At 40.0% G+C, this 122128-nt stretch overlaps 2 protein-coding genes across 9 annotated transcripts in view; one reads left to right on the plus strand and one right to left on the minus strand.

Annotated features, from left to right (window-relative positions):
* Window positions 1–7458, minus strand: part of fanca (FA complementation group A) — a 98688-nt gene extending 91230 nt beyond the window's left edge. For 3 of the 6 annotated variants that reach the window (XM_087995814.1, XM_087995813.1, XM_043706790.2), the window contains exons 1-4: window positions 7026–7458; window positions 4368–4477; window positions 4167–4260; window positions 462–604 (exon numbers count right to left, since the gene is read on the minus strand). In XM_087995814.1, the coding sequence (XP_087851940.1) occupies window positions 462–604; window positions 4167–4260; window positions 4368–4477; window positions 7026–7122 (444 nt within the window). In that variant the 5' untranslated portion in view covers window positions 7123–7458. Of the gene's footprint in view, window positions 1–457; window positions 605–4166; window positions 4261–4367; window positions 4478–6246; window positions 6351–7025 lie in introns of those variants that run through there. The other 3 variants (XM_087995815.1, XM_087995817.1, XM_043706795.2) reach the window with 3 other exon arrangements.
* A 14531-nt stretch (window positions 7459–21989) lies between these two features.
* On the plus strand, window positions 21990–103735 carry spire2 (spire-type actin nucleation factor 2). Of its 3 annotated transcripts, none has more exons than XM_043706801.2 (15): window positions 21990–22333; window positions 35146–35189; window positions 55277–55630; window positions 65361–65444; window positions 66738–66902; window positions 70621–70707; window positions 73629–73755; window positions 74722–74897; window positions 77208–77400; window positions 81401–81471; window positions 86683–86820; window positions 92348–92415; window positions 93151–93178; window positions 97328–97428; window positions 100687–103735. In XM_043706801.2, the coding sequence occupies exons 1-15, from the start codon at window positions 22048–22050 to the stop codon at window positions 100889–100891; spliced, it is 2127 nt and encodes a 708-aa protein (XP_043562736.1). In that variant the 5' UTR covers window positions 21990–22047; the 3' UTR covers window positions 100892–103735. The 3 variants fall into 3 exon arrangements, with proteins under 3 accessions (XP_043562736.1, XP_087851944.1, XP_043562735.1); XM_043706800.2 differs by having other exon boundaries at window positions 21991–22333; window positions 81332–81471; XM_087995818.1 differs by lacking the exon at window positions 92348–92415 and having other exon boundaries at window positions 81332–81471; window positions 100687–100824.
* The last annotated feature ends 18393 nt before the right edge of the window (window positions 103736–122128 follow it).

Genomic DNA, 122128 nt, shown 5'->3' on the forward strand with positions numbered 1-122128 from the left:
TATGAGAAGCCTGGATAGGGTGGAGCGTCAGAGTCCTTTTCCCAGGATGGAAACGTGGCATAGGTTTAAGGTGGGTGGGATGGGGTGGGGGTGGGGACTTAAAGGAGATGTGAATTTTTTTGTTTTTTTTGACAGAGAGAGTTGTAGGTGCCTGGAACATGTAGCCAATGGAGGTGGTAGAAGCATTAACATTTAAGAGGCATTTGGATAGGCACATGAACTTGCAGACAACAGAGGGATATGGACCACGTACAGGCAGATGGGATTAGTTTAGAATGGCAACACAGTCAGCACAGACGTGGTGGGCCATTCCCATGCTGTAATGTTTTATGTAATGGCAAATACTTCCCACCACTCAGCAATTACCAATAAAAAGTTCAGAATATTTTTCCACTTCTGCTATAAATGCCCTCCCACAATTTGCATACTTCTGTAGATCTGATCAAAAGAAATTCACCTACACGTTGACCAGAATCCAATATAACAGCACGTTTAGGAATAGTCCCCTGTTGCATAATCTGTTGAATTTTCTCCATGGATGCCCTGGCAGCCAAAAATCCAACAGGCAGATCCATCTGCAAAGCTTGCTCTTGTAGAACAGAGGCTGACAAAGACACGCTCTGGTTAGCTAATTGCATTGGAAAAATTACTGCAAAATTAAAAAATAATTAATAAAAGAACTGTCTATCACTGGTAACACAGCACTTGTTGTCCATCCCAAATTATTGTTGTGGTTCTGTTCGCCGAGCTGGAAGTTTTTGTTGCAACGTTTTGTCCCCTGGCTAGGCGACATCATCAGTGCTTGGGAGCCTCCTGCGAAGTGCAACAAAAACTTCCAGCTCGGCGAACAGAACCACAACAACGAGCACCCGAGCTACAAATCTTCGCACAAACTTTGAATCCCAAATTATCTTTGAAATGGTGATGATGAGCCACCCTCTTGATGACAATGGAGTGACCTGCTTGGCCACAAATTAAGACTCGCATTTAAACTGGACCAAAGATGTTATCAATGGGAACTAACAACAAATGCTCAGTGACAAGGTGCACCAATGAATATATTTAATTCCTATTTTATTCAGTATCTGACATTAATTACAACTAGCTGACTGAAATCAAGTCACCCCTTTTCACTGAAATGTCATTTGTATCAAATAACACTAACACATTAAGCAGAATCCATTATTTTGACACTAGAATATAAACAGGCTAAAGTTTTAATTATAATTTTCCCAATTTTACTTTGGCAACTTATTTATCCTCACAACAGTGTTGTTTTCTAACTGTGACTATTTTTTGTATTAGATACACACTACATTTGAAGTATGGCTAAATTAACATGTTCTGCAAACAAATGGAACAACTCATTAATTCACAAGATGCTGGACTGGGAGGCCTTCTTTTAAATTCTAGCTGTAGATGATATTTTCAGTTAGATTAACAATAAACTAGGGAGAAACCTAAGATGGGCTATCAATACAGTATTATACAGTGACAGCTCAGCACTCCCTGCTGCAGGACTCACAGTTTAATTGTAATGGGAGGCATCTGAGTAAGACCATAAGATATAGGAGCGGAAGTAAGGCCATTCGGCCCATCGAGTCCACTCCGCCATTCATTCATGGCTGATGGGCATTTCAACTCCACTTACCCGCGTTCTCCCCGTAGCCCTTAATTCCTTGTGACATCAAGAATTTATCAATTTCTGCTTTGAAGACATTTAGTGTCCCAGCCTCCACTGCACTCTATGGCAATGAATTCCACAGGCCCACCACTCTCTGGCTGAAGAAATGTCTCCGTATTTCTGTTCTGAATTTACCCCCTCTAATTCGAAGGCGGTGTCCAAGGGTCCTAGTCTCCTCGCCTAACGGAAACAATTTCCTAGCATCCACCATCTCCAAGCCATGTATTATCTTGTAAATTTCTATTAGATCTCCCCTTAATCTTCTAAACTCCAATGAATACAACCCCAGGATCCTCAGCCGTTCCTCATATGTTTGACCTACCATTCCAGGGATCATCCTTGTGAATCTCCGCTGGACACGCTCCAGTGCCAGTATGTCCTTCCTGAGGTGTGGGGACCAAAACTGGACATAGTACTCCAAATGGGGCCTAACCAGAGCTTTATAAAGTCTCAGTAGCACAACAGTGCTTTTACATTCCAAACCTCTTGAGATAATTGACAACATTGCATTCGCTTTCTTAATCACGGACTCAACCTGCATGTTTACCTTTAGAGAATCCTCAACTAGCACTCCCAGATCCCTTTGTACTTTGGCTTTATGAATTTTCTCAGAGTTTAGAAAGTAGTCCATGCTTGTATTCTTTTTTCCAAAGTGCAAGACCTCGCATTTGCTCACATTGAATTCCATCAGCCATTTCCTGGACCACTCTTCCAAACTGTCTAGATCCTTCTGCAGCCTCCCCACTTCCTCAGTACTACCTACCTGTCCACCTAACTTTGTATTATTGGCAAACTTCGCTAGAATGCCCCCAGTCCCTTCATCCAGATCATTAATATATAATGTGAACAGCTGCGGCCCCAACACTGAACCCTGCGGGACACCGCTTGTCACCGGCTGCCATTCCGAAAAAGAACCTTTTATCCCAACTCTCTGCCTTCTGTCAGACAGCCAATCCTCAATCCATACCAGTAGCTCACCTCGAACACCATGGGCCCTCACCTTGCTCAGCAGCCTCCCGTGTGGCACCTTATCAAAGGCCTTTTGGAAGTCTAGGTAGACCACATCCACTGGGTTTCCCCGGTCTAACCTACTTGTCACCTCTTCAAAGAATTCCAACAGGTTTGTCAGGCACGACCTCCCCTTACTAAATCCATGTTGACTTGTTCTAATCCGACCCTGCTCTTCCAAGAATTTAGAAACCTCATCCTTAATGATGGATTCTAGAATTTTACCAACAACCGAGGTTAGGCTAATTGGCCTATAATTTTCCATCTTTTGCCTTGATCCTTTCTTGAACAAGGGGGTTACAACAGCGGTCTTCCAATCATCCGGGACTTTCCCTGACTCCAGTGACTTTTGAAAGATCTCAACCAACGCCTCCGCTATTTCCTCAGCCACCTCCCTCAGAACTCTAGGATGTAACCCATCAGGGCCAGGAGATTTATCAATTTTAAGACCTTTTAGCTTTTATAGCACTTTCTCTTTTGTAATGGCAACCATACTCAACTCAGCCCCCTGACTCCCTTTAATTGTTGGGATATTACTCATGTCTTCCACTGTGAAGACTGATGCAAAGTATTTATTAAGTTCTCCTGCTATTTCCTTATCTCCCATCACTAGGCTTCCAGCATCAGTTTGAAGTGGCCCAATGTCTACTCTTGCCTGTCGTTTGTTTCTTATGTATTGAAAGAAACTTTTACTATCATTTCTAATATTACTGGCTAGCCTACCTTCATATTTGATCCTCTCCTTCCTTATTTCTTTCTTTGTTATCCTCTGTTTGTTTTTGTAGCCTTCCCAATCTTCTGATTTTCCAATGCTCTTGGCCACTTTATAGGATCTCTCTTTTTCTTTGATAGATTTCCTGACTTCCTTTGTCAGCCATGGCTGTCTAATCCCTCCCCGGATAATCTTTCTCTTCTTGGGGATGAACCTCTGTACAATGTCCTCAATTTTACCCACAAACTCCAGCCATTTTTGCTCTACTGTCTTCCCTGCTAGGCTCTGCTTCCAGTCTATTTTCGTCAGTTCCTCTCTCATGCCCTCATAGTTACCTTTATTTAACTGTAACACCATTACATCCGATTTTGCCTTCTCTCTTTCAAACTGCAACAGTCACATTAGGGTTTAGAATTTTTATGATATGATTTAGTGTTCTGAAATTCCTAGTAACTGCTTCTTCCTTGTGTATTAATTTGCAAAGTGAATTCTGACAATCTGAGCAGTATTTTTCTGTACTGCATGGATTTATAATTCAGTAAACTGCATGAAAAACTTCAAAACAGCATAACTCGAATGGACATCAGGCAGTACTTTCAGTAAAACGTTTTGAGCATTTGGTCAGTATTTGCCAACCAACTGCTGGCTGTACAACCGATTGACTTGTTTCATGAAACCACTCAATGGAAAACAGTTGACTGAACTTACAAATACAGACTTAAAATGGCAAACATTCCAGATGCAACTGCGTAATAAACGTACCTATAAAAGTGCCTTTACCAGGAGAATCGGCAATTTGATGCTCAGGGTTAACTTTACCACAATGAGATAAACGTTTGCTCATTGATCCATTTACCTAGGAGAAAAAAAAATTGTTATTTGTAACTGAAATTTCTGTTCTTGTGGCAGAACTAGCTCTGCTCACATTTCTGCGGTTACGACCCGATTTGCCAAATCTATTACCTCCAGGAGTAGGTCACCAAGGTTCTGATGGTGCCTCATGAACTGAACCACGGTCTCTTTCAGTTGAGGTTCTGAAGGACATCTCTGTCTCTGCCTTTGGAGTCTTGTACCTGAAGAAATTAAAGATATTGTGAATTTGCTTAATTCATCAACAAATGAAAAGAACGAAAAAAAAGAGCAAAAGAAAATTTACCATAATTAATTTTCCCCTGTTCTCTTCATTCTCCAACAATCCAAGGGTAATGGCCATATTTGGGTCCATCCCTTCATTATTCAGATAACTATTCCACAAATCAATCCAATTCAGATACTTCTAACAACTATATATAATCATGAAAAAAGCTTGTCGACATTTTGTTAACGTTAGAAAATAATCACATGCAGCTATCAATTTCTGATTGGAAGTTCAGTACTGATTATATAAACAAACTTAATGCAATTTATTTGAACAATTGTCTCAGGTAAAATTGTTTGTCACTCCTGATGAAGGGCCTTTGCCCAAAACATCGATTTTCCTGCTCCTCGGATGCTGCCTGACCTGCTGTGCTTTTCCAGCACCATACTCTCGACTCTGATCTCCAGCATCTGCAGTACCCACTTGCGCCTAAAATTATTTGTACATTGGTGTGGCAGTTCAGGTTGTGGTTTTAAGGAGTGTGATTTATATTTCACTTAGATTGAGATCAAATTGTCATTTAAAAGAATTTTGACTCATCATATTTCACCATTATAAAATGAAGAATTTTTATTAAGTTGTGTATATTTCTGCAGCAAAAATATTTTGCATCACCCAGCATGTAATTTCAGGGCAGGCATTTCCAGGTTCTGAATTCGCCTAAGTAACAGCACCACTTTAAATTTAGCTATGAATTAAATTTCAACAGTATAAATTTCACAAGTGTGAAAGTTTGGTTAGGAATGACCTATGTCCATTAACAGAGTAGTCGCTATCAAATATAGATTTAAAACCAGTGACAGAAGAATTACAGCAGAGTGTAACAGTTTATTTTTCAGTCAGAATTAGTGGAGGCCTGGAACTCTATGTTTGGAAGGGGTGTTGAAAACAGAAATCCTCATCACATATAAAAAATACTTGGATGTGAATACAAAGCACTACAGACTAGTGGGGTTAGGCCAGATAAATTCTCTTTGGTGGGAATAACAATAACAGGCAAAATAGATACTTCTCTGCTTTAATTTTTATGATTTGCTAAGCTTGATTCTGCTTCTGACCAATTGAACAATGAATGACAAATCATAAGGCAAACAGAAATTAAGGGTTCCTAACCAACTTGGCTCATCCAACCTTGAAGAAGTAAAAGAGTCTGCAGTTCCTGCCACTACTATTCCATCAGGAAAACCATTCCAAGTGTTACTCTTCATTCTGTTAAACCGTTGTTCCAGATATCTGTCTAAAATTTCCTTTCACATCTGCATTATAGCATATCTTGAACAAATGTTTTAGATTTAGCTCGTTTGTACCTTCCAATATCTACTGTACGGGGCGGGGGCTCCAATCTATGAGGTCTAACTTATGAATGCCATCCCACACAGGGGTGTAATTTTAAAGACCCAACATACAAACATTTCCTATATTTACAAATAGCTCCTTTATATTGTCCTGTGTCATGCTGCGATTTGCAAACCTGTTCAACTAAGGGACAGTCTGTCCAATCTAATTACAGATGGACTATAATACTATTAAAAAGTATAGGAGCAAAAGTAGGCCATTTGGCCCATTGAGCCTGTTCTGCCGTTGAATTAGGTCATGGCTGATCTGATAATCCTTAACTCCACTTTCCTGTATTTCCTCAAAAAACACATGATCCCTTTAGTGATTAAAAAATTTTCTCAGCCTTGATTAAATTAATGAACTAACCTCTCTAGCACTCTGCTGAAGAGATATCCATAATTTCATTCCTTTCCAAGAGAAAAAAAATCCTCTTCATCTCAGTCTTAAACAGGCAACTCCTTAAATTGTTTCTTTTTGATGTAGGAGTCCCAGTTTATCCACTTTGCACAGAGATCTTTCTCTATATTGTTTATTTAGTTTAAAAGTTTCTATTTCTTTTTAGTAGCCAAAACTAAACACTGGCTTAAAGTACATTCCAACCAAAGTACTGTACAGCTTTCACAAGAAATCTTCAGACTTGAAGATGGCAGATCCAAAAATGTAATTAGGCTGTTTGCTTAGTTTATCACTATGTCGAAGACATTTTAAACCATCAAATCCCACGGCTCACCCATATCCCTCTCTGCTTAATTTTACTAATTCCAAAAGCATCTGGTTTTCTCCTCCTTGTTTTGTGATGCCTTACACTTAAACTATAAGACATACAATCAGTAATTTACTCAATTGCAGACATTTTCCTTTTCTCGTAGATTCTTAGCTTATTTTGTATATTCACAAACACAATGTTGTACTGATTATCAGCTGATCAGTACATCAGATCCTAAACTGATTTTAACTAAAAGCTAGTGTGCTTCCAATTAAACCTGTTGGACTATAACCTGTTGTTGTGTGATTTTTAACTTTGATTTTAACTAAGATTACGTAATCCACAAATAGGCATCACCTGACAATGTTTAATAAGAATAATGTCGATTTCATCCCCGAGAATTTAAATAAAAGAACCATATAAATCAATGTAAACTCACCCAACAATTGTGGGAGCGTCTTCTTCTGAGTGACATCGGTGGAACAGGATCGATACCCGGAGGCAACACTGGACATTCTGTACGTTGTCACATTCATGGGACAGCAAATAAGCAAACCCCAATCAGACACCCACCTTCTAATTGTATCACATCTGCATTAAATCATACGAACACTGACACAGGTACAACAACGAGAATAATGAGAATCATTTCACTCTACTGACTTACTGCTGTAGTTTGAATTACTAATCCCAATAATTTCCTACAATTCTAATAATCGCATCCTTTGGCAACTATATAACTCATTACTGTAACTGTACGAATATATAATCCATTAATGAGCTTACATTTATATTTTGCAATAATGCTTTTACGAAAATATGCCTATTACTGTAATACATTAACAATTAACAGCCCCGCTACACCAACTTGCTTCCCATCTCCTGCTGTGCATCTTTCTTTTTCTGATCACTTCCGTCCTCCAGCCATCCCGCGCTGCAACGCCATTGGTGGATTGTTTCCCGGAAATTGCTATCTGTTGGTGGGCGAGCGTTGATTGACAGTTTTCCCAGGCCACGCTCACGTCCTCAACCTAAACGCTAGACAGTACTGCAGGTGTTCAGCTGGTTACCAATCCTGTAATTCTTTTGGCAAGGTGACATGAACTATAAATTTCTGCCAAATCATAGGCTTTAGAAAACAACTTAGAATGAACAGAAAACATAGAGCAAGTGAGTTGAATTTTAGTTTATTTAAATATTATTGTAACCTCAGTGGTTCTTTACTCTAATTTTATCCAAAAACAGAGAATACTCTTACATAAGAGTATTAATCATGGAAAATATGTTCATAAGTACTTAACGCACATTTTAGAGGGTGAGAAAGTGCTAAATAGCCATCCAGTAACAAAGTGTAGAACTCATAATTCATGTCTTGAATCAAGAGGAACACTTAAAAAAAAACTTGCTGTATCTTTTCCTGCTATCATTGCTTAAATATTGACAGACCCAGAAATACTCTAACACGTCTCTAATGAAACAAATCATCTCTTAACAAGATTATTAAAACCAGTGAATAAGTAAGGGATAGATCTGTAAAGTAGAAGAGTCATGTTAATCTGGCAAAGTACAGAGCCTTGGTCACTTCACACTGGGAGTGCTGTTGCAAAGCTGAAATCTCAAAATTACAAAAACAAGGTGGAGATATTGAAGAGAGTGTGAAAACTGATTTACAAGAATAAGAGTGGAATAGAGCTTAACTATCCAAAATGATTGAACAGGGTCAAACTCTGCTATAGGAAATATACAAGAAAGTCATTTCTTTGAACACAACTTCAAAGATCTTGATCAGATAGAAACAAAACTGATGTTTCTGTTTGTGGTGGACAAACTACATGTAAAATGGTCAATAAGAAATTGAGGAGAATCATCCTTTCCTAGAAAGTAATAAGTGGTCCAAAGAGATTTAAAATGTAGGAATAGGTTCGGCATTGGAGTCATCAAACTAGCAATAGCATTTAGAAGTTCAGCACCGACCATAACTATACTAACTCTACATTCTTGCCCTATCCCTAAATCCTTAATGCCATAACAATCTATCTACCTTAGTTTTAATATACATATTTACTGAACATCACCTTCTGGTGTAGAGAATTCCAATAGTTCATGAGCTATTGACAGACAATTTCTCCTCATCTAATTTCTAAATGGCTCTCCATCCAAAGGAAATCTTCCAAACATCCTTTCACCATATATGCTGTCATGATTTAAGAATTGTCGACCTTCTGATGAGATTATCTCCAATTCTTCTAAACCCTAGAGAATTTACACTCATTCTGCTCAATGTTCTCTCATATGTTAGCTTTTGCATCTTAAGAATCAATCTAGTGAAAGTTTGTTAGACCAACTCCAACGCAAAGATATCTTTCCCACAGTTAAAAGACCCAAACTTTACACAGTACTCTAGATCTATTTTCAGCAAAAGTCTATAATAATTGCAGCAATTCTTCCTTTTTCTTGTTGTCCAACACCCTTTAATAATTGGTTCCTAATTGCTTGTTATAACAGCATATTAATTTTGTAATTTAAGAAGAAGGACACCTAAATCCCTCTGATCACCAACATGTAGTAATCTTTCGACAAGTACCCTGCCTTCCCATTCTTCTCTGCAAAGTGAATAATTCCACACTTCTGCCATGTTCTTGCCCAATCATTTAACAAAGCTTTATTACCTTGCAACTTGTTTGTTTTGTCCAAATGTTTACTTTCACACATAGCTTTACATCAACAGTAAACATGGATATGTTACCCTCATTCCTGATGAAGGGCTTATGCCTGGAACGTCGATTCTCCTGCTCCTTGGATGCTGCCTGACCTGCTGTGCTTTTCTAACACCACACTCTCGATTATATTACACTCAGCTCCTTCTCTAAGCTATCTGTGAATAGCTGAGGCCCAACTACTGACTCTTGTAGTACTAATTACCTCCTCTATTAACAATGATCATTTATTCCTATTCACTCTGTCTTCTCTCTGTTAATCAATTCTCAATCCATGCTAATATATTACTTCTAATCTCATGGCCCCTACCTGGAGGAATAGTTGAGGCAAATACCAATAATGCCTTTAAAAGTGATCTTCATATGTAAATAAGAAGTGAAAATATAAATGGATGTTCAGATTAGATTACTTACAGTGTGGAAACAGGCCATTTGGCCCATCAAGTCCACACTGACCCTCCGAAGAGCAACCAACCCAGACCCATTCCCCTACATTTACCCCTTTACCTAACACTATGGGCAATTTAGTATGGCCAATTCATTAAACCTGCACATTTTTGGACTGTGGGAGGAAACCGCAGCAAACCCACACAGACATGTGGAGAATATGCAAACTCCACACAGACAGTTGCCTGAGGCGGGAATTGAATCCAGGTCTCTGGTGCTGTGAGGCAATAGTGCTAACCACTGTGCCACCGTGCCGCCCACCAAGTAGGATTAGTTGGTGAAGAATAAATGGAAGTATGTTTAGAGCATAAATGGTGACATATTTCAGTTGAGCTGATTGTTTCCATGCTGCATGGTTAATGTGAAGTTCAGAATGGAACAAGGTAACATGCCTCTCTTATATGGATAGGTACCACCTCAATTATTGTTCTTTGTGAAATATTTACAATGGAAGATTCAGCAGAGTTCAAATTCAGTTTTGGTTAAAGGAAGTGATGCTAATTCTTTGAATAAAAATGCAAAAACAAAGAAAGTGTTGGAACCAAATCAGTTTGGGAGGGAACCTGGAAACTAATTTGTGAGTGCCATCTTCTTGGATGATTGTGCACTTTGTCTTCCTCAGTCATATCTCAGTCATCTATTCCCTCTCCACCTGCAGCTTACATAGTAACAGAGTCACCATATCCTGCAGCAAACATGTGAGACGATTCTCAACTCTCCAGTAAGTCCAGCTATTTCCCAAATTCTGAAGTTGGAAATTGAGCAAATTATGGGATTTCCCATATCAATGATTATTCAGGATACATGAAATATTGTGGAATTCCAATGTAGAATGCGATGTACGTTTAACAGGACCCAGTTGTTTCGTTATGACCACACATATAGACCTCAGAATCACTGATACCCTGACCACTTGGTAAGTGCAACACTTGGTACTGAATTCTCAAAATCTAAGAAACAATGTTACAATTATTCTATAAGCAAAGTTACACAGCAATTGCTATTTTACATGCATGATAACTGTAAAGTTAGAGGAACTTTCCCTCCAAAATGTCCATCTCAATTTGCACGAGGTCATGATGATGTTTAAGCTGAATGATGGAGTATTTTAAAGTTGAAGTACTGGGAGACTGGAAGCTGGTGTAAACAATGAAGTCAGAGGTTATGGGTGACTGGGATCTAGTGTGGTAGAGGATACAGGTGGCAGAGGTTTGGATAAATTGAACTTTATGGAAAGTTGGCCTGGGGAGGATTCAGGAGTTGAATCTGGAGGTGCCAACGGCCTGGCTCAGGGATTAAGAGATCAAGAGACAAAGGTGAATTTTTTTTGGTGGAGTGGGTACAAAAACGGCGGCACGGTAGTTCAGTGGTTAGCACTGCTGCCTCATAGCACCAGGGTCACAGGTTTGATTCCAGCCTCAGGTGACTGTTGGAGAGGAGTTTGCACATTCTCCCCGTGTCTGCATGGGTTTCCTCTGGGTGCTCCGGTTTCTTCCCACAATCCAAAGATGTGCAGGTCAGGTGAATTGGCCATGCTAAATTGCCCGTAGTGTTAGATTAGATTACTTACAGTGTGGAAACAGGCTCTTCGGCCCAACAAGTCCACATCGATCCGCCGAAGCACAACCCACCCAGACCCATTCCCCTACATTTACCCCTTTACCTAACACTACAGGCAATTTAGCATGGCCAATTCACCTAACCTGCACATTTTTGGACTGTGGGAGGAAACCGGAGCACCCAAAGGAAACCCACGCAAGACACGGGGAGAATGTGCAAACTCCACACAGTCAGTTGCCTGAGGTGGGAATTGAACCAGGGTCTCTGATGCTGTGAGGCAGCAGTGCTAACTGCTGTGCCACCGTGCCGCACGTAACATTAGTCGGAGGGGAAATGTGTCTGGGTGGGTTACTCTTCGGAGAGTCGGTGTGGACTGGTTGGGCTGAAGGGCCTGTTTCCACACTGTAGGGAATCTAATCTAAAAATTCAGAAACTTAGCTTGTGGTTTTCTGTGGAGCTCATGTTGCAATCTTTGACCTTGTGCAGGTTTTATGGTTACAGGAATTATAGATCTGGTTTTCTGTTGAGCAATAACAGGATTACCTTGGAGCATCCTGCTTAGTACTATTAAATGAATCACTAATGCATTAATTTCCTGATCTGAGCCATGTTACAAGGAGGAATTAATTGCAGCTTGATTTCACTCTTGGCGCTGGGGATAGGGTGGAACATGTCTGAGGACATCAAGCTGGTGTCTGACTCCAAGCTTTACAAAAAAAATTGAGAAAGATCTGGCTTTTGGCTGCCAATGGCTTTCAGCAAGCATTGTTCTTTCAAGGAAATGAAGTCTGAACACCAATTTGAAAGCCTTTTCTTCACTTACATTGTAAATTTTAAATTTGTTTTTCCATTAATTAGTATTATTAAAGTAAATCGTGATTATTATAGATGATTGGATGACATTGAAACTCTCACCTCTCTGCAGCCATTTGCTCCAGCTCATGTGCAGTGATTTTTATTACAGCATTGACTCCATTTGTAAACCGTTTCTGAAGTGCTCCAATTAGCAGTTCATTTTGTAACTCTCATTAGCTTACAATTCTCTTATAAGCATAATTTCAACCAATTTGACTGCAGTGTGTAAAATATCTGTTACATCTGATTGTCTGTTGAATCTAATTTGTTAGTGAATGAATTAAGATAAATGTTTTGCAAAAAATAACTGAAATGTATTTTACAGGAAATAGCAACTCAAATCCTAATTTGTACTTAATCAGGCTCATGCTTGTCATGTGTTCAAGTAGGATGTAGTTATGTATATTAAAATTGTGTACATCAGTTGTTACTCAAATGACTTTACATACCAGTTATGACAAATATTTCTTCAAAATTAATTGAGACATGAGGAAGCTGTCAGTTTAAAACTAATCTGACTCATATCTTTAGCTCACTAAGCTTCCATTTTGGCATTCAATACATTTTGGACATCTTTATTGTGTATAAAGATTCCCATATACTTCAATTTTTTGACTTTCTGGACAAATTAGCATAAATTACTATTATTTATAGGGTTACGTATCACAAGACAGATTCCCAATAAAGATGGCTTGAATCGGAGACTGAGAGTGGAAAGGTAAGAGATTAAACTGTTTTGCGACCAGAGTAATAAAAATTTCAAAGAGTTTATATTTCACCCTTATTTGGACTGAGGGTCAGTTTAATTCCGTGTCTTGTGATTTTACCTATTGGACGTACCATTTTCCACGAGGCCTCTCTGTTCATAGCTCATGTACACATACTACTGTCATGATTACAGGAGGATCTCAAACCTAAGATGTCCAATGGAATTTTAAACATAATCTGTTTTTGTTTGATGACCAAAACATCTATTTTAATGTTAGCTGATGGGTGGTTAGATGCATCCAGCTAAAAAATGTTCGTAAGTATTCCGTTGCGTTGACCAATGAAATTTCTTTTAACAGAACCATGACAATTCTGTCTTATTAAAACACCATCTTTAACCCAAGTACCATAGAGGCAGCCTATAAGATTTTCTCCTACCAGAATTAGATTTATTTTGACATTAAAAACTTGAAATGAATGAGAACTTTAAGATAAAATAAGTTCTTATGTTTTTATTAGTGTTTGAGTAATTTATGCACACAAATGATTTAAGCAACTTTGACTTTGTGATAGCATGGACTTGATGTGACATTATACGAATGGTTTTATTTAGTTTTTCTCTTTTCACTTTTACTACATGAGTAGTTGCTTTGGCAGGTTAGATGGAGACAAAGTAATCAGTCCTTTACTCTGATGAATCAACGCTTACCTATCCTTGCCCTATTCTTGTCTGGGAATCAGCACGATTTTTCGGTAAACTAAAACATTGCACTTCCATAAATGAAACTCACTAAAAATGAAATAGCAATTTAAAACCGATGAAGCTCATCAACTATGTAACGTGTCGGCCAATAACCAGCCAACATAATGAAGTGTGCACTTTAACATGTGTTATTTGTTCAGAGTTTTCAATGCGCAGGTAGTCCAAGTGACAGGATGGGATGTGTGGTGGGGTACAGCTGTTCACCATTTATTAATGGCTTGTATACGATAGACCTTGGGGCTTTTCTGTGGTTCAGTGGTAGTGTCCCTACCCTTGGACCAAGAAACTCAGGTTCAATTCTCACCTGAATGGTGGTTGCTAGTTTAAAAACGTGTGATAGGATAGAGGGGCTGCATGTAAGGGATAGTCAACATGGCTTTGTGTGTGGGAAATTATGTCTCACAAACTTGATTGAGTTTTTTGAAGAAGTAACAAAGAAGATTGATGAGGGCAGAGCAGTAGATGTGATCTATATGGACTTCAGTAAGGCGTTCGACAAGGTTCCCCATGGGAGACTGATTAGCAAGGTTAGATCTCATGGAATACAGGGAGAACTAGCCATTTGGATACAGAACTGGTTCAAATGTAGAAGACAGAGGGTGGCGGTGGAGGATTGTTTTACAGACTGGAGGCCTGTGACCAGTGGAGTGCCACAAGGATCGGTGCTGAGTCCTCTACTTTTTGTCATTTACATAAATGATTTGGATGCGAGCATAAGAGGTACAGTTAGTAAGTTTAGATTAGATTACTTACAGTGTGGAAACAGGCCCTTCGGCCCAACAAGTCCACACCGACCCGCCGAAGCGCAACCCACCCAGACCCATTCCCCTACATTTACCCCTTCACCTAACACTACGGGCAATTTAACTTGGCCAATTCACCTAACCTGCACATTTTTGGACTGTGGGAGGAAACCGGAGCACCTGGAGGAAACCCACGCAGACACAGGGAGAACGTGCAAACTCCACACAGAGAGTCGCCTGAGGCAGGAATTGAACCCGGGTCTCTGGCACTGTGAGGCAGCAGTGCTAACCACTGTGCCACCGTGCCGCCCAAGTTTGCAGATGACACCAAAATTGGAGGTGTAGTGGACAGCGAAAAGGGTTACCTCAGGTTACAACAGGATCTGGACCAGATGGGTCAATGGACTGAGAAGTGGCAGATGGAGTTTAATTCAGATAAATGCGAGATGCTGCATTTTGGGAAAGCAAATCTTAGCAGGACTTATACCCTTAATGGTAAGATCCTAGGGAGTGTTGTTGAACAAAGAGACCTCGGAGTGTAGGTTCATAGCTCCTTGAAAGTGGAGTCGCAGGTAGATAGGATAGTGAAGAAGGCGTTTGGTATGCTTTCCTTTATTGGTCAGAGTATTGAGTACAGGAGTTGGGAGGTCATGTTGCAGCTGTACAGGACATTGGTTAGGCCATTGTTGGAATATTGCATGCAATTCTGGTCTTCTTCCTATCTGAAAGATGTTGTGAAACTTGAAAGGGTTCAGAAAGGATTTACAAGGATGTTGCCAGGGTTGGAGGGTTTGAGCTACAGGGAGAGGCTGAACAGGCTGGGGCTGTTTTCCCTTGAGCGTCAGACGCTGAGGAGTGACCTTATAGAGGTTTACAAAATTATGAGGGGCATGGATAGGATAAATAGACAAAGTCTTTTCCCTGGAGTCAGGGAGTGCAGAACTAGAGGGCATAGGTTTAGGGTGAGAGGGGAAAGATACAAAAGAGACCTAAGGGGCAACGTTTTCATGCAGAGGGTGGCATGTGTATGGAATGAGCTGCCAGAGGATGTGGTGGAGGCTGGTACAATTGCAACATTTACGATGCATTTGGACGCGTATATGAATAGGAAGGGTTTGGAGGGATGTGGGCCGGGTGCTGGCAGGTGGGACTAGATTGGGTTGGGATATCTGGTCGGCATGGATGGGTTGGACTGAAGGGACTGTTTCCATCCTGTACATCTCTATGACTCTATGTAGTGCAGTGGGAGTGTCCCTACCTCTGAACCAGGAGTTCCGGGTTCAAGTTTCACCTATTCCAGAGATGTGTCATGACATTTCAGAAGAGACTGATTCAAATAAAATTGATAGGATAGAAGGGCCTCTTGTGGTACAATAGTAGTATACCTACCACTGAGCCACGGGCCCAGTTTCAAGTCCCACCTGCTCCGGGAGTATGTAGTGACACCTCTGAACAGGTTTAAGAAAATATCTATGAGAGGTTAAGAAGCCATATAAAGGCAATGTTGTAAGCAGTATAAATGGAAACTTAGTTACATTGACATGAACTGGGGAAAAATTGTCTTAATGGATTTCAATGTCAGCAAGTGTAAGGTAATCCATTTTGTGTTTGTTAATGTTACAACTACTGAGGGTGCACTTTAACTGTGCATTTGCAATACCTGTGATATTAGCCTGAAACTTCGAAATTATGTTCAAAGAAAAGTATAAGATTATTCACAAGACTGGTCATTACTGAAAGTGATGTAACTTCTATATCAGCATCTCACAATCATAATTGAACAAAACGAACATAACATTGTAACAGAAGCATAAAAATGGAAATTTGAATGAGCTTTATTTTGCTGAAAATATTTTTATTCATTCCTGATTGTTTTTGTACCGTCTTTTAAAGATGAATGAATGGTTTGCAATTTTGCAGAGCCTCCAGACAGCCAGCCTCACTGAAGCAGGTGTGGAAACACGATTTAAAACAAAATCTGAGACTTTGCATTGCAACAATTCAGCCGTGTTCAAAGCCCTTTAATGTATTTCATATTCAGCATGGTACACTGGTGCTGTTGGGTGAAGTTTACTACCGTAAGGTGTAAATAATCCATTTCAATGGGATATCTGAAAGTACAAACTATGGTATAGAGAAATGTTGGTGGAGCTGGTCAGTGAGTACCCAGAGAAGTGCTAGCAGGGTCTGGTTGAGGGAGCAGATCAGCACCAAGAAGACCTGCATGGAAACAAAGTCCTGGCATGCACTTGAGCAAGGATGGTGGAAGAATCTGCACATGTGCGAGCAGACACAGCACAAACCGAATGTGCATACCCAACTCTTCCTGGCAGAGGCTGCTTGGCATCAAGAGGTAGCAGTAGAGTTTTGAGAAGATTTGTAGCTCAGGTTGAGGTTCTGGATGTAGGTTTGCTCACTGAGGCGGAAGGTTCATTTCCAGACGTTTCGTCATGCTACTAGGTAACATTTTCAGTGGGCTTCTGGGCGAAGCACTGCTGATAATTCGTGCTTTCTATTTATGTTTGGGTTTCTTTGGGTTGGTGATGTCATTTCCTGCGGTGACATCATTTTCTGTGGTGATGTCATTTCCTGTTCTTTTTCTCAGGGTGTGGTAGATGGGATCTAAGTCAATGAGTTTGTTGATTGAGTTCCGGTTGGAATGCCATGCTTCTAGGAATTCTCGTGCGTGTCTCTGTTTAGCTTGTCCTAGAATGGATGTGTTGTCCCAGACAAACACTACATTGGACAATCAGGCAGAAAACTAGCCACAGGATACATGAACATCAACGAGCCATAAAAAGACATGATCCACTCTCACTAGTACCTTACATACAGATTATGAAGAACACCACTGACTGGGACAACACATCCACCCGAGGAGAAGCCAAACAGAGACATGCACAAGAATTCCTAGAAGCATGGCATTTCAACTGGAACTCGATCAACAAACACATTGACTTAGAACCCATTTACCACCCCTGAAAAAAAACAGGAAATGATATCACCCAAGGAAACCTAAACACATAAATAGAAAGTGGGTCACTAACATCAGTGATGTTACCTAGTATGGTGGTGAAACGTCTGAAAACAAACCTTCCAGCTCAGCGAGCAGATTTGCATCCAAAGGTGCTATATAAATGCAAGTCAAGTCCAGCAGAGATTCACTGCATTTCCTCTAACTGATTTACTGCATCTGTTGCTCCTGATGTGGTCTCCTCTATATCGGAGAGATCAAATGCAAACTCGGGGACCAGTTCAAAGAACATCTATGGTCCTCATGGTCCAATCAAACCCACCTCGGGTTATCAGTCATTTCAACTCCCCCTCCCACTCTCTGGATGAGATGTTCATCCTGGGCTTCCTCCACCATCAAAATAAGGCCACACACAAACTGTAGGAAAAACACCTCATCTTCTGCCTCCGGAGCTTACAAGCATTTGACATTAACACAGAATTCAAATTGCTTCCAAATCTTCCCCCCCCCTGCCAATTCCAGGTCTAGCCCTCCCTCCCTGCCTTACTTCCATGACCTGACCCTACCTGTCCATCTTCCTTCCCACCTATTCACTCCACCCTTCCACTAACCAATCAAAATCACTTCCTACCTGCATCCACCTACCTTCCCCCAGCCCCACCCCCTCATTTATTTCTCAGCACTCCCCTTCTCCTGCCCCAGTCCTGATGAAACTTCCCAACCTGAAATGTTGACTGTCCTGCTCGACCTGCTGTGTTTTTTTCCAGCTCCACACTTTCATGACTCTGACTTTCCAGCATCTGTGGTCCTCACTCCCTCCAAGTCTTTTTAAATGAAAAGCTAATTCCAAAGAGATTTGTGGATCATGAATGTGGATCATTAAAAAGACATAGATAAGTAAAATGAAATATGAAAGGCCAGTTGAATGATGGACTTGATATCAAGAGAACTGGAATACAAAAGGATAGCAGCCATCTTAAAACTTCGTAAAGCCCTGTTCCATCTCAACATTCCAGGCACCACTCCTTAGGAAGGATCTATTGAGGGGTTATTTTGTAGATTTGCCATAATATTATATAGATTCCAAAGATTAAATTACACAAACTAAATTGGATACCCTAGAATTAGTAAATTATGGTTGATTTGATTGCAACTCTCAAGATATTAAAGGAAATGGATAAGGGAGGTAGATACTACTTGCACTATTTATGGAATCTAAGACTATAAGACTTAATCTAAAAACAAAAGCTACGTACCTCAGGAGTGAAGTTGGAGAACAATTAGACATGTCTGGAATGGTGAAAGGTTGGAACTCCTGAAAGTGAGGTTGATGCTGTGTCAACTGATAATTTCTGTTAAATCCGAGGCTGATAGATTTATTTTCATCTAATGTATTCAGTGTTATGGGACAAAGGGCTGTATATGGAGCTAGATAACAAATCAGCAAAGGTCTCCTTGAATGGCAGAACAGGCTTGAGGGACTAATTAATCTTTCTCCTGAATCTAAAACAAGCTTCTCAATTTGGACCATACAATCTGACAAGTCTGTCATGATCTTCACAATCTCAAATCTAAGATCAAGGAGGGATTATATTGAATGTTTTATAACTATGCTGTGAATTGTTACCAACACAATTATCAGGGAGAAACATTACTTTTGAAACCTCAAAAATATTATTTCTGCAGAATTGTACTTTGCCATTTCATTAGGTAGTATTAACCAGCAATGTTTAAAAAAAATGCATCAGCCAATGTTGCTGTTATAATTATTGTAATTCCTCACTCTCCAGTCTGGAGACTCACATTCTTCATCCATCCACAGAAACTTTAGTTACCTGGAATTAATTTTTTTCAATTAATTTGTGAGGCTTGAGATAAGAAATCTACAGAAAATCCAATCATCATAAAATGTTACAAAATAGAAACAGGCCTTTCACTCCTTCAAGTTTAAAAATTCCACTTCTGTAATATGCAAGTGGGTTTAGTAATTTCCAGTGCACTCCTGGATTTGACCAGAAGACCTGCTGACACTCCATTGTCAAGTTATGCAAATAATGCTCTCATTCTATTTTCCTAACTTTGGAATGTTGATAGTGTAATTTGGATTTTTTGGGTAATGACACTTTCATGAATTCCAGTCTTCCGATTATTCATATATATATTTACTGTTCCAATTCCAAGTTAAACCATCTTTATTCAGGTTTTTCGCTTAGTTCTTGATCAGATTCTATCTATTACATTTCCAGGATGATGACACGGAGCTCGGGAACAATCTGGTGATGTAAATAAGATTAAAAGTCTGGACAAAACCCAACAATTGTACAGTGTATTAATCCTCTGACAAATGTTCTATACAGCATCTTGAACTGTTGATTTTCATCTTTAAACATGAAAGAATATAAAGTTCCACGGTCATTAAACTTGAAACGTTAACTCTGTTTTTCTCTCCACAGACCTGCTGAGTTTCTTCAGAATGTCAGCTAATTTAGTCGGTAGCCCATCACCTCCATGTCAGTAATTTCCAGTGCACTCCAGGATTTGATCAGAAGACCGAGGCTGACATTCCATTGTCAAACTGAGGGCCTATCAAAACACAATTGTACTGTTCAAAGAACAGAAGCGAAATGTTGGTGTTCTGCAAAGAAGGTGCCATACAAATGCAAACATTTGTAAAATATTGCAGGCAATAGCAGAAGCGAACCCACTAAAAGGTCTTTTAATTGCAAAATATTTTGACAGAGCAGATACTCCCTGCTGGCAGAATACTCAGCTGAATCTATTGCGTTTGAATCTTAATTAAGAGTCATTAGCGCTTGTCATGTTGGCAATGATCTAATACTGTAGTTTGGTTGCATTTGATTACGAACAATGAATTGTAACTGTGCTATGACGAATATCTGGATGTTATGATTTAAAGAAATATAGCATTATAATGCTTAGGCAGATAACACACGGTTCATTAGGAAATTTTTGAAGTGGGGAGAAGAGATCTAAGTTATTGGAATATGAAGCACATATGGGTGCATTTATATAATCCCGGCATTAGTATCACAGCCAGATGCGTTCTACCGCATTGTGAATTTATTCTGCAGATTCCCAACCAAGCAGGGATTCCAAAACGCAGGATAAACCCGCCTTCTGGAGGTCAGGTGAAATGATGGAACCTGGACGCGACTGGAGGTCAGCGAGGCAGGTAAAATTGGACATTTTGTTAAAAAAATTAAACAATTCGTGACTCTTCCAAGCATTAAGATGTGAAATTTCATATGTAACTGCAGGCAACATCCAAAAACCCTCGAGTGCTTGTTCTGTGAACATTGTGATATCTCGCACACATACAACTGTAATCACGTCTGAACCCCAAAAAGCCACTTACAAATCTGTGTGCACTCTAATTTCCATTGCTAAAGAACAGAATGCACCTTATTATCTTCAAGTTGTATCGTTAGTTGTATAACACGTGTTTGAGTCAACTGTGATTATGTCGGATTTGGAATTTGGACAGGACTCATAAAAGCAGCCAGGCAGCTGTAGTAAATGTGGGTTAAACTCTGAATTTGTCAGGATATGGAAAGGTTTAAATTCCGACCTATTGATGTCATAGCGTGGATACTTTGTCCTCTTCGCTCAGTGGCAGTCATAGGAAATCCAGCTGTTGGGGATTTGAATCTTTATAACATTGAACTTGTTAATGTGTGTGGGGATGAATAGACCACTCGGTACAAATGTTTGTTTCAAAAGGGAAACAAATGGCTGATATAATTAACTGAGAATGATCCGCTCAGGTAAAGTGCCTTAAGGCATTGGGACGCGAAAAATATAAGACCAGAGAATTGTAATTGACAGAACCTTCAAACAAATGGCCAACTGGATAGGAGCATCAGCTTTTCACCACTGAGCATGGCATTGTACATTGTTACCAGAAATCTTCAAGCACATGCCCATTGAAGCTCAAATGTAATCCCTCAAGTTTTAAAGCAAAAGGCAATCATTTAAAAAAAATGTTACGCCTTGAAATATAATGTGCCCGAGACCCCAAGTCTGGAACTATAGCGTAGAAATTACGTAAATAACCCCTTTCCTTTTTCAGGACTCAATACAAAAATAATATGAAGTGAGTAAAAGCGAACTATCAATGGGTTCGGTTGTATTGTCTGCTGCACTGTATTAATTATCCTTGTTTGGGAACCCAACATCCTGTGGATATATTTGGAGTAAATGAATAAAAGGCTGTGGAGAAAGCAATGTTCAGGCTTGAGGGCAATCTTGCAAAGGAAAGACACACTTTGTATTTTCACCGCTGGGATATGGCTGTATACTCTATTGTGCATTAGAAAGGGTGCAGCAGCTTATGTGTACAGTATTGGACACCAAGCTGTAACCCACACGTAAAACCCCTGGGCGAAACAAAGGAAAATCGGTCCCCAGTGAAGATGCCAGGGTAGCGGGTAATATCCGAAAGCTGCACTTGATTCAACCCAGAGATTTACTGTCCTGTTTCTGCTGGTTTTATCCTCTGCACTCCTCTGATTTGGGTTGTGTGTGTTTAGGAGGCTGGGCTGGGCTGGCCCACAGCAGGGCGATCACATGGTACCGGCTGATTGACACCGGAGCTGCAGGCTTTGGGGCTGGGACTCGCTGTTATGGGAACCTGGAGAAACGTTGGCCAGCAGCAATGAGCAAGCGAAGGGGAAATGGCCAGGTCGGGCAGTGATGGAGAACCGCAACAGCACGTCGCCGGCCACGATGCGCCGGAGCCACAGGTTTTATCCCTGGACGAGGTGCTGAGGGCGTACGAGCAGCCCATCAATGAGGAGCAAGCCTGGGCTGTGTGTTACCAATGCTGCCGCTCTCTGCACCGAGACTGGCCCCAGGAGCAGGTGCGCATTGGCCGCGTCCGGGAGCTGGCAGCCATCCTGCTGCATCGGGATGGCACCGTCTCCCTGTGCGGGGAGGACCACAACAGGCCGCCGTTTCCAGGTACACTCCGCTCACTCTCACACACTGACTGACTGACTGCAGCAGCTAAACCCATAGCACCGACTCACAACTTTCTCCTCTAGCCACTTCACTGCTAGCCCTACCGCACAATGAGAGAACCTAGCCATGATCGCCTGCCAGAAAAAAACCCACGCGTTTTGTTAGCCAAAAGGCTGGCCATTTCACACGAGCTTGTGTTTTTGTCATTGGCCTGAACTGTACTGGTACTGCAGGGCGAGAGGAAATGTATCCACTGTTCCAAATTCTTCAGTCTTAATATATACTGGAAGGTCAAACTCAACCATTGTTCTAAATGCTATCCTTACCACTGCAAGTAAATATGATCAACATACCTATTGTAAATTTCTAGCACTTTCATAAAAATTAGTGTAAGGTTTGAGTGATTGTAATATGGAAGATTTCAGGACTAGACCTCTAGTGTATACATTCCATAACTATTGGACATTGAGGCTTTATTTAAAACTCTTAAGCTTTTTTAAAAAAAAAACATCTCTTTAAATTCCAGGTAGGGTATTGATAATTTTTTTAAAGAAAAGTGAAATTTAAGCATTTGAACTCAAAATTGTTTAAATCTCAATGTGACTATTGGTTTAATGTTTTAAGAGATAATCTGTGCTCAAGTAAGTTTTTTTTTATTCTGGTTTAATCCAGACTATAACTTACTATAAAAGGCGTCTTGAATGGAATTGTGAAGCAATTGTCCAGGCATTGTTTTGTAATATTTTTGAAAGCCACCTTCTTGAATGGGTTGCAATTCTGTTCTGTTTAGTGTCAGTACTACTAAAGTATTATTTTAGACTTCAGAGTGTGAAAGTAAACTACAGTTAGGGATAGTCAGCATGATTTTGTGTGAGGAAAATCATGTCTCAAACTTTGTGTTTTTTTGAGGTAACCAAAAACATTAAGGGCAGGGTGGTAGATGTTGTTTACTTGGACTTTGCCATGGTTTCAAATGGTAGACTTAGTAAGGTTAGATCACATGGGATTCAGGGTGAGTTTGCCAATTGGATACAAAATTGGCTTATGGGAGGAGACTGAGGGTGGTTTTTCACATTTGGGAGGCCTGTGACCAGCAGTGTTCCACAGTGATTGGTACTGGTCCACTTTTGCTTGTCATTCATATAAATGATTTGGGTGGGAATAGAGGAGGCATTGTTAGTAAGTTTGCAAATGGCACCAAAGTTGGGTGGCATAATGGACACATGACTAAGGTTATCTAATGTTAGAGATCTTGGTCATCTGGGTCAAGGGGCTGAGGAGTGGCAGATGGAGTTTAATTTGGATAAATGCGAGGTTTTGTATTTGGTAATACAAACAAGGAAAGTACTTGTACAATTAATGGTAAGGCTGTGGGTAGTGTGATGGAACAGGGAGACCTAGGGGGTTCAAGTATATAATTTTAATTTGGCATCACAGGTAGACAGGGTGGTTAAGAAGGTGTTTGGTACGCTTGCCTTCATTGCTCACTCCTTTTGAGTACAGGAGTTGGAATGTCATGTTGAGAGTGCAAGGATTCCAATGAGGCCTCTTCTGCAATAATGTGCAGTTCTGGTTGTCCTGTTATAAGAAGGATATTATTAAACTGGAGAAGGTTCATAAAATATTTATCAGGATGTTGCTGGAAATGGAGTGTTTGAGATATAAAAATAGGCGGGGACTTTTTTTCAATGGAGCTTAGGACGTTGGGGGATGACTTTTATTGAGGTTTAGAAAATTTGAGGGGCAGAGATGAGGTGAATGACCAGGGTGTTACCCCTAGGGATGGGGGAGTTCAAACGTAGGGAGCATATTTTTAAGGAGAAGAGGACCGGATGACCAGCCTTTTTACAGTGGTTTGTGTGTGAAACGAATTGCTAGAGAAAGTGGTGGATGCAGGTACAGCTACAATGTTTAAAAGACATTTGGAAAAGTTAATGGGAAAGATTTTGAAGGGATATGGGCCAAATTTAGTTTGGGAACATGGATGTCTTGGACTGTTTGGACTGAAGGATCTTTTTCCATGTTGTATGACTCTATAATTAGGCCATATTACTTAAATAGCTTTAGGCACATTCAGTATTGCAATAAAATAATTCTGTGACAGCAGATGCAACCTGCATTGTTCTTTGTTAATGAAGTGTGTGAACAATGATGCAAAATCAAAACAATGCAGATACTGGAAATCTGAAATGTGAAAGACCTACTAGGGTCAGGTGGCATTTGATGAAGAATCATTGACCTGAAGTGTTAACTATGTTTCTCTCCATCAATATTTTCTGGTCTGTTGAGTATTTCAGGCATTTTCTGTTTTTATTTCCTGAAATTTTTATTTTGAGGCCTTTGATTCAGGAAAACAATGATTGAGAAGGAATGACAGTTATTTTAGCCTGTAAATTCTGTCCCATGTTTGTTCACATAGCCTGGCCTCTCAGCCAAAATGCATTTGCTCATTTTGGGAGAATTTACAGTCTCCACTGTGCTGCTAGCCATATAGATTAGATTAGATTACATTACAGTGTGGAAACAGGCCCTTCGGCCCAACAAGTGCACACCAACCCGCCAAAGCGCAACCCACCCATTCCCCTACATTTACCCCTTTACCTAACACTACGAGCAATTTAGCATGGCCAATTCACCTAACCTGCACATCTTTGGACTGTGGGAGGAAACCGGAGCACCCGGAGGAAACCTACGCAGACAGGGCAGAATGTGCAAACTCCACACAGTCAGTCGCCTGAGGCGGGAATTGAACCCGGGTCTCCAGCACTGTGAGGCAGCAGTGCTAACCACCGTGCTGCCCATAGATGCAGCAACTCATGAGTGTGATGTAAATACCTGGCACTTGACCACATCCATCTCACAAATAAATGCCAAAGACCTATAACAATTGGGTTGTATGCATCTTTTTTGCTGTGATTTGTGCATTACCTTGAAGTTGTGGGAGGAAAATTTTTAGTAAAGTTATATCCTTGTAAAATGTTCAGACCAACACTAATTACATTGATTACAACTTTAAATCTAAGTTATTTTGATATCAAAAAGCACTTATCCATACCCTGCCATCTGCTACATGGGATTGCACTGTTACGAGTGGATTGTGTTCCAACCTGTCCCTGATAATTATTTCAAAGTAAAACAAAGTTGTATTGCTGAATGTGTGGTGATGCAAGATCCATAACCCATTTATGTTGAGTATTAGTTGGGATTAAGTTAACCACAGTGTATTTGAGTTGATGTCCTAGATTTTCCACTTTCAGCTCAATCATCTAAATGGGGAACAAGTGTAAGTTCACATACATTGGAAGAATATTTGGGTTTCCTCTTGTGCATAGATAATTTATTATTATATTAACTTTGTATATCTTGCATAAACAAGATATACATAAAAATGATGTGAAATTATCAATATTGTGTTATGAAGGTTTTTTAATAACACCCACGTGACAAGACCAATTCATCCTGAAAACAGCAAATGCTGGAGATCACAATCGGTCAGTCAGCATTCCTAGAGACCGAGCAAGGTAATGTTTTGAGTCTAAATGACCCTTCATCAGAGTTGACACTTCAACTCTGATAAAGAGTCATTCAGACTTGAAACATTAGCTAGTTTTCTCTCCATTGCTGCTGTCCAACCTGCTGTGATCCCCAGCATTTGTGTTTTCAGTACAGATGCCAGCATCTGCAGTAATTTGCTCGTACATTTTGTTAAATTTATCCAGTTCTTTAATCTACATCCTTTTTGTAAATGGATACTGCAAGTATTCAGCTTCTTGCTTCTCTTATTTAAGTCAGAGATATCTAAATCACCGTCCACAATTTTTCAAGATCATTTGGGGGTGTTGAAAATCACAAAATATTTTGTATACTAACTGTTGCTGGTTGTTCGTAGCTTTTGTGGGATGGTTGAATAGTAAATCCTGTGGCAATGTCAAATTATATTGGTGGGCACCCAATCCACTTTATATTGGATGTAGAATTTGTTATATTTTATATTTCACTAAAGTAAGATTTTAAATGCATGTTCAGAGCTTGTACATTAAAGTATTTGTAATCAAAGAAGTAATTGTAAACCTAAATTAGCAGAAACTGTGAAGACTGTTCATCAGACTTAAAGCTGTTTTGTCAACTTAAATGGAGTTTTTGTCAGGAACAGAAAACATGTCACAATAAGCTAAAACGTGATAATAGCAACAGTCCTGTTAAACAATCAGTCAAAGGTTTATATTTGCCAATCCAACTCATTGTAATGAGATTCACATTTTGGTGGCTACTTTAATGAATAATTCACAAATACAAACAATTATGAAATATTTATAATTTAACTAGTTTGTACTGATTTTTGAAAAATGAACTTGTTTTGTGTAAGGTTTGATTATGTTGTTTGTAAACTAAACATTTAAGCTTTGACATCAGATTAATTGCTGAGATGACATTTCAAGCAAGGACAGCATGTAGTGCCCACCTGTTTGACATGGGAAAGTAATAGTCAGCCGCCTCAAACCTCTGGTGGCAACACAATGTTACAACACTGGGTAAAACCCCCCGCTAATTTAAACCTGACTCCCAAAAGATTCACCCCGTGCTATATTCTGTGAAAATTTGAGAGGCACAGAACTATCTTAAAAGACAGTATTTAAAATAAAAATTAACAACTTTAATATTTTTAAAGTCAAAGAGAGAATAATTAACAACTATTTACAACTCCATTTTATTCATATTCATAGAATCCCTACAGTGTGGAAACAGGCCATTTGGCCCAACAAGTCCACACTGACCCTCCGAAGCATTACCCACCCATTCAACCTCTTACTAATGCACCTAACCTACACATCCCTGAACACTATGGGCAATTTAGCATGGCCAATCCATCTAAACCTATCTTTTATCTTCCCACCTATAATACTGCTACGATTAAAACCCCCAATTTAAGATTTCCAGAAAAATTCAAATTTCAAAACCAGTCAGTTGTTCTCTTGGTATCTTCCTCTGTAGATTTGCTCTCCAGGTCGGTGTCTATCTTTTCTTTCATTTTCCTTTTCCTTTTTTTTGTTCCCTTTCCTTCCTTTGCAAACTCCTTCTTCTCCAGACAGGTGCCTCTGAGTTCTGAACTAGCAGCCTACATCTGTTGGTCTTTTGGCAGTTCTCCTCCAACTGTTCAATTTTTTTTTCTGCTTTATACCCAAAGTATCGGATCATTTTAATTGGTGTTAATAGCATCAAAGTACTAAATTCAAATTTGATTAGAGTTTGGTATTTTGGGGCATAATTTAAACTGGCCAAATTTGAATTTTTTTTTGTCTCTAGGCAACTCAGATAATCTAACTGTTTGACCAAATGTTGTGTTGTTATCTTGTTCAGAATACTTGGCGCTGTGTCAGGTAGTTCTGCTGGCTTTTAACTCTATTTAAAGGTACAGTATCCCTTACACCTTCGTAATAACAATATGAATAAATATCTTCTGAGATATCTTCAGAGGGAATTTAAGGGTCAACTACATCTCTGAGAATGGAATCCAATACAGCTACTGACTTCCCTAAAGTATATTGGTAAACCAGTTGGATTTCATAATTTAAAAATCATGGTCATGTCTTCTAATAATATAATTGTAAAAGAAAAAAATTGAAGTTTATCTGAGTCTTCCCTTCTATCCCTAGCATCCAAAAGGAATATCCTTTGTAAATCAGGTGCCGTGCAACAGTTATTCCAAGCGTCAGACCTCCGTATCGATATCACAAGACTGCTAGATCTTTCTGCACACCAGCTATCAAATGATTCAGGAGAAGTTCTATAATTCATCATTTGAACCCAAGAAAATTTAAACTTTAGATAACAGCAACTTATGTGAGACGCTGAATTGCATTGTACTTGTAATCAGAACTAAAATGATAAAACAAACTTTTATTTTAGAAGAATACAGCGCAGTACAGGCCCTTTGGCCCCCGATGTTGCGCCGATCCAAGCCCACCTAACCTATACTAACCCACTATCCTCCAAATACCTATCCAATGCCCGCTTAAATGCCCATAAAGAGGGAGAGTCCACCACTGCTACTGGCAGGGCATTCCATGAACTTACGACTCGCTGAGTGAAGAACCTAACCCTAACATCTGTCCTATACCTACCCCCCCTTAATTTAAAGCTATGCCCCCTTGTAATACCCGACTCCATACGCGGGAAAAGGTTCACACTGTCAACCCTATCTAACCCCCTAATCATCTTGTACACCTCAATCAAGTCACCCCTAAACCTTCTTTTCTCTAATGAAAACAGCCCCAAGTGTCTCAGTCTTTCCTCATACGATCTTCCTTCCATACCAGGCAACATCCTGGTAAACCTCCTCTGCACCCGTTCCAGTGCCTCCACATCCTTCCTATAGTATGGCGACCAAAACTGCACACAATATTCCAGATGCGGCCGCACCAGAGTCTTATACAACTGCATCATGACCTCAGGACTCCGGAACTCAATTCCTCTACCAATAAAAGCCAGTACGCCATATGCCTTCCTCACCGCACTATTTACCTGGGTGGCAACTTTCAGAGATCTGTGTACATGGACACCAAGATCCCTCTGCTCATCCACACTACCAAGTATCCGACCATTAGCCCAGTACCCCATCTTTTTGTTATTCTTCCCAAAGTGAATCACCTCACACTTAGCTACATTGAATTCCATTTGCCACCTTTCTGCCCAGCTCTGCAGCTTCTCTATATCCTGCTGTAACCTGCCACATCCTTCCTCACTGTCAACAACTCCTCCGACTTTCGTATCATCCGCAAACTTGCTCACCCAACCTTCTAACCCCTCTTCCAGGTCATTTATAAAAATGACAAACAGCAATGGTCCCAAAACAGATCCTTGCGGAACACCGCTAGTGACGGCACTCCATGAAGAAACTTTGCCATCAACTACTACCCTCTGTCTTCTTCCATCCAGCCAATTCCTAATCCAAATCTCCAACTCACCCTCAATGCCATATCTCCGTATTTTCTGCAGTAGCCTACCATGGGGAACCTTATCAAACGCCTTACTAAAATCCATATATACCACATCTACCGCTTTCCCCTCATCAACCTCCTTCGTCACCTTTTCAAAGAATTCAATAAGGTTTGTGAGGCACGACCTGCCCTTCACAAAACCATGCTGACTATCCTTGATCACATTATTCCTATCCAGATGTGCATAAATCCTATCCCTTACAATTCTCTCTAAGACTTTGCCCACAACAGAAGTGAGACTCACCGGCCTATAGTTACTAGGGTTATCCCTACTCCCCTTTTTGAACAAGGGAACCACATTTGCTATCCTCCAGTCTTCTGGCACTACTCCTGTAGACAAAGAGGACATAAAAATCAAGGCCAATGGCTCTGCAATCTCCTCCCTTGCTTCCCAGAGAATCCTAGGATAAATAAGTTTTGAACAAACTTATTATGGTAATCATGAAATAAAATGGAGGAAAGAGAAAACTAGTTAATTTTGCTTGTAAAGAAGACCGCATTATTGTCACCCCTCAGCAAAGATAGCTTTTTATGAAGAACTATATAAAACCACTTTACTGTATTAGTTGCTCTCTACTCTCATATTGTGAAAACACATTTTACAGGAGATCCTTCCTTCGACAAGATAGCATGCTTGGATTGACAAGCAGTTTGAACAGTCATTGTAATGTGAGCCTGCAACTTGATTTTATTTCCAGAAAAACCTGCTTATTAAAATGCATTCTTACAAACAATGGATATAGAAAGAAAAATAGTGCAATGTTGAATAGTCATAAATATTGGTCCTGAACCATGAGAATCTTTTCACAAACTCTTGAGGTATAGAGCATTTAAAATGTGTATTTAGTCAATGTGGCCGGATGATGCAGTTTCAAGAATGCAATTATTCAATCTTTGTCTCAAATCTTTCATGTGATTGGCGTAAATGCTGGCTAGTATTTATCATTGATCAACACTAGGTTAATAGGATTAATAGATTATTCTGGAATAAACCCTTTTTAATCTTCCTTATCTTCAGCTATTGCTGTATTTTTTTAAAAATGGAATTGTGGAATATAATTTGTATTCTGCAATCAGAACGACTAGATAATAAGAAGCCTAGTGAGAAGAAGTTAAGTAAATCATATGCCATGGTCCTTCAATTATTGTGTTCATATTACAAAATGCTAAAACTTCAATATTAATTCTAATTTGTCATATTAGAGTCAGTCTTCAACTTTGTGTTTATCAATTTTCATTCTGGAATGAGTATGTGGAGGTAGGAGAAATTCTAGGTCTGCTAAACCAGCTCTTAAAAATGGCCACCTGCACTTCCCATTTTTCAGTTTCGATAGTGTGGGCAACATTTGAAAGTCAAGTTGGAATTAATAGGATACTTTAGAATAAACCTTTGCATCTTTAACCCGGGAAGAACAGAATAGGCTTCTGGGAATTCCAGCGATGTCTTAGGATTTTAAGAGCCAGAAGTTTAAAATTAAAGATGAAGACATCAGACACTTCTCCTGCTCTCATATCCTTCACCAGCAATGCATCATCCAAGCAATTAATATCCCTACACTACCTTCTTCTTGCCCCCTTTTAATCACTGTGTGATCTATGCCCATCGAACCATCCTACGTTTCATCTCATACCCCCATGCCACCTTAAATCTAACTACTGATCCTGTAGCCACTCCATCCTTGAGCCACTCTACCCATCCTCCCATCCCCTTGACTCCCTACTTTATCAATGCCCTCATAATCAGGTGGTGGTTTTTGACCAATGTGATGGACAAAAGAGCTGTTTCCTGTATAATGGATCTCTGAGACTGTGTGGCTCTAATCCACGGGACTGTGTTGAGCCCCGTTCAAAATGTGCTACATTCTCTTTCTTCCCCCCCCCCCCCCCCCCCCCCCCCGGCAACAAACCCCAACATTTTGCATTCACTCTCCATCCCAATTCCCCTAGTATGCACCACAGACATACCTCAGTGGGATAATTCATGTTTATTGATGATGTCACTATTGAGGTGGGGGGGGGGGGGGAAAAGCACACTCATTGATCCAAATAGCAGGCAACATGTTGAACTTCCTTCAACTAATCTCTTGCGTAAACATATATTTCAGTTAGGTGCTCAACTCCTTGGTTAAACACATATTTCACCTATGTGCTTAATTTCTATTTGCAAACAAATATGTTTATGCTATAAAGCAGTTGCATTTGCTTGTCGAAACACCCATTTTATTGGCACCCCATAGTGAAAATGAAAGTTTGGAAAGTAGCCATGCAGCATAATCCTAGAATGGCTTATGTTAACAGGATACCTGAAATCCTAAAACTGTTTGCTTTTGATTCCACACTTTTTTTGTTTGACCAGTACCTTGACAGCCTTGGAAGTTCCTTTAACATTTGGCCATTTCGATCATTGACAAGTGTTGGAAGAAGTCATTGAGAGTGCAATAAAGCACCACTTTCTCAGCAATAACTTGCTCACTGCTGAGTATTCACTAGGACCATTCCATTCCTGAGATCATCACAGCCTTGTCCAAACATGCACAGAAGATCTAGGTTGGCATGGTGACTCGGTGGTTAGCACTGCTGCCTCACAGTGCCAGGGATCTGGGTTCGATTCCAACCTCCGGCGACTGTCTGTGTGGAGTGTGCACATTCTCCCCATGTCTGCGTGGGTTTCCTCCCACAATCCAAAGATGTACAAGTTAGGTGAATTGGCTCTGCTAAATTGGCCATAGTGTTCAGGGATGATTAGATTAAATTAGATTCCCTACACTGTGCAAAACAGGCCCTTCGGCCCAACCAGTCCACACCGACCTCTGAAGAGTAAACCACCCAGACCCATTTCCCTCTGACTAATGCACCTAATACTGTGTAGGTTAGATACGATAAGCCAATATAGGGTAGGGGAATGGGTCTGGATGGGTTACTCTTCTGAGGGTTGGTGTGGACATATAGAGCCAAAGGGCCTGTTTCCACACTGTCGGGATTCTAAAAATCTGAACTCTAGCTGTGAGGTGACAGTGACTACCTCTGACATCAAGGCAGCATTTGACTGAGTTTGGTTTTGAGAAGCCCCAGCAAAATTAGGTTCATATTCTCCAGTAGTTGGAATCTTTTCTTGCACATTGAAAGATGGTCGTGATTGTTGGAGGTCAGTCATTTTAACAGCACGTCATCTTAGCATATGTTCTTCAAGCTGTTCCTCCACCTTCAGCGGCTTTATCAATGACCTTTCCTCCATCAAAAGGTCATTGCTTGGCACTGTGTTTGATGAGTGGTAACACTCACCCAAGAGTGGGGATGTTTGAGAATGATTGCATAAAGTTTAGCACATTTCAAGAAACCTCAGATACTGAAACAGTCCAGGCTCAAATGCAGCAAGACTTGGTCAATGTCCAAATTTGGGCTGATGGGTGATGAGTAATTCAGCCTACACCAGAGCCAAACAATGACCATCTTCAAAAAGAGAGAATCTAGATTTGATTCCTTGACATTCAGTGGCATTATTATCACTTAATCACACACAATCAACATACTGGGGAGCACCATTGACCAATGACCCAAACTGGACTCACCATAAATACTATGGTTACAAAAGCAGGTCAGAGGCTAAGAATCCTGCAGCAAGTAACTCACCTCTTGACATGCCAAAGTCTGTCCACCACTCCTTGCCAACAACACTTAAGATGCTTGACACCATCGAGGTCAAAACATCCCACTATATTTGTACCACATTCCAAACATTTACACCCTCCAGCACTGATTCTCAATAGCAGCAGTGTGTGCTATCTCCAAAATGAACAGCATTTCCTAAACCCAAATCACTATCATCTATAAGATTGAGGAGAGCAGATATATGCGAATGCCACCTGCAAGCTAGACGCTATCCTCATGGAAGTATATCACTATTCCTTCAGTCAAATTCCTGGAACTCCCTTCCTAACATCAATTTTGAGTCCATCTAGACCCTAAAGACTGCAGTAGTTCAGGAAGACAGTTTACCATGATCTTTTCAAAGGCAACTTGGGGTGGGAAATTATTGCTGACCTAGCAGTGATGCCTACATCTCATTAATGAAATTTAAAAAAAATCAAAACTATGGTTCTAAGACCAGCTCAGTAGTTGCCAAATAATGTTGAGTAACATGCCTGTCCCCTCCGTGTCTGTTCACCATCCACAGGGCACATCAGGAATGGGATAGAATACAATCCACTTGCTTGGATCTTGGCTGCAACTTCAACTACATTGACACCTACCAGGCCAAAACAGCCCATGTTATTTCATAACCCCTCTACTACTGATACAGTGGTAGCAGTATGTACCATTTCCACAATGTACTGCAGTTATTCACCAAAACTGTTCTGAAAATGACTTTCAAATCCATGACCTCTACCACCTTAAAGGACAAGGGTATCCTGCTTCAAAACAGCTCCACCTGCAAGTTCTGCTCTAAACCACACCATCATGAATCGGTCTATATCATTATTGATTGACTGACTGACTATTGTGTCAAAATCTTGGAACTTCTGCCCTATCTTACAACCAGGAACTCCAGCCATTCAAAAACACAGCTCGCCACCGCATTTAGGGATGGACCGTAATACTGGCCCAGCCATTGATGCCCAAAAAGTGATGAAACAGATACAAATGGGGAAAATACAATGAGGGGGTGATGACCGCCAAGCAAAGAACGCGGTTAACAATGTCTACAGCAAAAGATATCCGAATATTGAGAGAGAATTGCAATGGCAAATGAGAGTTCAGGAAATGGAATGTGACAAGTTACTGCAAGTAACCTGGAGAACAGAAAAATGCTGGGTTTGAGGATGTCACCTGGGATCATGTGTGATTTCTGACATTTTCGGCGAGATGTTCCTTGTCATGGCAAAAATCTGGACTGATATCTGTTCATTTTAATTGACTTTTATTTACATTCCACCTAGAGAACAGTGAAACATTCCACTTGGATTATGCCTTTGAAGCAGCAATTCATTTTGGGAATGTACCAAGTGTAATCTTGTGAGCGCAAGTAAAAGGAAAGCAAATATATTTCAGTATTGAAGCCCTGGCTGAATCAGTCATTCACTCCTAATCATTGTCAGTGAGCACTTAGATTAGATTAGATTACTTACAGTGTGGAAACAGGCCCTTCGGCCCAACAAGTCCACACCGACCCGCCGAAGCGTAACCCACCCAGATCCATTCCCCTACATTTACCCCTTCACCTAACACTACGGGCAATTTAGCATGGTCAATTCACCTAACCTGCACATTTTTGGATTGTGGGAGGAAACCGGAGCACCCGGAGGAAACCCACGTAGACACAGGGAGAATGTGCAAACTCCACACAGAGAGTCGCCTGAGGCTATTGTATATCTTGTGCTTCTAATGCTAATTTTCAACAGACTTGTAGCCATATACTTGTTACGTTCTGTATTTAACAATGATCCTAAATTAACAGTTGGCATATTTTGGATCTTCAACTTATTTTGGATGATTATTGACTAAAACACACCTCAGATGTTCCTGCTTGACCAGACAAATATTTTCGGCAGGGAATTCTTATAGCCATTAAGATATTTCAGGAGCGGGAAAGCAATGGGCTAGGGAGAATATGATTATCAATCTTTTGAAAATATTATGTATCTCTTAAATGAATCACTTGTCTGCTTAACCAAAGTTTTAGATCTTGCAAAGGTAGTACTATAATTGAAAAAAGATTAATAAAATCATGAAAGTATCAATTCATTTGACTTGTCATGGTTCAATTTATCCCCAAGAATTGTCACTCTTGATAAACTATTTATTTTCTAATTTTAGGTTCAAAGGCAAACATCTCCCCTCGACTATGCACAGAAGGAGAGGTATGTATCTTTAAAATACTCCAAATGATTCATATTGTGCTTTGTTCATTTCATTAATTTTCAGTTTAATAGATCAATTACTTAGAACAGTGGTTTTCAAAATCTGATCCAGTCTGTGAGTGTCCTCCAGATGATTCACAAGCTGGTCTAAAATACAATTTATTGAAGCTGATAATCAATTAGGAGGAAAGTTTTGACACATGTATACAAGTAGTTCTGGGATAATGGGCGTTTTGGCTATAGCATCGCTGAAGAATTAGGGAACGATATTTTGGAGAATGTTTACCTCCATTTGTGATAGCGCAATTCCAGCAGGGATTGGTTTGCGTGCTTTGATCGGTGCATACACCAATGTATGTGCTGAAATCTCCATGTCATTCTGTGCATACACTGGTGGTTTTGCTGTTCTACGCATGTGCCAGTGTCCGCGCACGTGCAATATCGGTGTCTGGCTTCATGCCATTCTGCACTGCTGACAGAGTAGCTTTCTTTGAGAGTTGCTGTACAGAGAGCAGCTTTCTTGCGTTTTTTTAAATGTACTGTGTTAAATTTACTTTTATTAATACATATGATTTCAATCTTCTTTCAGGCTGTGCTATCCTTTGCGTTAGACTTTTTTGGGTGATTTTTGAGCGATCATGAGTGATATTTTTTGCTGATCTGCCACTAAGCCCATAGGCCACAGTATTTTGATTAAGCGAGGTTTCGCTGGAATGCAACTACAGTATTATAGGAGAACTACGTGTACTGTCTGTGTATGCAGTTCAACTATTCTGGACACAGCTTTGAAGCAACTGCTGCCATTTCCAACAACATGCAACTGTGCATTTCAATTTTCAGTAATGAAAACAAAGACAACCTGCTGAACATGAATTCTAGCATGAGAATGATACTCTCCAGCTTGGAATCAAACTTGTCTCATCAAAAGAAACACACTTGTTTTCTTTAATATTGATGAATTTTGTAATGGCAAGTGATAGCATATAGGGGAAAACCAGTAAGTGATGCACAGGTATTTTCCCATACACAAATAGTTCAAAAGACTAAAGTTTGAGAAATATTAATTCAGAATAGATTGCAATTGAAATCGAACAATATAGTTTGATTGCTGCATGACTGATGAGGAAATTTAAGACATATTTATTAGATAAATGTCTTTAAGGTCATTAGGACCTTCAGGGAAATCTCACTTGAGTTTTTTTTTGTTTTTGCTGTTTGCTTTACCACTTTTACTCACCCAAACTCAGTGACTTCATGAACTTAGTTCCAAGGGATACTAAGCAGCTTCTCATGCAAAGGGCAAATGTTCACGTCTGAGCCTGAAAAGTAAATTTTGATATGGTCATTTATTCATGGTGATGAAGATGTCCTGATATCCGGGAAAAGGGACTGAAGAATTAATTGTGACATCTCCGTTATCCAATTTGGCTGAGGTCACCATATCAAAACCTGACACCTACATGTCTATGTGGATCAGATCAGCATGAATTTCTGTCTATTGATATGTCAGTTCACTTGCTGTAAGCCTCATTTCAATGGTAATGCTTTTGCTTCTGAGTCAGGAAGAAATGTATTTAAGGCAGAATTTTTCACTCGCCATCTTGAGAGGGAACCCTCCACTGTCAGAGATACTAAACAGAAAATTCACTTGACATTTTGAGTACAAGATCCTATTCAAGGAAAAACAGAGTTCTGCTCTCCTGGGGCAATGTTCACTCTCAATCAAACTGATCAAGGACAAATCCCCTGGTCATTTATCCTGTTGCTGTTTGTGTCACTTGGCAGTGTAAATATTGACTGCATGTTTACCAACATTCCAAAGAAGTATTTCATTGGCTGTGAAGTGTTTAGCAATGTCTGATAAATCAGCGTATAAATCATACACAGTTTAAATGGTTAAGAACCGAAATAATCTTGCCAGACTGGTATTGCATTACAAGCTCTCAGTTTCCGTGGTTCAGATCATTTGCATAAATTTTCACCATTCCAGGGAAACTGAAAGGGAACTGTGGGATAAGGAAATAATTCTGAACAGTCTCTGGAAAGATCTCAGAGATCACTTGCAAATTCTGCAAGCCTGAAAGGCCATAGGCTCAGAAGTGAAAAACAAACATGAAACATGCAAAATCTGAAAGTGTAGCTGTGAATCTGCAAATAATTGCAGCCCAAAATATTCCCTCTCCTGTTTGGCTGTTGAAGAGGGGGTTTGATACTGCTTGAGTTGGTTGAGAAGATAATGGTTCTGTTTTCTTCTTTATAACTCCATTGACTTCTTTGCCTAAGTATGAAACTCATTGATCTTCGTAACAATGTGGCATTAAAATTCTTCAAGAGTATATAAAATTGATAAACAAATGAGTGAAACAGCAGGTTAACAATTAATAATAGCTAAAACTCAGGACTATTATTGAGTTTTGTAGAGAATAAAAAAAAAGGTGGAAAGGCAGGTTGTGAGAGGGATACAAACAGTTTAGAGAGATTAAAGTGGGCAAAAAGTTGACAAATGGAGTTTGATGTGGGAAATTGCAAAGTTCATACTGGAAGGGAGAACAAAAAACAATATTATTTAACTGGAGAAAAGGCAGAAAACTGCAACACAAAGGAACTGGGGGGGGGTACTTATTTGCAAAACACAGAAAGCTAGCACATAGGTGGAGCAGGTAATCAGGAAGGCTAGTGGAATATTGGCCCTTATTTCAGGAGAGCTGGTGTGTAAGAGTAGGGAAGTCTTACTGCTACTGTATAATCTGCTGTTGAGACTACATCTGGAGTACTGTAAACAGTTTTGATCCCTTTATTTAAGGAAAGATATCATTTCAATGGAGGCAGTTCAAAGACGATTTCCAAGGGTGAACATTGGAATGGAGGAATTGTCTTATGAGCAAAGGCTAAACTGTTTGGAACTCTGCTCCAGTGGAGTTTAGAAGAATGAGACGTGATCTCATTGAAACAAACAGGATTCTTCAGGGGCTTTACAGGGTAAATGCTGAGAGGATGTTTCTCCTCATGGTGGGGTGGATGTGTGTCTTTGGGACTCCTTTTCCACAGAGGGTTGGGGGGGTAGTCCTTCTACGTATTCAAGGCTGAGATAAATAACTTCTTAATCAGTAGGGGTATCAAGGGCTACAGGTAAAGTAGACGTGAGGAGTGTCAGATCGTACATAGTGTTATTGAATGGCAGGTTCAAGGGACATTCACCTGTTCCTATTTCTTATGGTCATGATGGTTACTAATTAGTACAGAGGCTTAAAAAGAGATCAGTTATGGATAGTCAGCAGACAGCTTAAGAAAATTTGTTGGCAAAGTTCCTGTTTTGCTTTCTAATTTAACGTTAAAATTAATGCTATGAATTGTGCCAAACTGTTGGGTTCAGAGTGTTGGACAGGCCAAAGGTTTAATGTTGCATTACCCTGAAAAATATAATTCTGGGATTTAATGCTACACAATCCCATTTTTGCATTGACCAGAGCAAATAAAGTTCCCATTCAGATAATAATTTGGAGATGCCGGTGTTGGACTGGGGTGTACAAAGGTTATAGTCCAACAGGTTTAATTGAAAGCACATGAGCTTTCGGAGCGCCGTTCCTTCACCAGGTGATAGCGGAGGACACAATTGTAAGGCACAGAATTTATAGCAAAAATTTTCAGTGTGCTGTAACTGAAATTATACATTGAAAAATACCTTGATTGTTGAGACTTTCATCTGTTCGAATACCATGATAGTTTCACTTCTTTCATGTGTAAATCACAAAACGTTTTATTTTAAAATGTTGCATTGTCAGGTTAACTGTAACAATTGGTGTTGGCAAGACAATATGCTAGATAACTCTGTTATCTCACTTTTTTTGATTCGAATCAATCTAAACATCATGGCATAGACCATTTGGATAAGGTATTCTAGTCATGTCTGAAATAAACTCAGTGTGTCATTTCAATTCCCACCACTTATTTCAATGTTGTAAATACTCTGCGTGTAATCTTTCGGTAAGATGCCAAGTTAACTGTCAGTTTATTGTGTGCTAAAAGCATTTACATGGGGTGAAATATAATTCAAGGTTATTCTGAAGTAACAATTTGTCTCCACGTAGTCATTGGATTACATTTCAGTAATATAGGAATGCCTGCAATCCAAGCAGTTATCCAATCATGATTGCAAGGTAATGGTTGAGTGTTTTTTTTCATGATAATTGACTAAGTGCTCTTGTACTGTAACTTGCTATTATGAACTGGGAATGACATTGCAGCAGAAAGGAATGCTGCGACCTTTGCCCATTGGCACATTGATTTGATTTTTTATTGTTTGCTGAAGCATTTGCTGTTTCAAAACATTCCATCTCGTTCTACAGTACAGAGTTATTAGGTAAAGTGTCAGAACTTAAGATGCAGTTTTTCATGGCAAAACACTCTTTGAACTTGCACAACAGCATTTATTAAATTGAACGCGTTATTTTTCTGGATAGAAAACAGTTTTTGCTTTGATTGTGCAGATAGTGCCAACACTATTCATTGCCACATCCACAGTACCACACACAGGCAGTGTAATAAATTATAAAGTTTCCCTCCCTTCAGTCAACATCCTGTGTGTGAATGCATAATGTGGATTAGATTGTTTGCCCCTGATATATTAAGCTGCTCAGCTGACTGGGATTTTTTTTCCCCTCAGAAGGTTATTCACAAAATTTATAGAAGAGCCTTGCATGACCAAAACATTTTTGATTTTACACTCAGTGCAAAACAACTCAATTTTTTTTCTTAACATAGTTTGTTACTGAGTGTGTTTTACATTTAATATCTACATTAATTATTTCATGTCAATTCCTCCCCTCTGTGTACTATGGTTTAAGGACTTTTCCCTACTGCACCTTTGTGACAGCTGCCCAGGTTTTAGTGCAACCCTCAACATGTGGCCTGGCCTATAGGATGTGCCAGTCTGCAATACACTACACTGTCGTGCATGGCTGTATTCACTGGAAGATGAATGGGTTTCATGCAGACTGCAGCATATTTTTCACTGAGTTGATGATCCTCCAAACCATAGTGATGTTTATCCTGCTGTACATCCCTGGAAACAGCCTATAGAGACAGATTCTTGAGCCACAGAGATGCTTGGGATGAACTTTGACAAAAAAACACTACATCTGTTTTCAGATGTGCTTTGCAAAGGCACATTCCTAAAGGACTTGAACAATGAAGTGAGTTAAAAATCACACAATACCAGGTTATAGTGCAACAGGTTCATTTGGTAGCACTAGCTTTTTGAGCACTGCTCCTTCATCAGGTGGTGTGGAGAATAAGATTGTAAGACACAGAATTTACAGCAAAAGTTTACAGTGTGATGTAGCTGAAATTATATATTGAAAAATACCTAGATTTGTTTGTTTGTTTGTTTGTTAGTTAAGTCTCTTATCTTTTAGAATGACTATGTTGGTTTCAGTTCTTTCATAAGTAAATTGCAAAACATTTTTAAAAATTACATTCTCAATTGAACTTTAACAATTGGTGTCATCTCGGCACAGATAATGTATTGAAGGTGTGAGCTTCCCTGTGTGAGGCTGCCTGTGCCACAATGGTCAGACTGATTGTCTAGGTGTGTGTGTGGGAGTGTTTGTGTGGGTGTGTCCGTCTGTGTATAGTACAATGAGGTCACCTGTAGTGTGGCATGAATCCAGGGTCCCGGTTGAGGCCATCCCCATGGTTACCAAACTTGGCTATCAGCCTCTGCTCAGCCACTTTTCATTGTTGCCTGTCCTGAAGTCCGGGACATTCGACCTCGGACCTGCTGAAGTGTTCTCCGACTGGGAGGGAAAACTCCTGTCTGTTTGTTGTCCACTGTCAGTTCATCCATTGCCTTAGCCTCTGCTTGGTCTCACCAATGTCCCATGCCTCAGGGCATCCTTGCCTGCAGTGTATGAGATAGACAATGTTGGCTGAGTCGCATGAGTACCTGCCACATACACGGTTGGAGGTGTCCTCCTGTGTAATGATGGTATTTTTGTCAACATTCTGACACGACTTTCAGCGTCTAGTGGACAAGGTTGTATAGTATTGTCCTGAAAGCCAGGCAGTTTGCTACGAACTGTAGTCTGTTTGAGGTTGGTGGTTGTTTAAACTGAGTGACTTTGGAGCACAGATCTATTACTCCCTGTGGTGGCAGAAAGATAGCTAAGGTGGTACAGAAGGCATGTGGGAGCTTCCTTCATTCAAAGATGTAATGACTTTAAAAAAATGTAAGCCACAGCTGGATTCTTGTGTATAGTTCTTGTCATTATATTATAGCAAAGACAGAGTACAGTGGAGATTTACATGAATATTCCTAGGCCTTAAAAATTGCAGCTATGAGGAAAGATTGAAAAGGCTATGATTGTTTTACTTAGAACAAAGGAGACTGAAAGGTGACCTCACTGAAATGTCCCAAGTAATGAGGGGCTTGGATGTAGTGGATGGGGAAGACCTGTTTTATGTAATGGAGAGTCATAGAGCCATAGAGATGTACAGCATGGAAACAGACCCTTCGGTCCAACCTGTCCACGCAGACCAGATATCCCAACTCAATCTAGTCCCACCTGCCAGCACCCGGCCCATATCCCTCCAAACCCTTCCTATTTATATACCCATCCAAATGCCTCTTAAATGTTGCAATTGTACCAGCCTCCACCACTTCCTCTGGCAGCTCATTCCATATACGTACCACTCTCTGCGTGAAAACGTTGCCCCTTAGGTCTCTTTTATATCTTTCCCCTCTCACCCTACACCCTCTAGTTCTGGACTCCCCCACTCCAGGGAAAAGACTTTGCCTATTTATCCTATCCATGCCCCTCATAATTTTGTAAACCTCTATAAGGTCACCCCTCAGCCTTTGACACTCTAGGGAAACAGCCCCAGCCTGTTCAGCCTCTCTCTATAGCTCAAATCCTCCAACCCTGGCAACATCCTTGTAAATCTTTTCTGAACCCTTTCAAGTTTCACAACATCTTTCCAATAGGAAGGAGACCAGAATTGCACGCAATATTCCAACAGTGGCCTAACCAATGTCCTGTACAGCCGCAACATGACCTCCCAACTCCTGTACTCAATACTCTGACCAATAAATGGGGCCAATTACCAGGGGTGCAATAATTGGTAAAAAGATTAGAAGAGACCTTTTTTTTCACCCGGAAGTTGGGGGACTGTCTGTAATCTGCTGCCATGTTTGGTGGCTGGGGCAGAATCTCTGACCTATTTTTAAAAGGAAGCTGGATCTGCACCTGAAGTGCAGTTAGCTGCAAGGCCATTGACCAGGTGTGAGAAAAGGGGATTCCTGTGGGTGGCTGCTTTGTTCGTTGACACAGACACAATGGGCTGACACAGACACAATGGGCTGCTTGACTGCCTCCTTCTCAGATTTCAATCTGCTGAATAATTTTGATTTGATTTATTTTGCTAGTTTGCTCAGTGAACCATCCAATACTATCCCCCCCTCCCCCCAAAAACAACCACCACCAAACCATCATCTCCTTTTCTTCCCAGGGTCTCAGGGGCAGATCGTTGTCTGATGAACTTGTAGTTTCTATATTCTCCAAGAGGGATCAGTGGTATGACATGGTCAAACTGAGTGGAGCTTTCCATGGCAACTTAGTCATCCACATCCCTCGCAATACCAGCTAACAGATGTTTGTAACAAGTATAGGCTGTCATGTGAGTTCTATGGAAATGATCAGAGGTTTGGATCAGTAAAATATGTTCTGGAGATCCAAACTGTTGAATGAGTTACATTAGATTAATTTCATTACAGTTCAGGTAGAATTGTGCTTAAATGCTATGCCCAACTCTGGATTAATTATGTTTCTAGAATCCTTGGACCATCACATTTAGCTTTTGTTCTTTTCTCAGGGTATTTGTTGACTGGCTGTTACTGTGTTTGTCATACAAGACCTCTGGCCTTTTTAAAAAGCAGAGTTTTCTGTCTTCTTAGTGAGCTTTCAGTTTTGATTTTTAAACCTAAGCACTACGACAAATTGTCAACAAATTCCTTCTTTCATTTTAAAAATAAAAGTTACTTTTTGACCTTCATTATTTAGATTTGCTTATCTCCCATATACGAACGTCAGACTGACAACCTCCTGCATGACGCTTTATAAGTAGTTTGTACTCGAAATGATAAATATTTCTTTCACTTGATGTTTTACAAATTTGTACTCTCCTTACTGATCAATGTGAGATTACATCCAAGTGCAAGCCCTGAAGCAATGCTTTGGTGCTATGTGCCTCAATCATGGCATGAATTGTATTGTCATTAGATCATTGGTTCTTTGGCCCAAATGAAATGCTCAATTGCCTCCTTTTTGCAGAGGGTGACTGCAGTTTGGCTATTTCTGCTTTTGTTTTGTGATCATTTGCGCTGCACAAAGTTGCACACCAGCTATCACAATGAATAGGTACCAATCTGAGCTTAAATCTGCCATCTGCAATAAAAAGTCAAGAGCCTATAGCTACACTGCAAAGTGATCATTGTTAAGGTGCAGTGACAGCTTCCCTCCACTTACGTGTGTCTCATGCAGAGTTCGCTGTTCAGTGGCAGTCAGTTTTAAATAATGTTTCTTTCCAAGACTCTTAGCATCTTCCAAATTCTCAACCACTACTACCTGGAAGGGCAAGGGCAGCAGTTATATAGGAATATCGCCATTTGCAAGCTCCCCTCCAAGCCACTCACCATCCTGACTTGGAAATGTACTGCTTGTTCCTTCCCTGTTGCTGACTCCAATTCTGGAACACTCTTGCATAATTGGTGTCCCTACAGCAAATCGACTGCAACAGTTCAAGAAGGAAGTTCACTACCACCCCAAGTTAGGGATGGGCAATAAGTACTGGGGCCCATGTACTTGTGCTCTGATTGAATGAATTACAAAAAGGAAGTCAGGGAAGATCTATTTTTTTTTCTAATATTAACAACAATACAATATGCTTGAAGCTCAAAAGAGTGGGTGCATGGGTTGCTGACTTGTCTTTAAAATGTGGTTTTAAAGAGATTGAAGTTGTACTTCAGGAGTGAAGACCTACAGTGCTGAGATACCATCTTGGTGATGGGGTGGGGAGAGAGGAGATTCAATAACACTTAAAAATCAGAGTCTACTCTATCATTTTTTTTGTCTGTGAATTAGAGTTCAGAATTATCCATTTCATTGAATCAGATGATCAAGAGTGTGAAACCCGCCCAATGCAACACTCCTGACGAGGTTTTGTACAAAAAGAACAACAAATTTTGTATTTGTAAGCCTTCAGAAAAAAAGTCTGTCCTTTTTCTGTGTCATTCTGTTTTTGCTGAGCATTTCAGCAATTGAAGTTCTTTTAAAAAAGACCATTCAGCAAGAACTGGAGATTTCAACATCCTTGCTATTGAGCTGTACAGTTTTCTGAAGGAACTGACACTGTGCACTATTGATAAATAGAAAGCATATCAAATATCACTCCCATCAGCACTTCCACTGAAGATTTCCTTTCAGTAAGTGGCAACCAACCCATCCTCCTTTATTGCTGCTCTAACTAATGGTGCCTTTAGATATAGATAGCACTTTACAACTTGTAAAGGAGCCAGAAAGGCGAATCGATGACTTGGGCCCTACTAAAAGCTACAGAATGTTATTCCATTGTTGTCAATACAGAATTGCTACAGTCTCACAGAATTCAAAACAAGGCACATAGAATCCAAAAATTCCTCTTGATATCAATTAAATTTTACAGCACTTCAGTATTTTCCAGCTAGAAATGTTAAAATGTGAATGAAATAAATAAAATGTAAGGTTGAAAATAACATAAACACGTCAAATTTTAAAGCTTGAATCTCTACTGACTTGCATTGGTTTGTTCAAGTGGTGTATAAAAGACAGTGATCAATGGCTTTAAGTACTGTGAGGAGGGATGTATTATTTATTACAGACATTTATTATTTGTTTTGGAGAACATTGAAGGACAAATCCCAAAATGGTGTGGTAAGACTGGGAAGAACAGGAAGAAGTAAAACTGAGTGAGGTGAAAAGTCCAACCTTGCTGTGTCACAATTCTTCTATGGTGGGGAACAGAGGAAGAAATGAACAATAAGCTAATTCCATTTTCATAAACAGTGTAGTACAACTCCTGTAAATTTTGAAGGAAAATCTAGAACACAAAATCTACACCAAGACGAAATGCTGGCATTTGTGGAATATTCTTTGAAATTACATGTTCCCTTCCTTTGTACTTACTTCATTGGCTGGGTCCTGTTATCATTTGGACGTATAGTTTTCAACATTAAATGAATTCAGTGAAGCAGTAGAAATTTTAAATAAAGGGGAAAGAAATCTAAGGAAAAGGGAGTCCTATCCAATATGCACTATTGATCTGGTCTCGGTAGACTTTCCTGGACAAATGTGGATTGAAATAATACTCGTCATGAGATTTGTTGACCGACCAGACAGCGTGCTGTTCAACATGCTAGGTTATCACCTGTCTTTCAGGGATTCCGGTTAATTTTGGTAATCTGATCGTATAGTCTGATCTAAATCTGCTGCTAATTTTACTTGAAACAAATTTGTGTTAATTTTCTTCTTTGTTGTTTGTTTGTAAAATAATTGAAGCAACTTATTTTAAGATAACCATTAAGTTATTGATATTGTACTTGTAAAATTACATGTTCTTGTTTCATCTAGTATCGTATCAGTACTTTTCATCTACATTTGCACTGTAGGCTCACCTAGTACTGAGCGAACAGTTTAATACTCTGGCCTTTTCATGGGAATTATGCGCTCCTTTAAATGAGTGAAATTGCCTGAATCAATCAGCTTGTATTCAGTGTTCAGTCGAATTAAGGTATCATCTGATTTTGTTTCATGAAGAATGGCATGTTCAGAGTTTAAAAATTGCTTCCGATATCAGTCAGAGTGTAATCTCATCACATCATTCCTGCAGTTTTTTTTTCAGTTAGTGCAGCTTTGAGTTCCTGCTGCCACCCAAATTATTACATTTCCTATTTTAAAGACAGAATCAAATGAGTCTAGCTGAATATTCCAATTATAATACAGACAATTTAGAAGAAAGATTTGGAGTCAGGAAATGCACAATTCTAATGTACTGAAACTATCAGCCTCCACTCCATGCCACACAAGCTAGTTTAGCTACTGTTCCAGATAAGGATGCAGCAGAATTTCCTTGAAGCTCTTTCATCTCCACTGTAACATTGGAGAAGATTTGGATAAAACCTCTTCAAACACATAAATAGTGTTTCTAGTGAAATTACAGCAGCAAATCAAGAGACGCCGTGAGCAATTTTACCATTTGTATTGAGTGCAAATCCCAAGGCTAACACCATATTCCCTGCTTCATCCACTGAAAACTATCCATTTTAGTAATGTTCTGAATCTTTAAAGTACAGTAAAGGCAGGCAATCTGATGTAACAATGTTACGCATACACATATGGCTTTGAGGTGGGAGTTGTGTCCTCTGCACTATCATAAAGCGATATATTGCATGTTTTCTGCTGCAGCTTTCTCCCTGCTAAATTTCTGATCTTGACTGTACTGTCTAGAAGAAATTCTGAACTAATATTTTCAAGATGCATTGAGGGAAACAAGCTCTTTTTCACCCACTCCTCCAAATTTGTGAAATACTGCTTCTGAAGGTTTATCTGCTGACTGCACATGTTATACTGGCACGTCATATGCAATGAGCTAGGAACTAATTGTTCCACAAATATAGATCCAGGATATACATTTCCTGCTATACTGCATTTTAGGGGACTGAGCAACAATGTAGCTATTCACTAGCAACATGGAGAACTGCAAGAAGTTCACCCAGTGATGCAACACCTGCAGTTTGAGTCTAAAAACATGACCATTTCAAACATCTGTAGTAAAAAATAACATGATGGCAACAGGTGTCTGAGTAAGACTCAAACCCATCTTAAATTTGTCTCGTGTTGAATTAGATTAAGAAAAATCAACCCACATTAGTGCCAGAAGAGGGAATGGTTCAAAAATGAAATGGCTACAGCCTGAGATGAAAAGAGAAGCTGATGCTGTCCATAGGCATTTGAGAAGTTTAAACAGAAGTGCAGGTTGATAAGTGGTAGCTATCTGAAATACATGAGCAAATTAGAAAAGGTCAGCCATGTCCTTTTATTGATGGAACTGAGAGTTAGTTTTCTTTTAAACTGTCACATTGTCAATATGAATTTCAAAAGTGAGGCAGGAACCAAGTCAGCCTTTTGACAATTTCTGAGCAAGATTGAAAAATGAACCCAAAAAGGAAACCGATGAAAGTTTAATAGCTATTTATTTGGGGTTCTGCTCACTCTGAAGTACCTTACAGAAGAAGATCACAATATCACATGATGTGTATATACTGCTCGAGCACATGATGCTAGAAGTAGACAGACGAAGACAGTGATGATCTAAATAGCTAGTCTTCACTTAAGTCCTAAGAATGGCAGCATGATTGATGCAGTGAAACAGTAACAATAAGTTGTATATCAAAGAGAAAGGTGGGCAGGGTCTGTTGACAATCTCACTTTCACAGACAGAAGAACACGATATGTCCTGTATGTGGATCAAAATTCACAGCATGTGGAAAACCCGATCATTGAGAGAAGAGGCACAGACAAAGAAATAAAGTAGGAGAAAAATTATCACAGACGGAGCAACAGGGCAAAAGAGAAGGATAAGAAACGACGAGTTTGAGATTACAGTAGTAGACATAAGAACCTTATCATTGCATCAAATGGCTTGATGCAGTTTTTCCAGAGAAAAAAATCTTCCTGCAACCATTTAGATAAAGAAAAAGGTGAGAAATAGCCAACAACTGTCAAGCATAAGTTTAACACCAGCGCACAGCGTGATACCATCCCACTCAGACTATACTTGAGAACTATGCAGTAGTCTTTTCTGAAAAGTTGAAAGGAAATAATCACCCAAGGAAAGATAGTGTGAAGCCAAATAACATAATGGAAAATGAGGAATCAGCGATTTAAAAGCTAGGAACAACTGAAAGCATGTAAACACTATGTTCTCAGAAAAGGATGGTCCAGTTCTCCTGTTGCCAAGAGCTGCAGCTGATTTGAGTAAACCATAAGGTTAAGAAGGCATCATTGTTGGTTGCAAGAAGTATACCCAGTGAAAAGTGACCACTCCCCCAGACAATGAGAAACAAGAAACTGATCGCCATGATCAGAGAGACTACAGATGGGATAAATTACAGCATCGTGGGAGAGAAGATAAAAGCCAAATGCATGGGCTGTAGTTCTCAGGTCCAATATTGAAAGGCAAGAACTCTTGACAGAAAATGAGTCAATTAATTTGGAAAGTTTGGGCAGCTAAAGAAAATTTTTGTAAAATCCACATCGTTATCTAGGAGAATAGTTTAATAGTGAAGTCCCATTATGCTAATGATTACATTCATTAGTGATGCCTGCTGACCTCCAGGCACACTTGGATTTTGGACTGTGCCAGCAAGGTCCAGGAGTTATCTGTCTCCTATCTAAGGATGCGAGCATAAGAGGTACAGTTAGTAAGTTTGCAGATGACACCAAAATTGGAGGTATAGTGGACAGCGAAGAGGGTTACCTCAGATTACAACAGGATCTGGACCAGATGGGCCAATGGGCTGAGAAATGGCAGATGGAGTTTAATTCAGATAAATGCGAGGTGCTGCATTTTGAGAAAGCAAATCTTAGCAGGATTTATACACTTAATGGTGAGGTCCTAGGGAGTGTTGCTGAACAAAGAGACCTTGGAGTGCAGGTTCATAGCTCCTTGAAAGTGAAGTCGCAGGTAGATAGAATAGTGAAGAAGGCGTTTGGTATGCTTTCCTTTATTGGTCAGAGTATTGAGTACAGGAGTTGGGAGGTCATGTTGCAGCTGTACAGGACATTGGTTAGGCCACTGTTGGAATATTGCATGCAATTCTGCTCTCCTTCCTATTGGAAAGATGTTGTGAAACTTGAAAGGGTTCAGAAAAGATTTACAAGGATGTTGCCATGGTTGGAGGATTTGAGCTACAGGGAGAGGCTGAACAGGCTGGGGCTATTTTCCCTGGAGCGTCAGAGGCTGAGGGGTGACCTTATAGAGGTTTACAAAATTATGAGGGGCATGGATAGGATAAATAAGCAAAGTCTTTTTCCTGGGGTGGGGGAGTCCAGAACTAGAGGGCATAGGTTTGGGGTGAGAGTGGCAAGATATAAAAGAGACCTAAGGGGCAACGTTTTCATGCAGAGGGTGGTACGTGTATGGAATGAGCTGCCAGAGGAAGTGGTGGAGGCTGGTACAATTGCAACATTGAAGAGGCATTTGGATGGGTATATAAATAGGAAGGGTTTGGAGGGATATGGGCCGGGTGCTGGCAGATGGGACTAGATTGGGTTGGGATATCTGATCGGCATGGATGGGTTGGACCAAAAGGTCTGTTTCCATGCTGTACATTTGTATGACTCTATATATACGATGTCAATACAATTTTATGATATGATGAAAAATTGTAATGAGAAAATATTGTCACTGTCCTGGAAAGACTGAAGAGTGAGTAGGACATAATGGGCTGAACAGGAAGAGAAACTGAAAGCTGTTATTTAGTCCAAGAGGGAGATGGTAAATTTCAGACCAGAACTTTAATATCACATGCCAGAACTTGAAAAGGAAAAGAACAATAGTGCTATATACACAATAATAGAACCGGTGCAGGCATGATGGACCGAATGGCTCGTTGAAATAATGTTCTGATGCAGCTTCGTTTGTGGGTGTTGGGATGAAGCAATCACACACTGCAGCACAGAGGAACTACACAGAGCAGAGGAAAATCACCTATGCAGTGCATCCAAAAAGAGTGGGTACCCAATGAACGCAGTCCGCTGATTTTCTCAGCAACAAATCCAAACAAGCAGACAAAACCCGTCCAGAAACCCTAGCCACTCTCCCCTACATCAAAGACATCTCTGAAATGATTGCCAGACTACTCAGACCCCTTGGCATCATGATAGCCCATAAACCCCCCCAACACACTAAAACAGCAGCTAATGAACTTTAAAGACCCTATACAGACAATGAGCAAAACTAATGTCATTTACAAAATATCATGCAAGGACTGTAACAAACACTACATTGGACAAACAGGCAGAAAACTAGCCTCAAACAGACATGACCCTCTCTCACTAGTATCCTCGCATACGGATGAGGAAGGACACCACTTCGACTGCGACAACACATCCATCCTAGGACAAGCCAAACAGAGACGTGCACGTGAATTCCTAGAAGCATGGCATTCTAACCAGAACTCTATCAACAAACGCGTTGAGTTAGACACCATCTACCACCCCCTGAGAAAAGGGGCAGGAAGTGACTTCACCTTAGGAAATAACATCACCACAGGAAATGACATCACCAAACCAAAGAAACTGAAACATCTAAATAGAAAGCAGGAATTTTCAGCATTGATTTGCATGAGGTCCACTGAAGATGTTACCTAGTAAGGTAACGAAACATCTGGAAATGAACCTTTCAGCTCAGTGAGCAAACCTACATCCAAAATCTGTAACAAATTAATAAACTACTGATGCTATTAAAGTCTGCTCTAATGGAGATCAATAATAAACCGGAAAAAATAGAAAATACAAAAGGCTGCTGAAAAACTGGTGGAAGAAGGAGCTTCAAGAAGTTGAAAGAAAAACATGTGCCACAGAATTGTAATGCAGAGCTTGAGTGGAGGTATTACCAGGCCAAACAGTGATTGCAGTGTGCTACTTTAGCTCAGAAGAATAAGCATTACAATGTACCACGTAAGCAATAATGGGGCGGCACGGTGGCCCAGTGGTTAGCACTGCAGCCTCACAGCACCACGGACCCGGGTTTGATTCCAGCCTCGGGTGACTGTCTGTGTGGAGTTTGCATGTTCTCCCTGTATCGATGTGGGTTTCCTCCGGGTGCTCCGGTTTCCTCCCACAGGTCCAAAGATGTGCAGGCCAGGTGGATTGGCCATGCCAAATTGCCCATAGTGTTAGGTGCATTAGCCAGAGGGAAATGGGTCTGGGTGGGTTACTCTTCGGAGGGTCGGTGTGGACTGGTTGGGTCGAAGGGCCTGTTTCCACACTGCAGGGAATCTAATCTATGATTGGTGGTTTTAGAGAGAAAAAAAATCATACTCATGAGGTGTTCAATTTACTTATAAAAGTCAATTGAAAAAGTCTTTAACTTTTTTGCATTATGTCTAAACAAATGACTGCAACAACCAGACTAATACATAGCATTGTACTTTTAAAAGGAAGTGGGATATCTTTACATTATTCATAAAGAGTTAGGAACTAATTATGTGAATTTACATTCTCTAACCAGATTGGGCACAGCTCTCCTTTTTTCTCGCGCCCCCTTGGATGTTCACACAACAATACCACACTTGGTTCAAAATTAGTTAACTAGATCATAAATGAAGGAGACCTAATTCCATTTCTTGCATGAGAGAATGTAATTTTATTTCCTTAAAAAATGCAACATCAAACACATACTGGGATTGAGCTTACTGATTAAAAGTTGTTTGGGTGGGGGAAGGAGCAAAGGGGGTTCCTAATGATAGCTTGAGATTTTCCAAATCCTGATTTGTTGTTAATCCATATTGCTTTCTCTCTGCTATGTTGCTCAAGATAAGCTACTAAAATATTGCACATTTGTAATTTCCAAGTGTAGTTCCATTGTCTTTTTCAAACTGAACTCTGCGGGTAACCTTTTATCTCCAATATGTTTTTATGCAAGTGTGATAAAGCAAGAGGTATGAATTTCTTGATGCCTTACTGTTAATTAGAGTTGAAAGACAAAATTTAGATTTGGTAAAGTCTACTTGCCAAAGTAGAGAGAGCAAAGTCAAGTTAATAGGAACATAAGAACAGAAGGAGGCCATTCAGCCTCTTAAATCTCATGAAAATGGAGAAGATACCCAGTGAGAGAAAAGAAAAAGAAGCTAGATATGTGAATGGAAAGTATGTAGGAAGGAAGAAGAAAACATTGTTCTTTTCATTATTTCCTTTTATAAATCACACAAGTGTTAAAGAAAAACTTGTTTTTACATGTAAATTATTCTGTTATCAGTCATGTATGTTTAATTACAATATAAACAAATATGAAACCTGACCTGTTAAAGTATTTGGGTATTGCTGATGTTGGTTTGGTCAGTTTGTATACTGGGATTTTACCTGTATGTACCATCTTATAATTTTAATGTATAAATTAATCTTTCTAAGTGAGGAGGGAGTGTAGTAAGAGCTGAACATTTGTTAGAATGCTCTCTGTTGGGACAAAGAAGCCAAATAAGCTTAAACTTATTAACAATTCAATAGTTAACAAAAGAATTAACTCTATAAAATTCGAAGAAAAGAAAAACAAATAAAATATAGAAAATTGAAAATGCAAAATGTGAACATTTGGTGGAAGGCTTCAGCATACTGCAGGATGGTGTTAACCCTGGGTCATGTAGTTGGTGGATATGAAATTGATACATCAGTGGCTGGATTGCATTTCATACTAGGGATGTTCTAACACCTGAGTCTCATTTAAATGTTTGATCCAGTTCCTTGCCATTCCTATTAAACAGGGAGTTAGCAGGGGGTCCAGAATGCCTATTGGCTGGGGAAATTGACTGTCCATGGCTATTTACTTTCTGCCAGAGAAGTGACGGCAGTAAAGATTTCAGAAGGTGTGGCAGAAATCAATGGGACAAGGGAACCTACAGGGACATCCAGCTCCTTCTAATCTGTCTGGGAAATATAACATCTGCTGATCTTCTTTATTCTTCCCACCAGCTATTAACCTGTTTTAGCCTAGTCATAATCCATGGCATTTTCCTCACTGAAATCTGGGTTAAAATGGCATTGAGATTCTGTTGACTAAACCTTGATTTGCATCAATTCATCACATTCCTGTAGGCTTTAGGGTGCCATTTGATTTGCTTGCACAGTCCTGCAGATAAAATTACAACAAATAAGAGTGGGTCAAGCTGTCAGTAGTTAAGTCACTTACTCATTGTTGCTTGTCCTCCTGTCTGCTTTCTGGCAAGTGGGTAGAATTAATATCCTGCTGTGTAGGATCCCCACGTGCTAAGTTCCTACCCTTAGCTGTGCTGGCCCGTGAGGACGAGAATAAGCAGATGAGAGTTGCTACTGTGTGAAGGGATGATTTAGTGACAGTCTTGGCAGGTCACTCCCTTTATTGAGTCAATAATAGAGATAGGAGAAATTGAGGACTACAGATCCTGGAGGTCAGAGTCAAACGTGTGGCGCTGGAAAAGCACAGCAGGCAGCATCCGAGGAGCAGGAGAATCGATGTATCAAGCATAAGCCCTTCATCAGGAATGTAGGGGTGGGGCTGGGAGGAAGGTAGCTTGGAAGGCGATAGGTAGATGAAGGCGGGGGTTAATGATGATAGGTCGGAGCGGAGGGTGGAGTGGATAGGTGGAAAGGAAGATGGCCAGGTAGGAAAGTTCAAGAGGGCGGTGCCGATTTGGAGGGTTGGATTTGGGATAAGATGGGGACAGGGGAAATCAGGAAATTGACATTGATGCCATGTGGTTGGAGGGTGCCAAGGTGGAAGATAAGGCTTTCCTCCTCCCAGGTGTTGGGTGGCTGGTTTGATGGTAAGATTGGGATTGGAGTAGAGGTCTGTGCTTTGCAAGGGTGAGAGGTTGGAGTGGGCGAGAAGGGTGGACAGGCTGAGGCGGTCAATGTCATGACGGCAGTTGGAGATGAAGAGATCAAGGACCAGCACAGGGTGTCCACGTAGATGGGGTATGTTGGAGGTGAGTGAAGGGGTCCTCTGAGGGTGGGTGGGTGGGAGGGAGTCCTGGGCCTGGGCCGCCTCCACCGCCAAGTTCAAGCCACCCGACCCCTGGAGGAGGAACACCTCATCTTCTGCCTTGGGACCCTCCAGCCGTACCGGATCAATGTTAATTTCACCAGTTTTCTCATTTTCCCCTCCTGTCACCTTATCCCAAATCCAACTCTCCAACCTGGCAGCACTCTCTTGAACCGACCTCCCTATCCATCTTCCTTTCCGCCTATCAGCTCCAGCCTCTGTTCCAACCTATCACCATCACCCCCAACCTTCATCTATCTATTGCCTTCCAAGCCACCTTCCCACCAGCCCCACCCACCTCGGGCACCCCCCTCCCCCCTCAACATTCCTGATGAAGGGCTTATGCCAAAACATTGACTGAGCTGCTCGTCGAATGATGCCTGACCTGTTGTGCTTTTCCAGTGCCTCACCTTTTGAATGCAGACATAATACCAGCACACTGAGTGAGCAGCAAAACAAAAAGAACATATATCCATTTGTGGTACAAGCTTACACGTTTTCGCCATTGTATCAGAGATCATCCCGTTTTTGTGCTAATGCTATGTAGTTTTCCTTTCTTAGGTGTGAGGTTTTGTGATTGTTTTCTAGGAATATTTGAAAATTACTTCCAGTCCATTTAAAAGAGGTTTCTGTGTTCCTGTATTTTGTTCACTTTGTATGAAGACAAAGTAGAATTTTAAAGTGGTGAACTCTTTGAAATTTGGTCATTAATCTAGAATGACACAACTAATATTATTTGAAAATAAATTCCGTTCAGTATATTTACAGCAGGTGATTTCATACACATGTGACATGCTAACCTTTTAAGATGGTAAAGTATTGAGTGACCTTGAAACTCGAGAGCTGAAAAGATCACCTATAATCTTGAAATGGCTGTAACTCTGAAGATCACTGTGCATATAACACAAATTTTGAGAAATGGCACAACCGTAGTCATGATTTCAGAGCAATACATTCTCATGCTAAATGAAGTAAATTGAATGAATGCACTTAGAACAAACAATAAAATAAATTACATTGCTCCAGTTGATTGACAAATTTGAAAAGCAGATAACTTTACAATTATTGCGCATTCCCAGGTGCTTCACAGAAGCATAATCAAACAGAATTATAATCTTAAGACATTCTTATGCTGCCATTGTATTCTGTATATTTTTGTCTTTTGGTAGGGCAATGGTCGAGAGTGTTCTGTTAAAGTTATAATGAATTCCATGTTTTTTTTTGTTGATGAATTTCTTTTTCTTTCCTCCTTCCAGATCGTGCAATCCCTGGGATTTGCTATTTACCGAGCATTAGACTGGGGCTTGGATGAGAATGAGGAGCGAGAGTTGAGTCAGCAGTTGGAGCAGCTGATTGACCAGATGGCAAACAATGATTCTGAGGGTAGCAATGGTACAGCTGACGAGGGGTACAGCGGGCAGGATGATGAGGAAGAGGGTGATGTTCCACAACGTTCAGTGAAGACTTTTGAACAAGTAATGAAGGCGTGTGCTGCACATTTATTGAATCGAAATGAAGCAGATTCACATTTTCAAGCAGTCTGCAGGGCATTGTTTGTGGAAACCTTGGAGTTACAGACTTTCCTGGTGAAAATCAAAGATGCTAAAGAGGTAAGACAAAATTCCTGTTAAACACTGGAGAATGCTAAATGCTATAGTTTGTAAATTTATTAAGTTTGAAGGCGGTGATGTTTCACATGGCAACAAAACTGTCAGTGTGGTAATACATTTGATGTCAGGTTCTACAGTAAGCAAATGGCTTGAGATGAGAGCTCTTGCAGATATTGACTCGGTCTGCCAAATGGGTTTTCTGGTGTTCAACTAATGCATTTCATTCAAACTGATTTGCCTGTTATTGGCTAGAACTATGCAGCAGAGTTATTACACAATCACCTGAGAAGATTTCCTCTTTTGTTAAATTGTGAAGAATGCCTCACAGTTACATGATTGTATTAAATATTACTTTATCATTAGTACTTGTACACTGCAAAAGTCTTCTGCAGTCTGTAGAACTCTCATAGTGTTGTCGTCTGGATTCCTGATTGTGATATTCATATAAAACCATTGAAAAGGTATGGCATAGAAAAAGGTCATTCCATTGTGTCTGCAGTAACTGAATAAACTAACTACCCATTCCATTCCCACTTCTCAGCACTTGGTCTGTGGTCCTGCAGGCTACAGAATGTCAGGTGCATATCCATGTTCCTTTTAAATGAATCGAGGAGCTCAGCCCTGACCAACAATTAGGCAGTGAATTCCAAATGCCCATGTCCTTGTACCAAGTCACCTCAAACCTGTGCCCCCATGATTGACTTCTCTGCTTAGGGAAACTGAGCTTCCTGTCCATTCTATTCAAGCCCCTCATCAATTAAGCAGAGTCTCCTCTGTTCTATGGAAAACAACTATAGCCTATTCAACCTTTCTTCATAGATGCAGTTTCCAAGTCTGCTAATATTCTTTTAAATGTCTTCTGTACTGTCTCTCTAGAGCATTATGTCTTTCATGTGATGTGGTGACCAGAACTATACACACAACCTCTGTCAAGGCCTAACAAGTGTCTCATGTAGTTCCAGCATTATATTTCTGCTTTTATATTTAGTACCTCATCCACTGGCGGAAAGCATCCCAGATGACATCTTGACCATTTTATCTATCTGTCCTGTCACCTTTAGAGATCTGTGGACATGCAGAGCAAGACCACAATAAAGTATGACTATCAGAGGTTCATTTTAAAATTGAAATAATTAACAAAAAATTATAATTGAGATTTGTTTTAGATATCTGTTTTAAATCCCCTTCCCCTGTTTCATATCACATAGTTGTCTTGAAGGAGTTACTGAGGCTGGCTGAGAACGAATTAAGGTTGATGAGGTTGATAATTCAGCAGGGAGTGGTAATCAGCAAACACCTTGTATTGTTTGGTTTAGTAAGCAAAACCCCCAAAAAATCTCAAGGACTTAAAAAGTCTCCCTGTTTAAACAACAATATTCGTAAATATATGAACTGAAACAAAAGCTGTTAATTGTGATGCTTTTGAGAAAGGGTTCCAGCTGTGAAACAACTTTATTTTTAAAATATAATAGTTTAAGAAAATAGTTTTACTTGAGCCGAGAGCACATATATTGTGTCAAGTCACGTGGTACGTAGAAGAAAATATGTTCTCACAGTGGAGTATTCTGAGAATGAGGCATGGCTTGAGAATCATGACCAATTTGACAATACCTCAAAGACAAACCGGTAAAACTGGTGAATAGATAGAGATCTGACTTATATTCATCAAAAGGGAGGTTAATGTAACCTTTGTGTTCATTTCCCATGATGTAATTTTCTTGCCTGTGTATTGTAGTTCTCACTATTTGGTTCAATCATTGAATTTGCATGTCTGGTGATTGCCTGGTCAGTTCACAACATTTTACTTCACCTTTTATCAAAGTGATCAAGATTTATATGGGAGCTGCCTGCATTATATGAATTAGCAGGAATGGTAATGGATTGCTTGGATTCATAGTTCAAGATAAATTCAATAAAAGTGATCAGCTGGGGCTAGAAGGTGACCTATACCTTTGCACTGCTATGTTTAATCTGATCGTACTTGCCTGTTGGTAGCCTGGGAAATCTGGCCCACAGAATCCTCCACCTGTGCTTCCACCCAAGCCAATCAAAGTATATATCATCCAATCATTACCACCCACTGATGGCATCATTAAAATCACCAGCTTGAGGTATCATTTGAATCCACATCCTGGCACTCCTTACAGTTGTAAGCTGAGTTCCTAGACCATTGCTGCACCTGCGTGCCTGTCCCGCTATGATCACACGTATTAAACACACTTGAAATCTTTCAAAGAAGTGAAGTGTTTGGTGTCTATTGCCAAGAATGTTAATGTGTTTATGGTTCTATAGATAAAAGAAACCGATCAAACCAGAACAACAGGAATAAAATTGGGCACTGCCCTGTGCAAATACCAGAGCAAATGTTCAGGAGGTGATTCAGCATTGTGTACTTATGACACCTTTCTAATTTTAATTTAAAGCTTGACTGGTTTGGTTGCTGTTCCTGATGATTATGTCATGATACAGTTGTTCTCTTTTATCTAACACGCCTATAAAATACATATTGGTGACCTGCATTCTTTTCGTTTCTGTGTCTATAAATGGAACGCATTATTTATACCTCCCTGGTTTACTGTTTTTTTTTAATAAGACAAAGCTACTTTTATTGTGTTCTCTTTGGATTGTAGTAATTTAGTTGTTATAATAATCCTGTCTCCAGAAGGCTTCACTCTATATGTGTGGATACAGGAAGATTGTAATTCCCTGCTCCAGTGGACTTTGGCAGCTTTGTCATTGAGTATGTTAAAACAAATGGATAGATTTATTTGTTTAAAAACATCAAGGAATATGGGTAGTGGTGTTTGAAATATAAAGTCAGTGTGATCTCATTGAATGGTCAAGCTGGTGCAGAGGGCTGTTGGCCCATCCTTGCTCTAGTTTATTTATGTCCCTTTATGCCTGCCCAACATTTCCCATGCTTGGGTCATTTTGAGCACAATGCCACATTTTCAATTGGCCCAGTGAACCTTCTTTTCAAGGTCTCAACCTCAGCCTTCAGCTCACCCGTTCTGTTCATACAATCTCTCTGTATAAATCTCTATGAACATACACAGGTCACTTCCAAAAGCTGTTGTTTTGTTAGGTGTGGGAGAAAGGCCGTGGAGCACCTGGTAATACATGGAATAGTGCGTACATTTCTGGTTGCCCTGCTATAGGAAGAATGTTGCTAAACTAGAAAAGATCTAGAAAAAAATTACAAGGATGTTGCCTGATCTGGAGCGTTTGAGTTTTAAAGAGAGGCTGAATAGGCTGGGACTTTTTTTTCCCCTGGAATGTCACACACTGAGAGTTGATCTTCTAGAGGTTTAGAATATTGAGGGGCACAGATGAGGTGAATAACCAAGATTTTTTTCCAAGGATAGGGGAGGTGAAAACTAAAGGGCAAAGGTCTAAGCTGAATGAAGAAAGATTTAAAAGAAACCTAGGGGGTGACTTTTTCACACTGAGCGTTGTGCACATATAGAATGAGCTGCCAGAGGTAGTGGTAGGGGCAGGTAGAATACAACATTTAAAATACATTTGGATAGATACACGAATAGGAAAGGTTTAGAGGGATATGGGCTAAATGCAGACAGATGGGTCTATTTCAGCTTATGTTACCTGGTAGGCGTGGAATGCGTTGGACCAAGGGTCAGTTTCCGTGCTGTATAACTCAATGACTCTCTGTGAAATACAGAAGATTTTGCAGATAAATAATATAATTGTACTACTTGTTAAACATCATTTGACATATTTATTTTCAAACTGGTTTTATCTTAATACCTGTCCGACTCTGATCATCATTCATGCTGCTTACCTGTAGAAGCTATCAGGGAAAAACTCCCTGTTTTAGTCGCCACTATCAGGTGACTAAATAAAAATGAAAATGGCGCATGAAATGTATTGACTTTTGATTAAGTTCATACAACACTGATCAATTGACTTTATTTTCTTTTAAAAATTATTTTAATTTCCAACTGGAAAAAAATATGCGGGAGATCACAGCAGTCAGGCAGTGTCCATGGAGAGACAGTAGGCTAATGTTTTGAGTCTAGATGACTCTATTTATTTTCAGTGTTGATTGGAAGTCCATAAATACAACAAGGAAACTATAGCAATGCAAAGATAGCAGAATAAGCATCAATTTAAAAAAAAAGAATCAACATGAAATATTGTGCTCCAATAAGTGATGAAACATGGAGTCTACAAAAAAGAATCTTTTTTTTGTACCACGCTGTATATAGCTCAATAGTCATGCCAACTTATCCATGCCAACCAAGTTTCCCATAAGTAAACTCGTCTCATTTGCTTCTGTTTGGCCCATATCCCCCTCAACCTTTCCTATTCGCGTACCTGTCCAAATGTCTTCTAAATGTTGTGACTGGACCGGCATCTACCACTTCCCCTGGCAGTTCATTCTACATACAACCCACTTTTAGTTTGAAAAAGTTGCCCTTTTAAATGTTTCTCCTCTCACTGTAAAATGACGCGCTCTGGTTTTGAACTCTCCAATCCGAGGAAAAAGATTTTCTTGCCTGTTAAATTTGAAGCCATGAGATTTCATGGGGTCTGCAGTCCATATTGAGGACTCTTCGGGCAACTCCATTCCAACTGTATACCACTGTGCCATCACCTTTGCTGGGTCTATCCTGCCAATGGGACAGGACATATGGTGATGGTGACATCTGGAAAGTTGTCTGTAAGGCAATTTTGGCACTAGCCCCAGGCATTAGTAAAGTGGACTTTGCAGGGCTGACAGGCTGTTTCTACCATTGTCATTTCCTTAGTCAACATTAAATGATCTGTCCGGTTTCATTCTCTTTTTCCATTTGAGATTGATACAACTGGTATCCTTGTTCACCCTTACAGCAAAATTCAGATAATTAGTTCCATTACAAATAAAAGCAGGAAAAATGCAGTAGGTCCCTGGGCCCAAAAGATTAACTCTGCTTTCTCTGCACAGATGTTGCCAGACTTGCTGAGTTTTTTTCAACAATTTCAGTTTATCTCTCTGATTTCCAGCAACCGCAACTCTTCAAAAAACCCAACAAACTTCAGAACATGTGCTCCCTAACCAAGCTCCAGTACAGTTACAACACTAGCATCTACTCAACAACGTGGAAAATTGCCCAGGTATGTCCTGTACACAAAAAGCAGGACAAATCCAACCTGGCCAATTACTGCCCCATCAGTCTACTCTCCATCATCAGTAAAGTGATGGAAGGGGTCATCAACAATGCTATCAAGCAGCACCTGCTCAGTAACGCCCAGTTTGGGTTTCACCAGGGTCACTCAGCTCCTGACCTCATTACAGCCTTGGTTCAAACATGTACAAAAAAGCTGAATCCCAGAGGTGAGGTGAGACTGACAGCCTTTGACATCAAGGCTGCATTTGACCGAGGTATGGCATCAAGGAGCCCTGGCAAAACTGGAATCAATGGATATCTTGGGCAAACACTCCACTGGTTAGAGCCACACCTGTCATGAAGGAAGATGGTTGTGGTTGTGGAGGTCAGTCATCTGGCTCCAGGCCATCTCTGCAGGAGTCCCTCAGGGTAGTGTTCTAGGCCCAACAATCTTCAGCTACTTCTTCAACGACCTTCCTTCTGTCATAAGGTCAGAAGTGGGGATGTTCGCACAGTGTTCAGCACCATTCGTGGCGACTCAGATACTGAAGCAGTCCGTGCTCAAATGAAGCAAGATCTGAACAATATCCAGGCTTGGGCCGACAAGTGATAAATAACATTTGCACCACACAAATGCAAGACAATGACCATCGCCAATAAGAGACAGTCTAACCACCGCCCCTCGACATTCAATGGTATTACCATCAATGAATCCTCCACTGTCAACATCCTTGGGGTTACCATTGACTAGAAACTCAACTGGACTCACCACATAAATACAGTGGCTACAAGAGCAGGTCAGAGACTAGGGATACTGCAGCAAATAACTCACTTCCTCTTTTATTTTAAGTTAGCTCTATTATTTTGGATTTTCCACTAAAATTGAGCTGTGTTCCTGCACACACCTTAGTGTTTAAAGAGGATGGTTTTGGAAGTGGAAGGAGATGTAGGAGAGTTTAGGAAGAGAATTGTAGATGGTGTGTGATGGTTAAAAGTTCAGTTGCAAGGAATGGATTGGAGGGAGGATTGTGACATAAAGCTGGGCACCAGGGACACAGCAACGCAGGAGGAAAACCTAAACGATGTAACAGTGACATAGTGTGTGGAAAGGTAATTTGTAAACAAAAATGAGACATTCACAATCTTTGCTTGTTGTGATAAGAGAACCAACAGAAACTGGTGAGATCAGGAATATTAAATAACTTTATTTTGTAAACAAAGACATGCACTCATATAGCAGCTATGATAATCAGAAGACTTCTCAAAGCTTTACAGGCAATGACATATTTTTGGAATGCAGTCACAGTCACTGTTGTTATGTGTAGTAAATGCAGCAGCACATTGGGTTCTCACAAATAGCAATATGATGATGACCAGATAACCTTTTTCTTTTTGCTGTTAACTGAGGGATAAATATCATCAGAATGCTAAAATTAAGTCCTTTGAAATATTGCCATAGAACCTGTTACATTCACCTGAGGGTGATAGAGTCTTTGTTAAACATTTTGTTTGAAAGAGCCACTATCATTAGTATTGCACTGTCAGTAGTGAAAAGTTGTGGTCTTTGAACCTCAAATTTTGTGCTTATGTCCTGGAACAGGATTCAAGCACAGAACCCTCAGAAACAAGAATGCAACCACTAAGCCACAGCAGACACAAATTCACAGGACACAATCCAGATTATGTCAGTTTGGGTGTTTTTGAATTTGTGTAGTGATGTTGGGTACATTTGTAAAGTATTTCTGAAATGTTATTCATGCAATTTCACTGATACAGATATGTTTGACTGATTTTCCTGTATTCACAACATTCTGGTTTCAGCTGGTTCCGGTGACAAAAACAAAAGCAAGTCACATTGTTAGTTACAAAAACAGAAATTGCTGGGAAAACTCAGCAGGTCTGGCAGTATCTGTGGAGAGAGAACAAAATTAATGTTTTGGATCCAGTGACCCTTCTGAACCCTTCCTCACATTGTTAGTTCCTGCGATGATGACCTGCTCTAGAAAAGAACCACCTTACACAATGTCCAAACAGTAAGAGTCCAAGGGGCGGGGTGAAGAGCAGGGTAATTAAAATCAGTAAATATTCTGTTGCTTGTATAGGATTGTCATTTTTAGCTTCCTCCTTGGGTTTTTGGCAAATGAAGTCATTGATCATGCGTTCTGTTTACATGCAATTTAGGTCAATTTGTTCAGTTGGACCTTTACCTGTATCTGCCAGTAAAAATCACCAACCAGGAAGAGGGAGAAACATTCTTGAGCTAATATTCATTACACACTTCTCCTTAGCATTGTGGGTTTACCTACAGCAAACAGTCTGCAGCAGGTTAAAGACACAGCTCACCATCACCTCCTGAAAGGCAACTAGAGAAGGGAATAACTGCTGGCTTACCCAGTGATGCCAACATCACCTGAATAAATAACAAAATACATCAACCGTTCAGCATTATTATTGGTCTATATACAGCATGGTATAAAAAATGATTTTTTTGTAGACTCCATGTTTCACCACTTATTGGAGCACAGTATTTCATGTTGATTCATTTTTTTAAAAAAATGATGTTTATTCTGCTATCTTCACATTGCTATGGTTTTCTCTGTTGTGTTTATGGACTTCCAATCAACATTGAAAAAGTCCTTTAGACTCTAAACATTAGCTTGCTGTCTCTCTCCATGAACACTGCCTGACTGCTGTGATCTCCCACATATTCTTTTCAGTTGAAAATTAAAATAAAGTCAATTGTTCAGTGTGGTATGAACTTAATCAAAAGTCAATACATTTCATGCGCCATTTTCATTTTGTATTTGGTCACCTGATAGGGTGACTAAAACAGGGAGTTTTTTCCTGATAGCTTCCACAGGTAAGCAGCATGGTGGAAGTAGAGTCTTTGACTATTTCTGAAGCAGATGTATATAGACTGTTGGTAAGCAAGGTGGGGTGGTGAAAGGTTATCACAGCAGATGGTAATGTGGATTTCAGGTTTCAATCAGATGAGCCATCAGCAGGCCAGGCTCAATGGGTGATTGACCAACTCCTACCCCTTCATTGTACATTCATATGGTTTGTTCATTTAAACCTCATGATATTTGGATAGTCATTACTTTTAAGTTCCATAAGCAAATTTTGCAAAAAAAATTTGCATTCAAATTCTTTTGGTCATTCTTGTATAAGGTAAAAAGTTCTTTGAAGTTATTTATTTTAGTGAACAATTCTTCCCAGTAAATGTAATACCTTAATGAACATTACTTTGGTGATTAAGTAATGAGAAGAAATGGTATGTATCAAATAAACTGGAACACTGACAAATGCTATCGCTGTCTATAATATTTCTTAACATTTTTGTTATTGTAAGTACTATGTTAATTAGAAGTGCTAGGACATTAGATCAAAAAGTAGCAGAGTTTTTTTCAGATCTGACTTTATCCTGTCACATTTTGTGTAGAAAAGCATTATTCAATGAAAACACCTTGTGATTTCAGTCGGCATTCGTATCACTTAAAATCTGATACTCACTTAAAGAATGGTGAGATTGTGTGTGCTAAAAATCAATTTGTTGTGTGTAGTCATTTATTTCTTGAGAGAGAAGTCTGTGGAGCTTGCTGAATTATCTTTGATTTTTCACTTAAAATAATACCCAGCTGCTCAGAGGAATAAAGTGAACAAATCTCAGGAGTAGAGCCCACAGTCTTTTATAATTTGCTTACAATACTGGATAATTAAAAGGAACAGTTCTGCTGATCAGAATTAATGGAGACAAAATTTTCATTTTCCTGACACTTATTATTTCATCTGCTAATTTCCTTTCAAAATTAGGGAAATAATGTATCTGGAAAGTCCAGATCAGTTGAATATTTAACCTAATTGAATTTCTGATGCTCCTGTGGCTTTAATGAATTTTGTAATCCAAGTCTTTCACTCTCTCAAAAATAGTGACATTTCAATTTTTAGACCACATCTTGATCTTTCAGTTTGAAATGGGATTTGATTTGTCTGTTGACTGTTGATCAGGGGAGTGGGCGACCTGGTGTTGATTCAAGTTTCACAATGTGAAACAAAATTGTCCTTTGTCAAATAAAGATGGTTTGAAGGACCAATCTGCTAAATAATTTTTGAGTAATCAATGCATTTTTGTTTACTTTATAATGCTAATGTATGTCTGATTGTATGTGATGTGGTTTTCTCTGTGTTAGTTCATCTAACATAAACCACAAAGACTCTGGTTCTTAACTTTTCAGACACCTGTCTCAACAACTGTACCAATTAACGATGTGCAGAAATATGGCATCTCTGAACTCCAGATAATCTGAATTCCATGTTAACTTCTGTTGCTCGTACATTCAACACACACTTGACTCACTGACTAACTGGCTTGACTGCATTCTTAACTAACCAACAGACAGACTAACAGTACAAAGAAGAAGCTGGAGACCTTTTTAGAACTGGAGCATCACTTGTTGTGATGTCACCTAGTTGTTTTAAAAATATATTGCTTTTCTGTGATCGGTGCAATAACCTAATGGTAAATGTTACCAGCAGTCTCAATCTGTAATGTGATGCTTCAATGTCATGCTGAATATTCACTGTACTAATATATCAATGTCATTATTTCTGTTGTGTTCCAGATGCTGAAGAAGATGCAGTTTGGAGAATCAGAGACTCAGCAGATTCCATTAGTTGAATTGGACAACTTGAACCATACTGACTGGGTGAGGAATGTATATTTACTTATGACTGCTAATACTTGTGTTCAGAAGACAATTTACAAAGAGGTTAATGTTGATCTCATCTGATAAGTATATGATGCACTTTCACAAGAAACAGCCTCTTGGGAACAATGTAATTTTTTTCCTATTGTAGTGGCATCAAAAGCCACCTCTATTAGATTCAGCAGTTTCCTGTTTAAAACCTCCTCTTCGTTCCTCAGAAGATCAAACCAATCTCCATTGGAGTTACAGAGAACAAAGCTGTTCTAATGCAGCAGACGGTCTCCTGTAATTTCATCACATTGAAGTAGTCTTTGGTAATAACATTTATCAGAAAAGCAGCTCCAGGGGAAAGTATTTTATTACATATATTCAAAAGCGTGGCAGAACAGAAATGAAAATGGAAAAGTACATAGCCCCTCTTCTATCTTTTAAAGTTAATCCTGTGGTGGCCTGAATTTCTAAAATTTGATCATGAATTACATTTCTTCCACTGAGTGTAAGAACAAATCAATTTAAATGAGTAGTTAAGTAAAACCCTAAGAAATTGAGAGATGGAGTATACATTCTCTGGATTTACATCTCTGTGAATTGATGATGTTGGGAAATAGGTTGAAAACTTTGTTTTGCTGTCTCTTTTAAGATTTTTAAAAATCATGTACTATGTCCATCTTGTATGAGGTACACACTGCTGCCACTATGCAATGGTGGTGGTGGAAGTCAATGTTAAGGTGCGAGATGAGGTGCCAATCAAGTAGACAGCTTTGTTATAGATGGTGTCCATTTTCTAGCACCTTCCTGCATTGTACCTTGTAGATAAATGTCAGCATTTGGGGAGTCAGAAGATGAATTACTTACTGCAGAATTCTGAGCCTCTGACAAATTTTTGTAGCCATTGTGTTTATATGGCTATTCCAGTTAGACTTTGTCAATGCTAACCCCCAGAATGTTGATAGACAGTGATTCAGTGGTAATAATGCCATTGAATGTCAAAGGGTGATGGTTGGATTCACTCTTGTTGGAGATGGTCATTCTCTGATATTTGTGTGGTGCAGACATTACTTGTCAAGCAACGCCTGAATGTTGTCCAGATCTCACTGCATATGGAGATGGATTGCTTCAGTGACTAAATTCTCAAAATGGTGGAACTTTACATCTGCTCAATGCCTTTTTCATTTTTTTGTGCCTACTCATTAAATTTAATTTGCTCCGATTGCAACTTTTGTTTTGCTGTTGATTCTGCAAATTCCAGAGTTCCAGTTTTATATTTGCGAATAGTTTCTTTTGTGCTTGCAGGCACGTCTATGGGTGCAGCTAATGCGAGACCTCCGCCATGGTGTCAAACTAAAAAAAGTTCAGGAAAAACAGTACAACCCTTTACCGACAGAGTATCACCTTACTCCATTCGAGATGTTAATGCAGGACATTAAAGCACGTAAATATAAACTGCGGAAAGTTATGGTAAGCATCTTGTTTTTATTCCTACTTCGGTCTAATGATGATCTACTGTCATATATTGGGAAGCAACAAATCATAATGACGTAAGGGTCAAGATTATTTTATCAAGGTGAAGCTCATCCCCTCAATTTCAGACATATTGTAACCATAATGATGTTCAGCTGCATTTTGAGTACCTAAAACTTTTGCTGATTTACTAATTCACTCGACAGAAGTTAAAAACTATTTGAGTAAAAGGATTGTTCTCAATATATTAATGCTACTTTTTGGCTTAATTTTAAATACCTTTGTAGGTTTGTTTTGTGCATGACATAACATTTCATATTTTCAATGTTGTATTATTGGAAAATACAAGATCAATAGGATTCTCCTGTCCTTTCAGTTGGTCCCTAAAACTAATTTAATCAGCCAAACCTTTTAAAAATAGAATTTGATAAATATTTAGTAATTCCATCTTCAGTAAGTAGACTGTTGCCAAAATACCATTCCACTGTTAATGTTGCACTTTGTAACCTCTTTCATCAAATAGACATCTCTATCTGTCATAAAATTGGTGCTACATTTTATATCTTTATTTTTCAGTTCCTCAAAAATAAAGTTACCTTGATTAAACAATATACCTTGTGTGGGTAAGGGAGAGGTGGGCAAGAAGGAATGTTGGATTTGGGAGCAATCTATTGCAAAAATTGGCTACTTGCTATGTAAAATAATTCAGTCTAATTTGTTTGTGCATCTTCATTTTTCTGAACTTGAACCTACGCCCTGATTCTTAAATTTGTGGAAATCCAGAGCCTAGAAGTGTTCAGTCAATCTGTAAGATTAAAAATCTTGGACTATGAAGCATGTAACTTTCCCAATATCCTGTGCTTTTAAATTTCACCTCATAGCTCAGTTACCTGACCATCTTTTCTGAATTGCTCCTTCCCACATTTTTGAGTTTCTGTTCGCTGATTCATTCTCCTTGACATTCAAGATTATTATTTTTGTTTCCTGAGAGATCCTGAATACGACACAATTCCATCAGTGCTTTGTAATTTTCCAGATAAATCTCTTTAAATTTGTATCCTGTTATTCTTGCAAGATATCCATCATTGTTTCTATTGTTATTTGCGTTCTCACACTGAAGTTGATGAGTAAATAATTATTAAAGTTTCATTTTAGTTTTTCTTGGATTCAATTCCATCTTGTCAACTCGGTCTGCTAGATACCACTCTTATCTTTGAGTTAGAAAATCAAGCCTCACACTGTGTTGATATTCCAGTATATTATCAAGGGAAGATCTGCATTGTTGGAGATGTGCACCCTTTGAAGAAAAGTTTCAACTAAATTTTGTTTAGCTTTTCAGTTATGTAGAAAACCAGTGCGATTTATTGGTGTCATGACAAGCTTTTAATGTCTGTGTCCTCAACTAACACGAATGGAAATAGGAATTCATAATCATCAACCTCAATGCTGCTTGTTCAATCTGCTGTGTATGAAAATGGCTGTTAAAATTACACACAAAAAAATTACATTTCACAGAGCTTCTTTGTATGTGAAGTACTTTTATATGCTATTGAGCTTTTTTCCCCTACTCATTCTATATTTAAGTAGTAGATTCCTTGACCATGCTAGTTCCTCTATAATTGGTTGATCTCAATTACCACCCATATTTTTGTATCATTATATCTTAAAACTTACATTTGATTCTGATGTCCTCATAAACATCTTGGATGAGACACAGTGCATCACTGACCCCTTTGGCTCTATGCATCCCTGCCATTTCAGCTTACATATTTTCTATTTTTAAACAGCCTTTCATGCAGTGTTGTCTTCTACACTGAAATCTTGATAAGTTTGTTTAGAAATCTTGCTTGTAGAATATTTTACTCACTAACAAACTCCGAGTATGTTTTGAGAAATCCCCTTAATTAAGGCCTCTTTTCTTCTGAGGATTATATTCCAACTTTTGTCTGAAGGTGAAATAAACAGACTTTGCAATAATACTGAGGTATCTATTGACCTCCAGGCCCCCACACACATTTGGTCACTTCTATTGCCCCGTAACAATTTTCTATGATACAACTTTTTAAGTTTGTATTTTCAGTATATGCTACCATTAAATTTGCCTTATCCAAAATAGCATTCCACAATTAATGTTGCACTTTGCAACCTCTTTAATCAAATAGACATCTTTATCTGTCATAAAATTGGTGCTACATTTCATATCTTTATTTTTCAGTTCCTCAAAAATAAAGTTACCTTGATTAAACAATATACCTGGTGTGGGTAAGGGAGAGGTGGGCAAGAAGGAATGTTAGATTTGGAGCTTGATATGAGTAGATATATCGATTTGCAATGTTGATAGTATGTACTTGATAGGTCAAATAATTTGTACTAACCAGTGCTCTCAGTTCAATCTAATTTGTTGAAATTTTCTCTTAAAAAGATTACTTGTGGTATGTGGGCACCCATCAGTAATTGTCCAGATGGCAGTGAAGAGTCAACAAGATTGCTGTGTGTCTGCAGTCAGGCATTGGCCAGACCAAACAAAGATAGCAAATTTTCTTCTTTGATGTACAAACATAATCACTGGCTGTCACATGACCATTATTAGACAATCTTTTTATTCCAAATTTTAATTGAATTCAAATTTCACCATCTGTGTGGTGGGATTTGAACCCAGGTCCCCAGAACATCACCAGGACTTCTGCATTAGTATCCAGTGACATCACAACTATGCCACTATCACCCCCTTATTTTTGTAATAATATTATAATTATAATATTTTTCCATGATTAAAATAACAACAAATTCCTGGGAAAACTCTGCATTTAGGCATCTTATTTCAATACTTGTTTATCCTTAGATTACTGGATATTAACTCTATGGACTCACTTTTATATAGGCAAAAGTGAGGACTGCAGATGCTGGAAAGCAGAGTTTAGATTAGAGTGGTGCCGAAAAGCACAGCGAGTCAGGCTTCATCTGAGAAGCAGAAAAATCGACGTTTTGGGCAAAAGCCCTTATTCCAAATTGATGTATTCCCTCTTCTGAGCCAAACTTGAAAAACATCTGTGCAATGTGATTATGTATAGCAATTGTGCAACACTGTTCACATTTAGCTCGTTTCTAAATAATATGTTCAGAGATGTTATTATACAACTTTGGCACAGGTAGGACTTGAACCTGGGCCTCGTGGCTCAGAAGTAGTCTACCACTGTAGTACAAGAGCCCATACATTCCACATTTTGTTTGCTGCAGTCTTATTTCAAGAAAATAGGTGAAACACCTGTTAATTGTATATCAATTGTGTTTAATTATATGCAGGTGAATGGCATTAATTAGGACTTCATTTAAGCTGATTCAGAGAGCTATTTACTGAAACTGGGAAGGGAAGTGTGTGCTTGTAAAGTTTGTCTGAATAAATGTTACATTGCAAAAAGATTCATCAACTGGCTTTCTTCAATATAAAATGTAGATCAGCGCTGCAGTGCTGAGAATTAGGTACATACTAAAATAAATGAGGGAAAAGGGAAATAATCTCTTGAAAGGATTGGATACTGGGACATTGTGCTTGCGATCGTCTTATACTAGAACAATTGAGCAGCGTAATATTGCTTTTCTTTTAAAAAAAAGCCAAACAATCTCATTTCTTCTGTGTATTTATTTTTATTGTGTCTGCAGTGGTGCTAATTTGTTAGCTAAGTATTTGATTGGAAAATGGCATTTCTTTTTGCAGGTTGATGGTGACATCCCGCCATGTGTGAAGAAAAATGCTCACGAACTCATTCTTGAGTTTATAAGATCACGGCCACCTTTAAAACCGGTAAGAGTTTCTCTTACTCCCAAACTTTACACTTGTATATTTATTTCTCTCTGTAGATTTTCCTTTATTCTCATTTTCCTTTTCTCATCCCTCTGGTTGCTGCTGTGAGGACCTCTGGCACTCCCATCTCACTATTGGTGTTCTGCCTGTTTTTGACTGTTTCTTTTGTTTACTGTTTCATGTTATCGCAGGATTGATGAGGTCCGCTGAAAATAATGTAAGTTTAGATAAGAGTTTCCTTTTTTGACTGGTGAATCATCTTAATCCAAATGTTATCTGTTATTAGTTTTTATCTCCATCAGAAATATAGTCATTAGCCCATGTCTGAATGGATGGCATCTTTAAATGAAAGTTATTTTTAATTGGGTGTCAATTTAAGCCTGTGACTCTTCACTTCAATCCCCTTTATCCTTGTATCTGCAGCGTAGCCTGGGGTCACATAGATTACCGAATGAAAATTCTAAATAATTTTAGACTGTAGGTCCATGAATTTTGAAGCTTTGACATTTTAAAGGACTTCTTAGCTGAAAAAAATCAGATGTTTTGAAAAGACTTTAATTGCAAGCTTGTAAAATGTGCATGATGCGCAAAACAATATTCTAGGGTCTTGTCAAAAAACTGAAAGAATTGCAGATGCTGGAAATCAGAAATAAAATCAAACAAAATCAGAAATTGCTGGAAAAAACAGCAGGTCAGACAGCATATGTCGAGAGATAACAGTTAATATTTCAAGTCCAGAGACCCTTTTTCAGAACTGTAGTCCTACAATCATGCTTGCATACTTGTATGACATCTATACAAACACCAGTAAAACCTCTTATCCAGTTTCCACACTTTAATGAAGTCAGGAACCACCTTAAACTTATCATTGAAACTTAAATTGCAGATATCTTGTCTGATAAAGTCTGCACTGATTTTATTTCTCCTACATGTTCTCAGATTCATTTTATTTGTGAAACTAAACTAATGAATAAATGTTTTGATTTATATATGTGTGTATTTGGTTTTATTTGACCTTTTTCCAGCACAAATAAATCAAGGTGCATTATCTATCCCAGTTAAAAATCACACAACACCAGGTAATAGCCCAACAGGTTTGTTTGGAAGCACTAGCTTTTGAAGCACTGCTTCTTCATCAGGTGGTTGTGGAGCACCACTTTGAAAGTTAATGCTTCCAAAGAAACCTGTTGGACTATTACCTGGTGTTGTATGGATTTTAGCTTTGTCCGCCCCAGTCCAACACCAGCTTCTCCAAATCTTATCTCTCCCAGTAAGACTTCATTATTCAACTGACTGGAAAGTACAGTTTCAATCTTTTGACTGCTTCTATTGTTAGGAGCAGATTATGGGGCAAAGCATTGTATTTATTAAATTGTTATTTGGATCTCGGGAGAGGAAGGAAAATAAAGAAAATTTATAGAGGAAGAATTTGGTCGTGATGATAAAACTCAGTTTGCGCTGAATTTGACCAGGAAAAAGTGAGCTGTGGCTATTGGAAAGGAATTGAGTAACTTAATGAGTAATTACATTCTTAAACAATTATTCTATATCTATGGTGGTTTTCAAATTTTATAATTTTGTTAACAATCAAATTTGGAGTGTCTGTGTGCAGTAGTGTATGCAATGCAACTATACTACTGCACTAAATCCCATCAAACACAAGGAAATGTGTGTACTACACTGGAGAATTGCAGATTGACCTGATGAAGAAGCAGTGCTTCGAAAGCTAGTGCCTTCAAATAAACCTGTTGGACTATAACCTGGTGTTGTGATTTTTTAAGATTGGCCTAAAGTATTCTTTTTCCTGCTACCTATGTGGTGATGTGATCAGCCCTTAGGAATTGCAGCACTTTGAGCATTTGAATATTACTGGAGGTGAACTCACCAGGATATCAGATCCAACACTTCAAATTTCACTATTACCCGCTTCCCAGAGGTTTTCTTAATTGTGCCATAATATTCTCACATAAATTGGAAAAGATGGTTAGGATTCGGTCACATAGAAATATTAAAGTCAAACAAAAACAGGACCTGGTCATAACAAGCAATTTATTGTTTGTTGTAAATGATCTAACATTAAAGCTATTCCTGAAATTTGTACAGCTTTGTTACTATGATGTTGTGTTTTCTTGAGATTCTTTCCAGCCTACAGAGATTTTCTTGGATCTGCTGGCAATTTAAATTATTGTGAGCAACTAAATGCAATAAAATGGAATCCTAATGTCTCAGTGGAAATGTTCCCTTCAGACAACTTTTAGTAATGGAAAAACATGCAATGAAAAATAGTCTGGTCGTGTCGATTTTAAACAGAAGTCACCTAACTTGAGTTTTGAGTTGCATCGTGCTCCCCTGAACTTGCTTCTTGAGGGAGTTTGTGTCTAACAAACTACTTACTGAAGTACTCCAGAAGCAAGGTTAGAGGAATGAGGTTTACTACCCAGGGTTGAAGTAAGCTAAATGCTGATTGTATACTGAGGTTAATGAGGACAAGTTCACAACATATTTGAAATTCAAATTGTTGTCCCTAAACTTTTCAATTGTTTTACTTTCATTTGACCTATCCATATAAACGGCCTAGTTGTTTAATTCCACTTAAATCACCTGCAGTACAAATGCTACAGCTGGCACACTGCTTCAGAATCAACTGCCTTGCATTTATCAAAGTACATCTCTAGTTTGGCCTAGTAAATTTCTCTCTCGAGATGATGCTTGGTTGGATAACGCAGAATCTACTCACTATGATTCCAAGTGCACTTGAAAGTGCATAGTTACTTTCCAATATACAGCACATGCTTTATTTATTTGAATTTGTTCACCCTATAAAATATAGAAATTGCTTGTGAATCATTAATCTTTAATATAGAATTTTTAGACCTTGTTCTTTCAAGGTGAAATCAAAGCTTCTGATTAATTGTTCTCAGGTCTCTGAAAGAAATCTTGGACCAAAGCCTCTGAAACCACGTAGTCTACATGAACGAATTCTGGAAGAGATCAAGTCAAAGAAAAAGCTTCGACCAGTGCACACAGCTAGTCGAAATAAGAACAAAGGTGAGAAATGGTTGTTCTCTTAAAGGTAGGTAAGAAAGCTATTGGATTTCTTTTGTCATGGCGGATTTGTAACGCCATTTCAGTTAGACAAATTTTAGAATAATCTTGTCCAACAAAAAAAAACTTTCTATCTCAATCTTGAAAATTTCCACTGACCCTGCATCCATTCCTTTAGAGTTACACAAGTCAACTTTGTACCATTGTGGTGCACAAAATTAAGAATGGTCTCAAAGTTCCCTCTAGCCAATTAATTTAATGGCAGAAGGAGGTGATCAAAGAGACCATACTGAGAAGATTAATTGGTACCAGAGCTAGATTGCCCTCACCCACTATTATGCCATTGTAGTCACCTGGCAATGATGCGATACTCCATGCTGTTGATCAAAACCTGGAACTTCTTCCCTTGGTGACAGTGAATGAACAGTGATGTAGTTCCAAGCCAGGACGGCGTGTGGCTTGGATTCCAATACTATAAACAAAAGTTGTTAGCTTGTAGAACAGCAAGGAGCTTGTTTAAAGTTTCAGAGGTTAAGTACAATAAATTCTTGTTGAATTCCTTATATTAAGTCCCAGCTTGTGCCAATTACTCCTTGGCTTCAAAAATTTAAACAATGAGTAAGTTTTATTAGTTGAATCAGAATTTGGGTGGATTTACATGAGTTAAAGTTTTTTTAAAATATTAATTATCTGTGTGCAATGGCAATCCAGTTGCAAATATACACAACATACTCATAAGGTGGCTTATTTTTATGTAATTGTCCGCCTATTAAAGTAAACTGATTTGCTCGGTAATGTAAGTATTAAAGAGAATTCTAATTTGTATTTATTTCAATGCAGATTTACAGTTCCTTTCTCTAAACTACAAGCTAAACGATTCAAGATCAGTCCTGCACTTGGCAATTGTTGATGCAAGCTGAAATTAACTATTTTGTTTAAGTTCATATTATAAATTCATTGCCTTTGTAGAGGTGACCTTTGGATCTCTGCCATGCCTTGTGCATGCCTGCTCTGATGACCTCAAGTCTACTTCATGCATAGATCTCTCCGTTCCTGAGTCCATGGGAAGCACACAGCGGCCTAGACCCAGAGTACTACTAAAAGCCCCAACACTGGCTGAAATGGATGAAATGAACATTTCAGAGGTAGGACTATAAACTTAACTACTTCAACTGAGATGTTTCCAACTAATTTGAAGTCTGATAAACATTTAGAAGAAAGTTAAAATCTATGCCACAGCATTCCTTAAAACAAGAGTAAAACTTGACTTTCCCTGGAACGGTGAGCATTAAGACTAATCAGCTACTCACCATAGAGCTAAATATTGCAGACCCAGTAAGTTTTTCATTTCGTTCTCAGGAAATGGACATCACTGGCAAAGCTCATTTTCATTGACTGTAGTTTCTTTGTGGCCAACTAGTTGGGATTTAATCATGTCACATTCTCCTTGTATCTGCGTGGGCTTCCTCTGAGTGCTGCAGTTTCCTCCCACGGTACAAAGATATGCAGATTGAGTAGATTGGCCATGCTAAATTGCCGATAGTATCCAGCAATGTGCACGCTAGGTGGACTCTCCATAGGAACAGAGTTACAAATAGGGGGTGGGTCTGCTGGGATGCTGTTTCGGTGGTCAGTTTGGATTTGTTGTACCGAATGGCCTGTTTTCACACTGATTTCTATAATTTGTGACTTTGTTGGCTTTTTTCCCAACAACCCAGCAGCATCCTGATAATTATTGATTTTTGCCTTTTTTCAATTTCCAGAAGTTTTAAACTGATTTCAGATTTTCAAACTGGATTAATGATCCATGCCTCTGATTTGGTGATTCATTAACATAATTACAAAATTATTATTTTCCTAAAAGGTCCTTGGTTATCTTGAAAGGTTAGGTTGAGTCAGCAAATTTGTCAGTAGCACCTGATACTGGGTTTCTACAGTTCCTTTGTATTGCATTCAAGTAAAAAAGCTAGTATAGCTGTACTATTAAATGCCCTTTAACAAGTTGCTATTTATTGTTGTTTTTGATTTGTGATGGAAATGCTAGGTGTAGATGTAGCTGAATTCTTTATTGAGGATTCAGGTGTAAGACAGGTATATGTTACTGCAGCAAAATTAGTCATTATTACCATTTACTTGCACTGTGTTACTGACAAATCATTATATAAATAGACATTGATATTTTACTTTTAAATTGATAGGAATTTTCATTTTTCTTAATTTGGAATTGATGAACAGACATTTGGACTTGATTCATTTGGTTAACTTGGATGAAATTATATTCTGATGTGGAGGTGCCAGTGTTGGACTGGGGTGGACAAAGTCAAAGTCACATGACAGCAGGTTATAGTATAAGAGTTTGCACCTGAAGAAGGAGCAGTAATCCAAACGCTTGTGATTTCAAATAAACCTGTTGGACTATAATGTGGTGTTGTATGACTTCTGAAATTATATTATTTTAAACTAAATTATGCTGCTGGTCATTTTACCACAGAATACAAAATCACTTTCCACGATTGGCAGTTTGAGCATTTTGAATTCCACATAAACATTCTGGGGGAAAAAAGCCACAATTAGTTAAAGTGACTATGAAGCTGCTGGATTGAGAAAGAATCCAACTAATTCACTGCTGTCTTTTTGGGATGAATATCCTTACCTGATCTCTTCTATTGGTCACTTTCATTTCACAGTAACAGTTAACTTTTAACCAGCCTTCTGAATTGGTCTGGTCAGCTAACTGGTCATTCAACTAAACAGACCTCGCTAACCACTTTTTTTAGACCCCCTACAGTGTGGAAACAGGCCGTTTGGCCCAACAAGTGCACACCGACCCTCCGAAGAGTAAGCCACCCAGACTTATTTCCTTACATTTAACCCTGATTAATGCACCTAACACTATGGGCAATTTAGCATGGCCAATTCACCTGACCTGCACATGTTTTGGAATCTTGTTCATTTCATATTTATGAATGTGCTCTGTGTTAATAACCAAGTTGCACTGACCGATCAAGTTGTACAAACCAGACTTTAGAGATGTCTTCAGTGTACCTAATCTCTATCATGATACAAACTCAGAACGCTGGAGAAACTCCCAGTCTGGCAGCGTTTGTGAAGAAAGCGTTTTAACATTGAGTCCAGTATGACTCTTCTTTGGAACCTCTTCTATGATAACTCCATCCAGTGATTTTGAGCAAACTGAAGGGTGACTGTTTCTTACTTTAAAGAAATCAAATGAGAGCAAAGTTACTGTTGTTAAAGGTTGCAAAGAAATCATAAAGATTTCAGATATGAGAGGTTGGCTTTGTATAACTTGTTTCTCATTTCAGACCAATTGTTTTCCTTATTACTTTTTAACAAACCGGGTGTGATGTTGTTTGTAACTAGAAGCTCCTAAACAGATTTCAACAATGCACAAATTCAGAAATATTTCTTTTGTTGCACTACCTTATTTTCAAAAGGAGGAAGAGTCACCAAGCGCAGAGATGCGAAGAGTTACCAGCTCCCCAATTCCTTTAAAACGTGATCGCTCATTCTCAGAACATGATCTCCAACATTTGCAGACTGAGTTAGCTCTGTCCCAATCTGAATCTGCTTATCTCTCAAAGGTTTCTGAGAATGAGACTGTAATTGGGACAACGCCTTTGCACCAAGGTGAGTTAATGCAATTTCATAGAATACTAGTATTTTACAGTACAGAAAGAGGCCATTGTATCTATACTGGCTCTCAAAAGAGCCACCCAGTCAGTCCCATTCTCCAGCCCTATGTCTGTAGCCCTCTAAATTAATCATTTTCAAACATATATATCCGACTCTCTTTTGAAACCTTATGGAATCTGCCTCCACCACTCTCCCAGACTGCACGTCCCAAATCCTAGCAATTTTGAGTAAAGAAGATTCTCGTCATCTTATTCCTAGCTTTCTTGCTGACCATCTTGAAGTTGTGACCCATAGTTACAGACATACCAACTAGTGCTAACAGAACATCCTTGTTTACCCTGTCAAAATTGTTCAGAATTTTAAAACCTCAGTAAGGTCACCTTTTAATCTTCTCTGCTCCAAGGTGAATAAGCCCACTCTCTCTCTCATCTTTCCTTGTATGTAAAACCCTTAATTCCTGTTACCATTTTGGTAAATCTATTTTGAACTCTCTCCAGGGTTTCTCTCAGCAAAGGAGATTGTGACAAGCAGTTAAGAAAATAAGTTCTCAAAGGAAAAAAAGTAGAGTTTGTTGAAACTTCCAGAGTAAATGTGTTTGGTTAGAACTCTGCAAATTATTTTTAAAAACTGAGGAAGTCTAAGCTCTCAGTGGTGCACATGGTCATATATAAAAGCCTCACACCTCACTATACTGAGAAGCAGTTAATCAAATCGACACATTTGAATGGGAAGGAATTTCTCTATATTATTTACCTGTAATATGATGTTGAGGAATAAATAAGATGTGTTTTGCCACGTATTTGAAATCTTTCAAATTTCATTGTTTAGAATGCTTGGTTTGGTTTTATCCATATGTTGTGTTGCAAACTTCTGTTTTATTGTTAAAAGTAGTTCTGTGACCTACATACTTTTTCAGTGAAAGATCACTACATTAAATTCAAGTATATGATCCATCAAGTGGGATTTCATTTTGGGAACTAACTTGCCCAGCAGTAACATGAGTTGTGATCATGACACAAATGTTAGGGTTCGTTGAAGGCCTTAAATTATATTACTTAACAACTTTAAACAGAACAATACTCCTGAAGAGGTCTGTAGCAGTAGTTATTAGTTCTAGTGATAGAAGACATTGTATTATGAATGAAAAGTATCTCAAATGGAAAAAGCATACAATATGTGAACAGGTTGATCAGAAAAATAGGTTAATTTTTTTAAAAAAAGATCTTTGCTCAGTGGTCATATAGTATCTTACATCGTGTGGGTGCAGAGGAGGCAGCATTGTGAGCAGTGAATACAGTTTACTAAATGAAAGAAGTGCAAGCCAGCCACTATTTGATCTTGCAGGAGTGTTTTAGACCTTGAACTGTAAAAAAAGGTAGGAGGTAAAAGGAACAATTTTGCATGTGATAGAGATGGTACATCACAGATTAATCCAGGTACACAAGTAAGACAAACACTCAGCTTCTAATTAAACGTTCACAGCGCTACTGAATAATTCTTTTACTTGACCATTCTAGTTTTGGTTTCTACAATTGCATAGCGTCAAAAGAGTCTCAGTAGCAATTAATACAGTGCTTGACAATTGTGGGTAATGTTGTTATAGAGGAATTAAACCTGCAAGGACTTGAGCTGATCATTCCAAGGTGGTCTATAGTTCTATTTGTCTAGATTTTCTAAGGTTTGGCAATCACACTTTTTTACATTAAGGTGTCCCACGTTTCTGACAGATTCCGATCAAGGATCCTTTGGTAAGTTTGAATCCTTACTTTTGGGAAAACCATGTCCTATCGTGACAGTGGTCAGCTGCTGTGTACTGTGCTTTAAATGTTCAGCATGACAGAAAACCACTTTGACTGCTCCTGGGAAAGAATGGAGTTAAGTGTAAGACTACGGTGCAAGGTGGTAAGGGTACTAGCTAAGTGGACAATGAGGTCAAGTTGGCAGGAGATACTGGATCTGGCAGCGGAAGGTGGGAGGGGAACTGGTGCATGTTGAGTCTGGATGTTGGGGAGGAAAGGCAGGGTCCAGCAGCAGGAGATGATGTTGATTCCGGGGCAGGGGAGAGGGAAATGTTGGGAATAGAGGGTGTTGTGTAATTGTCTGTCTCATTGCAGGGGAGCTGGTGTTTCCAGCAGTTGGAGTGTTGTCTGGTGGTGGTGGGGGGAGATGGCAACTCAGGGTCTTGGGGGGTACATTAGAGGTCAATTTAATAGTTAGTTAGTCAGGAGGTTTTAGTAGTCTGTTTCCTGTGTTACTATTGCTTAACTTCAGTCAAACTGTCTAAATTCTCTGATTTAACTGGATACGTTCAGAGGGTTGCAAACATTGAGGAATTAACCCATTGGAATGTTTAATAACCTGGGCAATTCCCTCAGTGGCTGATCTTTAACAGGGTAATTCTTATTTGCAGCAGTTGACCTTCTCAATTTTCGACAATGACAACAACTCACTGGCATATTTGACTGAGTGAAATGTTCTGAGGCACTTGACAGAATCATTGTCAAATAATTTTATGCTAAATCACACTAGGTGATATGAGGACAAGTAGTTAAAAATTTGATGAAAGACAGCTTTTAAAAAGTGCCTTAAAGAGGACAGAGCTACAGAGGTAGTGCGGTTTAAGAAGAGAATTCTAGAGTTCAGATTCTTGCCAACTGAAGACACAGGAGCTGGGTCTCTTTCAAACATAATAAAGGAATAGCATTTTGTGAAAAAGTGAGGGAGCTCTTACATTTTAAAGAAATTTGTCCTCTCAAGTCACAGTATAGTTTTTGTGTGGGGGTCTACATTTATACCTCATCTTTTCACATCTGGCAGAGATTTTCCTGCATCTCATCCACTGTGTCCGTTGTTCCCGATTGTGGTCTCCTCTATATAAGGGAGACAGGACGTCAACTTGTGGAGTGTTTCAGGGAACAGCTCTGGGACACATGCATCAAACAACCCCATACTTCTGTGGCTGACCACTTCAACTCCCCCTCCCACTCTGCCAAGGACATGCAAGTCCTGGGCCACCTCCACTGCCAAATCCAACCTACCCGATAACTGAAGGAAGAACGTCTCATCTTCCGCCTTGGGATCCTTCAACCACATGGCATCGACATCAACTTTACTAGTTTCCAAATCTCCCTTTCTTATCACCACTCCACATCCCAGATCAATTCCTCCAACTCGGCACTTCCTTCTTGACCTGTCCTACTTGTGTATCTTCCTTCCCACCTATTCGCTCCACCCACCCAACTGACGTATCACAATCACCCCTACCTGAATCTATCTATCACCTTCCCACCTACCCACTCTTTCTCTTCCCTCCCTCCCCCCCCCCCACTTATCTCTCAGCCCACCCCTATTTATCTCAAAGCCACCTTCCCTCTACACATTGCTGATGAAGAGCTTATGTCCAGAACACTCCTGCTCCTTGAATGCTGCCTGACCTGCTGTGCTTTTTCAGTGCCATCCTTCTTGACTCGACTCTCTAGCATCTGCAGTCCTCACTTTCTCCTCATAACAGAATAACAAAATCCTCAGAGGTATATATTCAATAGCTTATCTCTTTCCTCTCCGCTTGTTGTTTAATAGGTTGTGTTGTTGAGCTATCTAACTGTCGAATATACTCATCTTTTACCCTACTAATCCAAATGTTGGGACTTCAAATTAGGAAAATAAAATTGGCCAGGATTCCAGCCTTACTATCCATGGATATTCTGATAGTATGCATACTGGATGAAGTCATAATTGGACTTGGGAGTTAGCTCTTCGTGACTGAAATGTTTTCCGACTGAGTTCGTTCATGAAGAATATCTGTATATAATAGATGTCGGCACATTCAAAGGAGGAGAGAGGAGAAAATTTAATGATGAAAAAGAATACTTTACTTTCTACAGTACCAAATTTCTACAAAAATGACACTTGTTTATATTTTCAGTAAAAGAGAATGCAGAAATGCAGCCTATAAATTTCCAGGCATCTGAAAGCACTCATTCTTGTTTGGTAGTGGAAGACAAGCTCCAATCTGTCAAGGGTATTCCAGAGACTCTTCCAACCTTTTCTAAACGTCAATGGCTGGTGAGTACTCACTACTTGGAAGGGCTTGTTGAGTGGCTCTTACATTTTAAAGATGCAAAACAGATGACTAATGTCCCTGTCTGCAGCTGCTTCACTGCAAAAAGCTGGTACATTTTAAGATTTGAAGCTTGTACTGACTGATCACTAATGGAATTTGACTTGTTGTGGATCCATTTTAATCTTTGGTGATATAAACGGGGGGAATCCTGGATCAGTCACAGTAGTACACCTCTTCTGATCTGCTGAAGTCAAAAATTGGGATCTTGTCACATAATAGAAGGCATTTTGCACCACAAATCCACCAGCATTATCAAGTTCCTTCAGTTCTGTGTGTTCTATAACTTTGCTATTTGAAGATCCCAGGCATGAAACAACAAGGCTGGATCAGTGCATTACAAATAGTCAAGGCTATGTTGTTGCTGACATCCCTTAACAGCCTGCAAGCGTAATACACAGTGCTGCCATTGAGAAAGACTTTTATCTAAATGCTTGACCCATTCACTTAGTTAACAACATACATCAATTTTATCATCAGTATTACTCCAGCTGCTCTGAATCTTTTGTACTTTTAGCAAATGATTCTCTCCAAACTTAAGTGAGTGTTGGTAAAGCTTGAAACACGCAAAATGTATTTTGCTGTATACATGATCAATATGCAACTTTTATAATTCATTCACAGGTAAAGACCATTACTGGCTGGGTCAACTTTCATTGCCCATCCCTAGCTTCCCTCGAGAAGGTGGTAGTGAGTTGCCACCTTAAACTGCTGTCATACATTTTCTTAGATCAACCCAGAATCCTGTAAGGGAGGGAATTCCAGGGATTTTGACTCCGAAACAGTGAAAGAACAGCAATGTATTTCCAAGTCAGGTGGTGAGTGGCTTTGGAGGGGAACTTGCAGGTGGTGTTCCCAAATGTCTGCTGCCTTGCCCTTCCAGGTGGAAGTAGTTGTGGGTTTGGAAAGGACTTTCTAAAGAGCTTTAGAGAATTTTTGCAGTTCATCCTGGAGATGTTCCACACCGCTGCATGGGTATTGGTGATGGAGAAAGTTAGTGTTTGTGGATGTGGTGCTCATCAAGGATGCTGCTTTGACCTGGATGATGTCACTCATCTACGTAATTGGAGTATTATGACACAATCCTGATTTGTGCCTTTGTAGATGATGAACAGGTTTTGGGGAGTGTGGAGGTGAGTTACTTACCGCAGGATTACTAGCTTCTGACCTGATCTTGTATCCACAGTCTTTTTATATGGTTAGTCCAGTTTATGATCAATGCTAACTTCCAGGAGCTTGATAATGGAGGATCTGGAGATGGTAATAATGATGAATGTCAAGGGGCAATGGTTAGATTAGGTTCTGTCTTCCAGTTGTGTGCATTGCCTGACATTTGTGTGGTGTGAACCTTACTTGCGACTTGATAGTCCAAACTTTGGTTTTGGAAATGATTACATTTAATTATGGACAGGTTCCATAAGGAGTCCTAAATGGTGCACTCATTGACGAGTATCCCCACTTCTGACTTTATAATGGAGGGAAGGTCATTGAAGCAGTTGAAGCCGGATGAACCTACATGCTATTATTTTATGCAGTGTTTTCAGTGATAGTGTATGATGTGTCTTTTTTGCAGTTATCCTGATGTTGCATCCATGCATTCTGACTGGTGGTCGGTTGGTGGGGAATTGATACATCCTGCTATACTTGATGCTGGCCCTGCAGCAATGTCTTGTGCTTTTTTGGTCGACTGAGGTTCTGCCCACAAGTGGGAATGTAGCTATTTGAACTGTGCCACCTTAAGTTTTGCATCATCTAGTGGACATATATAAATTACAATGGAACCTAAAATTCTCTTGACAATCCAGCCAATGGAGCCTGCTGGAAATGTGAACCTCATGCTACCATTGCTGACCTGGAGATATTCACTGGAGATATGACCACATTTAATATGGTGGCTGTATGAGAAAATATTCAAATGTATGAAGCAACAATAGAAAAACCAAATGCTGAAGTAAATTTTAAAGAAAAAGAAATAGGAGTTGCACACAAAAGCAAATATCCAAACCACTGGCTCCTATGGAGGGGAGAAAGCTCACAAAGTGAAAGGTCATAAGCCATAGTGTATTCAGTGCAACGTAGAGTCATAGCGTCATAAAGATGTACAGCACGGAAACAGATCCTTAATTCCAACTTGTCCATGCTGACCAGATATCCTAACCTAATCTAGTCCCATTTGCCAACACTTGGCCTACGTCCCTCTAAACCCTTCCTATTCATATACCCAACCAGATGACTTCTAAATGTTGCAATTGTACTAGCCTGTTTCACTTCCTCAGGCAGCTCATTCCATAGATGCACCACCCTCTGTATGAAAAACTTGCCCCTTAAACCCCTTCTATATCTTTCCCCTCAAACCCTAAACCTATGCTCTCTAGTTCTGGATTCACCCGCCCCAGGGAAAGGACCTTGTCTATTTATCCTATCCATGTCTCTCATGATTTTATAAACCTCTATAAGGTCACCCCTAAGCCTCCGACGTTCCAGGGAAAACAGCCCCAGCCCATTCAGCCACTCTCTCGAGCTCAAGTCCTCCAACCCTGGCAACATCCTTGTAAATCTTTTCTGAATCATTTCAAGTTTCACAACGCCCTTCTTATAGCAGGGAGACCAGAATTGCACGCAAATTTCAAAATTGGCCATACCATGTCTTGTAAAGCCGCAACGTGACTCCCAACCCCTATGCTCAATTCTCTGATCAGTAAAGGAAAGTATACCGAATGCCTTCTTCACTATCCTACCTGCCTGCGACTATTTTCAAGGAACTATGAACCTAAACGCCAAGGTCTCTTTATTCAACAGCACTCCCCAGGACTTTACTATTAAGTGTAAGAATCCTGCTTTGATTTGCTTTTACAAAATGCAGCACTTTGCATTTATCTAAATTAAACTCCATCTGCTACTCGTTAGTCCATTGGTCCATCTGATCAAGATCCTGTTGTACTCCGAGGTAACTTTCTTCACTATCCACTACACCTCCAATTTTGGTGTCACCTGCAGCATGATAAAGATCGGGACCAGCTTCTCATCTATCTGCTTGCCCAACATCTTGAGATTTGGCGAGCTCTTTATACCAGGACCTGGGAGGAAATTGAGTCCGAGGATCTCCTCCCTTCTTTGGCATCCCTGGATGGCGAAAACAGAGGAAAGTTGCTCTCTGACAGTTTCCTGGGACTCCACGACCTTTCCAGAGTCCCAGAAAATAACGGTGGTCCGGATAGGGCGGGTTAGGACTTTGTCCCGCTTGCACTGTGGTGTGGAGTTCTTCAACGCCATCTTCCTAGATCGCCGCCATCTTTGATCCCCCCTGGTGTCATCTACAAACTTACTAAGTATACGTCCTATGTTCACATCCAAATCATTTATATAAATGACGAAAAGCAGTGGACCCAGCACCTATCCTTGTGGCACACCACTGGTCACAGGCCTCCAGTCTGAAAAGCAACCCTCCACTACCAAATTTGAGCCGGTTCTGTATCCTATGTGTCACAACCAAAATTAGTGCAACGATAAGGTTATTCAAAGGAGCCCAGAATCATGTGCACAACATTGGGCTTCATGAGGTTGAAAGATGAGGAATGCAAAGATTTGAACGTGAGTAATGCATAAAGTGCAGCAAAACTGAAGCATAGAAAACAGATGGATAGTAGGTGCTAGAATAGCCAATGATAAAGACTTGGTAAGAATAGGATCTATAATATAACGTGAGTAGTAGTTGCAATCTGTAAAAAGGCATGTGTTAACAGATTCACTATATCATTATTCTTCAGGAATACACTGAATAATAATGGGTTTTTTTTATTGTTTAAGTGCTCAGCAATAACCGATTCACTGACCCTCTGTTTGGGTTCCGTCAGGGTCACTCAGCCTCCTGAGCTCATTACAGCCTTGGTCCAAACATGGACAAAAGAGCTGAACTCGAGAGGCCAGCTATGAGTGACTTCTCTTGGCATCAAAGGGGCATTTAACCAGGTGTGGCATCAAGGAGTCTCAGCAAAACTGAAATTAGTGATTATAGCTGGCACAAAGGAAGATCGATGTGTTATGAGGTCAGTCATCTCAGTCCAAGGGCATCTTTACAGGAGTTCCCCAGGGTACTGTCCTGGGTGCAACTACCTTCAGCTGCTTCCTCAATGATTTTCTCTCCATCAAAAGATCAAAATTGAGGATGTTAATCAATGATTATGCAATGTTCTGCATAATTCACACCACCTCATACACTCGTCCATGTTCATAATCTAGCAAGATTTGGATAATGTCCAGCCCTCGGCTGATAAGTAGCAAGTAACATTTGTGCCACAGAAGTGCCAGAAATTACTATCTCAGTTACCCATTGTCTCTTAACATTCAATGGTGATTACCATCACTGAATCCACCATGCTGTGGGTTACAATTGACCAGAAACTCAACTGGATCAGTCACGTAAAATTCTGTGACTACAACAGCAGGTCAGATGATTGGAATTCTGAGGCAGTAACTTAGCTTTTCACTCCTGAAAGCCTACCCATAGACTACAGGGGCATGTCAAGAGTATGATGGAATATTCTCCTTGTCTGGATAGTTGCAGCTCCAAATACACTCAAGATCTCGACACCAACTTTATTGCAATCCCATCCATCACCTTCAACATTCATTTTTTTTCACCACTGATAGGGGCGGCAGTGTGCACCATCTACAAGATGTGCTGTGGTAATGCACTAAGGCTCCTTTGACAGTACCACGATGTTGCATCAGCCTGACTTGAAACTATATCACATTCCTTCACTTTCATCTGATCCAAATCCTGGATCTCCTTTCCTAATAGCACTATGGGTATCCCTACACCACGTAGTCTGCTGTAATTTACAAAGGCAGCTCACCGCCATCTTATCGAGGTCAATTCGGTTGACAATAAATATTGGACAATAAATATTGGGCTAGAAAATTGCACTGATCTTTTAGTTTTAGTTATTTGCAAAAGGACACACTATATGGTGCGTTCAGAATCCATGAAATTCAATTTTCAGACGCAAATCTTTGGGTACTGTGGCCCCATTAACATTCAGGCTGGGGAGCTGTGCATCCCACATAGTTTTGTGTTCTTTGTTCTGTCAGCCATGGTGATTCCTTCAGATAACTAGTACAGGGAGGAGAATGGACTATTTATTTTCCTTTTGCAGGAGGAATTCAGTCACCCAGTGGAGAGCCTGGCTTTAACTGTGGAGGAAGTTATCAATGTCAGAAAGGTCTTGGTCAAAGCTGAAATGGAAAAGTTTCTGCCAAACAAAGATCTCTACAACAGCCTGAAAAAGGGAAAGGTACGTATCTTGTGCATTTTTTTAAAAAACAGTTCTGTAATGTGTATTATTCAGTTCCTATGGCTTTTTAATTTCTTTGTCCTTTCGTCCAGTAACACGTCTTTTCCAGTAGTTTAGCAGCTGGGCAGTTAATCTTTCTCAGTAGCCTCGCATGTAACTTGTGTCCTATCCTAATTAGCCAGTTGTCTATATGCCAACTGAGGGAGACACAGTATGCTAAGGCTTATAAGTACAGTACTAGTTAGAGACCTGGGTAATGTATACACTGGAGCAACATCCATTGCTGAGATTGAAACTGCAGTTGTCACTGAAAGATGGAGGGGAATTTTTTAATTGACTTTAAAGCAAATGGTTATTGTAGTTTCCAAACTGTGAATTATAACGTTGTGCTAAATAAATTACTAGCAAAGTGAACTTTTGTTTTGACAGCCACATCAGGAAGTAAGTACATTACAAATGGTGAAGATTATAATCATCTAGATATGAAAAACTTTACTCTCCTTAAGCTCCCTAAATTTCCACATTTCAGTCTGTTTAACATTTAAAACACTTGCAGGAAATGCACCCATCTCCAGCTCCTCCAAGACCGCGTTAGGGAACTGGAGCTGGAGTTGGATGAACTTAGGATCATTCGGGAGGCAGAGGGAAGTTTTAGGGAAGTAGTAACTCCAAAGATGGCAGATAGATGGGTGACAGTGAGGGGGGCTGGGAGGAAGCAGCCAGTGCAGGGACCCCCTGCAGCCGTTCCCCTCAAGAACAAGTATACCGTTTTGGATACTTGTGGGGGGGACGACTTACCAGGGGTAAGTAACGGGGCTCAGGCCTCTGGCACGGAACCTGTCCCCGTTACTCAGAAGGGAAGGGTGGAGAAGAGCAGAGCAATAGTAATTGGGGACTCAATAGTTCGGGGCACAGATAGGCGGTTTTGTGGGAACGAGAGAGACTCACGTTTGGTATGTTGCCTCCCAGGTGCAAGGGTACGTGACGTCTCTGATCGTGTTTTCCGGGTCCTTAAGGGGGAGGGGGAGCAGCCCGAAGTCGTGGTCCACATTGGCACCAATGACATAGGTAGGAGGAGCGCTGAGGATGTTAGACAGGCTTTCAGGGAGCTAGGTTGGAAGCTCAGAGTTAGAACAAACAGAGTTGTTGTCTCTGGTTTGTTACCCGTGCCACGTGATAGAGAGTCGAGGAATAGGGAGAGAGAACAGTTAAATGCGTGGCTACAGGGATGGTGCAGGAGGGAGGGATTCCGGTATTTGGATAACTGGGGTTCTTTCTGGGGAAGGTGGGACCTCTATAAACAGGATGGTCTGCACCTGAACCAGAGGGGCACCAGTATCCTTGGTGGGAGGTTTGCTAGTGCTCTTGGGGGGGGTTTAAACTAACTCTGCAGGGGCATGGGAACCCAGACTGTAGCTTTAGGGTGCAGGACCTGGAGTGTAGGGAGGTTAGGAACATGACATCATTTTCAAAGGAGGGTGCCTGTAAACAGGAAAGTGGCTTGAAGTGTGTATACTTCAATGCAAGAAGTATACGAAATAAGGTAGGTGAACTTGCAGCGTGGGTTGGTACCTGGGACTTCGATGTTGTGGCTATTACGGAGACATGGGTAGAACAGGGACAGGATTGGCTGTTGCAAGTTCCAGGGTTTAAATGTTTTAGTAGGGTCAGAGGTGGGGGCAAAAGAGGGGGAGGTGTGGCATTGCTTGTCAAAGATAGTATTACAGCTGTGGAAAGGACGATGGATGAAGACTCGCCATCAGAGGTAGTTTGGGCTGAGGTTAGGAATAGGAAAGGTGAGGTCACCCTGTTAGGAGTTTTTTACAGGCCCCCTAATAGTCCTAGAAGCGTAGAAGAAAGGATTGCGAGGATGATTCAAGAGAAGAGTGAAAGTAATAGGGTGGTTGTTATGGGGGACTTTAACTTTCCTGATATTGATTGGGAAAGCTATAGCTCAAGTTCGTTAGATGGGTCAGTGTTTGTCCAATGTGTGCAGGAGGGTTTCCTGACACAATATGTAGATAGGCCAACAAGAGGTGAGGCCATACTGGATTTGGTTCTGGGTAATGAACCGGGCCAGGTGTTAGAATTAGAGGTAGGTGAGCACTTTGGGGACAGTGACCACAATTCGGTGACTTTTACTCTAGTGATGGAGAGGGATAAGAGTGCACTACAGGGCAAGAGTTATAGCTGGGGGCAGGGAAATTATGATGCGGTGAGGCATGACTTAGAATGTGTGGCCTGGAAAGTAAGCTTCAAGGCAAGGGTGTAATTGATATGTGGAGCTTGTTCAAGGAGCAACTATTGAGTGTCCTTGATAAGTATGTACCCGTCAGGCAGGGAGGAAAGGGTCGTGTGAGGGAGCCGTGGTTTAATAAGGAATTGGAATCCCTTGTTAAATGGAAGAGGGCGGCCTATGTAAAGATGAGGCGTGAAGGTTCAATTGGGGCAATTGAGAGTTATAAGGTAGCCAGGAAGGACCTGAAGAGAGAGCTAAGAGCAGCAAGGAGGGGACATGAAAGGTCCTTAGTTGGTAGGATTAGGGAAAACCCTAAGGCTTTCTATAGGTATGTCAGGAATAAAAGAATGACTAGGGTAGGAATAGGTCCAGTCAAGGATAGTAGTGGGAAGTTGCGTGTGGAGGCTGAAGAGATTGGGGAGACACTGAATGAATACTTTTCGTCAGTATTCACTCAGGAACAGGACATTGTTGTCGATGTGAGTACCGAGTCACAATTAAGTAGAATGGATGGCTTTGAGGTATGTAGAGAAGAGGTGTTGGAAATCCTGGAAAGGGTGAAAATAGATAAGTCCCCTGGGCCTGATGGCATTTATCCTAGGATTCTCTGGGAAGCAAGGAAGGAGATTGCAGAGTCATTGGCCTTAATTTTTATGTCCTCGTTGTCTACAGGAGTAGTGCCAGAAGATTGGAGGCTAGCAAATGTGGTTCCCTTGTTTAAGAAGGGGAGTAGGGATAACCCTAGTAACTATAGGCCGGTGAGTCTCACTTCTGTTGTGGGTAAAATCTTAGAGAGAATTGTAAGGGATAGGATTTATGAACATCTGGATAGGAATAATGTGATCAAGGATAGTCAGCATGGTTTTGTGAAGGGCAGGTCGTGCCTCACAAACCTTATTGAATTCTTTGAGAAGGTGACTAAGGAGGTGGACGAGGAGAAAGCAGTAGATGTGGTGTATATGGATTTTAGTAAGGCGTTTGATAAGGTTCCCCATGGTAGACTACTGCAAAAAATACGGAGGTATGGCATTGAGGGTGAGTTGGAGGTTTGGATTAGGAGTTGGCTGGCTGGAAGAAGACAGAGGGTAGTAGTTGATGGCAAAGGTTCATCTTGGAATGCCGTCACTAGCGGTGTTCCGCAAGGATCTGTTTTGGGACCATTGCTGTTTGTCATTTTTATAAATGACCTGGAGGAGGGGTTAGAAGGTTGGGTGAGCAAGTTTGCGGATGATACGAAAGTCGGTGGAGTTGTTGACAGTGAGGAAGGATGTGGCAGGTTACAGCGGGATATTGATAAGCTGCAGAACTGGGCAGAAAGGTGGCAAATGGAGTTCAATGTAGCTAAGTGTGAGGTGATTCATTTTGGTAAGAGTAATAAAAAGATGGGGTACTGGGCTAACGGTCGGATACTTGGTAGTGTGGATGAGCAGAAAGATCTTGGTGTCCATGTACACAAATCTTTGAAAGTTGCCACCCAGGTAAATAGTGCGGTGAAGAAGGCATATGGCGTACTGGCTTTTATTGGTAGAGGAATTGAGTTCCGGAGCACTGAGGTAATGTTGCAGTTGTATAAGACTCTGGTGCGGCCGCATCTGGAGTATTGTGTGCAGTTTTTGGTCGCCATACTATAGGAAGGATGTGGAGGCACTGGAACGGGTGCAGAGGAGGTTTACCAGGATGTTGCCTGGTATGGTAGGAAGATCGTATGAGGAAAGGCTGAGGCACTTGGGGCTGTTTTCATTAGAGAAAAGAAGGTTTAGGGGTGACTTGATAGAGGTGTACAAGATGATTAGGGGTTTAGATAGGGTCGACAGTGAGAATCTTTTTCCACGTATGGAGTCAGCTATTACAAGGGGGCATAGCTTTAAATTAAGGGGGGGTAGGTATAGGACAGATGTTAGGGGTAGATTCTTTACTCAGCGAGTCGTGAGTTCATGGAATGCCCTGCCAGTAGCAGTGGTGGACTCTCCTTCATTATGGGCATTTAAACGTGCATTGGATAGGCATATGGAGGATAGTGGGCTAGTGTAGGTTAGGTGGGCTTGGATCGGCGCAACATCGAGGGCCAAAGGGCCTGTACTGCGCTGTATTCTTCTATGTTCTATGTTCTATGTTCTAAAATGTGGCCATGGTTGGCACGTCCAACCAAACAAATACAGTGCCACTGTTTAACATGCAGACACTTAAATCTCAATCCAGTGATGACATTACAGTGATTGTAACATGATCAGCCAGGTGGACCTCATAGAATGAGTTCCCCGATTAGGGCTGTTAACCTGGTCCAATCAGGGCACCCTGGCTGACCGATATAAACAGGAGTGTGATCATACAGCATTGCCCCTTGTGAAGGGCACTGCTTGTCACTGGCCACTCGGGTGTTTCCTTTCTTCCTGGTGGTGGAAATTGAATAAAGATTCGTACATCTTGTGTCTCACACCTGCACACACACACACCATGGGTGCTGGGGAAAAAATAAGCACTACCGCAGTTAGGCTATATATAAAAAAAGGTGAGTGTCAGAGGTTCTGTTCACTCTGCTGGCTGTGAGGTGTGTGTGTGTGTGTGTGTGTGTGTGTGTGTGTGTGTGTGTGTGTGTGTGTGTGTGTGTCCCGGGTGTTGGGAATTTTCAGAAAGACCGGTCGTGTTCACCCATATCCTTTATGGAGGAACATCTGTCGTCCTTACCCAGTCCGGCCTAGGTGTGACTCCGGATCTATAGCAACGTGGTTGACCCTAAACTGCTCGCTGGGCAATTAGGGATGGGGAGTAAATACTGGCCTAGCCAACAATGTCGATATCCCATGAATGAATTAAAAAGAAAATGAAATTGTCTTAGCATAAGAGGACCTGTTTTCCAAATATTTCAAAATAAAAATCATAGTCATACAGCACAGAGGTTCTTTCGCCCATCAAATCTGCACCGATTATATCTGCAGGAATCCCACTTTCCACATTATGCCTGTAGTCTTGAACATTCTGATGTTTTAAGCACATCTTAAATGTTGAGGTTTCCCACAGGACCTACTGGAGTCACTTACTGAGAGTTTATTTGTAGCTTGGATTATGTTTTTACTTTTCTCCTTGCCGACCCTAGCCTCTGCTACAGACTTAATTTACCTGCTATGTTCTTCAGGACCAGAAATGAAAGTAATCATCAAGCTGAAATCAAGCATTGTTTCATACATTGTATTTTATGGATATAATTTGTAAAATGGAATTGTATGTAACACACTTATGGATTTAGGGGTTCTGCCATCTCACTTTTGATCTTTGAACTTTGGAATGCAGGTCTGCTGCTGCTGTAAAATGAAGTTCCCGTTGTTCTCATGGCCATCGACATGTTTATTGTGTAAAAGGTAATTTGACTAACAAAAATTGTTTTTCTCCTTGTCATTGTTGACCAGGACATTTGTAGTTTAAAACAAAAATCCATAAGAATGTCTGCATGTACTTTGTGTGTTTCAGTTGGTCCGGGTGTTCATTCAGGACCTGGGCTAACCTGAAAAGAATGAAGTATTTAAAAGTTGTAAGGCAACTGACCTACACAAATTGCCCTCCTTTTATAAATGGAAACAATGAGCAGTGTATTTTATTGGAAACCTTTTCTACACTACACAAAAACAAAAGCACAGTCATGTCCCTGAAAGAGTCCTTGTTTTCAATCATTTCAGCAGAACATCTTTGAGCATTCCAGACCTTTACAGCTAAATAAATATTTTTATAAAAATTAAATTCTGGATTTGGCCTTTTCTAGCATATTAGGATGTTTTCCTTTTACAATTGTTACATAAATGCAAAGTATTTTGAAATTTGACTAGTTTATCCAATATGAAGGCATATTAATGCAGATTTGTAAAGTGCATTTTTAAATACAGTTTAAAGATCAAATGTCTGAACTTGCCAAATGCTTGTCACATGACTGCAATGTAAAAATGTCATATTTTAATTTCAATATTAGGCATCTATATATGTTGATCTCAGACTTAGCAAATGTAATAATTAAAAAAAAATAAAATAGCTAATCAAAATGTCAGTTAACTGTTAAACATTAGTGTGATTTTTAAAAGGACATTTTTTTTTTCTTTTTTTAGATCAGTTTGTGGTTCTTGCAATTTAAAGGTAAGAGCTATTGCAGACTTTACTGTAAAGGATTCCATTAGCCATTTTTACCACAGAAATCTGATTGATGAAATTTCAATCCACACATTGATAATTCCTTCCAGCTCACAATAAGTAGATGGTAACTTATGACATTGCCCAGTACACTGGTACTCTAGGAACATAAGTTCACATCCTACCAAGACACTAGGCTAAATTTGAATTGAATTGAATTAATAAATCTGGCTGGGGGGAGAAAAGTTATTGGTAATTTGATTCACTAATGCCCTTTAGGGAAGGAGACTTGCAGTCCTTTCCTGGTCTGACCTTCATTAGATGCAATGGGGTTTATCTTAACTGCTCTCTGAAATGAAGTCCACTAAATTGTATTGAACCACTACAAAGCCTAAAAAAGGAATGAAACCAGATGGACTACTTGCCATTGGCTTTGGCTTAGTAAATGACAATAGCAAATCCTGCATTGTTGACCATACAAAATCCTCCTTGCTAAAGTCTCAAGGCTTTTGACAAAGCTGGGAAAGCTGCAAACCATTCAAACATCAGCCTGATATAGTCATACACACAGAATAATACCTTACAGACAATGTCTCAGACAGAATAATTACCAGCCTGTCCCAGCCGAGGCACTGTGGGATATAGTCAGGAAGGAATTGTTCTGGAATTCCTCAACATTGACTATGGACTCTATGAAGTATCAAAGCATCATGCTAAACATCAGCAAGAAAACTACTAATTGCCATATGTCACAATCCCTTGCCTGATGAATCAGTACTCCACTGTATTGAATTGGAAGGACTGAGTCTATCTGCACAATGCTTTGACACCAAGGGTGACTTCGGACATAGCTGCCAGAATGGGTCTGCGGCAGTGGTGAAGGAACCAACAAAAGACTTGACCTCACCCTCACCAATCTCCCTGTTGTAGATGCATCTGTATATAACAATATTAGTAGGGATGACCACCACACAGTCTTAACCTGACTAAGCAAGCCATTCATTTGTATCAACTGCACATAAGGCAAAAGGTAATTAAACTGGACATACTATCTGCCATGGCCTAAGGAATTGAAAATGACAACAGTAAGCACAGCGCTGTCGACTCTGCAATGTCTGACTCACTAACATCTAAGCGCAAGTGCCAAAATTGGGAGAGCTGTGCCACAGACCAGTTAAGCAACAACATGACACTGTCTGGTAAGTATGTTTTTTGACAGTATGACAATGTCCCAGAAATTGCAGTCACCATACCTGGGTCTATCCTGAACCACCAGCAGAATGGACTCCGCAGAAGTGGTAGCATAGTGGTACACAGTCGGGAGGGAGTTACTTTTATGAATCTTCAATATTGACACTGTACTCCTTTGAAGTCTTGTAGCATCAGGTCAACATCAGCAGCAAGAAAACCTCATGCAAGTTATCATGTACTGTCCCCCAGTCTACCATTACCATCAAACCTAGGGATCAACTCTTGATTCAATTAAGAGAGTAGGAGGACATGTCAGGAGGAAGACCAGGCAAATGGAAGAATAAGGTGTCAATACAGTGAAGCTACAACACAGGACTGCTTGCATGCCAAACAGCATAAGCAGCAAGCGATGGACAGAGCCAAGTGACCCTATAAACAATGCATCAGATCTAAGCTCTGCAGTCCCATTACATTCAGTCATGAGTGGTGGTCGAAAATGAAACAACTCACTGGAGGAGGAAGCTCCATAATATCCCCATCCTTAATAATGGCCAACCTAACACATTTGTGTAAAAGATAATGCTAAATCTTCAGGCAGAAGCTCCACTGGATGATCCATCTCGGTTTCCTCCCTAAGTCCTCAACACCAGGTGCCAGTATAAGCCAATTTGATTCATGCCACATTAAATCAAGAAATGGTTGGAGCCATTGGATACTGCAAAGGCTAGGAGTCCTGACAATGTTCCAGCAATAGTATTGAAGACCTGTGTTCCAGAACTTGATCCCCTAGCTAAACTGTTCCTGTACAGCCATAACACTGGCGTTTACCCAACAATATGGAAAATTGCCCAGGTATGTCATTTACAACAGAGCAGGATATATCCAATCCAGCCAATTGCTGTCCCTTCAGTCTGCACTCAATTTGCTTAACAATTACCTGTTCACTGACTCCCCAGTTTGGGTTCTGCCAGGGCCATTCAATTCCTGACCTCATTACATCTTTGTTTCCAAAATGGTTAAGGGAGCTGAATTCCAGAGATGAGGTGTGAGTGACAGGCCTTGACATCAAAGGTGCATTTGACCAAATGTGGCATTAAGGAATCCTTGCAAAAGTGGAGGCAGGGGCAAAAACTCTCTCAACCTTAGTCATTCCTGGCAGAAAGAAGATGGTTCTGGTTTGTTTGCAGGAATTCCTCGGGGTATTGTCCTAGTCCCAGCCATCTTTAGCTACTTCATTAATGACTTTCCCTTCATCACAAGGTCAGAAGTGCAGATGTTTGCTGATTATTGCACTATGGTCAGCACTATTCACAACTCCTCAGATACTGAAGCAATCACTGTTCGTAATCAGCAAGATCTGGGCAATATCCAGTCTTGAGCTGAAAAGTGGCAAGCAATATGTGCCAAACATTGCCAGGCAATGACCATTTCCACTGCTGCAAATCATCAAGACTTTTTTGGACAGCACTTTCCAAATACCTGACCTCTACCACCTGGAAGGAGAAGGTCAGCAGATGAATGGGATCATTGCCATCTGCAAATTTCCCTGATTTGGAACCAGAATGCCATTACGTACTATCACTGAGTTAAAAAGAGTTAAAAAGATAGAACTCCCTTCCTAGCAACACAATGGAAGTACCTTCATCCCCAGACTGTAGTAGTTCAGCAAGTCCCTCACGTAATTTAGGAAGTAAGCAATATATTCATGTTTTGTGTCCTTGAGTGTGGGGAGATCTGGGCATTAGGCAGCCCTGAGCATTCATATAGAGCTACAAGCAATTTCCAAGAAATTTGGACAGGGCATAAGTTGATTTAATACATCTCTAAAATGTCATTTGCTCTGGCTGTTTTAGAGCCACAGTTTGTAACAGTAATCAAAAGCCCTGAAGCTGATGTTTGATGTTTGATGCTTGATGCTTGTGCAGTTGCATTTTAATATTCGGAGCAACCCCCGTATCGTTTTCTGCGGTTTCTGTTACCCGCAGTTTACCACAGTCCAAACATATTATAGGGAACTATCCAGAACCAGGGACCAGGAGGCTGTCACAAAGGTACATTTCTCATTTAAATGAATGGGTTCACTCCTATCCGCAGTTTCGGGGCTTCTGCAGTAGGCCTTAGAACATATCCACCTCGGATGCAGGGGGACTACTGTGTGTTTGCAACTGTATGTATCTTGGTTAATTCCCTCCAAATGAAGGACATGAATCCTTCCTGAATTGGCAGTAACAGGAGGGAGATCAGGTTCCTTACTCACTCAACATATTGGCACTTGTGAATAGTATGTTTGGTTGGGAATGAAGTACTGATTTGTGATCAAATATTTACATTAGAAAGAATAGGTCTAATATTTTTGAACAATATTTAATAAAGGTTTTCAAATACAATTACTACAGAGGAAGATTAATTGTTTTTGGCAGATGCAGTAAAAGTGAATAAAGCTTATTGAGTTGCCCTATTTTAAAATAAAGACTTTTTTAATAATGTTTTTACAAAAAGCAATTTGCATTTATAAATTAAATGTATGTCTGTGTGAAATACATTGGGGATGTTGCTGCAACTGACTAACAATTATGTGGCTGATATGCCTTTTTACGAGCACCTTCCTCTAATCAGACTTAAATTAGAGTCAGTCCTCTGTAGTATGTATACACAAACTCCTTGCTTCTTGCAATACAAAAGGTCCTATCATTCCCCATATACACTTGTGCAGCTGCTGTGTATAGATCGAATTATTTTGGGTAACTTTTCTATCCTTCGTAAACCATGACATTAGACTGAGTCTAAGCTCTTGATTTTCACTTTTTGTCAGGCTCTTATGAAGAACTAAGGTCTCACCTGAATGTTTTTCTTCATTTTTCTCTCTTTCTTCCACCATTGTCCCAAATAATTAGTATATAGAGGTCGATGGAAACAATGAAATGTCTGTAATAAACAATTAAAAAGTAACTGTATTTTCTATAGATCAAGATTCCTTCCAAGAAATTTGCTCATATACCGGTTTACACTGTGGGTTTTGAGAATCTCCATGGAACCGCTCACACCAAAGGATATTTCCAATCTCGGTAAGTATCTGGACTTGTTGCTCATCTAGATGTTGAAGCTTTCCTGCATCAATCCTGTCCAGTCCTGTTAGAATTTTACAGGTTTCCATGAGATCCTTCCTCATTCTTCTAAACTCCAGCAAATATAATCCAAATTGTTTCAACCTCTCCTCATTCATCAGTCTTGCCATCTCAGGAATCAGTCTGGTGAACTTTTGCTGCACTCCCTCCATAGCAAGAACATCCCTCCTCAGATAGGGAAAGAAGAATTGCACACCGTATTCCAGGTGTGGTCTCAACAAGGCCCTGTACAATCATAGCAAGACATCCTTGCTCCTGCATTTGCATCCCGTTGCTCCGCTGCATTGGTGTATGTGGACAATCTTGGTGATGGACATGATAAAGGATTTGAATTCCATTCTGAGTTGGAGAGTGTTGGGGAGAGATATCAAAGAGAGTCTTTAGCTATGTGTTCAGCAGTGCAATCAATCTTTATTCAGAGCTATTTTACTATACAGCATGTGAGAGGTTCCTGAAAGTGTCCACTGAACATGTTGGCCGTCCCAGTCAAGTACAGCATTTTTCTACATTTTACGTAACAATAATTACATGCAACATTTGATGTCATTGTTAGCCATATACCCCAACCTATACATCCAATCCTGTAAATTCACAATCAGTGATGGACATCTCTATGGATAGCACTAGATTCTCTCATGATGTTTACCAAGCATTGTTATCATCAGGCCTTGGGATCTTACAATATACTCCATTATTTTACATCCCAGTGTTAATGGTTTTATTGTTTCTCAGACATTTTCCAGACTTGCTTATCTCTGAGGACTGTTTGAATTCTGTTATTCATTGTATTCAATGCTATCTTTAACAAATTCTGTTACGCATTTTAGATTTCCTACTATATTAATCACAGGAAATGCCAAAAGGTGCCAATTCCTACTAATTGCTATCAAATTCATAATTATCAGTTTTAGTATAAGATTAGTTATAGATAGTTATATGGTTACACCTAAGGTTAGAATTCTTTAGGGCAATGAATTATGGGCAACTTCTATTCCACCTGACCTTAGAAGGTTAGGTAAATACAGCCCCTATATCTTGCAGCTGCAACTATGATTCCTTTCATTCATATACTGAGATTAAACAGGGGATTGCTTTTAAGATGAAATTTACTGTCCCTACTCTAAATATTTCTACACTAACTTTTAGTTAATAAGACAACATCTCTTCAAATTCCACTAGTAAGACTGAAACTCAATCACTTTCACAGGTCAGTAAGCTTGTCCAAATTCCTAAGGTTTTACAAAACATTTTCTTGTTTCTCTTTTACCTTGTCATTTGTCTCTGTCCTTCCTTCCTTGATCTTTGGATATACAAATCATTTGAGCTGTCTCTCTCATTCTTATTTTGGTTGGCTTATTTAGGTTACAAGGTTGTCACTGTTTATATTCTCAAAATCAAATTAGTGCCCTTTTAGAGGTTATCTGTTTTCCCCATTTGTCATTTAGTCCCACTCCCTGACAGGATAGGGACTCCACTCCACTTTGTTTAAAGGAATTCAGACAAATTTCTTAATGTTAGGGATAGATTGCATTTCCTAATTAAGAATCTTTATTATTCTTGCTAAATTACAAACTTAAGGCTGGTTATTCCCAGACATTCCCACTGTGGGCGGCACAGTGGTTAGCACTGCTGCCTCACAGCGCCAGAGACCCGGGTTCAATTCCCACCTCAGGCGACTGACTGTGTGGAGTTTGCACATTCTCCCTGTGTCTGCGTGGGTTTCCTCCGGGTGCTCCGGTTTCCTCTCAGTCCAAAGATGTGCAGGTCAGGTGAATTGGCTATGCTAAATTGCCCGTAGTGTTAGGTAATGGGTGGGTTGCGCTTTGGCGGGGCAGTGTGGACTTGTTGGGCTGAAGGGCCTGTAAGTAATCTAAACCATTCTAGAGTAATCTAAATCTCTTCATCAGATTGTCTCTTACAGACATCTGCAGCTGTGATTTGTACAGAAATCTCTGGATATTAATTTGTTGGATTCTTTGTTCAAATAGACCCTGTTACTTTGGATTTATCTCCCCAAAGCTACTTTTGTGATTACTTATGACCTCACTTTAATGCAGGAGCAGGCAACAAATCTATAATTGCAGCTAAAAATCTCAGCCATATTTATGCCAGCAAGTAACCATATTGTGCCACCTCCGATCATGGCCTCCTTTAACAGTAAGGGTGGAGAACCTGTTCACCCTTGACATTATGCTGAATGACAGACAATTTTACTTGTCAGTGTGGCATAGAATAGCAAGCAAAGTTAGTATAATTCATGCCATTCATATTGATGCCGATGTTGCAGAATCTGCGTTTATAATGCAATTATTACATTGTTATTGAGTCACAGTTCATTGATGAAAAGTAACTCCTTTAATTATTTTAGAAAATTCAGGATGATGCAGACACTTCAGAATGTGGAATTTTAATTATTTTTGGTTCTGTTTTGTAAAGTACATGCAGTATATTGTTCCTGCAGTCTTGTCAGTGGGCACCTGGTAAAACATTTGAAAAAGTGGAAATAGGACAAAATAATTTTGTAAAACTTGTTCCATGAGAATGGAGCACTTGGTCTTCTCTAAATTTTTCTTAACCAAGATGTTTTTGCAACGTAGAATATGTGAAACAAATTTTTGGACAAGTATTAACTAATTCTTTAACTTGGATCTCCTAATCCATATGTTACCATTAGTTGAGGAAAATGCATTAATTCATATAGATATTTTCACAAGTGTGGGAAATCTTTTGGTTATTTAATTAAGCTTGAGAAATGATCAAAACAATCTAAAATATTCTCTTGGTCACAACATTTGTGAAGAGGGAAGAAAGATAGATTTTTGTAAGAAGCTATGAAACAAGTCCTCCCTGGTCAGGCTTCAGCAATTTTTGTGTTTAGTTGAATGGGGGTATCATTATTGTTGAAATTAACACTTAGGTATCCAGGTTTCTAGATATTTATCTTGGATCATTGTTACTGCTGTAATTATCTCAAAAAGATAATAATTAAAGTTAAAGTTGTTGATAAAATACAGCTTGATTCTGAAAGTTAGGCTGAGTAAGAATTACAGAAGTCTGAAGGACTCTGATATTTTGACAAATGAAACCTATTTGGCCTTTTTTGATTAGCAAGATGTCTTTTAAGCAAGTGCGCTTTGAGGGACTGTCCAAATGTTTGGCACCTGCTTTCAAGCCTTGTTTTTGATTGTATTGTTGCAGATCTCTGAAGAGTCTCAGTAATCGGTCAGTAGAAAAGGAATTTCCACACCTTTACACAAACGGCTGTAGCTTCAAAGATATTTGTGCCGAATGTGCAAAATTTGTTGCCGATGTCATCAACTCAAGTTGTAAAAGTGTGGACCTTCTGAATAATACCCCGAGGAGGAAAGTCCAATCTATGTATGTGCGCTCAACAAGATCCTGAAGAAAATAAGAACTAGATCTAATTGTGTTTGAATACCACATGATTCCAGCCAAAGCTGTTAACAGTTGTGCTGCACGTGCTGATTTAGATCCTAAAAGAACAATATGTACTGCTTTAAAGAAGTGCTCATGACATCTGATCTCTAGCAGGTGTGACAAATGGGTCTTGTGAAAGTTACAATATAAGGATGAACATTTTCTTGTTAAAATGCTGATGACATGAACAAGGCAAAATGATGGTACTCCAAGTTGGTTCATAAGCTGAGGAAGCTTGGATTTTCTAAACTGAAAGTTTCACCTTGATGGAAACTAGCTCTAAAAGTCAGGGCAGGGATTTGGGCAAAATGTACAGATTTTGAGAGAAATTTGCCATCTTGACAGGGACAAGAGGCTAGGTCAGGGTAAAATGCATAAAATTGAAAATTTATTTTCCTTTTTATTTTGAATGATTTCATTAATTTATTTTGTTTGGATGTGATCTCCTGTAGGCTTCCAACTAATATTTCTGTGCTTCCTGGCTCCTGAGCCTCTGCTGCTGATATTTCAATTCTATTAAGTTTTCTACTTCATGAAGATGAATACTGATGCAAGGTTTTGGTTTCTATCAATGTTATACATCCAAAATTATCCCATTTATATACCATGGTTTCAACCATGGTTTTACTTAAAGTGAGTTTTATTGTAATCCTTGATTAATATGAGGATATTTGTTTATCATTATCTGTTATAATTGGAGATCAATATTTGTGTATTGTCATAGTTATTCTTAAATTGTCACAATATAAAAGTTATCAAGAGTTAGTGACACTTAAGGTGAGTTCTTATTCCTAGTTGTGCTATATCTCTGTGAACATTCTGTAAATGAAATAGCTTTATTCTTGTCATACCTGGAGAGCGATCAAACAAAGCTATTCTGAATTTAGAATAAGATATTATATTGGATCTTGTTACTTAATTTACCACTAGCTAATGGCTCTATGGAACAGCAGAATACCAGTTAACTGCCTGCCTGCTTGCTGAAATGCCTGTGGTTAATAGATATTTTGCTGCCCTTTTGCTTTATTAATGGACATATTCATAAAAGAAAGGAATATTCTAACAATACTTTATCTTCTTACATTAATAATAGTCTCATCCATCTACACATTGTTTGGCTAAGTGTATACCAGTAACATTTATGTTATGAGTTTTTACAATGAGGTGCTGACATGATGTAGTAATCATAGACAAGGTGTCATAACAGCCTTGAATATTTTATCAGTACTTTGGATTTTTTGTACTGATGAACTTCACATTAATGTGGAATGGACACTAACAATGATAATGTTAGAAATAGAAAACAAAATAGAAATAGTTCAGAGTTAAAAAATTAAACCAAGTGAAGTTCAATTAATATCGTAGAACTCAAGTTCCTAAGTGCTTTAACTAAAGTCACCTCATTCAGGAAATCACCAGTACCAATGTCACCTTATCCAAGCTTTTGGGATTTGTTTGTTTGTCTTTACATTCTGCATAACTGATCCCCTTTTATGGCTATTCTTGTGGCTACTGCATTCAGGCAACATTATGTCATGGAAAACACTGATGAGCCTATCATGTTTGCAGTCTTCTACCAGGATATGCACTGCTTGTAAACATCTAAATAAACAACTAATGAATGGAAACTCCAACTTTTGGGAGAAATTAAACATTGAAGTTATAAACGTAGCTGTTGCTATGCAAACCTGGAATTATTTCCCTTCTCAAGACTTAATGTTTTCATTGAAAATATGGGACCACATAATCAATAGGCTGCAGCTTTCATTTATTTGAAAGTGAATGATTAAGAAATGAGAAAACAAGTTCCAATAAATATGGAGCACTGCATGTTTTAACAGCTTATAAAGTTGCCTGATGCTGAGAGTTCAGCTTTTCAGAGGTTTGATAATAGATTTAGAAATTTTAAGAGTGCCTTTTGATTGTGATAAAATCTGTTCAAGAACATTGTACTGCATCTGCTAACTTTAGTGTTTAATATGTAAACACATAGGTCTGGGGAAGCTAGTGTTTCTGTTATTGATTCAACTTTGGCATAACATTTCTTATTAGCTTTTGCATGCTCAAAATGTTTAACAATGGTGATCTTGTAAGACAGGTACATGATGTAGCATTTAATAAGCTTAAAAGTTTTCCTGATTGTGGACATAAACGAGATTTTTGTTCCTGTGTTCAACCGCCTGGATGTAATGCATGCCAAAGAGCAGCCACTAGGAGTACAGTATCAATTGAACAGAACATTACACCTTTTAAGGATATGTCTCCACAGGATAGGACCTACACGAATGTACTGTCATAAATAGAACTCTTAAGTTAGACTTGAAGACCTGTCATATCTGCTAACTACATCATCAGGCATGTCTGTGTGCACAGTTTCCACATCCAGATGTTCATTTCAAACAATACTCCAGCTGTCAGAGAAATCATGCAGGTATGTAGTTATAGGGCCAAACTGTTAGCTTCTGGTTAAGACATTGCACCACAGTGAAAAATTGCATCTCACCAAAGAAACTATGAAGGAGGAAAATTGTGTTTCAGTGCTGCAAGTTTTTAGTAGAAGTAACGAATATGACTAATTATCAATGCATCTTCCCTGGAATGATGGGATGTGTGTTGTGTGTGTATAATGACTGGATATCAGTCAAACAGCATGTGGAAAATAATATTATACAGATGAAGAAATAAACATTTTATGTGGAGCCTGTTGTCCAACATGGAATGTAAAGGTATTTGATATGTATGTATTTTTCTTGTAAATAAGTTCTATTTACTGCTGGATTAAATAAAATTGAGCAAATTGTTCAGCCAATTCTAGTTGTTAATAGTTGGGGAAGTTGTCAGTGAATATTTGGAAATGTAATGAATCACATTTGTATTAATAATGCACATGCAATGGAACAATAGGAATTACAAGAATACAAACTTTTTTACGAAAATAATGCAAATGTAAACATTTCTGCAAAAATCACTTTTGGATTTGAAGATTTTTTTTTATATAGGTATTTTTATTGAAAACTTTTTTAAACATTTTTTACAAAATTACAAACTAATACAAACAAATATAAGCACTAATATACAATTATAACCCAAACACAACACAAGGGGAAAAAAAAACTCCGCTAACTACTAATCAATCCTACAAACAACCAAAGCATAAAATAAGATATCTCATTACTAGTAAGAAATAATTAAATAACTAAATGTGTACTCAATGGATTAACATCCAGTCATAATAAAACCCGTATTTAAACAGGATTCCTTCCCTTGGGGGGGGCTCCCAGACCAGCCAGAATCACTACCACAGCTAGACAAAAGCCCTTGACAATATGGCCGAAATATCTGTGCCTATATAGTTCAAAAAGGGCTGCCATATTTTATAGAATAATTCAGTTTTTTAGTGCACCATATTTGTGAGGAAGCCAAGGGGGATATATTCCATGATTAACCTATGCCAATTCGAAAGTCCTTGAGGGCCCTCAGCTACCCAATTCATTAAGATATTTTTCCTTGCACAGAAAGAGAGAATGGAGAATAATTTCCTCCCATGCACATCCAGGGAGGGCAGATTTGAAAAGCCCAGGAGAAGAGACACTGGATCCAATCCAATCTCCGTTCCCAAGATTTCTGTCAGAGCATTCGTAACTCTGTCCCAGTATTTGCGGATCTTGAGACATGTCCATAAATAGTGCGTGAGAGTGCCCACTTCTATTTTGCATTTAGGACACATTGGGGATGTTCCTACCTTAAATTTTGCCAGTCGTTCCGGTGCTATATGAGTTCTATGGAGTATCTTTAGTTGAATAGCTTGAGTTCTATTACAAACAGAGATCTTTCTGGCATTTTTCTAGATGTCCTCCCACATTTGTGAAGGGATTTCTAACCCCAATTCCTGGTTCTATGTTTTAAACAGTCATTCCATGTCTTTCGATACCTCATTATATAATGAGTGATAAAGAGTACTGACTGAGGGTGGACCCATTGGCCGTAGTACCCTTCTCTCCCTATCCGATTTGTAGGGGCTGTCTAATAATGTGGTCTTCTTCTGTATATAAGCTCGTATTTGGAAATACCGAAAAAGGTCTCCATTAGGCAGTCCAAACTTCTGGTGCAGCTGCTCAAAAGACATCATGACCTCCCCATCGAACAAGTCCTCTAAGCAAGAGACACCTCTGGACCTCCAGGGTTTAAATGTAGCATCTGTCCCGCCCTGGCTGAAAACCCCATGCTCCCACTATAGGAGTATAAGGTGAGGTTTTTTTGTAAGTTACCCTCATCTTGCCACATTATCCTCCAGGCTTTAATTGTATTTAATACAATAGGGTTTTTATAATAATCCATAATAGCTCTCATCTTATCTAAAAATAAAAGATTGATGAGGGGACACTTTGCTTGGGAGGTTTCGATGTCTAACCAGATTGGTTGTGGGTCACAAGAGACCCAATCAGCTACATAGCATAATAAAGAGCTCAACTGAAATCTCCTCAAGCCTGAAAAATCCAGTCCTCCCCTTGCTTGTGGAAGCTGCAGCTTCTCTAATTTGATAAGGGGCCATCTACGATTCCGAATAAAGGAACCAAGCCAGCCGTGCAGTTTACCTAACGTCAGTCTCGGCAACATCAAAGGAAGCATTCTCATAGGATATAGGGGATGAGGCAGAATAATCATTTTACTGTGGTTCTGTTCGCCGAGCTGGAAGTTTTTGTCGTGACCAGCTATCCTTAGTAGCCACACACGCAGACGACAAGCAACATGAATTTGACTGGGACAACACTACCATTATAGGACAAGCCAAACAAAGAACAGCCAGGGAATTCCTAGAAGCATGGCACTCATCCACAAACTCCATCAACAAACACATCGACCTGGACCCAATATACCAGCCACTACAGCGGACAGCTGAAACTGACAACCGGAAGCGGCAGGGACAGGCCACTATAAATGCCAGAGGAAACACCACAGAAGCGCTTCACCGGAGGCTCCCAAGCACTGAGGATGTCACCTAGACAGGGGACGAAACGTTTGCAACAAAAACTTCCAGCTCGGCGAACAGAACCACAGCAACGAGCACCCGAGCTACAAATCTCACAAACTTTGAATAATCATTTTAACTAGAGCTACTCTGCCTAACCAGGATATTGGGAGATCCCCCCCAGCGTTGAAACTCCTGCCTTATTTTCTCTAGTAGGTGTATAAAATTGGCTTTATACAGCTGACCAAATACTGGGGTGATAAAATACATAAGTATAGAAAAACCTCCAGTGACCACTGAAAGGGAAAACAAGATCTGTCCGATAAATTGGATATACTAGCGAGACCACTGATGGCCTCCGATTTCATAAAATTGATTTGGTAGCCTTAGAACATAGATTAATTACTTGAATTAAGCGGGGCACAGATATCAGAGGATTATTTAAGAACAGGAGGACATCATCTGCAAAGACAGTGATTTTATGTTTACCCAAACCAACCCTCGGAGCCGCTATGTTAGGGTCGGTTCGTATAGCTTCCACTAGTGGTTCAATTATTAGCATGAATAATAATGGTGAGAGGACATCGCTGATGGCAGCCCCTACCCACACTGAAGCTATCCGAACCTAAACCATTGGTAATCACAGCTGCTTTGGGGTCATTGTATAGTATTGAGACCCATTTCGAAAATACTTCTCCAACACCAAACCTTTCCAGTGTGTAAAATAGATATGACCATTCAACCTGGTCAAATGCCTTCTCTGCATCCAAGGAGACAACTATCTGTGGTATTCTTTCCTGTTGACAGGCTTGTATCATATTTAAGACTCTTCTAATGTTGTTAGATGATATACGGCCCTTGATAAACCCTGTTTGGTCCTCTTTTATGATACATGGTAATACCCTCTCCAATCTTAATGCTAACGTTTTAGAAAGGGTTTTAAAATCTACATTTCGCAAGGATATTGGTCTATATGATGAACAATCTTTTTTAATAATGAGAAAAATATTTGCTTCTCTCAACAAAGGCAGGAGGCAGCCCTGACTATGTGAGTAATTATACACCTCTATAAGCGGACCAGCCAGTTCCCCTATGGATTCTTTATAAAATTCAACCTGGAATCCATCTGGTCCAGGTGCTTCGCCACTCTGAAGTGTCTAATTGCGTCGAGTACTTCCGGCGTTACCGGGGCACATTCAGGATCAACACCTGCTCCAAGGTTAAATCCGGAAAGGCCAAGTTTTTAAAGAAGGACTCCATCTTCTTAGTTCTATCCTCACAATCCTGCAAGTTATACAGTTCAAAATAGAACTTTCTAAAGGCTGTATTGCTCCTTTCACGATCACAAGTCAGAGTACCAGCACTATCCCTAATGGATGTAATAGCTTGAGGAGCCTTTCTTTCCTAGCAAGGTACGTTAGGTATCCGCCAGGCCTGTCGCCATATTCATACAATCTTTGCTTTGCAAATAATATTTCCCTCTTTGCTGTTTGCGTAGGTGCGGTATTCAAGGCTGTCCTAAGGGCTGTGATCTTTTGTAGCTTAGTAATAGAGGGCCTGTCAACATACACTGTCTCAGCTGCCTTCAAGCGAGCCTCGAGCAGTCATTGTTGTTCTCCCTTTTGTCTTTTCTGGGTCGCGGGATATGAGGTGATCAAACCTCGTGCATAAACCTTAATGGTCTCCCACATCGTCGACGGGTTACTGGCTGTACCTGAATTAATTTCCAAAAAGGTTTTGAGTTCTTGAGAGAAATATTTTATAAATTTGCTATCCGTCATTAAAAAGGACTCCATACACCAATGTCAGGGGCCTGTCCAATCGTCCCTCGTCTTAACTTCCATATATAGTGCGGCATGATCAGAAATTGCTATATTACCTATTTTGCAGGACAATATGGAATCCAAAAGAGTCGAGGGAGCAAAAAACATATCAATTCTAGTATGACACTTGTGTGGGTTAGAGTAGAAAGTAAAGATTCTGCCCTGGGAGTGAAGACACCTCCATACATCTACTAGCTCAAGCTCTTTATTCAGATCCGGCAATTGTCTGGATCTAAGAGATATACCCATAGTACTCTTGGGTATCCTATCTGTCTCTGAGTACATAATACAATTAAAATCACCTCCTATAATTGTATGGCGGGCCCCAAAAGCCATCAGCTTGGAGAACGCTTCCGTTACAAATTTGAAGAGGTATGCCAGGGGTCAATAAAGATTCAAAATCCCATCCTCCTCTCCATTTATTAAGGCTTTGATCAGTACATACCGTCCAGATTCATCTTTTATCTGGCTTAAGATTTTAAAAGGAAGATTCTCCCAAATGAGATTGACTACTCCCCTACTTTTTGAGCTAAAAAATGAAAAAAAGGCCTGGTCATATCCACCCTGTTGCAATTTTAAGTGTTCTTTGTCAAGTAGATGTGTCTCCTGTAAAAGAGCTATACCAGTCCTTTCTTTTTTCAGGTTTGATAATATCTTCTTCCTTTTAATTGGTGAATTATTCTCCTTGACATTCCAGGTGCACCACCTAAGCGAATATCTAGCCATGACCGTCCAGGCCAGCCCGAGACCACCCCAGGAGGAAGAACCCCACCCAAAACACCCTGAGTAAAGACCATGGAAAATTCACAAAAGCAAAAATTCTTTAAGACATTTACACCAACACAATTAAAAACTTTTCCTAAGTAAAAAAATACAAAACACATTTGAAAGGAGATTTTCCCCCTTGCTCCCAGGGGGCGTAACTACCTATCAATAACCCCACCATAACCTCTCCTAACTAGTGCCTGCCCTTGACCCAGACATTATAAAATGGAATAGACAAATTCAAGCGTTCTATAAAATCAAAGTTAAAAGTGAGTGATCCCCCCCCCCCACACCAACACCTAGGTGTGTTTAGCAAACATAATACAAAATATGAATATATAAAACTACAAAGTTATAATCCTGGCAAAAAAGACAGGACAAAACAAACCCCCCTCCCACATAAATCAAATAGGCCACACGGCCTGTAAGAAGAGAAATCGCATAGCGAATAACAAATAAGCCCCCTCCGTGCACCCCTCCGGAAAACATAATGGACGAGAAAAGGGATGGAGAAAGAAAGAAGGGGTAAACCGGGGTGGGGGACGCAAAACAAAATTGTTATCCATGTGATTTTAATCTTACAGTCTATTTAAGAGAGTCCAAAAATTCTTTAGCCTTCTCCGGTGATCCAAAGTTGTATACGGATCCTTCATGACTGAAGCGCAGCATTGCTGGGTAACGCAAGGAATGTTGTTGTGGTTCTATTCGCCGAGCTGGGAATTTGTGTTGCAGACATTTTGTCCCCTGTCTAGGTGACATCCTTAGTGCTTGGGAGCCTCCTGTGAAGCGCTTCTGTGTTGTTTCCTCCGGCATTTATAGTGGTTTGTCTCTGCCGCTTCCGGTTGTCAGTTCCAGCTGTCCGCTGCAGTGGCTGGTATATTGGGTCCAGGTCGATGTGTTTGTTGAGAGAATCTGTGGATGAGTGCCATGCCTCTCTGAATTCCCTGGCTGTTCTCTGTTTGGCTTGTCCTATAATAGTAGTGTTGTCCCAGTCGAATTCATGTTGCTTGTCATCTGCGTGTGTGGCTACTAAGGATAGCCGGTCGTGTCGTTTCGTGGCTCGTTGGTGTTCATGGATACAGATCGTTAGCTGTCTTCCTGTTTGTCCTATGTAGTATTTTGTGCAGTCCTTGCATGGGAGTTTGTACACTACGTTGCTTTTGCTCATGCTGGGTATCGGGTCCTTTGTCCTGGTGAGTTGTTGTCTGAGAGTGGCTGTTGGTTTGTGTGCTGTAATGAGTCCTAGTGGTCGTAGTAGTCTGCTGTCAGTTCAGAAATGTTCTTGATGTATGGTAACATGGCTAGTTCTTTGGGTTGTGGCATGTCCTCATTCCATTGTCTTTCCCTTAGGCATCTGTTGATGAAATTGCGCGGGTATCTGTTTTTGGTGAATACATTGTAGAGGTGTTCTTCTTCCTCTTTTTGCAGTTCATGTGTGCTGCAGTGTGTTGTACCCCTTTTGAACAGTGTCTTGATGCAACTTCTTTTGTGTGTGTTGGGTTGGTTGCTTTCGTAGATCAGGACTTGGTCTGTGTGTGGCTTTCCTGTATATCTTTGTGGTGAATTCTCCGTTAGGTGTTCTCTGTACCATCACGTCTAGGAATGGGAGTCGGTTGTCCTTTTCTTCCTCTCTAGTGAATCTGATTCCTGTGAGTGTGGAGTTGATGATCTGGTGTGTGTTGTCTATTTCTGTGTTTTTAATGATTACAAAGGTGTCATCCACATAACTGACCCAGAGTTTGGGTTGAATTTGCGGTAGGACTGGGACAACACGACCATTATAGGACAAGCCAAACAGAGAACAGCCATGGAATTCTGAGAGCCATGGCACTCATCCACAGATTCTATCAACAAACACATTTTGTGTTCTATGTCTGAACAGGGCACTGTTGATGGGAAATAGAAAGGGTGCCTTGGATGGCAGTGAAAACCAAAGTGATGGGAAGATAAAAATTAGAGGAGGCAAAGCGATAGTAATCTATGTTCCCTTTGATTTTTCCAGCCTCTGCGGACCTCTGATGTTTCTGCTTGGTAGCAGCTAGAGAAGTGAATGCATCACACAGTGTATCTTTCGAGCAGCCATGTAGCTTAAAAGGGACATTGATAGCAATACATTTGAATTGGGAAATAAATTATTGTTCTGTTGTTTAAGTGAGGTAGGAGGAAATCTGCCTGATTCAGCCTTCCTTAAGTTCCTTTGTGACGCAGCTCTCTGCAGTTTTCGTCTATTTAAATAGTGCTTCGTTCTTTTTTTCTCCCTTCCAAAATTAACAGCTTCATGTTGTCCCACATTATACTCAATTTCCTCACTTCCTTAAGCTGGCAATATCTCTTTGTAAACTGTATTCCTCTCGCGACTTGCTTTTTCACCTACATTTATATGTTCTGAAAATATGGCCATAATACACTTGCTTCCTTCCTCCAAGTCATTTGTGACCAACGAGGCGTTTATTAGCATATTAGTGGAACTGGATTGTCGAGGAATGTTATATCAAATACAAATACCTGTTTATAGCCAATAGTTCTTGTCATCAAAACATTTAATATAATAATTCTTGTGAAGAATTGACCTCTTTTCCTGTTTTTCTCCCTCCAAATCTTTTCTCCCTCTTGTCCTTACCTCATGCTTTTTAAAATAGGGGTCTATTTATCTAAAATAATTTGGGTATACTTGCAGAATAAGCATACACAATTTCCTGTTTATGTATGTTATCTGTGTTTATATTTCAATCAGCAGTTAAAGCTCATCTCCTGATGTTCAATGTGGTCATACTGCATATTTAACAAGCGATGTTCATTCATTGTTTCACTGCAGCAAGGTAATTGGAAGTAAGAAGAAGAATCTTACTTGTATTGAATAAGAAATGTCCTCACAATATAATGCATTGATCACAGATATAAATCTATTTTCCTCCCACTTTACAATATTTGATTAATAGACAAGTAATCTGCACCCCGAAACTGTTTGTTGGCTCCACACTGATTTTCTTAAGATTGAGCACTTTGCTAGATTTTACTTCTCTCAAAAACTAAAAAAATCTTCTAAATACTATGACTGACCTCAATGTGCAACACAGGTAGCAGTATAACTCTCAACTTTGTCAACAGCACATCAGATAACTGTCTGAAACCAACATCTTTTTCTTTTGTACCAAGCCTGCCTCTTAGAACTTTGAAGTAATGCCTCTGTTTATTCCTCTAGGGTACCTTAATTTTCTGATTTTCTCGTGTCTCGTTGCTTTTTTAGGGCAGGCACCACTGATTTGTATCCATTCCTTTCTTGGTTAGCTTCATTTTTAAAAGGCATCTTTTTTTTAAACCCAATCTCTCCTGCAGACATGCTTCTCATCTATTCACAAATATACTGGATTGCTGTTAACTGCTGCTTAATAAAATAAGATCTTCATTATTCTAATCAACTTTTAAGTCTTTGCTTGGATTTTGTGTAGACTAATTCCTGTTTAAATGAAAGAGAACATATACACATTTTGCTTTCAGTTTTTGCAGGCTTCCCGCCATTTATTTTTGACTTGTCACTTGCTGAGGTTCAAATCTGTTTTCTCATCATATGAACATATTCATAATTTGCATATGGATCCTAGCTTAAAGAGGGAATATGAAAATACATTTTCACTCACCATCTTAATTTGTTTTATTTAATGTGTTTTAAAGTCCACTACTTCTAACGTGAAAGCAAGCTGGAGCAGAGATCACATGACAGTGGTACGTTACAATGTACAAATGCATTTCTCCAAACATCACACTTTATTTAAAAAAAATGCATGCACTATTATTTGTAATTACAAGTTATCCTATAAATATTGAACAAACACTACTATTTATCGTCAGTCTCAATTTTTTCAGTCTCCATATATTGCTTTTCATTCATATTTTCTAAAGTGCTTCAATCCTTTAAGGATATGTGTGAGTTGGTATCTGCTCAGTCCTGCGGCAATGTTCTTTCTCCAGGGAATGTCAGTCATTGTCTTTCAGATGCAGTGTCTTTGCTGTGCTGATGACTTCCAGAGTATGGTAAGTTGATGTTGCTCTTTCTTTTGATTCAAGTGAAGGCTGTACATCTTAAGCAGTGAGTTTGTGTAGAGGTTGACACTCTGATGACCCACGAGACAGGAACTTTGCTAGGTAGTTCACAAATTCCAACCAATTATTGTTCTACTTTCACATCTGATCTTTGCTGCATTCCTGCTACACCTCTCACCTTGTCAGGATCAACAGGAAACCCTAACACTATAAATGCACGATATATGTACTTGACCCAAGTATTTTCAATTACATCTTTTTCTTCTGTCACACATTTTCTTCTATTGTCCTGTTATGATACTTTTTTTTATCAGCTGCCAGCTCCCTAAAGAATAATTGCTTGTCTTTCTTGTCTATCTTTCTGTTGTTTGGTACTTTGTGGGTTGCTAGGGCTGCAGGTTCTCTGTCTTATATTTCAGACTGTACTTGTAGGTAGAATTCTTCATGGCAGATGCAGAGTTTGTCTAATACTCATGTAGATATTCACCAGGCAGACTTTCAAGATCTGTAAAAAAAAAAAATCTAGAGTCATAGAGATGTACAGCATGGAATAATACCCTTCGGTCCAACCCGTCCATGCCGAACAGATATCCCAACTCAATCTAGTCCCACCTGCCAGCATCCAGCCCATATCCCTCCAAACACTTCTTATTCATATACCCATCCAAATGCCTCTTAAATGTTGAAATTGTACCAGCCTCCACCACTTCCTCTGGCAGCTCATTCCCGACATGTACCATCCTCTATGTTAGGTCTTGTCACTTGCTGAGGTTCAAGAATGTTTTCTCTCATATGAACATATTCATAATATGCATATGAATCCTAGCTTAAAGAGGGAATATGAAAAGACATTTTCACTCTTAGGTGTCTTTTATATCTTTCCCCCTCACCCTAAACCTATGCCCTCTACTTCTGGACTCCCCCACCCCAGGGAAAAGACCGTCTATTTATCCTATCCATGCCCCTCATAATTTTGTAAACCTCTATAAGGTCACCTCTCAGCCTCCGACGCTCCAGGGAAAACAGCCCTAAACTGTTCAGCCTATAGCTCAAATCATCCAACCCTGGCAACATCCTTGTAAATCTTTTCTGAACCCTTTCAAGTTCACAACATCTTTCCGATAGCAAGGAGACCAGAATTGCACGCAATATTCCAACAGTGGCCTAACCAATGTCCTGTACAGCCGCAACATGACCTCCCAACTCCTGTACTCAATACTCAAGGTCTCTTTGTTCATCAACATTCCCTAGGACCTCACCATTAAGTGTATAAGTCCTGCTAAGATTTGCTTTCCTAAAATGCAGCACCTCACATTTATCTGAATTAAACTCCATCTGCCACTTCTCAGCCCGTTGGCCTATCTGGTCCAGATCTTGTTGTAATCTGAGATAACCTTCTTCGCTGTCCACTACACCTCCAATTTTGATGTCATCTGCAAACTTACTAACTGTACCTCTTATGCTCACATCCAAATCATTTATGTAAATGACAAAAAGTAGAAGGCCCAGCACCAATCCTTGTGGCACTCCACTGGTCACAGGCCTCCAGTCTGAAAAACAACCTTCCACCACCACCCTCTGTCTTCTACCTTTGAGCTAGTTCTATATCCAAATGGCTAGTTCTCCCTGTATTCCATGAGATCTAACCTTGCTAATCAGTCTCCCATGGGGAACCTTGTCGAACGCCTTACTGAAGTCCATATAGATCACATCTACTGCTCTGCCCTCATCAATCTTCTTTGTTACTTCTTCAAAAAACTCAATCAAGTTTGTGAGACATGATTTCCCATGCACAAAGCCATGTTGACTATCCTGAATCAGTCCTTGCCTTTCCAAATACATGTACATCCTGTCCCTCAGGATTTCCTCCAACAACTTGCCCACCACCGAGGTCAAGCTCACTGGTCTATAGTTCCCTGGCTTGTCTTTACCGCCCTTCTTAAACAGTGGCGCCACGTTTGCCAACCTCCAGTCTTCCAGCACCTCACCTGTGACTATCGATGATACAAATATCTCAGCAAGAGACCCAGCAATCACTTCTCTAGCTTCCCACAGAGTTCTCAGGTTCACCTGATCAGGTCCTGGGGATTTGTCCACTTTTAACCGTTTCAAGACATCCAGCACTTCCTCCTCTGTATTCTGGACATTTTGCAAGATGTCATCATCTATTTCCCCACAGTCTATATCTTCCATATCCTTTTCCACAGTAAATACTGATGCAAAATATTCATTTAGTATCTCCCCCATTTTCCGTGGCTCCACACAAAGGCCGCTCTGCCCCTTAATATGGTCAAGGGTGCAATACAGCTTGTTTCAGTCTCTTTTCTCTGCACTAATTTTTCCAAATAGTGACCTATTCAATGGAATTGCTATTTTTATTCGTTCAGGCTTCTTATTCAATTAAGTAGCTACCTCAAAGTTTTGCCACTGAGACTGAAGAAATTACAATTTTCATTGTCTTTCATTTCCACAGCATGAGGTACTGGAACGCTCACAACCATCCTGATTTCTCCAGTAATTTAAACTGCAAACTGCTGTTCTGATTCTTTATTGTTACCTTTTACAGTAGCTGACTCTCCACTAGCTCTGAGTCCACACAATTCAGCTGGACAGTTTTGACATCATTTTTGATGTAATATACTGGTACGTATCCCTTTATCCGAGCATCCAAAAACCAAAAAGCTCCGAAAACTGAAGATTTTCATGGAGTGTGCAGCGTTAGTCATGTCTGCATAACATCACGAGGTTTTCTTGGCAGGCAAAGGTCACACCCACTCGACCCACATGGTGACATGACCCAGCACTCGGAGGCATCAGTTATATATTGTATTTACTGTGCTAATTTGTTTAGTTTTAGAGTGAAAATGTCAAAAAGAGGTGCAGGTACATCTATGGCTAACAATAATATAAAGAAAAGGAAGCATCTATCATTATCAATAATGCAGAAAGTAGAGTTATTGCAGAAGCTTGATTGTGGTGTGGCTGTGTGGCGTCTTACTGAAGAATATGATGTCGGAACTAGCACAGTCTATGAAGAAACAGAAAGACAAGTTACTGAAGTTTTAAGGTGACAGTGATGACCATCAACTAATGAAAAATAGGAAAACACTGCGAAGGGCAAAAAATAAAGATCTTAACCGTGTGTTGATGGAGTGGATTAGACAACGAAGAAGTGAATATATGCCACTGACTGGTTTGATGGTCATGAAACAAGCTAGAAAATATCGTAATGAACTGGACATTAAAGGCGAATGTCAATATTCAGAAGGTTGGCTGCAGAAATTCAAGAAGCGTAATGGTGTGAAATACCTGAAAATCTGTGGCGAAAAGGCTTCTGCTGACCATGCAGCAGCTGAAAATTATGTTGGTGAATTTGCCAAGCTGATATCTGACGAAAGCCTTAGTCCTGAACAAATTTACAATGCTGATGAAACAGCTCTCTACTGGCGCTATGTTCCGAGAAAAACATTAGCAACGGCTGATACGAAAGCACCAACAGCTTTTAAGGAAACTAAGGACAGATTAACTATTCTTGGGTGTGTCAATGATGCTGGCACACTCACAAGGTGAAATTGGCAGTGATTGGGAAAAGAAAACATCCAAGATGTCTTAAAGGTGTACGCAATTTGCCTGTGCATTATTATGCAAACAAGAAAGCATGGGTAACCAGAGAAATTCTTTCTGACTGGTTCAGTAAACACTTCGTACCAGCGGCACCAGCTCATTGCAGACAAGCTGGACTGGAAGAAAACTGTAAAATTTTGTTGTTCCTGGAAAAATGCTCCACACATCCCCCTGCCGAACAGCTTGTGAAAAGTAACATTTTTGGCATTTACTTGCCCCCGAATGTGACATCAGTATTACAGCCTTGTGAACAAGAATTTTACGCTCCATGAAGAACAAATATAAAGACTAGATTTTTAAACATATGCTTGCTGCAGTCAACAGAGAGATAGGAATTCAAGACTTCCTGAAAGATTTTAGTCTTAAGGATGCCATTTATGCAGTTGCTGATGCTTGGAATGATGTTGATAAAGCAACATTAACAAATGTTTGGCACAGACTCTGGCGACAACAATGTTTCTTGTCAATGAACCTGCAGTTGAAGAGTTTGAAGGATTTCATGTCACTGAAGAGAAAAATATGATAGCAAGTCTTGTTACTTATGCACAAAATTTATCGGACGAAAGTGTAAATAAATTACATGAAGCTGACATCAAAGAAATGCTGAACATTGACAATGATGTGCCTGTCGTGCATTCCTTGAATGATGGGAACATTGCTGCAATGGTTTTAAATACGGGTTCCTGTACAGATAAGTGTGAGGAGAGTAGTGATGAGTTGGAAAAGATCCCCATTTATGGTATGGTGAAAATGTGTGATCAGTTAATTGCTGGCCTTGAACAATGTTCACTTACCAGTGAGCAAGAGACTATGGCAATTTACTCAATTAAAGAGAGATTGCTTAGACAGAAACCTATGTTAATGAGACAGATGACACTTGAAGAAGTGTTTTAAACCGCCACCAGCCATAGTGCTGAAGCTGTATATGTTTGAATTAACCTAATGTTTCTCTTGTAATGTTTTTTATGGAAATAAAATGTTGAATATTTATGGTTGATGTATTTCATTTATCAGTACACTATTCTATAAATAAAGCATGGTAGTACTTCTACCCGCTTAGTGTCAGCATTCAAAAGTTTTTGCTGCAGTATTTATGTTTGATTATGGGTTGCTGCCCTGCACCCTGCAGGGGACACTACATTAGTTCCGAAAACCGCAAAATTCCGATTTCCGCAAAACAGCTGGTCCCAAGCATTTCGGATAAAGGGATGCGTACTTGTATTTTAACGGCTTCCAGAATGAAAGCAAGTCACAGCAAAGTCTATATGACCATGACAAGCCACGATTGTAACATTCTCAATGTATTTCTATGAACACAATTGTTTTATATGTTATTTCCATGCATCATCAACATGAATAAATGCTAATCATGTTGACTAATGGAGGCCTAATGAGAAAATCTCTCAGCTTTTTAGAACCCCGAGTATGTAGCCTACTTGGGGTTCACAAGATTTGTGATTATTATTTGGTTTGGCCATAAATATCACTTCCTTCCTCAATAAATGGAACTGTCAACACTTGCATATTAGACAAGTGTATTTATGTCTCACCAACCTTTCCAGCAATATTTGTCTCATCAATGTTTTTTATCCAGCCCTTTCCATTTCCACATACATAAACCACTTACCACTTCTAAGTATTAAATACTATTATAGGAATTATAGCTTCTCTTCCATTGGATTAAAATCTAAATTTGAGCAAGGAAAATCTGTAAATTAATTCAGCATTGCATGGGCTGAGATTATACAAATCCTTCTTTCAACCTTTAGTTTTTTCCTTTTTCTGAACTGCTGTATTAATTGATAGCCACTCTCATTCCTGAAAAGAGACTACCAGGATGAGACTGGTATTTACGATGGGGAAGTGGTGTGTACTATATGATTTTGGGGGAGATGGAAAGACTTCTTTACTGGGATGAGGCTGGTATTTTAGATGGGAAGTGATGTGCACTAGATGGTTTTGGGGGAGGTGGAAAGAGAATGACTGGTCGAAAGAAAGAAAGGTTCTGCTCGTTCTGGGACTGCAGCATGGTTATAAACATGAGGATCTGGCATGATTCTCTCCTTCGTTGCCTCCAACCTGAGAGAGAATAATGTTTGTGCTATTAATTTGTTGCTGGTTTTCTCTGACATGTTGGGGTTTGGTGTTGGAAATAACAGGGAAGTTTGGTTTCCAAAATGGATGATATGGTTGCTTGGCAGGAAATGGTCACTGAATTTAGGGCTTAAAAAATTCTATTTTACACAGGGTGCATACAACTATTTTTAGTGGTAGAAATAAAAATTACAACATTAGTGATTTTTAATGGTATTTAGTTTGTGCATTTAAATACATTTTAATGGGATTTTCAGCTTCAAAATATCAATCAACCAAACAATGGTCCAGATCTTTCTTCAAAAACTACCTAAGGCCTGAAGAACATTTGAGAATATGGAGGAGTGAATTTAAAAAAAAATTAAAGCCACTTCAGTTCATACCCGACCCACAACACAATAACCTCCACCATGGGCTGGCCAAGGAAGCAGGCTCCGAATCCATCCACGCAGAACGTGGATTGAGCCTAATTGACAGCAATCTAGCTACTAGATAGGAACCTGTGTTGCTATGACAACATATGATTTTATCTGCATGTTGTAAGTGGAGCTATGGCTAGTGATGATATAGGCTCTAATTTCTTTCCACCACATTGCTGACTGAGAATTTCTCTCACTTTTGACAATGATGTATGTTGGAACAACTTACAAATTGAGACACAAGATAAGGCTCAGACTCTCTGCCTTGGGGTTTTAAGCAGACACTTCTGGTCTGGAACTTTCAAACTAAATTCCTCAACTGAGGTAATTTATTTCTTAAAAGTTATAAACTATCCACTTTCTTCATGAGCAATTATCTTATGCATCAACTTCAGTTAAGACGTCTTCAAAACTGAAAACAAAAAAGGGCTTTCCTTAAGCTGTGGGTATTTTCCCAAGCCAAATAGAAATCCAGATTATTCCAACTGAAGCCTTTGCACAACTGTGCACACTATTCACGTAAAACACATAAAATTAAAACAAAACTATATTACTGTCCAGGAATTCTCTCTCTTTCTTTCATACTATTGTTCTTAAAAGAAATCACCGTGACTACAGAAATACTTACAAGTTAATTATTAAACTTGTCCAGAGACACAAACCAAACCCACAAGCCACTCATTGAAAATTCAATCTCTAAAATAAATCATATTAAAATATATATAAATCACACACCTTGCATCAGATTAAAGAGGATTTGAAAGTGGGAGAGGATGGAGCAAGAAATTCAAACAGAATTCCAGAGTGTGTGGTTCATATGATCATAAATTGATTAGACAGCAAAAAGGTTGAGAATCATGCCCCCTTTGATTTTTACTTAGATTTACATTGATTTTTAACAATTAAAAACAGAAATATCCACTAGAACTGAAAAGCTAGCATCCCATACAAGGGCTCCATCTATTGATTAACTCAGGTATACACATGGAGGGGAGAAAGTGAGGTCTGCAGATGCTGGAGATCAGAGCTGAAAATGTGTTGCTGGAAAAGCGCAGCAGGTCAGGCAGCATCCAGGGAACAGGAGAATCGACGTTTCGGGCATAAGCCCTTCTTCAGGAATGAGGAAAGTTTGTCCAGCAGGCTAAGATAAAAGGTAAGGAGGAGGGACTTGGGGGAGGGGCGTCGGAAATGTGATAGGTGGAAAGAGGTCAAGGTGAGGGTGATAGGTCAGACTGGGGTGGGGGGCGGAGAGGTCAGGAAGAAGATTGCAGGTTAGGAAGGCGGTGCTGAATTCGATGGATTTGACTGAGACAAGATGGGGGGAGGAGAAATGAGGAAACTGGTGAAATCCGAGTTCATCCCTTGTGGTTGGAGGGTTCCTAGGCGGAAGATGAGGCGCTCTTCCTCCAACCGTCGTTTTGTTGTGGTCTGGCGATGGAGGAGTCCAAAGACCTGCATATCCTTGGTGGAGTGGGAGGGGGAGTTGAAATGTTGAGCCACAGGGTGGTTGGGTTGGTTGGTCCAGGTGTCCCAGAGGTGTTCTCTGAAACGCTCCGCAAGTAGCCGGCCTGTCTCCCCAATATAGAGGAGGCCACATTGGGTGCAGAGGATGCAATAGATGATGTGTGTGGAGGTGCAGGTGAATCTGTGGCGGATATGGAAGTTTCCTTTGGGGCCTTGGAGGGAGGTGAGGGGGGAGGTGTGGGCGCAAGTCTTGCACCTCCTGCGGTTGCAGGGGAAGGTGCCGGGAGTGGAGATTGGGTTGGTGGGGGGTGTGGATCTGACGAGGGAGTCACGGAGGGAGTGGTCTTTACGGAATGCTGATAGGGGAGGGGAGGGAAATATATCCTTGGTGGTGGGGTCCGGTTGGAGGTGGCGGAAATGACGGCGGATGATGCGCTGTACATGGAGATTGGTGGGGTGGTAAGTGAGGACCAGTGGGGTTCTGTCCTGGTGGCGGTTGGAGGGGCGGGCTGTATCGGCGCCGCCTCATGCTCCCACGAGGAGGTTGAACAGTTCATCCACTTCACCAACACCTTCCACCTCGACCTCAAATTCACCTGGACAGTCTCAGATTCCTCCCTCCCCTTCCTCGACCTTTCTATTTCTATCTCAGGCGACCGAATCAACACGGACATCTACTACAAACCGACCGACTCCCACAGCTACCTGGACTACACCTCCTCCCACCCTGCCCCCTGTAAAAACGCCATCCCATTCTCCCAATTCCTTCGACTCCGCCGCATCTGCTCCCAGGAGGACCAGTTCCAAAAGCGCACAACCCAGATGGCCTCCGTCTTCAAGGACCGCAATTTCCCCCCATACGTGGTCGACGATGCCCTCCACCGCATCTCTTCCATTTCCCGCTCCTCCGCCCTTGAGCCCCGCCCCTCCAACCGCCACCAGGACAGAACCCCACTGGTCCTCACCTACCACCCCACCAATCTCCATGTACAGCGCATCATCCGCCGTCATTTCTGCCACCTCCAAACGGACCCCACCACCAAGGATATATTTCCCTCCCCTCCCCTATCAGCATTCCGTAAAGACCACTCCCTAGTCAGATCCACACCCCCACACCAACCCAACCTGCACTCCCGGCACCTTCCCCTGCAACCGCAGGAGGTGCAAGACTTGCGCCCACACCTCCCCCCTCACCTCCCTCCAAGGCCCCAAAGGAAACTTCCATATCCGCCACAGATTCACCTGCACCTCCACACACATCATCTATTGCATCCTCTGCACCCAATGTGGCCTCCTCTATATTGGGGAGACAGGCCGCCTACTTGCGGAGCGTTTCAGAGAACACCTCTGGGACACCCGGACCAACCAACCCAACCACCCTGTGGCTCAACATTTCAACTCCCCCTCCCACTCCACCAAGGATATGCAGGTCTTTGGACTCCTCCATCGCCAGACCACAACAAAACGACAGTTGGAGGAAGAGCGCCTCATCTTCCGCCTAGGAACCCTCCAACCACAAGGGATGAACTCGGATTTCACCAGTTTCCTCATTCCCCCCCCCCCCCCCATCTTGTCTCAGTCAAATCCATCGAATTCAGCACCGCCTTCCTAACCTGCAATCTTCTTCCTGACCTCTCCGCCCCCCACCCCAGTCTGACCTATCACCCTCACCTTGACCTCTTTCCACCTATCACATTTCCGACGCCCCTCCCCCAAGTCCCTCCTCCCTACCTTTTATCTTAGCCTGCTGGACAAACTTTCCTCATTCCTGAAGAAGGGCTTATGCCTGAAACGTTGATTCTCCTGTTCCCTGGATGCTGCCTGACCTGCTGCGCTTTTCCAGCAACACATTTTCAGCTATACACATGGAGAGTCAGTTATGGTATCTCTTTCCAGCACACATGTAAAGATTACGTTACCTTCTTTAGTATGTGGAACCACACTTTTTCATATTTTCATTTTCAGAATAGGACAAAGATTAATAAAGTCATAGGGTATCACAG

Source organism: Chiloscyllium plagiosum, unplaced genomic scaffold (genome assembly GCF_037043375.1).
Source record: "Chiloscyllium plagiosum isolate Xiang-an unplaced genomic scaffold, Cpla_swu_hap1 HiC_scaffold_17, whole genome shotgun sequence".
Lineage (NCBI taxonomy): Eukaryota > Metazoa > Chordata > Chondrichthyes > Orectolobiformes > Hemiscylliidae > Chiloscyllium > Chiloscyllium plagiosum.

Excerpts from the sequence above, each read along its gene's own strand:
- spire2 (XM_043706800.2), top strand. The coding sequence starts at position 22,048 with ATGGCCAGGTCGGGCAGTGATGGAGAACCGCAACAGCACGTCGCCGGC. Across the intron at positions 22,334-35,145 it reads CAACAGGCCGCCGTTTCCAG|GTTCAAAGGCAAACATCTCC; the intron begins GTACACTCCGCT and ends TTCTAATTTTAG. Across the intron at positions 74,898-77,207 it reads ATGAAATGAACATTTCAGAG|GAGGAAGAGTCACCAAGCGC; the intron begins GTAGGACTATAA and ends TATTTTCAAAAG.